The following is a 144,179-nucleotide window of genomic DNA, read 5'->3' as shown; positions in this document are numbered from 1 at the left end:
TTGTACATAGGCACGGAGATGTCTACGTGCCGGCGGTTACGCTAGCGTAGCAGTCTACGAGCTACGAAGATACGATACTTATGTTACGAATTGATTTTCCTGGTTTTGTATTCTCCGCAGGATTTCGAGATATTTCCGATAACGGGATTAGACGACACGACTTAGGAAGTTTCGCGTTCCGAGCCGAAATTGAAATGAAGTTTTTATTTCACGTGCAATCGTTAGGCTTTCTACCGGCGAAATATTGAGTTAAGAAATAATAGCTCAATTTGAACTTTTCCTGTTCGTGAGACCTTGTTGTTTTGTAAAGACGATACTGGAAATGCAAATTCGTTTACCGTCTGTCGCGTATTGTTTTGTCTACAGATTGTAATACAATACTTGTAAGCGACAAAGTAAATCTTTCGAATATAAATGACCGATTAAAATGAAACATGTTGTTTTATATACTTGCATGTAATGTTTGCGTGTAATGTTGATAGTTTATTGAACGTAATATAAGGAAAGGTCTACGTAAGACCAAATAAGGAAAATCATCTTAAAATGCAATTTCTTGATCGAAATGGTCTTTGTAAATATAACCTGTTATGATTATGTATTGTAAGTTTGCGTTTATTTTTAACTTTGAGAACAAAATATAATTCATGAATTTAACATATTTAATACATTTTACATTCAACGTTCAAGTGTATAGAGTCAACATCTAAATTTAGTGAAGCTGTAATCATTTCAAGAGTTTAAGAACTACAATCACTAATACGTATTTATTTCGAAAGTTTTAATATGAAAGTAGATTTTCATGTTGACTCTACATAGTCCAGAGCCGAGTAGTTGCGAAGAGTAGCTCGCCAGAGTCCCGGCCAAATGGAGCGTTCTAAAAATGTTCAAGATACGGAAACGAGTCAACAGCCTGCGATATTAATAGAGGCTTTTATGGTTAAGTTTCGTTTTCTGGGGAATATTATATTTGGTACAATATAAAGTACGTGTATACAAAATCCTTTCATGAATAATAACAAAATTGGGAACTCTGTACACGTTTTTGAAGTTGCGTTTCCTTGGCGCGACCATAAGTAACATACTAGTTATTTTTTTGGTTAATATTTTTATGTTATTAAATAATTACAAGCAATGGATTAAAGAGCGTTTACCTTTCATTAATATTAGAAAACAACTCTAAGTAGAACAAAAGTCTTACCCGAAGTAGATCACAGTTGCTTCGGTATCTAAAGCACTGCTACAAAAGAGAACTTAGTGAGGCGTGGTGCCGTTTCTTTCAGAATTACTACCTTTTCGAACTTACCTTTTCCTACCTACGTATCTCGTAGATTGGAGGTATTCACACAATAAATCTCTCTTCTTCAAATAACATACCCACACACACTTACACGGCTTTTCAAAATTTAAAATTCATAATGATTATAACATTTAAAGATTCACTGCTGACATAGGCCATAAGTTGTCACTACTATACTCGTAATTTGGCAAATAGAGCGTTTCAGATTCGATCCTCGGTTAGGTTAGGTAATCATATAAAAGATTATCTCGAACCTTGGTATCTGTATTACGATACGAAGAAAGTCGATAACGTCAATAAATCAATCATACATTGACGACAATAAAATGTACCAAATTCAGAAACATCTCTCATTGTGATCTAGCCTATGACGTATGACATTGCAGCCTGAAGGTGAGACGACCTGCCGGACGAGCTCCCCAACCGCACCCTTCGTAGGGATGTAAAACCGTGATTAATTAATCAAAGAATCGATTTTTTTGGATCACAAATATCGATTTTATCGGTATTAGTAATAAACCGATGAAGAGAATCGATGTCTGATAAAAAGAAATCGAAATTCGATTTGTTTTGAAATGTACATGCAACCAAAAAATCGATAATTTCACATTGTATATTTTTTTGGCTTAGTTTCTGTGTGTTAGCGTGAATTTCGCGCTGTTTTCATGTATCTATCCCACGGAAGACAAACTACCTTTTTATCACAGCAAATGAATAGATTGAAATGTATGATTTTTTTTAATCGATTTTCTAATATTCGATATTTATGTGTATAAATTTTTTGGACTTCTAAATATCGAAATTGATTATTTTTTGAAAATAATCATCCCTCACCCTTCACCAACATACTTACAGGCATCGCCGTCTAGACGCGCCCCCGCTGCACTCCGATGAGTAACGCTTAATAATTTGATTTTGATGTACCGCCGATGGGGACAGTTCATAACAGGCATAGGTTTGATTAATTTTTACCGTTTTATACAGGATATTAATTAAATACACAAATGATAAATATCTTAACCACGATATTGTATCATGAAATTTAATCCTACGTTGAAATCTAATTTAATCTTATATAATTCTTTTAAACATATAAAACTCTTAAAAAGTGACGCAAACGGTATTCCTATACCTCCTTCCTATACCTCAGATAATCGTCTGAAAATATTCAATTAAGTTTTAATCCTAATCCAGTTTTTGAAGGTAATGAATATCGATCTCTTAAATAATGCTTACAGTGTAGGAACAAGCAAAAATAGCAAAGGAACTTGCCTTTGAAAAATCAGGTACTTGCACGTCAGTATTCCCCAATTATTAACGGCCATTATTCGTATTTCTTTTTGTATTTCTACATTTCCTTAAGCCACGGATTATCTAGCACGTATTTACTGAAGCATTTAAAATGGAAGTTTGCATTGGCTTATAAATTCAAGAGCGAGCGGCAGGCGGCTGCGGTGAATTTTTAACGCAATGAGCTAATGAGCTTCTAATTGAGTTGTTCTTGGCAGCTCGCTTCCATCCGCATTAACTTTATGCTGTTTCCTCCTACCGTATAGATTTATATATCATTGAATACTCATAGTTGAAGCACTTGAAGTTCCTATGTGGGTGGCATGACAAATGTCACCAGTACCCTTAGTATAAGTTTTCTACGTTTTTACAAAAAATACTGTTTTGGTATTTGATTACATACTAAGGGTACAGATTGAGAAATGTCATCTAAATTTTGATATTTTATATCCACCAATCTGCATAAGCGCTATTAATATTTTGACAAGAAACGCCAATTCCATTTTTATCTGGATCTCCACCAATTTTCGTAATTAGTATTAATATTTTGACAACGAAACCCATCTCAAAAATTACATTAACGCACGGTTTTAAAATTCCCTCGAGATACGAGTATGTAGATTTCCGGGCTCATTAAGCCCTTGAATTGTTCCCCATGATACAAACTGCATGTCTGCCAGATTTAATGAAGATTTGTTAATGACTCCTATGATGGAGGGTGAACAAACTGAAATATTGAAAATATTGGGTAATAAAAATAAAGGTTCGTACATCACAATGCCTTTTTTTAAATCGTCATACAAACAAATCAAAAACCAAAATTAAATTTATCATTAAGGCTCAATTTGGCCGTGTTTCAAACCAAGTCGTTCTCGACGCGGTGTGTTGTGATAACAACATACTATCAGTTATATTGGTATGTAGTGATCTCGAAACATGCGTCCCGCTGTCCGGCGTGGTCGGTGCATCAGTACCACACCTACCGGTGCCTGACCTACCCCTAGCGGCGGCGCGGTGTCTCGCCCGCCCTAGGTACCAGACTACGCTCTACACTAAATTATACAGCACTAGGTTTATTGCGAGCTCCGCATACTGTGTGTGGGGACTTGGACCATCTTGTGACTGTTGAATTATTGTGTAATTAATGAGATTCTGACTTATTTATTTTATCATAGACTCAATAATACGTATACTAGTATAAATGACTGATGGTGGTCGGTGGTGACTGCTTTCTGATTACACATTTACATTCATTTAACACATTTGGTAGTGTATAGAGGTGAAAATAAAAATAATTTTTGTAACAAATATTGTACCATCTGACATTTTACGAATAAAATTGTCGAATTAATTTCCGAGGGTCTCGACGATTACGTTCAAGAATCAGAGTGATTTTCTTAAAGTTCCAAAAAGACTTAAATTGTAAGAGATTCAACAGTTTGATTTCGAGATGTAAATTTGTAGAACTTATGCTCGGATCGTGAAATGACACAAATTTTCTCTTCGCTTACTTTATTAAGAAGTTTTACGCGTTTTTTTTCAAATACAATGTACCTAATTTGACTGAAATTCCTTATTAGAATTCGTAACTTATATTTTTCATACAGGACTTCCTTGTTGTGGAGAATGTTTCTAGATAAGGTTTTATACACGTTGCAGTGAAAATTGTACAGGCTGTTGTTGTTTCTTTTATTTTCATCATACTAAAAAAAATATGTGACATTTGTGCTTATTTCGTTTAACAACTAAACATTCTAAACGGTAACCATATTTGATCTTGAAAAGGTGTGAAGATCGTTCAAACATAATGAAAACTTCGTTTTAGTATTAAGTTTTTATACATGGCATTATTGACCAAAATATCTCAAAAGGTGCAATAAACCCAGGTGGAGCAAGCGAATATTGTACTGAATATAGTATTACACATTGTACTTACATTGTTTTAATATTCTTTTGTTGTAGGAAATATTGTTAAACAATCAAACCCTTAATATTCAAAACAATAGTGAGCCATTACACAGCGGGAAATGTTCTCATGTGGCTAGTATACGGGGTTGGTGGTGTCTGTGACCTTGGTGGTGGCCTGCCTCCCCAGCGCCCCCGGCAGACGGTCTGCAGTCTAGACGAGGGTTCCGAGTGCATTTTTCTGTCTGGACCCCTCTGTTCGACGGCGAACCCTATCCCTTATGCGTGTGCGTTATTCAATTTTTAAAGTCTGCGACGAAATTATATGACATTAGTGAATAGACTCCTAACTCGAGATAATCAAGTTTTTCATCACGTAATGTAGGTGTTAGTAATACTGTTGTATTACGGGGTGAGCTTGTTCCATTGCAATTGATCCGAGAATATTGCATCTGAAAATCAGCAAGCAGTTCTGTAATTGAAGCAAGCAGCTCACCTTTTAACCTGTAACCGGCTGTATAGGACAGAAATAATACATAATTGTTGTGGAAAGTTAGTAAGAAAATGTTTGTCTTGAGAATGAAATTAGCAAAACGTTTTTAGTATTTGTTTCATCAAATCCTTTACAGAAATACAATAAGTACTAATATAGTGGCATCTACGAATACCTGTAAATTTAATAAATGTTTTAATTTTCTATTGTTATGAATTGTAAAGATCAGTGGCGTAAAAGGTGGTAAAGACATGGCTTGACGGGATATTACCAACGTCATAAGTATTTGTGGCGTAAATCAGTTAAAAAGAAGGATTAACCTTTTAAAGGAAGGATCACTTACCCCCAGGTGAACTATGTATTTGGTGGGCCAAATTTATATAAAAATGTTCGGAAAATACCCATTGATATCATATGTAGTATGAGTATGGTAGTTCTAACCGTCGTAGAGACAGCGTTATTTCACAAAATAATTAAGTATTAGAAGCCTATAAGTTTAGTTCGTCAGTGACGAACAACCCCTGCCCGCTTCCTATTGACATCAGATGAAACTCGTATTTCAATTATATATAGACGATAATTGGCTGCTGTGGGGTTCCGTCTGGGCAAAGCGGGCTCTACCTTTGATCCTTATAGGTAAATGATTACGGATTGCGTGCTCTCGGTGACGACCTTTTACCGATTTCACAGTTTAATTTGTACGATATGAGTTTTGTGAGTGGCTGTTATTAGTTTTCATATGCACGATCCCTTTGATTCATTTGCAAGTACACGATGTAACAATGCGATCAGAGCATTATGGTATTGGTTTATGTACAGCTAGATAAACATAGAATATGCAGGGAAACAATCGAGATTCCGTTTTGAAATTAATATTGTAGCAATATTGTAGGTATGTTATTTATCATGAATGTGTGTTGAGAGAATTTTCGTTAGAGACCTTGCGTTTTAATATCCGTGAGTAAAGGGTAAATGATTTTTTGTTGTGCTGTATGATGTGAATGTGACGGAAATTAAGGAAATGGACATGAGCGAACAACTAATGAGTTTAATAATGTAAGGAGAATATTTTTTTTTATCATAGCTACTACATATATATTAAAAACAGGAAAAATAATTCAAAAATTACCCTTTGATATTATACCTCACTTGACATATAATCAGAGGTGTTTGGGTTTCAGACATTGGGCCCCTAGATGTATTACTTTTTAGAATTCAGCAAGTATTGGTATTATTTCATTTAGTGGATTACAGGGCAGCAATAATCACTAATAATCTGCTAAACTGCATGTCCATTTGCTAGTCTGTCTCATAATATTTTTTCAATCATTGTTCTGTAAAAATACTTGTATTTACAGAAATATATTTATGGTTCTATGTTACATATTTGTATCACACACACTCTAAATCGAGGCTAATCATTTATTTTTATATTCAAATATACATATAAGCGTAGTCATATATAGCTGTATATACCTACAATTTAATAATGAAAGTGCACACACAAATGTGCATACTCGTATAACCACGACTGCATTGTATGCACCTCTTATGTCTTATTTGTTCTTATTTTAGTGACTTGTTCCATTCTTAGAGGGAAAAGTTATAGGAAGAGAAGAGTAAAATAGTGCAGCACACAAATTAAAAAATCTTTTATGTGAAATTACCGTAGCAGGTGTTTTCTAAGACTGTAGTCAAAGTGTTCCGAATGGCATTTCTCTACCGTAAGACCTACTTTGGTATTTTAGTCTACATAAGGCGAATGCAAGACAATAACAGGTCTGCTGTATTTTGATTTCAATTTGGGAAATTCAGCTAAAATTTTATCGCTTATCGCTCGTCGTAGGACAATTAATGAAAAATGAATTGCATTTCTGTGAAATACCTCGGGATTTGTTTCGCGTACAGCTTTTATTGCTTTGTGTGTAACAACTTACCCTCCTCCACCCTTTCGGTTGTTTCATTGCGTAAGTATTGCTGATTGACTTGAAATATTTGAGGGGGTGGTACTTTCTTTGCCATAAAAACTGCCTTTGGTTTGGGGTTCTATAAAATCGGTACTTTAATGTTGTAAATGCTCGGAAATTGAACTAAGTACATGAAAAAATGCATTTTAGGATATCTAAAAAACGGTAAACTTCAAAGTGTGTTTAGATCTAGGCCATAAATATTTATTTATATTAATTTGTTAAAATAAAAACATTTTCGTCTTCTGAATAAATAAATATAGAAATCATTGTATCAATATTCATTCATCATATTGTCGAAAAAATATGAAACGTATCGTGCAATATGTCTTCATATTTAATTCTCATTATATTCACGTTTTTAATACATTTCAAGTTTCTAGCAAATAGCTGTGGATAAATACACAAAAATCAACAGTTAAATAAATAAATCGTATTATTTCCCTTCAAGTGAAGCCAGGATAGGTCGCTAGCTTATACACAGAGGCTATGAATGCACTTAGGATTTTAACACATACATAAATGTATGTTGAGAGCGCCTCAAATCCTATTTGTCACGTCTTAGGGCTCGAACACAAAACTGCGATGCGACGCGATGCGAATTCGCAACGCAGAAAATTGCGATGCGAATTGCTGCGATGCGATATCGTGCGGCGTAGCGTCTCTCAGGGTGACCAACAACAACAACCACTGTGCGATGCGAATCAATTCGCAAGTTCTTGCGATGCGTCGAGGGAGCTCGCAGATTTTTGCGATGCGACGTCGCATCGCAGTTTTGTGTACGAACCCTTAAGGCGTCGACATGTTCCCGCTGAATCCGTTATCGCCCTTATAGTGGAGTGACGCAACTCTTATTTTTTTATAATATAGGAGTAACAGACGTGCATTCCACCTGATCGTAAGTGTCTACTGCCACCCATGGACATCTGTAATCAACTCCACATAAGATTAGTTTCCTACCTGAGTTCGGCCACAGGTACGCCGCTGCCCCTGAGGACTTAGCTGGAATGCCTCGGATAAGTATGTCTCCCTTACCACACCCCTTAAACCAGAACACAGCAGCGCTTAGCACTGCTGTTATTAGGCATAAAGAGGTGTGGCGGTGGTGCCGCCGGAGTCGAACTACAGAGGGTTCTACCACCTTCAAAAATTATACTTAATTATAATTAATATTATAGTAGTAGCAAACAAAAAGTATGCAGTCCACCTAGTGGTAAGTGACAACTGCCGCAAAGCATGGATGTTTTAAAAAACAAACCTAGATAGAAGAGTCCCTATTACCTTGTATCTATGGATGGGCATGGATGCGTGGCTACCCTGATTACTGTTAGAACGCTCCGTAACCATAGCAATTAGATAAGTTTGTGACTTTAAGGATACCTTATATCTTCTATGTTACCACAATTGGTATCTATATTAATTTTTATTAGGCGCAAATAATTCTACCAACTTTAAACAATTATAATTTTACTTCTATATTATTAGTTTAATGCTGTCGACTCCATGATTAAATTTATGATCATTATATAATACTTCACATGCTTAGGTTTGATACAAAAAGATTTGAATTTGGATAAATTAATCTGTCGTTGTAACTTCATTTATAAAAAAACAGAAAAGATCCACCAAACGTTTCTAGACTTGTAAACCGTGTCATGTACTAGGGTATTAGAAGTAGCAGGAGGTCGTTGATTGGCTCTAACAAGAGTCGATATAATATAGTTAAGTGTCTCGGAAGTGGCGGCAGGTCGATGCACAACCCGATGCAACAGGGGGTTTCGGGGGCGCAGCCCTACCGCCCGGCGGCCTCCGCCCGGGCAATCGCCCCACGGTTCATTATCAAAGTTCACTAGTACGGCGCACACATGAAAATTCCAACGGCGGTACGGAGCTCACGCGAACGGATGACCAATCACTAGGACCTACCTCCCCTCTTCACTTACTCGGAAACATATGAGGCTAGTTGGCAGGGGGGAACTGCCGCAGCTCCATTTAAATTGGACTCTAATGTCCGGGGTGTCGACCCGTGCCGATGTTCCACGGAAACTCACGAAGCCCGGGCGGGAGTTTTGACAGCTCGCCCGGAAAATCTGCAAAGCGGATATGCGCCGGTCGAGCGGTGCAAACTTTTAGTGCACTGAAATAACTAATTTTGAACTTAAAGTCAGCCGTTTTAGAGTTTCACGGAAGTACAGTGGAAGATTGCAGACGTGAAATATTTCGCCAAGCTACACCGCATGGCTATATGGTCGGGATAACAAAGAAGTGCTTGGTTGAGAGCAATTTTCTGAGCTTTATGAAATTGAATACCTAACTTTTGCAGTATTTTATAACTGACTTCACTGTTAGTATAGACTTGGTACGGACTTGTACGAAATCTCAAGAACGTATAACTACGTAATTATGAACGTATATATATAATTATAGAAAAAACATATTTATTTCGAGAACGTATCTTATTAGGGTACAGTAAAAACGAATAGCGATAGGTTCCTTTCAGAATGGTAAAAAACTTTCTGTATGCAAAATTTAACGTAAGTACGAGTAAAAAAAAGTAACATGTCTCACAAAGTTTATTTGTGACGAAATAAAAAAAAAATTGATATAAAAGTGTTAAATCAAATCATCGTGCGAATTATTGTGACAAACAGATTTACTCACATGGAGTCAATGTGGATAGACATGAAAATAGATTTCAGCGGTTGTCATATCGACCGCCATTACGCACATCAATGATACGACGAAGGCTCCAGGCTATTTAGGTAAAAGCTATATTTTATGTCATATGTATTGTTATTTTTTAATGTTGTAAATGCTCGGAAATTGAACTAAGTACATGAAAAAATGCATTTTAGGATATCTAAAAAACGGTAAACTTCAAAGTGTGTTTAGATCTAGGCCATAAATATTTATTTATATTAATTTGTTAAAATAAAAACATTTTCGTCTTCTGAATAAATAAATATAGAAATCATTGTATCAATATTCATTCATCATATTGTCGAAAAAATATGAAACGTATCGTGCAATATGTCTTCATATTTAATTCTCATTATATTCACGTTTTTAATACATTTCAAGTTTCTAGCAAATAGCTGTGGATAAATACACAAAAATCAACAGTTAAATAAATAAATCGTATTATTTCCCTTCAAGTGAAGCCAGGATAGGTCGCTAGCTTATACACAGAGGCTATGAATGCACTTAGGATTTTAACACATACATAAATGTATGTTGAGAGCGCCTCAAATCCTATTTGTCACGTCTTAGGGCTCGAACACAAAACTGCGATGCGACGCGATGCGAATTCGCAACGCAGAAAATTGCGATGCGAATTGCTGCGATGCGATATCGTGCGGCGTAGCGTCTCTCAGGGTGACCAACAACAACAACCACTGTGCGATGCGAATCAATTCGCAAGTTCTTGCGATGCGTCGAGGGAGCTCGCAGATTTTTGCGATGCGACGTCGCATCGCAGTTTTGTGTACGAACCCTTAAGGCGTCGACATGTTCCCGCTGAATCCGTTATCGCCCTTATAGTGGAGTGACGCAACTCTTATTTTTTTATAATATAGGAGTAACAGACGTGCATTCCACCTGATCGTAAGTGTCTACTGCCACCCATGGACATCTGTAATCAACTCCACATAAGATTAGTTTCCTACCTGAGTTCGGCCACAGGTACGCCGCTGCCCCTGAGGACTTAGCTGGAATGCCTCGGATAAGTATGTCTCCCTTACCACACCCCTTAAACCAGAACACAGCAGCGCTTAGCACTGCTGTTATTAGGCATAAAGAGGTGTGGCGGTGGTGCCGCCGGAGTCGAACTACAGAGGGTTCTACCACCTTCAAAAATTATACTTAATTATAATTAATATTATAGTAGTAGCAAACAAAAAGTATGCAGTCCACCTAGTGGTAAGTGACAACTGCCGCAAAGCATGGATGTTTTAAAAAACAAACCTAGATAGAAGAGTCCCTATTACCTTGTATCTATGGATGGGCATGGATGCGTGGCTACCCTGATTACTGTTAGAACGCTCCGTAACCATAGCAATTAGATAAGTTTGTGACTTTAAGGATACCTTATATCTTCTATGTTACCACAATTGGTATCTATATTAATTTTTATTAGGCGCAAATAATTCTACCAACTTTAAACAATTATAATTTTACTTCTATATTATTAGTTTAATGCTGTCGACTCCATGATTAAATTTATGATCATTATATAATACTTCACATGCTTAGGTTTGATACAAAAAGATTTGAATTTGGATAAATTAATCTGTCGTTGTAACTTCATTTATAAAAAAACAGAAAAGATCCACCAAACGTTTCTAGACTTGTAAACCGTGTCATGTACTAGGGTATTAGAAGTAGCAGGAGGTCGTTGATTGGCTCTAACAAGAGTCGATATAATATAGTTAAGTGTCTCGGAAGTGGCGGCAGGTCGATGCACAACCCGATGCAACAGGGGGTTTCGGGGGCGCAGCCCTACCGCCCGGCGGCCTCCGCCCGGGCAATCGCCCCACGGTTCATTATCAAAGTTCACTAGTACGGCGCACACATGAAAATTCCAACGGCGGTACGGAGCTCACGCGAACGGATGACCAATCACTAGGACCTACCTCCCCTCTTCACTTACTCGGAAACATATGAGGCTAGTTGGCAGGGGGGAACTGCCGCAGCTCCATTTAAATTGGACTCTAATGTCCGGGGTGTCGACCCGTGCCGATGTTCCACGGAAACTCACGAAGCCCGGGCGGGAGTTTTGACAGCTCGCCCGGAAAATCTGCAAAGCGGATATGCGCCGGTCGAGCGGTGCAAACTTTTAGTGCACTGAAATAACTAATTTTGAACTTAAAGTCAGCCGTTTTAGAGTTTCACGGAAGTACAGTGGAAGATTGCAGACGTGAAATATTTCGCCAAGCTACACCGCATGGCTATATGGTCGGGATAACAAAGAAGTGCTTGGTTGAGAGCAATTTTCTGAGCTTTATGAAATTGAATACCTAACTTTTGCAGTATTTTATAACTGACTTCACTGTTAGTATAGACTTGGTACGGACTTGTACGAAATCTCAAGAACGTATAACTACGTAATTATGAACGTATATATATAATTATAGAAAAAACATATTTATTTCGAGAACGTATCTTATTAGGGTACAGTAAAAACGAATAGCGATAGGTTCCTTTCAGAATGGTAAAAAACTTTCTGTATGCAAAATTTAACGTAAGTACGAGTAAAAAAAAGTAACATGTCTCACAAAGTTTATTTGTGACGAAATAAAAAAAAAATTGATATAAAAGTGTTAAATCAAATCATCGTGCGAATTATTGTGACAAACAGATTTACTCACATGGAGTCAATGTGGATAGACATGAAAATAGATTTCAGCGGTTGTCATATCGACCGCCATTACGCACATCAATGATACGACGAAGGCTCCAGGCTATTTAGGTAAAAGCTATATTTTATGTCATATGTATTGTTATTTTTTTTTTTTTTTTTTATAATATAAGAGTAGCAGACAAACATGCAGTCCACCTGATGGTAAGTGGCTACTGCCGCCCATGGACATCTGTAATAAACCCCAGATAGGATTAGATATTCCTACCTGAGGTCGGCCACAGATGCGCCGCTACCTCTGAGGACTAAGCTGGAATGCCCCGGAAAAGTCTTTCTCTCTTACCACACCCTTCAAACCGGAACACAGCAGCACCTAACACTGCAGTTATTAGGTAGAAATAGGTGTGGCGGTGGTGCCGCCGGAGTCGAACCACAAAGGGTTCTACCACCTTCATATATTACATAATTATACTTACTCCTTGAATCAAAATCTTAAATTGACACAATAGGTGTTTAAACATTCATAGGTACACTGAAAAGTATAGGAAAATAAACATTTTTAAAAATCTACAACTGGCTACTAAGGACAGTTAGTAAGAAAAAAATGTAATTGCTTCCTTACTATTTTTTATTATTAAGAGAGATCGTCAGACATCAAGTAATATGATCACGGGGCTTATCTTCTTACTAAAGATTATTTAGTCTCAGTTGGCCACATATGAATATAAAATATTTTTGCTAAAACTAAAGAAGTTATAGCATAAAACTCAAACTGCTTACACGCTTAGCTTTATTGTAACCAAAATCTTGTACATATTAGCGGCTAAATAGCCGACGAGGCGGCTACTTAACCGCTCATGAAAGTATATGAAGGATCAACTCGCATTTGGACAGAGTGGCCAATGACGTAAGCTTTTCTTATATTAAGAGGAGACACGTGCTCGTGCCCAGTAGTGGATCAGTAATGACTTTGCGACGATAACACCTGTAAAAATAGAATATAATTGGAGATAAGACGGAAGGAATATTTCTTTTCCTTTTTACGTAACATATTTTCCAGAATTTTCCAATAATCTCTGACTAAACGTGGAAAACTTTCACAGTAAACAGGAAAAAGTAATGTATAAAATAAAATAACCTTTAAGTTTTAATTATAAAGTATAAGAACTTTCTCTGTCACCAACGAACTTCCTGTCTTTATTTACAAGTACCTAATACTTTGTTAGATTTCCAGGAATTAATACTGATACAAGATGGAAGTAACATGGCAATTGTGTCGTAAACTAAATGGATTTTCTATGCATTTAATACACGCCTGCCTTATGAAATTTATTTAAGTAATTACTTGAAATGGGACCTAACCACCAACAGTATAAAGTTCGTACATATTGTTTTTCATACTAAAAGTTTATACTACTTATTTTTTTATTTTTTTTAACTATTTTTTTTTATAATGTTTATTAAAACCGTATTACAGCATGCTGCCCACCTGATGGTAAGTGGCTATTGTCGACCATGGACATCTGTAATCAACCCCAGATAGGATTAGATATTCCTACCTGAGGTCAGCTTATTTCTGAGAAGTAGCCATCGTGTAATGTTTGCAACAAGCAGACATACCTTTATTTTACAATACCTAATACATTGTTCAAAATACTGGAAGCCAGAAAACATATTACCTTCGTACATACTACGTCGATAAAATATTCATAGTTAGATTGTGTTATTTGGGTATCAAAGAATCAAATCAGCGCTACACCGGGAGATCAGTCAGACGGCTCAATCAAATGAGTGGAGTAGCGACGGGTATGTTTTATTGAACAATTTGCTAATTACGATTGGCAGGACAGGGGCTGCTGGCTTTCAGACGGCCAGCGGAACTCAACGTTGTACGTCTTGTTTTTTGTTTATATTAGGATTTAATGGACGAAAATAAAATCTATATTTAAACCTACCTCATGTCGTCAACCTATTACTATCCCAATGGACGAGTCTCCTCTCGGAGAGAGAAAATGAGTGGTTTTGGCCAGAACGTAGGCACTGGCTAAATGCGAATTAGTAAACTTTCGATTACATAAACGTAATCATACGTGATATGACACAATCTACACTAATATTATAAAGAGGAAAACTTTGTTTGTTTGGTTGTAATGAATAGGCTCAAAACTACAGGACCGATTTTAAAAATTCTTTCATCATTTGAAAGCTACATTATCTACGAGTAACATAGGCTATATTTTATATGAAATATATATGAGAAATAGATTTTAAAGCGGTTCAAAGTTTGCCGGGTTAGCTAGTATAATATAAAAAAAACTAAAAATCGAATCGAGCCGAGTATTTTAGGTATGTTAAGTGTACAAAGAAGATTTTTATTATAACGAAATGAACCACTAAGTAATTAAATTTCTAAAAAGCGTCGTACGTAGGCTGATTACAGGGGCGTAGTCAGATAACGAGGCGCTATAGTAGATTCCATAGAGGCTTAAATATTCAAAAAGTAATAGCTTAAATATAGTACTTAAGTATCTAAAATAATCTTAGAAATTAAGTAAATACTTACCATAGATTAGTAAAGATTACTCACTCCTGACAAGAAAATGTACCCAGTTTTGAGAATTGAAATAGTTGCGTAAAAAAGTTTTGCCACGTCTCCGCGCTAAACTGTCCCTAAAATATTTGAAATAAATTTGTAAATGTGCATGTAAATTCATGTAAATTACGCAGTATTAGTTATTTATTCGTAAATTTTCTCTAAAAATGTTTTTATTTGTCAAGAATTCAAAAAAAGAACTTACGATAATAAGCCATTTGTGGCTTCATTCAATTTCAAGGCGGCGAAGTATCTTTACTAATCTATGATACTTACTATAACTTACGGGATTCCAAATTCAAACTTGTACTGAACGCTAATAATTGTTGATATAACGTCAATCACTCTCTAATCTAAACTTTGAGAAACTATGTGCGGCTGCCGACAGACATGTAAACTTTTTTGATATACGAGTATAGGAATATCGGCAGTCTGGCCGCCCCCATGGACCCTTTATTAAAACCGTATGTACAGAGCCTCCGAAGAAGGGGTTCGAGATCATTCGGAGCTTTTGTTTGTGTTTCAGTTTTATGCGAATTTGATGTTTTAATTTTATGAAAGTTTCACTTTGTTTTTATCAAAAGTGATGAATAAATTTTGAGCATACGTAGAAGGCAAGTAGAAAATATTGCATAGGAAGGTACTCACTTATTCATTTATATTATTATGAAAAATATAAAGTAATGATTAGTGTTTTAGGCCTGGATTAAATATTTAAACATCAAAAGTGTAGACTAGTAAATGACTGTTTTGTCAGCGCGGTTTGTGTCTGTAGGGGTCTACTAGTATTGTATATTTTTGTCTGCTACGGCCTACAGTCCGTGTCTCGAACGTTCAATATCTGTAGGTGCAAATAAATTTAAAGATATAGACTATGTTTTACGCCGTCGACAAGGTCTGCAACGTCACGTGTCTGGCACGGACTATGTCTGTACACCTTGAACCTTTATATGTGGTTCTTTATATTGCGTATTCATAACAATTTGAACGGTCAAATAAACATTTTACTTCTTCTATCAAAAATATTTATACCTAAGTAAATAGAAATGTCTCTCTAATACTAGAACCAGATGAATTCGTCGTCTGTTAGTCCCAATTATAATGTAATAACCCCAGTTCCAATAACATATTGCTATGTCTATGTTGCGTGTAATTCCTGTACGGTGCACAAAGCCATATTAATACCTGAACAGCCTATAAGCCTCTACACATACGCGTCTCTGAAATTGGTTAGTGAAACGCTTAATCGATATATAATTAAATGCGTGCATGCGGATTTGCAAGACATGTGCTTGACGAACGCAATTATATTTATGTTACTTAAGAAAATTATATATGTACGTTTTAAAACCTGGGTTTCTAAAGTAGAGTTAAGGCTAAGGAGCAGATATTGTGTAGAGAAGATGATTTTGAAAATAAAAAGAAAATCTTCGTTAATCAATTTATTTCCCTCTGTTGGGCTTGGCTCTTCCATCAAAGTGAAGGAGGTAGCGCGCTGGCTAAGTGCGAATTGGTAGACTTCACACACCTTTTTAATTTATTTTTTTATTTTTTTAATATTTTTTTAGAAAGCCTAACGCCTAAAATATTTATTTTAATTTTTTTTTAGTCCGTTAGGTGTGTAGGTTTTAGTATGTAAATAGGTTCATGACTTTCAATGACAGGTCGAATACTCTATATGGAGCAATATATAACTATTTATTACCCTGGAAATATCTTAAGATCCTTAATAAGAATTGAAATCCTTGTGAGGGGAAGACCGCGCTTTTTAATACGTTTTTTATATACTCTGCTTATAATAAAATAGCTAATAAATGAAAAAAGTAATTTTGAGTAATAGAAATTTTTACCAGGACCTGTAGACACTTGACAGATATCATATTTTCTAATAAGCAAAAAAAAAGTTACAGGTTACAGTTACAGATTTTTATTACTTAAAATCACTTTTTTTATTCAGTACAAAAGTTATTCAAAGACAAAATAGTGTGATTAATTTTGCGCCACCCTGTACTACGATATTAAGAAAAGGATAACGCACAATACGAGTATATTCTGGCAATAAAAACAATAGTTCATCGTACCCAGTGTTCATGTTTCTGATTGGGATAATTAAATGGGAAGGGAACAAGCCAGGGAGGCTCGGTGCAGGCAGGTAGGGGGGCGGTAGTCATGGCGACCGCCGGATGCGCCGCCATGCCTCGCCCGCTTGCAACCCTGGATTTTAGAGTGGCCTTGCTTTAGTAAAATCCTTCGTGTCCTTAGATGCGGAAGATTACGTAATGTTCATAATGTCCATAGGTTTTGTCTAATTGGACTGCGATGCTATATTGACTCTTCTCTTCTAACTCCTTAAATTGATGTAAGCATCGTTTCGTTATTGTGAATTCAATTAGATATCTAGACGTTATCAAGGTTTGATCATGAATAGCGCTGAACAATAGTAGCCGCTGAATATTTTACCAACAACTTCTATGCATATAGTATATAAACATATATTGATGAAGCCTTTTTTACATACATGTACATGTCTCTTATTATAATTTACATCTCCATTTTCGGATCTGTGATCAGTTATGGTTTTTGAATGCACTAAACTTCTGATCTTACTCACATCAATTGTTAAAACTCACAAGAATGATCCTCCTAAATTCCTACAGTATAGTCATAATCCTACCCCCATGTCAAGCCATGGCCACCCCAGCAATCCGCAGTACGCCGCGTACGTACTATTGCGCGCGTAGCGTAGCGCGCATCTCCGCATTGCTCCACACTCATACCTTTCACTACGTATAGCTTTACGCAGTGCATTTCATACACGATTCTATGACGACAATTTATCCATTTAGTGTATCAAATTTTGCTTTACATCGTAATTTGCTTTGACGGCGTATAATGGTATAATCATTAGTATAAGTATTGATTGCTACTAATGATTAACTAGAAGAAAATTTCATTAGATGTTGAGAATGATAAATAATTTAGTCCATTGTCATATTTTAAGAATAAAGAGACAATTGCACTGATCTCCTGACTGATCAACTGAGTTTGCCTCCGCACCGCCACCCAAAAATCCACTTCTATTTAAAATTATTAACAAATGGGAAATTATAAAACGAGCGAATAAAAAAAAACTTAGCGACTGATAATGACATACTGTTTTAATATGATCAATGACATGAGCACACAATATTCTACTTATTATAGTATCTTTTAAAGTGGTTTTTGTATTCGAAACACTTCATTTAAAATAAAATGCTGCTCAGTATTAAAAAAAAACATTTGCTAAATATTGAATAAAACGCAGGACGTAACGTATACACTTATGACAAATATTAGGTCGCTCAAATATAATGAAGCTTCTCATTTCGTATTTTAAGTAACTCGCATTAATGTTTGTAAGTTGCTGTTCTTTTCATTTCTTGTCACTCGCAGCCAGTCGCTCACTTAGTAATACTATAACCAAAATTCATTATTTTTGTCATTCAAAACTTTTATTTGCAGTCACTCGTTTAAATACTACTCTTAACAAATATTTCTAAGAACCATCAAATGAGTTGGCGTTTACTTGTTATTTCTCTAACGAAAATATATAATCGCGTTACATAATCATAACATTCTGAAACGTGATACTTGAGACTATTCGTAAGATGATTTGTTGTGTAAGTGCTTATTGAATAGCGCCCACTGCTGTCTGGGTATTAGACCTTTGATTATTCTTAATTACTTAGTTATGTTTTGCAATATGTATATTTAAGAGTGGTAGAACTCTCTAGAATGGTTCGACTCCGTCGGCACCACCGCCACACATATTTCTGCCTAATAACAGCAGTGTTAAACGCTGGTGTTGTTGATTGAAGGGTGTGGTAAGGGTAGCATAATTTTTCGAGCAGCTTAGTCCTCAATGATAGCGGCACATCTTTGGTCGACCTCGGGTAGGAATCTTATCTGGGACTGATTACAGATGTCCATGGGCGGCTGTAGCCGCGTGTGGTGGTGGTGGTGGTGGGCATGCTCAACAGCTACTCTAATATTATTTAAAAAAAACTTGCAGTGAATAAACCGCCTTAGTGCTGAAGAAATTTATAGCAACCAGCATGGAGTACCAATTAAAATACCACAATTTTCCGAAGGGTCCTCCTACATAAAACCTACACAAAACTTAAAGATCTATTGAACATTTAATCATAAATAACAATTTCTAAAATAAATAAACGTAGAAGCTTGCTACCTACATACAATAGTAACTGGATATTCATTTAAAGATCTAAATCATGTATGTCTGGGTTGATTTAATCAACCCCCAATAGGATGTATTTACGAGTCCCCTGCTTGAAATTGATCTTAAAGGGTCAGTAGTCTTTGGTGTGTTGACGAAGGATTGCTAACTTGATAGTTAGTTTCGACCTATTCGCGGGTTCAAACCTCTGCATCTTATTTGATCTTAAAGGGCCAACTAATAAATCATGAAAAAATACGTACCGTACGATTTTTTTCTTTAACAGAATATTGGCACATCGGAGGTAATGTTAATATTATGTACATGAAAAAGGAATAATTTAACGCCATTATTATTCAAGGGTCCATATAATAAGTAATTTATCATAATTGGTTAAAAGGTAGAAACACCACGTGAATTAAATATTTAATATTTCACAAGAAAAAATCTCAAAGAAATCAACGAAGAACCGAATAATTGACAATTGCTTGAAACTTTAATTTTGCAATAACTTCCTGTTGTATTTTATTAAATATGATTATCATTATTATTTTATAAAGAAGAGACGAAAACCTAAATAATATCTCCTACAAAATAACATAAAAGACTTGAAATCAATCACGGAAGCTATTCAGAATTATATTTGCACTCGTTACAAAGAGTATGAAAACGTAAAACTTCATGTCGACCATTAGGTACTTTGAATATACCATCCCTTCATTGTAGCTTTGCATTGGGGTGTGGGGAACACAATTCGCCTTGGGGTAGGTCTGGCGGCGCGACGGAAGCCTCTACAACGAAAACTTAATACTCTGGAATACAAAATTGTTCGGCATCCATTGCTGGATTCGTAGCAGGTGTAGAATAGTCAGTGCGATATAAACCGGCAATGTATATGGTCTTTTATTTTCAGTAATTAGTAAAATAAGGGTAGGAGTAACACGTTAGTGGGCATGCAGCCAAATTATAGCTCCCCAAAGAAAACAAATCCACCGGCTAGTTACTCACGCGTCGCAGCGCTACACTTTACGTATACGTTTTAGTGCATTCTAGGGTTCCGTAACCCGTAACTAAATAGAAAGAACAAACATTTACTGTTTCAGAATTATTCCGATTTCATGATATTTCTTTATTAATGGTCATGCTGCCATAACATATAGACCCTTCATCAATGCTCACGCATGTGGAGCCGCGGCCAAACGTACATACATATATGTCTTTTTTTATAATATAAGAGTAGCAGACGAGCATGCAGTTCACCTGATGGTAAGTGGCTACTGCCGCCCATGGACATCTGTAATCAACCCCAGATAGGATTAGATATTCCTACCTGAGGTCGGTCACAGTGTGGCGGTGGTGCCGCTGGAGTCGAAGCACAAAGGGTTCTACTACCTTCAAAATTGTATGATATCACTATGGCTTTGTGCGGAATTTTGAAAGCGAGCCCGACTCTACCATTGCCGGGTTTTAGTTTTTTGTTCTAGTTGCGTGCATGCAACCGAATTGCGTTGGTTTTATTCTACGGATTTCAGCTTTGTATGCTTTATGGAGTTTCAATGAGTGTGTACTGATTTTAAGTATATTATTTTCACTCTTTGAGATCTACACTGCGAATTTTTTGTAACTTTTTCTGTTGTTGCAAAATTTAATTATAGAAAGGTACCATGTATTGACGGGCTCTGCAAACTTGCGTCCGGAAAATGATATCTTTTTAACACGCTTTTATTAGCTTGGGTTGTACGTTTGTATGTATGTATGTACGTAACAGTAACGGAATCTTTGAGCCCGATTTCTATCCACTTTGAACGTTCAGTTTAATTCAAATTTAAGAAGAATTATCAAAAACCGATGACAATACACGATTTTAATAATTTTGTACCATTGTCCTTATCAATATCCTCAGGATTAACAATTTTCGAGGCGAGAGAAAGCGCCTTATGGAGCGTTCAGGCAAAGTTACTAGATTGATTTTTAGCTTTGGAAAATAATAATGTTATTTCCCTATAATTCAAATGTACTGAAACATATCTATAATGCCATCTTGTAGAATGATTTTTAGGATTCCGTACTCAAAGGATAAAACGAAACCCTCCGCTGTCTGTTCGTGAGTCACAGGGCTTTATCTCTTAGACCGTAATAGATAGACACTTGATTTTTGTACAGACGATGCATAATGATGGTCGCTATAATAACAAATACTAAAAATTTATAAAATAAATATAGTTCAAAAAACTAAAAAACACGCTTTTCTACTTTTTAGTTGATTTTATCATAAAAGCGTGTTTTTTAGTTTTTTGAACTATATTTATTTATGTGTCGTTTGTAAGCTCGTGTTTGAACCAGTTTTAATATTTTTTTTATTATTAATTCGTTCGGAAAAATCGGAAACCTTAGGTAATATTGTTTTTTGTAATTGTAACTTAGGTACTAGCAAAAACTGGTTTCGGGTCGTTTGAAACAACATCGGAAGTACAAAGCATCATAGGTATATAAACGCTACGTTATGTATTTTCAAGTCAATCCATGCAAGTACTTCTTATCTAGTTTTTAATACCTACCAGGCTACTTACTATTTAGCTATAGTTCAAAGCAAAGATAGAATATAAAAGATTTATATTCCTCAGCGCTTAATTTTCGCTTTGAGTTGGGATAATTGTATTAGATTGTAGTCCTACATTTTTCTAACGAATACAATATAAATAAACACATATAAGTAAACACACAACTATAAACTTACATAAACAATAGTAGATTATATCAAGACCTGCAAAGTATTTTATATAATAAATCAAATTCGTAATTGCTTCTTACTTGTTACGAAATATTTCAAGTCTTCTTAAATTGTTATTGTATAAAAAGTAAGACCCTACTTATAAGCCAATTAGAGACTGTTTACGTCTAAAGTGATTCTTATTGATCATTAAAACGGGATTTAGAAGATCAGACAATTGTGGAAAAAACAAAAAACAAAAAATAAAAATATATTTTAGCGAGTAAAATTATAGGTGAATATGGTCGTGAAGGTGGTAGAAATTTACTTCTACCTCAAAACAGCAGTGTTAAGCGATGCTGTGTTCTGGTTTGAGGGGTGTGGTAAGGGAGACATACTTTTCCGAGGCGTTCCAGCTTAGTCTTCAGGGCAAAGCGCACGTGTGGCCGACCTCAGGTGGGAATATCTAATCCTATCTGGGATTGATTACAGTACAGGTGTCCATGGGTGGCAGTAGCCACCTTACATCAGTTGGACTGCATGCTTGTCTGCTACTCCTATATTATATAAACAAAGAATGTTGCGTAGTTCGACTTCAAGAGGCACCACGGCCATACCTGTGAGTTAAGCACTCCTGTTCTGGTTTGGAGGCTGTGGCAAGGGAGACGCGTGTAGGCGTTCCAACTTAGTCCACAGGTATAGCAACACATCTGTGATCGGTGTTAAGTAGGACTCGACCAAGGGTCTGGGGTTATTAAGAAGACCGTGATGGCCAATTGCCATTTACCATCACTGGACTGCTTCTCATTAGCTATTATAAAGGAAAATATAGTATTTACTATGTACTTTTCGAGGTTTTTTATTTATTTATTTACTCTTTATAGACCTTTTTAAAAACAGTGTGGTGCAAAATGCGGACTTAATGCTAAATAGCATTTTCTCCCAGTCATCCTTAGGGATGTGCAGAAAAATTGAAGGCTTAAATTACTAAAATTACTAAAAAAAAAATAATAATACGAAATAAAATAAATGAAAAAAAGGGAGAAAGGAGAACATGAAAAAAAGAAAGAATGTGAGAAAGAAAGAGAAAAAAAGAAATAAGATATAAATAGATGAGAAGTTAATACATTTTAAAATAATTTACTACTGAAAATGAAGAAAAATTGTGTAGACACCATATCTAATGATGAACTAAATTACTAGTTCATCATTAATTAAGTAATAGTGAGCAGTCATTCTTTTTAAAAGTATATTTGGAGGTTTAAATGTAAACAACGTAGGTAAACTAGAGGATTCACCCGAGCGTTGTTATAAATCATCGTGCATGATATTCATTTCGAAATTATCATTCGGATGACTACCCTTCGCTAATTTTTCACCCATCCACCCCGTACAAGTCTAAATTTCAACTATGAACGCTTTGCACAGAAGTTTAAAGCTCACTCTACTAAAATACGAATTGGTAGTCTGATTCAATGGAGTTGTTACCAGCGAAATATACAATTCAGGCTTTCTATAGACTGCTGAGTACTTACTAACCCTTTGTAAGCTCTCAATGTTTGTATGTGTGTGTGTGTTGCATGTGTGTTGCAAGTACCATCGAACACAGAAGTGAGTTTTGGAAAAACACAGTATTGTTTGGTATGTCCTATCAAAAAATAATTGTAAAACAATTCAAACTTTAAAGGAAAAATGTATTACGATTGAACAATTTTTTGTAGTGGCGAAAAGGTTACCATACCTTATGATACGAAAAGGTTTCGAATTGCATCCCCGGCAAGACAAATATCAAAAAAAAATTGCTTATTTGTTTTTGTGTCTGTTCGTGGTGACCACAACATAATAGTGTGTTGACCTGTGAGTGTCAAAAGCATGTATTGAAAGATCGATCACCGGCCCACACTGGCAAAACCTGTTAAAGTTTGGTCCTAAGTTACCCTCAGTCTTAGAAACAATGCAGCTCAGTAATGAGACATTACAGTAAGACCTTGCCTTACCTTAGTATAGTTCGCGCCAAACTGCTAGTCCGCTCTGAAGGCGAGCAGGTGTAGTCATACAATTTTTTGTGGCGACGCGATTCATTTCTATATTCAGATCGGACTAGCAGATTTACGCGACCTATAACTCAAACATGAAAAAATGCAATTAACTGCAAACATATAAGGAAGCTACAGTGATTAATGCATGAGTTAGATAGATTCAATACGTTAAAGCCAATGCTATTTACATTAGGTCGGTGTCAAGAGCGGCCAGTCTAGATGTGGGGAAGCTTCGATCCGTCTGCACTGCACGCCGGGCGACATTTCTATACTGTGCGGAAATAACTTCACTTGCAGTTATTACATAGTAATATATTATTTTAAAGGTTTATGTACCTATGTCCACCTTTAGCAGCAGTTATTGAAATTGAATTGAATTAACGCTTCAGAGAAACACATGTGAGCTTAATAAGGTAACATTCATATATAAGATCTGAACGTGATGAACACCAATAGACTGCAGTGGACACTAAAGCTTAAAAGGAGCCTATGTCAGTTTCTATAAGTAAGCAAGATTAAACATACGAGGTTTTTAATTAAATCTTAGATATCTATGGAAAAAGCATAAGTGATCGACTATAAATCTGACTCTACGGAGGACATAAGTTAACTTGACACGGCATGTAGGTAAGCAAATATGTAGCATAGGTCAGTAACAATTGGCACTTAAAAATACGAGCCTATCTACCTAGATGTAGTGAATCAAGTTACACATTTGCCGATAACTATTACGTTGCACGGGGTCGTCTGCCCAGAGTACTGTTCGATCCGTCTGCCTCGCTCGTACCTCGTAGCTATACACATGGCTTTAGCAAGAGAGGCTTGCCTCTACAGACACAGGCGTGGGGTAGGTCCATGTGCGGTCGATGAAACATTTAGGATTTATACCGTTATATAATTGTGTCTGATGTTATGTACTCTGGAGCTGTTAGGTGCTTCGATACGTGATGACGCGATCTGTAGGCGAATAAAAGTTACTGACAGCTCTCAGATCGGATTCATTGTTCTTGATTTGATTTCATTTGATCCTAAATTTAACAGGCATAGGATTGGTTTGACTACAGGTGAGTACAAAATCTATAGCAGAAGACATATAATGATTGATTGATGACAGTTTTATCCGATTTCAAATATTTTATCCGATATTAAGTTCATTTGAAATTTATTTTAGGCATTGATATTTTGGTATTTTAAGTATTTGAAGCCGTAAAAGGGCTCATGGCAGTTTGGTTGCTAGTGATAATTTTGCAAGTGTTTTTATATATTCGAAGTAGCAATTATTTACAAATTAGGTTTACTTCATTATTTCTCTTACAAATAGTATACCAATAAGCTTCGTATATCCTTCGTATCTTTTTAAATTCTGCACATGAAGTTTTTCAATGGTAATAAGGAATATAATGTTCGCCCTGTAGGTTGTCTGGACAAAGCTGTTCGACCCGTCTGGCAGTTGAAAGGAGCTTTCTGAAAGGGTTCTTTATAAAGCGTGAGGTAGGACCAACGCAAAATTGGGTTTAGGTTTTGTTACGACTTGCAACGGTGGGTATAGTATATGTAACTATCAACTAACAGTGGTTATGTAATATTATTGCTATGTTTATTTCGTCGTTTTGTTTGTAAAATTTGTCAAGGAAGTGTTAGTACTTGGTAATAACAATATTGTCTGAAACAAACGTTATTGATTATACAAATATGAATATGTTTTACTGATAGTAGTGTCGCGTTTATAGGTATTTGTATTTAAACGTACTTTAATATTTTGGAAGCTTATAGGATCAATATCGTTTAACCGGTAAGATTCCACCGGTACCCCTATTTCTACCTTGAAGCAATTCTGCGTTCCTATGGCAGGGTATGGATGCTGTATGATGGAGTATGGATGCCATGGATGGCGGCCATCTCCTCAGAAGTATCTATGATCAGCTTCAAGTAAAATCCCTGTTATCGAGTTACACATGTTCATAAGTGGATCATGTGGACTACACGCCCATTTGATACATTGATATTATAAAGATACCGTTTTTAAAATCCAAATTTAAAGCAAGTACCTATAACTAGTTTACCACGCTTTATTTAGCTTGACCTGTATGTATGTATGTATGTATGTAACGGAATCTTTGAACTTGATTTCTAACCCACTATGAACGGTCTGATTAATTTAAAACGTTGAAGAATTATCAAGAATCGATGACAATACGATTTTAATCATTTAGTCCCGTTCTCCTCGTCAGAATCGTCAGGATTAACAATTTTCTTTATGCAATTTTAGCGTGGTTTTTAGTTTTTAAACTATACTTATTAGTAGCAAGAAAGTGTATGCAATATTGTACGTATTCGCTTCTTCCATTAAAGAATATATTCCAAAATATAAGCTATTATAACAAGGTACTAAGTATGTACAAATGCATTAAATACCCGAGTGGTGTCTGGCTACGGAAGCCGTTTCGATCGCGTCTGCTTCCCGAAGCTCTTTGTACAGTGTAGAGTGCTGAATACATCTGAAAATTTAATCACGATTATCGCTTTATGGCGAAACTGTTTAAACGTACGAATAACGTTTTAAAGTTTTGTATCGGACTATTTTATGATAATGATAATACGTTTAAGTCTTAAGGGACATAAACATTATTTATACATAGTTTCTATTTTCTTAACTAAGTTATTTGGATTTTTAAATCGTACTCGAATGTGAAGCATGTATCTACAACGATACCACTTTGAAGGTGGTAGAAACATACGATGTCCGATTCAGTAGGCAACATTACCATGCCATGACTGCCTGCAAATACCACAGCTAAGTTACGCTGTTTTACGCTGAAGGAAGTGGTACAAGAAAAATCGCGTTTTATACGTATTATATTCTCAATCACACTATCGAAGTTTTTTTGAAATCTTACATACCTATAAACAAGCTTCGAGTTCAGACTGAGAACGCACGACCGCTCCTTTTGTTAAAAAAGTATAAAGGAATATATTTTAATAATAATTGAATGTTACGCAATAATTCGTTTCTTCTATACGGCGTACACTAGGTAGGATTCTGCGTCGATTGGCAGGTTTCACTCATTTTTGACAACTTTATCGATAGTAGAAGATCCGAAGCTAAATCGAACTGGACCGAGCTGATAATAGAATGAAACTCATTTTATAACGAAATTAGTACATTGGGTAATACATTAAAAATGGGTTTGCTAAAAAAATCCTGGACAGGATAATTTTAATTATTTTTTGAAAAATTAATTTTCATTTTGCAGACAACCCTATATCAACGTGTTCACAATAAAACAGCGCTTCTACTGATATAAAATTTTATCTATTATCATCACGAGTGAAAGTAGTTGCCAGCGAAATACCTGTTTATACCTGACAACCCAGTAGTTCGTCCACGGTAATAATAGGCAACCCAAAGCCTGCACATTCTGTATGTTTTTAACATTCACTCAGAATAGAATTTTCTTATTATCTTGATGTTGCAAAATTTAATTTTCAATTAAATTTTAATTTTTCAAAAAATAATTAAAATTATCCTGTCCAGGATTTTTTTAGCAAACCCATTTTTAATGTATTACCCAATGTACTAATTTCATTATAAAATGAGTTTCATTCTATTATCAGCTCGGTCCAGTTCGATTTAGCTTCGGATCTTAGACCACGAGAAGTGTTACGTAAACAGCTTTCCTCAAAATGGTTTCCTTCGGCGTTAAAGCGAGTAATATTTTATTTGTTACGAGCATTCGTTTTAGAAAATCATATGTGTGTGTATATGTGTGTGTGTGCGTGCCCGCAATTTAAGCTTTGGATTCTAAGAATGGATTCGTTAATTTGTATTTAGTACTAATCTGACAGATAATTCGAAGTAAAAAACGGTGTCACTTATAAAAAACTTATTTACAACTTATAGGACATTTTATAGGTAAGTTGTGAATAAGTTATCATTCTCATGATCTATAATATAAAACAAAATCGTGCTATAAGTAATGTTTAATTAGATCTATGAAAAGAACAAACTGTTGATTTCACGTAAACTACAATCGCTTAATTAATTTCTGCTCAATATAATATTAATAGGAAAACCCTAATTCATTAAAACCTTTAAGTCTAATTGTTAATGAGAAACTAATTTTAAACTGCGTTGATAGAGTAGTGTAGAATAATAATATATATGATGTAGAGGTAAGTTATGTATTCAAATCTTATAGAGAAAACCAAATTATCAAAGTAGAAGAATTCAATATTTTGTAAAAGATATATTATAATTGAATATAATAGATTTGATCGGAAAATCAATTATCTATTGAGTGCTACTAAGCCATCAGCCGAGCTAAAAATAGTACAGTGGACGGTGCACAACTTTGTTATAGCCTATTTACGATATAAAAATACCTGCACATTTCCGAGGTAGAATTTTCCACTCAGCACTTGAGTGTCCGCTTACTAATGAGCTAATTAAATGTGGCCGATGAAGCATAAGCACCACGTTTCCGGTCTGCGCTTTTCAGCGCTACTGACTACCTTATTATGCGCTGGTACAACCACTAACGGGACAGCTATGAACGATAGATAGCTTGATTGCCTACGAACGTTATAAGCGTTGGTATTTATTTATTTATGATGAGTATGATTGTTTAACTAATCTGTTTTTTATCAATCCACATCTTGAAATGGTTTGCGTAAAACACCGAAATTGTTGTGGCACCATAAAAATAAAACATAACTATGAACATATATACATAAATATGTAATCTGCAACTAAAGAGGATCGAGCAAAAGCTATTCTCGAAAAAAATATCCATTACTTAACTCCAAAGGTTTTTGCATCGAGCATAGATGTATGATATATCGCACTTTTAATTTAAATCGTTTATCGTAGATAGTTTCTGTTGAAGCAAGTGCCGTAAAAAATAGTAATTATTTAATCTCTCTGACTATGAAGGCTCAAAGCAAACTAATTAAGCTTTTCATAGAGATGGGTATTTAGGTATTTTGTCCCACTCTATGTTCGTCTTATTAAAGAGTTAGACCCTGAGATATCTATTTAAAATTGGTTGTAATAAAATTTTAAAATTATATTTAAGTGCATTTTTTATAATTTTTATGGAAGTTTGGTTCAGATTTCTGTATCAATTTTATAACGATAAAATAATGAAATTATCATTAATGAGTGAACTAAACCATTTTTATTAAGTCTGATAATTAATAAATAAACATGCAGACGGACCTGGATATTTGTAATAATTCCACCTAAAACTTTTTGAAACATTTTTCACAACAGTGAAAACGCATGTTTTCACTCTGAATACTAAGTTGGAACTTTTTACGTAACTTTTCATGCTTTGTGTCTATCATCAATAGCAGTTATAACCCATCTATAATTACAATTCAAAACAAGTTACATGTTCTAAAAAACGAGACACTATCACAAATAACGCGGAAAAAACTGGCTAATGCTTTTAAGGTGGTAGAACCCTTTGTGATTTCACTCTGGCGGCACCACCGCCACGCCTATTTCTACCTAATAACAGCAGTGTTAGGCGCTACTGTGTTCCGGTTAGAAGGGTGTGGTAAGGGAGACAGACTTTTCCGAGACGTTCCAGCTCAGTCCTCAGGGGTAGCGGCGCATCTATGGCCGACCTCAGGTAGGAATATCTAATCCTATCTGGGGTTGATTACAGATGTCCATGGGCGGCAGTAGCCACTTACCATCAGGTAGACTGCATGCTCGTCTGCTACTCCTATATTATAACAAAAAAACCAAGGTGAATATAACACCGCATAATTACTTTCAAATCATTGCCATTTAAGCTAAGGCCACGTTATAGACAGAAACGGAAACAGAGGTACCTGCATTAGAAAAACATAGCCCTCTGTCGCATGCGGGTAAAACCGAAACAATATACAAAGATCCTGTCGTAATAAAACTGCAGCGAGATGTGATCTCGGATGCACAAATGCAACGCGGGTCACTGCACTGCAGTGAAACGCAGTGCGTGGCTAGTGCGGCAATACGCTGACATAAAACGGGGACATTTTCAACGTATTGTTGAGTATTATTGAACGATTTACACCATATGTTTATGTTAATGTACATTACTGTACCCTTACCATGAGTTTTCTAAACATCTCAAAATTTTACGTTACGTTTACTCAATCTTCTGTTCCGTTTGCTTCAGTAGACTGAGTAAACGTAACAATAAGTAAGTGCTCAAGTCTTTCTGTCTGCCTCACATGTTCGCAAAAAAGAGAGACAAAACATAAAGCGCCATTTTGTCAGTTTAGACATTTAATGTTACGTTACTGATACTATAGTTCTGATACAATCCGCTAGGGGCGCTGATTGGAAATTGTATGGGCAAATACGTAAACAAATACCAAAACAGTCATATTTGTCGAAACGTAAAAACTCATGGTAAGGGTACTGTTTTAAAAGTGGTAGAGCTTTTTAACGACGCGAACATATCAAGCGCTACGTCTACTTCCTACGCCTATTCGCAGTGGGTATAATAACGCTACTGTGTTCTAATTTTAGGGCTTTGCTAAGACGAAATCATTTTGTGAGGTATTCCATCTTACATCTTAGTATCAATGCATCTATACTTTATTCCGCTATTCAAATTCGATTGATAATGAAATATTTAATTTGGCAATATGTAAACATTTATTCAAATGTATTTTAATAAGAACTAATATGTCATCGTCCAATAGATGTTAAGTGGTGACTACCCATGAGTATTTGTAACCAGTTCAAAAACAGCGTAAGAAAACACATTATGACCCGATTTTAATGATACATCTACGATTACATTTGTGTTTTTTTTTTGTTGCCTTTAACATTATAATGTAATTAACTTGATATCATTTATTTTTAATGTTAACAATATTTCTTATCATAATTTTTTTATTCAAAATGTATTGTTATTCGTTATAGTGTTGTGAATTGTAGTTTGTGCCCATAATTGAGGTGACATTCACCAAAATTGTATTGTATAGCTACGCCTAATAAAATGTATTAGTGTTTACTTCGTCGGCACAACAATTAAATAAATAAATAAATTAAACGCCATTAGTCATCACTTTATGAAGGTGGAAGGTGGAGGTTGAAGGTGGTAGAACCCTTTGTGGTTCGACTTCGGCGGCACCACCGCCACACCTATTTCTACCTAATAACAGCAGTGTTAGGCGCTGCTGTGTTCTGGTTTGAAGGGTGTGGTAAGGGAGACAGACTTTTGCGAGACGTTCCAGCTTAGTCCTCAGGGGTAGCGGCGCATCTGTGGCCGACCTCAGGTAGGAATATCTAAATCCTATCTGGGGTTGATTACAGATGTCCATGGGCGGCAGTAGCCACTTACCATCAGGTGGACTGCATGCTCGTCTGCTACTCTTATATTATAAAAAAAAACTTTATCTTTGACGAAAAAAATTCTTTAAAAATTAAATAGCCCATTGAAGTATTGCGGTATTTCACGCTAAGTAGTTTGCATTTAAAACGAAAGAATAAATATGAGATTAACATTTATTGCCACCATAAATAATTACACCCCATTGAATATTCACACCGCCCCCTTGTTTAGATTGAACGAGAAAATTTGTTTTAAATTGCCTATTATATCGTTAGCAACATCGAAATTTATCGTTTTCTAAGTAGATATTCCACCCTGTACTTACAACTGGTATGCTACTCGGTTTTCCCCGCGTTTAAATCCATATTAGATTTAAACTAATTTGTAAGGTGATGGCTCTGATGGCATAGTGGTTGTCTAGCCGTTGATCAATTAGATGGTTCCAAGTCTGATCCTCTTCGGGGTGGATGTTTAAATGATGGGGCACACAACTAATTAATTTTTAAATATCGGCTTCTGATCCTCATTTTGATTTGGGTGTTTAACTACTTGTCTTTTTATATATTCATGCTACACATAATATATTTGATCTTAATATATAAAATTTTTTAACCTGTATTTTTACTATCAATAATTTTGTTAATCATTTACCAACTCAACACCGACAGGTATCTTTGAACGAAGACGGTAGATCCTGATAATTTAAACATTGTTTTATGTTTTAAATTACTTACTTCTCTTCTGGATATAATTATATAGACAACAAAGCGTATAAATTGTCTCATTTATCCACAGGACGTTGATACAATAACTCATCCCACAGACACAGTATCGGCAATAATTCCATTAATTCTGGCTCTCCCCTTACTCGCAGACAGTCCGGCTCCTTTGTCGCTTCAAGCTAATAGGAACGCCGTACACATACGATTTATGTTACACTAAATATCGTATGAGATATCGCCGGTCGAGTTCAGTACTTATTGATTTGTTGCGTATTGTCAACGCTTGTTAATTAATATCATATCAAAGTGTTGATTTAAATGATACTTTTTGATCTTCGCAGTGTAATACTCGTATCATTGTAGCAAAAGTATACAGTATCTGTTTTCTAGTTTGGAAAGTTTTAAACCAACCTAGACTTAATTTATAAGGACTAAATCAATCAATTCAATGTTTCTACCAAACATCGAAACAAGGCAATTCCTGCCCACTCGACGTTACATATTATAATAATTTTCAACTTAACTTTATAATTAGCGACAGTGACTTTTACCGTCAGGTTTCAGTTGAAATAACTTGTTACTAAAACTTATATACTAAGAAACTTACGCTTTCATTAGACGTAATAACTACTTATATTGAAATATGACATATTTTTAATGGAATCGCTCAATCCTAAGTAAGACAATTTTATTTTTCCAGCCATGTAAAAAACTGTTACTAATTTCATAAATTGAAGTCGGTAGTCTGCTCCAGGACTAATGGTCGCCGTATTCATATTTCCAACAGCGCTCATCAAAGTTCCCCTTCCGGATTTGTCGGCCTTCCTCTGTCCCTTTTAATCTAACGAGAAGCTCTATACTAGGTACTCGCCTAGGTACTCGTAGATCTGATTTGGGGAGCTTTATAGGTACGTCGATTATAACTTATACTTATTTGTACCTATGTTATTTGGTGCAGAGGTCATGTATGATTTTAGAATAATATTATTATTTGCATATGTAACGGGCATTTAAGATACTTATTTCTTATTATCATTTATTTTTTGTCGATATTTTGTCCCAAAATAAAGGTTATGATAACTGATACGCAGAAGTTTCCGCGTTCGTTACCCGTTCGGGTAAATATTTAATTAATTTCTTCTATTCTAGTTTGATTGTTTGTGTATTCGTCTTTGTGTCTATGACATAACAATCTAATCTGGAGCTAAGTTCTTTGTACAGAACGTGGCGAAAATAACCCATTGGGCTAATGTTCAAGTAAAATGATCAATAAAATGCAAAAGTACATAAATCAAGTGCAATATTATAACAAAAGTACCAATCAGTCGACAGAATTTTAGATAATTGTGATAAATACTCGTACAAAGAAACCTCTATGTAGTCTATAGTACTTAATATACAATTTGGTTACAAAAACTTATCATCGAAACATACATTTATATATCTTATATCGTATGATATAAAAAATGTATGAACGTACCAAATGTGAAAAATGTCTGCAAGTACTCGACATATTGGAGACGTACACTATATTGTACGTATACATTACCTGTCTGCGATATTGTAGCTATGTCTGGGCGTGTCTGGATCGCTTACGAATTGGATTACGATCGTTACCACGCTGAGATGTGATCGATTGTCTGAGATACAGACTACTAGGTAACAAATAGATATATTTGTTGAAGGTTTTAGAAGATTGTTTTATTATAGGAGCAGCAAACGAGCATGTCCTATTGTAAGTGGTTATTGCTTTTTGTGGACTCTAGATAGGATAAAAAAGCAGTGATAGCCTAGTGGTTAAGGAACACGGCCTCTCGATCGAGGGGTCCGAGGTTCAAATCCCAGGCACGCACCTCTGATTTTCAAATTTATGTGCGTATTAGAAATTAATTATCACTTGCTTAAACGGTGAAGGAAAACATCGTGAAAAAACCTGCATACCTGAGAGATTTATAAAAAAAAAAAATCTTAAAGGTATGTGAAGTCTACCATTACGCACTTGGCCAGCGCGGTGGACTATGGCCTAATCCTTCTCATTCTGAGAGGAGACCCGTGCCCAGCAGTGGGACAGTAATGGGTTGGTGATGAGATGAGATGATGAGATAGGATTAGAGTCCTGCTTGAGGACGGTCACAGATGCGTTGTGATCACCGGGCACAAAGTTGGAACGCCTCGGATAAGTATGTCTCTCACACCCTGAAACAAAGCAGCGCTTAACACTGATATTATTAGGTGGGAATAGGTGCAGCGGTGGTGCCTCCGATGTTGAAACATAAAAGACCGGTTCCTCTGGCCTTAATAAATCTTACACTCTCTTCATATTTTTTTTCTGCAAACGTTTTTATATTTCATTTCTGGGCATTCGTATCATTTCAGCGTTGGTGACAGAAGTGGACAAACCGTATTGGATAATTTTAAACTGGCCATAAGACCTCTGGCCTCCTACAAGGTTTAATGACTGATATCCGTAATCAAAAGGTTGACGTAAGTTTAGCCACTAGCGGTAACCTATCAAAATCTTCACTTCACTTGTGTTGCTTAACTTTGCATAGGATTTATAATTAACAAAACTCGTGGGGATAAGGCGTAAGCCTTATGCACAAATATACTTAAATCCTGATATTGTAGTGTTAGAAAAGGTTATACATTTATAAATATATATATTATATGTTAGGTTATAAATTTGTTAGGCGAGATTAAAAAATATGGTGACACCTTGTTTTGACATTAATGAAATAAGCATCAGACTTCCACTACTTTCAGAAATAAATCAGCCCCCAGCAGTGAGACATTAAAGCAAATCAAAAATTTTCGTTTATTTAATTTGACAATTGAGTTTAAATTAATGAAAGTAGTCACAGCAGATAAAATTACTATTGTCTTTTACAAACTTTTTAAGACTAAATAAATTATCTGGTTTTTGTAATCAAGTTACAATTACTTCTTGTATTTAATTTTTCTGATTTTCATAGCATAAATCACTTTGAGCAGAAATAAATCAGGGTAGTGGCAACACCGTTAGCAAATTAACCGTGAGCTGCCCGCTGGGCGCCCGCTGTGCGGATTATTGCGATGAGGGCAACACTCGAAGATTGCGATTTACTGTATTTTCAGAAATTGGTAATATGACCGTACAAAGATGTTAAATGTGTTGTTCAAATACATGTAGTACCATATTTATGTTATATTTATTGTAATATGAGATAACAACGGCTCACTCATAGATGTAGCATATTAATGAACAGACCCAATTGCATTAGAATTAACGAAACAAAGACACTATCTTTTATTTTGGAAAGAAATGAACACTATCGCTACAAGGATTGTACACCGAAATAGTACAAAGCAAAAACAAATCGGTATAGTGGCAACACTGTTAGCAAATTAACCATAAGCCGCCTGCTGCGACCCCGCTGCGGGGATTACCACGACGAGAGCAACACTCCACAACGTGATTCAGTGCCACTCGTAAAACATTTTGCCTTTAAAATGGGATTTTAATTTTATCATTATAACATTTGCAAAGTTAATTTAATTAAGAATTCAAGATAATTATTATTGTTTTTTTTAATATAGCTTTGGGAAAAATATTTCATTTCATTTTTACGAGTTATTCGGACAAAATTTATGTTTCCGCAACCTAATTTTGACAAATATATTCATCGTATAAAATAGCGTAATTCAGAAAGGCTTACTTTTTTAAATAAAAGTTTCAATTTATTTGTTTCATAAACTAATAATAAAAAATCTGCTATTCATAACCTGTTTGATGTTACAATTAGTTAAATGAGTATAATTAAAAAATATTTTAAGTAAGAAGTATTAATTAAATTACATAACGTAATTCCGTTAATCTAAATGATTGCGTAATAGGAGAGAATAAATAATGAAAATCCGTTTTCTTTTCCAATATTTTTTATTTAAATGTATAGAAATATTTAATAATTGCACACCTTATTTAACAACGAAACGTAATAAAGAACACGGCGTAAGTAATTATAAAACAGAAACGGTACGGGACAAGAATTTTCTAATAAAAGCAAGCGCGTCCTAAAGTTACCGAAACGGGGTGCAGGGTGGCTGGCGGTCGTCCGGGCAACGTTGCAGGAAACTGCAGAATCGATGCCGCCAGACGCTCTGCTGTGGATCAATGTGTCTCTAGTACTACGCCCGGGCCCGGGAAACCTACCTTGTCCATGTGTGCGTACTGCGCTTGTAGCGCCGTCTCTCTCTACAACCGACTTGCATAACTTGAACTGCGACGTGTCAAACTAAAGCCCCGCGAACACGCGCGGTTTAAACGCGGCGCGCGGCGCGGGAGCTCCAGACTCATTGGCGCGTACTGAAGTGTGGGTACGTTTCCCCGGCGACTTTCTATGTACGAGTGGCTTGTACTGGTGTTGCGTCGGTCCGTGAAATGGAACGTTCACGTCGGGAAACTTGTGAATTGGGTGGCTGTGTGGGGTTGTTATTGTGCGCGTTTAGAACGCCGGCGACTATTGTTTGTTTTGTTGTTATTATCGTTTCAGAGCTCAACGCTGAACTGTGCGCTAGTAATGGGAACGGAATAATTAAAAACTTTCAGATAATATTACGTAACCCATTATTTTCAAACTAGATACCTAACTACCTATTTAATTGTCTTTACGTAATCAATACTTCGTATTTAAATGTTCATATAGCGTTTAAAATGAGGATTAAATAAATACAATTCCTACGTGACTCCAGTCTAGAGGACCCCTCGGAGGATTACGGTGTTCTGTAAACAGGGGGGAGAAATTTCTTATAAATAATACATATTAACAAGCCAAATGGAGCTCTGCTGCGTTAACATTAAGCCGATATTCGTTCAGTTAATTAGTCAGCAGGGAAAACCTCACTGACAATATTTTGATGACTGGCGAAATATTGAAATATTTGAGAAAATTTATTATGAAAAATCATTTTAGCGATGGTCCGCTTTACGACCACTTTACATTATTTCTAATGGCGGAGACAAAGGGTTTTATTACAATCGTCCATTTTTTACCAGAAGACAAAGTTTCTATGCGCTGGTATTTTTAAGTTGTCGTGGTATATTTTTCTAAGTTAACTTATCTGGCGGTGTTCTACTCTTCTTCCGTCATTAATTCTCATTATCCTCGATTACTGTCTATTTTAGAACCACGAGTATCTACTTTTGCACTACATGGTTTTTCTTATTAGACGGTGATTATTTGAAGGTGGTAGAACCCTTTGTGGTTTGACTCCAGCGGCACCACCGCCACACCTATTTCTGCCTAATAACAGCAGTGTTAGCTGCTGTGTTCCGTTTTGAAGGGAGTGGTAAGGGAGACATATTTTTCCGAGGCGTTCCAGCTTAGTCCTCAGGGGTAGCGGCGCATCTGTGGCTGACCTCAGGTAGGAATATCTAATCTTATCCAGGGTTGATTACTGATGTTTATGGGCGACAGTAGCCACTTACCATCAGGTGGACTGCATGCTCGTCTGCTACTCCTATATTATAAAAAAATTAAAATAACGATATGTTCTCCACAAATGCCCGCCGTCATCGAGTTCATCCGCCCATTTCGGTTCTTTCAAGCCTTACTTTTGACCAGGCCTCTGAACAGCACACATGTAAAACGAAATATGATCTTATTCCAATCATTGGTTTCATCAAAAAACTTAATCGTAAGTGATTAACAATATATGTGGGAGAATGCTTAATTTCATATATAAATATTCCGTTTTTAAAATCACATGATATTAATTTCGAACTACCTCTCCGTATTAACAATTGGCTACCTGTATCATGGTATAAAAAAAGGGGCGCGCAACTGTCAACAGATCAGAAGTTGTCCAATAGTGGGCACGGCACGGTGGTGCTCTGAACTGTTTGGTGTTTTGCTTGGGTGTTATTGTTACTATGATGGCATTAACGCTTATTCATTTAATTATTTTAACTATATTTTTATAAATATTGGTTAAATTAGTTGAATCGAAATACCATTGTAGATCTACCTACCGGCGCGCCCACATATATTCGTTTGAAGGAATGTAAAAGAGTATAGTAAAGAAATACTCGTATTATAGCTCCATTCGGTCCATCATTTCCATACAAGATTATAAAGAATCATTACTAACTAATCTTTCGTTGTAATTGATGAGATATTAAACGGCATCCGCTTCGAAACGGGACCATGTCTCCTAAACAAGGTTCTATCAAGACATGAAAAGATGAGCTCTAATTGTCGCGGGCTCTTCCGGTTTCCGGCTGAAGGAAAAACACGCCCTCATTCCCCCAATACTTATTAAGTTTTTGGGCCGGAATACCGCTTCTACGTTATTAAAAGCGTAAATTGATTAGATGTATAATCTTTTTATGAAATAAATTGCCTAGCAATTTGCATGCAGACCACCTGATGGATAGAAGGCCCTGTCGCCCATGGAAATCTGTAATCAACCTTAGGTAAAACTACAGTCATACCCGACGTCTTCGACATATGCGTTGCTAACACTGAAGACCAAGTTAAAATTACTACTTATGTCTTCCTTACCACACCATTAAAAGTGGAACACATTGACGCTTCATCCTTGTTTTAAGGCAGAATAACTGTGGTGTCTATGAAGATTAAATCCTAAGATTTAAAAGTTTTTTGCACACAGAAAGATGTTTTGTACAACTCAAAAACAAGGTGAACAAATATATTTTAAAAGTAGCTATATACATTATACGAGTAAGGAATTGTAATACGCATGAGTATATACAGAATAAATGTGTTTGCCCCGAAAAGGTATGCTTGTTTGAGCGTATAGGCTCTCTTATTGAAATATACTTGTTTTTCCTAAAATACTTGCTTGTTTTTAAAGATAATATAAAAATAAGCGTATGTCTACCACCCTTTAAATTTTAATGTATTGTATTACTTGTATTAATAGTAACTACAATACTTGCACAATAATTAAAAGGTATAAGAAAAATATTTTATCAAAAGTAAGCTATTAAAGAGAAAATCCTGAAAAATTTTAAGAAAAAATACATGTTCTAATGGTTTATGGTTTAAGAAAATTTATTTTTATTAATTTTTATTTAAACATTCATATTTTATCTTATTCATATTTTATTTTATTGTCTGATACACCCTTGAATAAGCCCAAATAAGAGTTAAGATATTCAATTCGGTTATTGTGTCTCAAATTGATGAAAATACTCCGTTTACTGAAATTATATTTGATTTGTCTGCCGGAGCCAAAACAGATGTTTGTTTCAAATAAACTTAATAACAGTAACATAAATACAAAGAGGTATAGATACTAGATATGTCTCCATACGAAGAACTATCTATCTATTCAACGTTTAATGTCCTTAAAATTCATTTTTTTTCTTTTTAAATAGCATACAGAAATATTACGATATCTTTAAAAAACAGCAAAGAAATTTGTAAATATAAAGTAAGTTGCAAATTAAATTAATTTATTTTTATAGTAATAAGTCGAATTTGATTATATCGGTAAATACGGCATAAAATATCGAATCTATAAGTATTTCATTTTGAAATCTATAATTACGATAAATATCTCCAAAATGAAAGAATTACACTTAAACGTGAGTAATTAAGGTTTTAATACTTAACGTCAAGTTGAAGCTCCTTTCTTTACTAGAAAAATAACAACTAATTTTAATTTGTATCGACAAAGAAAAATAACCATGTTCGTAATTGCAAAATAAAGATAAATTTTAAAAGAAAAAAACTTTGCGGTAACGTCAGCTGGCAAGCGAGTCGCGTAGATAAGAGCTATATAAGGATCGTTTCACACTAGACTTGATCTCTCTTCATATTAAAAGGTGGTAGAACCCTTTGTGGTTCGACTCCGGCGGCACCACCGCCACACCTATTTCTGCCTAATAACATCAGTTTTAAGCGCTGCTGTGTTCCGTTTTGAAGGGTGTGGTAACGGAGACATACTTTTCCGATGCATTCTAGCTTAGTCATCAGGGGTAGCAGCGCATCTGTGGCCGACCTCAGGTAGGTATATCTAATCCTATCTGGGGTTGATTACAGATGTCCATGGGCGGCAGTAGCCACTTACCATCAGGTGGACTGCATGCTCGTCTGCTACTCCTATATTATAAAAAAAAATATATATTCTTAATTGTGGTTCAATTTGGATTAACATCCGATGTATACTATAACTACAGTTCAAGTCCCGATTAGTAACTAATTTATTATATAACTAACAATAAGCTTTTAATTGATTTATTTAGCTCCAGGTAACGAGATCGTCTAATCGTTTTCGTTTAATTCTGACCAATTAATATTCCAAAGGAATGAAAAGATGACGCCATTCACCAAATACATGAAGCATTTAAAATGATATACACTAATTTTATTAAAAAAATACTAAAACATATTTTTATTTCAATCAAAATACGTTAAGGACAATTTAATTGTTTTTTTCTATAAATTTAAAATTCGTTTAAATTATGTTTCTTAATTAAATTACTCTCACAAGACAATACAATGTTATGTGTACATAAGTTTGTTAAAATAATTTTACGAATACATGCCACATTTATAGTTCCGGATTTGTATTACGAAAAAAATGTTTGATCGAAATCACGTTCACTTCGACTTTTTTGTTATTCGGTTTTTTATTAGGGCTGAAAGCACACTGTGAACAGACCTTAAGCATGGGCGGCGAGGGTCGGGTGACTTTGTTTTGGTTGATCAACGAGAGATCACATGCGATGTTCAGCTTATTAGTAAAGGTCTCTGCCCAAAGTGTCTTTTATTTTTAATTTAATTTTTACTCTTATTTTTTACAACAGAATGAACTGACTTTTTATTATTTTTCACGTGTAACGACTTTGTAAAGTTATGTTGATGAAAATAGTGGGAGAAATGAGTAGTAAGAGATTGGTAACGGCAGTAACTGCGTATAAATAAGCTTATTTTAGATAGTTATAGGTTGAGTAATTAATTCGTGGATTACATAGTGTAATCCAGTGGCCTACAATGACACCCATATAACCTATGTGCACTACGATGTTGATAAATTATACTGCTCCGTTTTCTATCTTTTCAGTTTTTATAAACAGGTCAGAAGCGATCCAGGCGCTCATACACATTTCCCTACAAATGGACGGTAAATTTATTAAAAATATTCATATTTAGTTACGGATTATTTTTCACTTTTTCTAAATATTTTAATAATAAGTAATATTTTTTAAATTTTACAAGCTTTTTCTTGTCTACTGTTCATTTGTCTGTTGTTTGTGGCATGTAACTGGGGTACCTACATACATAAGCATTTTGCATTTTTTAATAAACTAAAATGTTGTATTTCTTATTTTTTGACATTATAAACATATTGTCTCTTCCAAAAACAGCTACATTCGCGGCAATTACCGTATCGGTGGCATCGCACGCGATCCAAATATTACCGCGGCACAGTTGAGGCGCCGCTTCACCCAGTTTCGACGAACGCTTTTGACCTACGGACGCTACGGATGTCGTTTCGTTTCACCCCCTTCGTATTTATGGACGCCTAGTACTTCTTCTACTCTGATATCGATATTATGCCCTGTTTTTGTTGATTGGAGTTCAAAACAAAAACGAATTTTAAGTAACCCATTTTTACATTATTTGAAGGAGGTATTTCTTTGTTGATTAATAGATGGTTTTGCAGAATACATCAGCATAATAGTTACGAAGCATTATGGTGGTGGTTTGTAATTGGTCTTCTTAATCAAGGGTTCCGAGGTTTGAACCTTATGCATGCATTTCTGATTTTTCACGACGAAACCTACATGTCAGAGATCTTTAAAAACCTTTTCAAAGGTTTATGAAGTATACCTAATCGCCCTTGGTTTCCTACTATCAGAAAGGTCATCCATGCATTGCGGCTGTAGTTATAAATATTAATTCTAAATGGATTTTGAATATATTTACATGCGTCTTAGGTATGTAATGAATTTTAGGCGCCTAAAAACTATTGTATTGGTGAGGTTTCACCAAGTAGTGCCGTCATGTTTGCGAACGTAATATCTTTTTTTAAAACCTTTTTCAAAACTACTTAACCCAAACTCGTTACGTCAAGTAATTTTGACTATCGTATATCAGTTGATGGTAGCTTTACTAACAAAAAACTATCAGTTACTGTTTACTCTCCAACAACCTCACCTTGCACTATAAGAACATAGCGCTGTTGTATACCCCGCCTCACTTTACCCAGTTTCTTGACGCTGTTGACCTGTGATGCGAGAAACTCGAAGAATTCAAACTTTTGTATCAAATCTAAAATTTTTACCTTAGATCATGAGTAAACGTTTTGAATAAAGATAATAAAATCCTTTATTTATTAAAAACAGCACACTAGAATTATCTGTGTCGTAAGAGCAAATACACACTCAAAGTATTGTCGGGTTCGATTTCTGGACAGTTAGAAATCTAAATGCAGAATTTGAATTTTTGAATCTAAATTATGATTTTTGAAATTATGAATTTCTATTCTGAGTTCGTTTTGTTACGAATATTTATCAAGAAACAGAATATATAATCGAAGTTAATGTCGTCATAATTATGCAAGTTTGGAGTATGTCCCATTGCTGAGCATTTGTTGCTATAAGTTGAAAGATTATGAATTCATAATTAAGTGATTAAAACATCAAGAAAGTAACTAAGAATATTGAATAATTGCATTAAAAATTGCTAAAGTTGTCATTGGTTGTACTACAGAATGTTGTATGAATGTACGAGACAATAAAAATATTGTATTTAATTAGAAAACATTCAATACAAATGTCATAATTACATTAACTGGTAACCCCGATGAAAGGGTAAGATCGTCATTATAATCAACCCATTTCTGTCCTTCTGTGTGCAAATGTTGCAGTGAAAACTCTAAACTAGTTAAAAATACTTTTAAATAACAAATTCAGTTAAAAGTATTTATACACCTATGGAAAAGTAGTATTGATTAGTTATATTAGTTATATCGTTTAAAATGTGGTAATACAAATTAATAAAATTAATATCTTAAAACCTGACCTAATCAATGCCGTATCTTTTCATAGAGGTAGTCCATCCTATAGTATAAAAGTGGTTTTGATTGATGCAATAGCTAGTTTTGATTTAGAGCGGTGAAAATTACTTTTAACCGCAGCAGTTCAAAGCACTATTGACGAATGAATTTCAGACAAAACTACTTTTATCCAATTTATCTAGTCAAAATTATTTTTGCTCGTTTTTCAGCAAAAAGTACCTTTGTCTATTTAAGAGTTATGACTGCGACACACATATTATTGTATGTCAACACTGTGAACTGCGCTGAATGCTGAAAGATTTCACCCAATCGTGAGAAATTCGTAACTACACTCCTACTCTGTCAAAAGTAGTATTATTAACCGAATGAATTTCAGAAAAAAACTACTTTAGACCTAAAGTCAAAATTAATCTTACTTATTTTCTGTAAAAAGTTCCTTTGTCTGCTTAAGAGTAGTGACTGCGACACATATATAATTTTATGTCAGCACTGTGCACTGCGCTGAATGCTGAAAGCCCCAGTGCACAGTACAAACGGCGCTTCACCCAGTTCTGGCTGTTGACCTACACGCCGCAGTGTCGACGATCCCACACACTTCACTCTAACAATTTACTAGATAACATTCGTGTATACATTTCAACGAGCACATACAGTACTTCTGATCTATAGAACCGGTGGAAACTACTTTTGACTGGTTATATTAAACTAAAAGCGTCAAAACAAATATTGAATAATGAATTTCACACAAAACTACTTGTGTCCATTCCATTCATACAAATTAATTTTTGCTCGTTTTTCAGTTTAACGTACCTGTGACTTTTTAAAAGTTTTGACTAGTTATATTAAACTAAAAGCGTCAAAAGCTGTATTAATTTATGTATTTCAAACAAAACTCCTTTTTACTTATTGTCAAAATAAATTTCACTTATTTTTAGTAATAAATATTTTTGTCTGGTTAAGAGTAGTGACTGCGACACATATATAATTGTACGTCAGCACTGTGCACTGCGCTGAATGCTGAAAGCCCCAGTGCACAGTACAAACGGCGCTTCACCCAGTTCTGGCTGTTGACCTACACGCCGCAGTGTCGACGATCCCACACACTTCACTCTAACAATTTACTAGATAAAATTCGTGTCTACATTCGTACGAGTACTTCAGTACTGTATTATGTTCGTATTACAATAATATGTAGAAAGTGTATACGAATAACTCCGATTTCAATCAGGGGAAGGGATGTTTGGGTTTGTGGTATATCTATGATACGATATTATATGATATTTTTATGGTACACTTTTCACATAAAAGCGATATTGGAATAAAAATTACAGATTATCCCTCTTGAGTTCTTCTTGTAAATTGAATGAAAGTTTTGTAAAAATCGATTGCGCCTTTAGGATAGCACACATAAAAAAAGTGTGTGTGTGTCAGCTACGACGCACGATTGGAGTTTACTCCTTACGAACGATAATTATGATATATATCGAATAGAAAAAAAGGGTAAATGAACGCATCTGCTAAAATGATAAGAGAAACAAACATATATCTGTAATTATTCGGATTATTTATATTACTTCAAAAATAGAAATGGGTCGTAATAATTTAATATAAGTATTACAAAATATTATATAAATATAAATTATATTTAATCAATTGATTAAAAATAATAATAATAAAAACACTAAATAAAAGATCTAGCTGTTCGTATTTAAAATGTATTTATTCATAAATGTAAACGATAAGCTTACCAATTAATCCATGTGTTTTTTGGATTCTTCTTCATTATCATCTAAATCAATTTCTTGCATATTTTCAAATATTTTTTCAACTTTAATCACTTGATGATTTGTTTAATAGTACATAAAAATACACGTATCAATGCATAGAAGTACAAGAAAACTTTAAAATCAAAACATTAAAACTTGATGGTTAGGTTGCTGTTTATGTACGTTGTATATAGATGTATATATGGGCGCATCATAGATATATTATACTACCCTACGTCAGTAGGATAATATATCTATGGGGCGCATGGGTATAATAGCGCCATCTAGTGGCAAGTTTTATAAATTGTAAGTTTGCAAGTTTATCAATCTATGTATTTTGGTTCCAAATATTATAATGGTAACTTAATATAATTGTTTATATTAAAGTAAATTTTAATATAATGTAATTATTTATATTTAAAACAATGTTAAACGTTTTAGAACTTAAAACTTAATAATTATAATTTCTTTGCCATCTATAAAATATCCTTGTTGCAATTTACGGATGCAATTTATATGAGACTCAATAAACATGTTATTATATGTAATTTGGATTGTTTCTGAATGTTTTATAATTCTAGAATTCATTTAAAACGTATTGCTAATTTTATATAACTTATTTTGAACATAATTCATTAGCAATAATTCTGTAATAAATATTAAATAATACTGTTTTAATTTTGCCCGTTTATCGTTGATAGATGGTGCTGATCAATAATGCATCCATTTTTATAAGTTAAATTAATATATCAGTAACTTACAAAAGCCTCTTTATGTTAAAAACTTATTTTGCTAATATTATATCTTATTCAATTACTTACTGATTTTATATGTTACTCTTCTTTAAAAACGTTCATAAAAGATTGTTAATCATATTATGGCGCCAATGTTCATATTTTTCACAGTGTTTATAAATGATCAAACCTATAACTTAATTTATGCAAAAATGTAAACAAATTAGTTAATGACGTTTTAATGTTTTATATATTGCTAATTATTTTTATTGTAATAATTACTTTCATACGGGATTTGAACTTACTGTATTTTAAATTAATAAAAGCACTCTTGATTCATATTTTGGTTACCGTTACGCCTCAACTTTTCGTGTTACACTTGATTTTACTCCTCATAAAATTTCCGTACCGGGGCTTATAACTCAAATCGTTTCTTAAGGAGTAAACTCCAAAAGGCTCAAATATGCTTATATAATATAAATTACAAAATAATTAAAAACAGACTTCTAGACGAGACTAAAAACTACTTAATGTCTGTTAACGAAAATGTCAAGTTAGAGAAATTATAGTGCGTACGTACTGAAGTCGGTCGGTCGGTATTGATTTTGACATTACATACTAAAAAATAGGAAAAACCTATGTGTCAGGATTTACGGAGTTTCCAGCTATTAAAATACAACTAAATACCGAAGTTCCTTTCCGCGATATTCCGTTGTATACGTCGTTCATTGCGGCTTAACTTTGTTGAAGCGAAACGGTAACTATTATATAATGATCAATGGAACGAATACTTGTGTAGAAGATAATAAATATAGTTTTATAATAAGAGGTAGAATAGCTTAATTAATTTTGTACTAGACGTCTATTTGACCTCTTTCGTTTTACGGAGTTGTGCTTGCAAAATCACTTGTACGCCGTGTTACTCTTAATTCGGTTTAATTCTCATATAGGTCAAGTTATCAAGCCGATATCTAACGATCTACGGTGTTTTATTTTATTTTTAAATAGCTTTTATTTGTGGAGATAGTGTTTTGATGATTTAATTTCTTTATTTTCAATCACTGTTGATTTCTAATCACCGTTTCGGGTGCAACACCGTTCCTTGGCTCCGTAAACCTAGACCAATTTTCTAGGTGTTGGTTTGTAGACATGGTAATCTTAGTGTCACGCGCTTTCCTTCATCGTTTTAAGTAAATAATAATTATTTTTTACGATACGTATGAAACTCAAGTTCCCAGATCGAAAGAATAAGTAGAGGTGAAAGAATAGTCCCTGTTTCGACCCCTATTTCTGCTTAAAAACAGCAGTGTTGAGCGCTGCTGTTTCTGGTTTGAAGGGTATGTGAGACATACTTGTCCAAAGCCGACCTCACGTAGGAATCTAATCCTACCTGGGATTCACTCCATAGGCGGCAGTAGCTACTTACTATCAGGTGGACTTCATTCTCGTATGTTGAGTTTCAAATCAATGGGCTATCAGTATCATTGTATAGTGAATATGACCATGGATTGCAGTGACTTCAGATGAGTTAGATAAGTTTAAGTCGCTCAACTTCGTGTATACGACTTTTATCTCGAAACATAATAGATATTAAACATTCAAAGTTATATCAACAGTGAATCGACTTGGGAGCAAAATAATATACATATTTTAATATTGAAGGTTCCTTTACTGGCTGAATAAAGAAACAGTAGCCTATTATTGTTTACAATCCAAGGTTAGGCCCGGGGCTGTTGGAATGACCTTGATTGCCTGGTTTCACTTTACCCCAATGGGGAACTTACTTTGCTGATGTCAACCAAAAGCGATGAGCGATGGTTTCTTAAGAAATACTCGTATTATATATGTACGTATAACGTATATGTACGTATTATAAGAGATCAAAGTTTAATAAAGTAAATAACATCGCTCATATTTTAAATTAGAAATTGTTTTTTGTTTGTGTGTGTTGTTTTGTTGTTGTGTTTGAAGGTGGTTCGACTCCGGAGGCACTAGCGCCACATCTATTTCTATCTAATAACAACAGAGTTAAGCGATGCTGTGTTCCGCTTGCGTGGAAGGGCGTGGAAAGAGAAATACTTCTCCGAGGTGTTCCACTTAGTCCTGGCAACGCATGTTACAGGTAGGAATCTAACATTATCTAAGGTTAATAAAGATGTCTGTAGGCGGTAGTAGTAGTAAGAATTTCCAGGTAATCGGGTGTTTTATTATAATACAATACAAGTACAGTAAGAGAGTAATATATCAAGAAAATAACACAAGAACAGTAAGAGAGTATTATTTTATACTACGGAAATATCAATTGTTTGTGAATAACTCTTTGATGGTGACTCATTGATGGTGAAGCCCGTTCCTTACTGTTAGCACGTGCTGTGTCCCGATTGTAACGATAGGGAGTCTTTATGGTTCCCATGGGGAGTGTGGTAATGAAATAGACCAATGGAAGTATTGTATGAATCATTTGCAGGTACTATTATTTTTAAACAAAAAAATGTAACTACAAATTTAAACATTAAATATTGTATTGTTTCTACTATTATTCAAATTCATTATACTAGCAATCATGAAGTAAGTAAGTTAGTCCTCAATTGATAATTTTTGTTATTAGATAGATGTGGCCAATGGGTAGCTGCTCTCTAAAAAATAAGACGAGCTGACAAATTATAAAAGATGACAGATCCAGTATGGTTTGACGAGGTACAGTCATACGTATTTCTGACGTGCAAAACAGTTTTGTGTTTCGCGGAAAGCTGTAGATGCCGGCTGACTCACATTTATGCGACCATATTAGTTTTTAATAGTGACAACGATTCCGTGACTGCTTCAGATCGAATGTTATTCTATACAGAGGTAGTTACAGGTGTCCAGGGGTAGCAGTAACAACTTTTCCATAAGGCAGATAGCATCCTAGCATGGTACCTACTTTAATCTCATAAAAAAGTGTTATTTGCAAACACGTATGATTCTATTGCGTCTCCTGAATTAGAGATACCCATACTTAACACCGGTCACATCTACCAATACACCTTTAGCGATGGACTCTGACCTAAGTCCCTCTCGGTTTCATACGAGACCTGTGCCCAGCAGTGGGACCGTAATGAGTAAACAAACTTAGCATCAGCAAGATACTAAAGGGAGGATCGCGCACAGAGGGTTCAATCACCCCTACAATTTTATATTCTCCGAGTGATAATTTATAGCTGGTAAAAGTGATGAATGGGGTTTTCTGCCTGATTCATCAATTACCCATTATGGGCTGGGTCTGGCCTAAGGGCGGTCGCGTGGGTGTTTATTAATAGACGTGTTTATCGGAATACGGTGAGTAATGAGAAGATTATAGAATAAACTGCCTTGTTAGTAATTTTGCATATATGTGAATTTTTAAAGTAGTAAAATTCTTTGTAAAGCAGTGAGGCTAATGCTCGGAACTCGGCCTCTGAATCGAAGTATCGTAGGTTCCAATCCAGTACACGAAAATCTGATCTTTAAATAAAAATAATCAAATGTTAAGTTTGCCAATCGGCAGTTGGTCTGCGCAGTGGACCACCTAATCCAATGACATAATTCCTAATTAATGACAATTTTATACTCGTAATATAGGAGTAGCAGATGAGCACTTAACACTGGTGTATTGTATCGTCGGAATCAAACCACAGAGGGTTTTACCACCTTTAAATCTATGGTGTGTCTAAGGCTAAAATTAAATAAATACAAGATTCATATTAAAAGGATTATGTAACCTTAAAATTTCTTACGATAACGTTAATAACGAACTAAGTGGCGTCACTCAGAAACTGTGCTAAAACAAATAATGAACGCGGTGTAGGGATGCTGTGTAGGGATATCTGTTAAGTAATTCATCCTTTGAAGTTGCCTTGAAATTCGCAGCAAGGTCATCTTTATAATTAACACGAGAAGCCTTGTATGAGCTGGTATTAACAGATATAACGAGCAAACAATGTTTATATCTACAGATTTATCTTTTTGGTTATATTTTTCGTCAACCCGTTATTGTCCCACTACTGGCCATGGGCCCCAAAGTGACAGCCGCGCAAATACGAATTGATAGACTTCACATATTACTTGCTTGCAACAGATCCTGAAATTTTTCGGTCACGTGGCACGACGAGACCCAGACAACTTAGAAAAGTTGATAGTCGTTGGTCAAGTGGCTGGAAAACGTTGCAGAGGGAGATCACCAACCCGTTGGACAGATGTTGTCAAGAAAACCAGCAATACCACAGTCCATGGAAATAGCACAGAATCGCACTATATGGAAGAACCATAATAGACAAGGCTGTTCTTGATGGTCACGACCCTCAGTCATGAGGAATCAACTAAGACGACGACGACGAGACTTCACATATTTTAAAATTTCTTAAGTCTCACATAGAGTCTTGGTATGGAAGGGTGAATATAGAGATCATTTTTTATTTATTATAGCACTGATCTTTTAAAGGAAAGAAGTTAAATAAAGAAGAAATCAAACAGAGGAAAACACGACTAAACAGATATAAAAACAAACAAATATACTACTCGGGCATATATGTAATTTTACGGGATTTCTTCTAAATGTACTTAAAAATTAATCAAGGTTTAAACGACCGGAAATTTTATTAATTTATGAAACGATTTTGACGAAACACGGCTAATACAAAGTTAAGAATGTATGTCCATGTAAATCAGCCCAAAAAATTAAATTATACAAAGATGCAAATTGCAAAACTGTTCAATCTTATCCCAAATTCGACAAAATTGCTAAACATCTAGTTAAAGCAAAGTTTGTTTATCGAGGGATTATAACAAAATTAAATCTGTTATACGCAACAAGTCTTGTTAATCAAAATCAACCTGTAATTTCCTAAACCACTCCATCAATATTTGACGAGAAAAAATTGAATCGAACTAAAATTACGTTCGTACCAATCGATCAAAAAAATATTCATCCTGTCGGGTCATGGGAACGAAAAAAAGGAAAAAATAAGGCTTGAAACACGAGGAGCGGAAGTGACGGGCGGATGTGAGCACCGCAGGCTCGGTACAGCCTTTCTTGAACTGATGGATTTAGTAATAACGCACGGAATACACAATTGAAGGTCTGACTGACCCATTCATATGCAAAAATAGCCTATAGGTACGACAGTTCCGCGCCACTTTTGTTCTCAAACAAGATTTAAAGATTTATGAAGTTGTAGCTGCAGTAGCCTTCTCCCGCGGCGTCGCTTGAATTCACTAATTGTTTAAGTGAATTTGTTTAATTGTTGTTGTTTATTGAATTTAAAGTATTAAGTTATCTAATTCAGTATACCAAAATTCCTAATTAACTTTTAAGAGTTACGAAATAGGGCATTAAAAGCAATACATATGCGGTTCTGAATTTCACTACACTTTTTAAATTTCTATTTTTATTTTTTATTTTAATATCTTTTTAATTCTTTTTAAATTTCTCTAATATTATTAAATGTATGTATGTACTTACAAATATTTTCAGATAAGGCCTTCAGTAAAGTTCTACCCAATACGTCCCACACACATCCTACCTTATTTATTATTTTTATTTACGAAGTGATTTTATATCAAATTATTTATATCAAATGAAAGGTGGTCAGACAGAGAGAGATAGTTTGATTCTTGTAAATTCGATTGTGTAGGAAGGTGTCGGTACAAGGTAGATAACATGTAAACGTGTAACATCCTAAATGGGTGTCGTTGTCGAGCGACACACGTACCCTTGTAGAGGCCGGGCTTTGTGACACAGACACCCAATATACGTAACCATGGGTAGGCCTCTTCCTAATATAATCGTAAGGATAACCTATGCTTCACTGCAAGTTGGTTCTTTGTGGAATAGCAATCACTACTTATAATCTTGAGTTGTCAATAGCATTTAGTAATACATTTAAGTTGGCATGGCAGAGGCTACTATTTATATACCTAACAATTTCTACGTATACAACCTGTACTAAGCCAAAATTTTGCAGGTCTGTCCTGCAGGTGAAACTTTAAAGTTAAACAACAACTCAGTCAAATGTAAACGGGCCTCGTATATATCATGTTGTAGAACACTCCGTGTTTGTACATATTGCAAACCTTACTAATATTATAAATCCGAAAGTAACTCTGTCTGTCTGTTTGTCTCTTCTTCACGCCTAAAACACAGAACCGATTTTAATGAAATTTTGTACAAAGATAGTCTGAGACCCGAGAAAGGACATAGGATAGTTTTTATCCCGGAAATCCCACGGGAACTAGGAATGGCGATCTAAGATCGATTAATCAGAAAATCGATCTTTAGGACCGAAAAAATCGATATTAATAAGGATTGAATCGTAAACTATGCATTTTAAAAAGTGATGATCTTTAGCAAAGTTGTTGTCCATGAGACCACAAATTTTCACCAGATGGCGACACTGTATTCCAATGAAGGTACGAATTTTCAGTTTTATGTATGTTAGTATGTCATATTATTTTCTTTTAAACGCAAAGAGTAGGTTTATATAATTAAATTTAGTAACTAATTAGTACGTACCGTCAGCGCCATGTGCTTCTTCATCATCATCAACCCATTACTGTCCCACTGCTGGGCACGGGTCTCCTCACAGAATGAGAAGGATTAGGCCATAGTCCACCGCGCTGGCCAAGTGCGTGTTGGTAGACTTCACATACCTTTGAGATTTTTTTTTTAATCTCGCAGGTATGCAGGTTTCCTCACGATGTTTTCCTTCACCGTTTTTAAACAAGTGACAATTAATTTCTATACGCTAAATCTCTAAGTGTACTTAGAGTTGTTAAAATTTCATACTCAGGGTAATAGCGCATTTGTAAGACTTTAAATCGAAATCTTCTTCTATTAGACATTACAAATGTCCATGACCAGTAATTACTTTTCTGGTATTGACGTCTATCTCATTAAAACAAACAGTTCTGTCTAGAACATATTGAATTCAATGAAGCCTACAAGATAATTATCTTTCTAGACATAGGTAATTTATATTTTATTTTTGAGAGAAGACAAGACATTTTCAAGGTGGTAGAACCCTTTGTGGTTCGACTCTGGCGACACCACCGTTACACCTATTTCTGCTTAATAACTGATTTGATATCTATAGTAAGGGAGAGATACTTTTCCGAGGCGTATTAGCTTCCTTAGGGATAGCAACATATCTGTGGTTGACGTCAAATAGGAATATTTAATCCTATCTGGGATTGGTAACAGATTTCCATGGGCAACAGTCACTTACCATCACGTGGACTGCTTGCTCGTCTGCTATATTATACATAAAAAAATACCAAATCACGACATTGACCCTTCAGATGAACTTCAACCCTTAAAGTTAACTGACCGGTCATCTCTAAAAGATTACCATTGTAAATTTTAACTAAAGTTTTAAACTTCAAAGCTTAAGATAAACGCTCTAGGCGTTCGTTGTACAAACAGCCCATAGGTATAATTTAATTTCGCATTTGACTCTACGAAAAGGACTCCTATACTATCAAATCTTTTAGATAATTATTTATCTTTGTGTCTGTGAATCTACTGGCAACTTAGTTCATATTGTAATTTTGGCATTAGTCTAAAACTGGGGATCAAAATTCTGAATTATTTATTAATTAAGTATTATTGTAAGGAATTAATCGAGAAGTTTGACCTTTTCTTTCTTTCTTTCTTTCAATATTGGAGTTGCACACGAGCTTGTAATCCACCAATGGTGTTGACAGCCTATGGACATCTGCAACCAACTTCATATAGAACAAGATCTACCTAAATCCGATGACAGATGCGTTGCCACTTCTATGACTAAAATGGTAGCCACGTATATAACTCAGCCCATGTTAATATGGTGAATGTTAACTTTATAGACGACAAAATATATTGTATCGACACGTTACTTATGTGGCTCACGTCAAGTATATCTAATCCTATCTGGGATTGATTAGAGATGTACATGGGCGGCAGTAGCCACTTACCATCAGGCATGCATGCTAGTCCTCTACTAAAATTGAAAACTATTGCAAAAAAATCTTTATTTTACAACAAATGATATTAAATATGTAAAATTAATAAAAATAACAGTGCATCACCCGCACAGATAACTTAGCCCCTATTGTTGCACCTGCGTTAAAAATAGATCACATCCCGACGGAAACTTTAGAAAAACGTGTGATCGTGCTCGAGTGGCAACACGACTCGATAGGATGAGACAGATGCGACTACCTATAAAGTGGCTATTAACGTACACAAACTTATTGGACACTTCCGTAACTAGTAACTTCACGAAAACCACCCTTGTTTGGTACTAATAAAAGCTGTCGGTACCAGCATGAATACGGTTGTGTGTTTGTAAAAATATAGTGTCAAGTTACAGGCAACATCCTGCGAGACGAGGCCTCCTGCCTCTTTGAAACAATACTTGATCCGTACGACAGAAATTAAGCATAATAATAAGCTATAAGATTAATCATCACTTTTATGGAACGGGTATTCAGTTCATCTGTTAAATTGTTATTGAAATCAATGGTTAACCTACACTATATTGGTAATCGTGTGAGATAGTTTTTACCATAGAGATGTGTCAGATTGGAGAACTGAGGCTGGGACTGTTCTAGAATTGTACATAAATAATTAAAGTAAACGAACGTACCATTGTTGTAGCTATCACGGAGCGACATAGTTTTTTAAAGATTAGAAGATATCCAAATGATGGGTTTAGATACCTACTTGTTTCTTTGTTTATGTTGCTACCCGTAAGAAATAAGTAGGAATGTCTTGTCTGCCTTATTCTTTATTCATGTATCTTTTTTAGAAAGTAATTATCAACTCAATTATTCGTGATATAGGTACGAGTATACCACAAAACTAGAAACAATAAACAAACTATTGCACGCAATCTGGTTTGCGTAGTATTAAAACTACTCGCGAGATTTTCTAAAATAAAAAGAATCTTTAGTGTAAGTATATCAATCTATTCAATTTTTGTCTACTAAACATCGAAAATTATAAATGTTTAGTAGACAAATCTCGATCTTTAGGACAGCACTCATATATTTGATATGTTGCATTTTTAATCGTGTAGTATACAAGTTGTACACCGAATCTATTATTTTACGATTTTATTATAATCGATACATACATAGGGAGATAGCCGATAGATATTAGTTTCGTCAAATCTATATGTTTAGCAGTTGCTTGCATCACAAATTTACATATCCATGTAATGCCTGCAACAGCCCCATAAGCTCCATTGTACATCACTTTAATTACCGCGGCTTAGCTCTGCGGATACCGGCCTGATTAGTTTTATTACACTAATATGTTTATGTACTTCATGAAAACAAATAAATTCTACGTACATTGAATTGTTTGCTGAATACTTAAGTGGAATAGATAAGTGAAAAGGCATTAACAAGTTCGTTTCGTCTTTATAAGGGTTGGCTGTCAGTGTACCTACTACAAACTACAACTACAAACGACAAATGCTTTCTACATTCACAGCCCCACACAAGGATTCCCTGTGTTGTGGGTGCCATGGACACACACATGGACGAATACACAAACAACCAGACCCAGAAACAGAAATCTAAATTCATCATTTAGATATCTGTCTGGCCGGGGATCGAACCCGGGACCCTTTGCGCGTCAGACCGGTATGATGGCCGCTCTGCCACGCGGGTCGTCGTACCTACTGTCTACAATTAAGAGCAAAAGTATTACTGAATCCTTAGCGTGGTGGAGATGATGCTGTCATAGTCTACAATTCTGGTAGTTCTACATATTATAAATTTAGACGGCTATAGTAAATTGTAATACATAGTTCGCATATCTTTACTTTCGCATTTTCATGTAATTTTGCTCAGGATTTTTTAAATTGTACCGAAAAATCTTAATTTTCAATTCAAACCTGAATCTCTAGCATGAAATATTATATATTGTTACTAATATATAATATTCAGTAAGTGCTTACTATACAATGTAGTCAAAATATGAGCATAATTTACCCAAGAATATCCCGAAGTATTCACTTCAGGCTTTTAAGTTTCCACCTCGAACATAAGAGTCTTTAGCTAATTCGACACCGCTACTGAATTTTCACGAATAATTAGTTATACCTACAGAGCAAGGACCTTTCGCAGGGAAGGGCTACAGTCATTACCCTATTTCGACGATGACAAGTATTTATCATAGCTTAGAAGTTAGAGCCTGTCGGGCCGGCCACTTAAAATAATTAGTTCAATTTCAAACCTTTCTCTGATTTCACAATTTGAACATTTGCGTAACAGCGGCATTACTTGTAGTAATAATTGTGGGTCTAAGTGTACGCTAAGGTTTACATTGTTATTTGTTCAAGTTTTGTATAAGAGGTCTAAACAAATGGGTCCAAATATTGCTCTATAACACTTAGTAAAAAATAAATATCATTTCTTTAATACGTTTTATTACGGACATGTACGTATGCAATTGCATGTTTGCTTGTTCAAACATCACTTTTTATAATATAGGAGTAGCAGACGAGCATGTAGTCCACTTAATGGTAAGTGATTACTGCCGCCCATGGACATATGTAATCAACTCCAGATAGGATTAGATATTTCTACCTGAGGTCGGCCACAGATGCGCCTCTACCCCTAAGGTTAAGTTGGAACGCGTCGGAAAAGTATGTCTCACACTTAACACTTAGCGCTTAACACTGCTGTTATGAGACAGAAATAGGTGTGGCGGTGGTGCCGTCGGAGTCGAACCACAAAGGGTGCTACCACTTTTAAATCGTAGACCACTCGTGGACCATTTATTTTATAAAATCAAACACTACAACTGTAAAAGTCAAAAGCATTTCAATCGAATCAATGGGCCATTGGTGCAATATTTATTCAGCTGATTGAATGGCCTTAAAGTGAAACACCAATCCGTTATATGTTCCACTTCCACGATACCTGTACATCGAAAAATACGTAAAAAATACCTTAAAATGATTGTGAAAACTATATTGATGCAGTTACTTGCTGTACGGTTGCGTTACGACAAATGCTCCAATTTTTCCTATCAAAGATTGAAATTTGTCAATTTCTGCCTTCTAAAATTAAAACCCATTCTACACTCACAAACCTACACTAGGATTTCCTACATCGTGGGTGTTATAGATACACACAGAGACAAACACATAAATACCCAGACCCAGAAACCTAAATTCATCATTTAGATATCTGTGTGGCCGGGGATCGAACCCGGGCCTTCTGCAAATTAGACCGGTATGGTGACCGCTCCGCCACGCGGTTATAGAAATTGTCAAAAATTTATTGTTAAATTGGACAGATTGGTTTTTAATAACAGTACCCTTACCAGGAGTTTTTACGTTTCGACAAATATGACTGTTTTGGTATTTGTTTACGTATTTGCCCATACAAATTCCAATCAGCGCCCCTAGCGGATTGTGTCAGAACTAGGAAATCGTATGGGCCAATACGTAAACAAATACCAAAACAGCATATTTGTCGAAACTTAAAAACTCCTCTGGTAAGGGTACAGGCGTCAATAACATTCACATTGATAGTAAAAGATTGATAGTAAAAAGATTGATAGTAAAAAGATTGATAGTAAAAGAGAGGAGAGAAAGAAGAAACATTATTCTAATAAAGTGAGGGTTCCAACTCAGTAACTAAGGGTGCGGAGGACTTCGCTCCAGGTCCTTAGGCCTAGGGCCTTCAATTCTCTACAAGTCCTGTTTAATTAAACCTCAAACAAGGTCACAATTTATTTAGTAAGAGGCACTTTACAGCTTGAAGGCCGTCACATTTGTAATATAGAAAGGTAGATATGGTAGGTAAGGTAAAGATAGGTAAGGTATAAAATTTAGGTATTGTCAAAAATTGGAAAATTAGGAACAATCACGTTTTTAATAATAAATTATTGATCTACTCAATGTTTTAAAATGCTTCAATGTTTTTTCATCATCATCATCATCATCAACCCATTACTGTCCCACTGCTGGGCACGGGTCTCGTCTCAGAATGAGAAGGATTAGGCCATAGTTCACCGCGCTGGCCAAGTGCGTATTGGTAGACTTCACATAAGGTATGTGAATATGTGAAAACTATTTTTTATATTTCCAATGTTTTTTGAAATTGTCAAATCCCGATCTTTAGTAGACAAAATTGTATAGATGGTCTATAGGCGACAGTAGATGAAGATTATATGGATAGATCGTATTGAATCACGTGACTGGCTAGTGAACAGCTCAGCGCAGGCTTAACCGAGTTAGGTCTACGGCGGGTCTACGCTGGCCGTCTGGCTCCAGTCTGGCCCGCGCGGCTGCGTGGGCTGGACGTGCGTGGGCGTCTCGTACACTAGTTTACTACAAAATCTACACTAGAATTAATTATCCTTTTAACTGAATAAATGAAATGGGAATTTATAATTATGATTGAAGGTTTGTGAATGTTTTATAATAGTTTTATATATGTATACGTTGTAGAAAGTTTCAGTAAAGACTATATAAGTTTCATTTACGCAGAGTACACGGGTTCAAGTCCGACTGAATAGATACTGCACGAAAATGTTTATGACAGATTTTTATGGACAGAATAAACCATAAGAAGCTCAAGATATATTAACTTTAAAACTTTGCTTAGAAGTTTCAAACTATTAAAAAAACGTAAATAGCGTCACAATAAGTAATATCGATACCAGTTGGTCTACATTGGTAAAAATGAAGAGAAAACATCAATATCTAATAACCAGTTCAATACAATATAGGCAGCTATTATTACATCCATTTAATTGGACGTAATAATAACAGATAGAGCATTTGTCTACGCACCGGTTAAGTCGGTTAAGCCTACTCATAAAGTTTTAAGGTTTCCTTCCCGTCGCCACGACTTACTGATTCAACTATTCGTTCAATTTACTCATATACATGTAAGCTTATCACATATTATATGAAACATGTCTCTGTTGCACAGGAATATGTATTGTTAAAGTTTAATATGTAATGCAAAGGGGGTAGAGCTCCTAGTAATTGTACTATGGTGGCTACCGTAGGGTTGTTGTAGGGTGACAGTGCTCCTGGCAGGTCTTCTCGTAATGGGTAAGGGTAGATGACATGGATATCCGGATGCAGGTCCGGACCTCCCTTAACACAGGCGAAAGGTATTCAAGACGGTTTTTTTTTCTTCGCTGACACACAATCTTTTAAGATTTTATTAAATATATCGGGTGTAAGTTGTCATCGAGAGGAAAGGCAGAGTCAGGGCCCCGCACAAGCCAGGGCCCAGCTTGCAAATACCTTATCGACTATATTGGTAAGTAATACAATGTGTTCCTAGTTCCTAAAGCCGTAAGCATCTATGTTGGACCTCATGTAGTTCGAATTCGAAAGTTCAAATCTTCAAGAGCGGTAATGACCATTAAAATTCAGGTGTCCCACATGCTACTAATATAGCATAATTATAGTCTGGTTCGAAACTGCTATTTATTTAATTAAATATTGGTATTAAATACGTACAAAGTATTATCAACAAGTAACTTTTGATAGCAATGTGTGTGAGGTCACAAGGTGTGATTTGTGTATGAGGTCACAAGAATCCGAGGTCCATATTCAATATTCAAGGGTTGCAGTGAACCCTTAACTTTATGGATACTGTTTGTGGGGCCGTAAAGTCAACTACTTCCAGGTTTTAGGGCGGCTTCACCAGAATTTGCATTTATTGTAACAATTCAAATTCAAGCATTACATTAGTGAGTGAGGAGTAATGTGTAGAGAGAATTACGAGTACAGTGCGCAAACTGTAATGATATGTTTTGTACCTTTTCAGTGATGAGCACTAGCGGTCCTGAGGGCCCCCAATCCCAGTTGCTAATTCTTCAGACTAAAAAGCAGTGTATATGTAATGTGTCATGAGCTTAAAAATGGTCGCCGGGATATGTTAGTGTAAAAAAGGTCACCCAAATGAAACTATCACTGAAATACTGGGGCCTCCATTCAAATTTCCGGGCCCCTGACGACATTAGTCCACCACTGGTGATGGAACAGAAGATTTTACAGAATATGGTAAATTTTTAAAATTTCTAATTTTGAATTGTTTACATTACAAACGAATGGATCAGTTGTGAAGGCAGTCTTGTAATGTAATGTTTAAAGTCGTATTGAACTGTTATAAGCGAATGCTTCGGTGAGGAAGCGCCTTTAAGTTTCGAGGCAGCGTGTAGGTCCCGTAGACGTAGCGTAGATGCACAGGCGTAAGTTGCAATGTAATATGGTGAAAAATGTGTTTTTGTGCTTAACATTACGGTTTGAATAATGATATCATCAGTGTTAGTGTGAACACCTACTGGTATACTCGTATTTTGACAGTATCAGCAGTACTAAAATTTAAATGTCGTAGTCGTAGACTTATACCCTGTATCGTGTTGGGTGCAATGGTCCGTGGTAAGGCAGACATTTATATATATAACGAATAAGTGGCTGTGTAATTATGTAATTGATTTATTTTTAACTTTATGTGATATACAGTTTTAACTATGCCCAAACTTACTAGTATTCTATTTTGATGTATATTAAAAAGTAAATAATCTCATAAAACCACTTAATGATTAATGACTTTATTACTAGACAATCCTGGGTGAATGTCCAGAAATTTGTAGCAAGTGTAGAAATAGATACATTAAATCATGTCATATTATTATGTTAAACTTTAAATGAAAATGTTCCTCTAAATATTTTAATCTAATAAAACAATTACCTATTTCTCATTTACGTTGGAGCTAAAGAGATGAGAATTCGAATATCAACATTTGTAATTAACCTTTGTTTCTTAGATAATCTTAATTAAAATACATTTCTTAGATCTAAGGTTGTGTGTGTGGGAAAGGAAAAATAAAAGAAATTATTCGAAATTTATAGTTTATATTAGATTTATAATAAGATATGTAGTCTACAAATTTCACAAATTTCACAACGTTATTTGAACCTAAAGCGTCTACCATTTTATTATGAAAATAAAATTATCGAAATCACTGGATCTACGTACGACGGGGGCTGATTTTACGCAACCATTATTTTTTAAAATATAATCTAATAGGCAGTTTTTTATTCTCGCATATCTTTACATGAGTAAGTCAAAAACTAATAACGGTAAAAAAATAAAAAAATATCAATTCATAAAAGCAGCCCCCCGTGAAACCAAACAACGTCGTCCGATACATATACAATATTTATTATCGTTATATTTAACTAGAGTTATACAGAATAATGATTCCTATGAAATATAATTATGCATTTTTTAAATTTATTCAATAATATAATAATAATAATAATACTTAATAAGTATTAATAGTTAATGGTTAGTCAATATCGTTCTACAAACTACTATAGTTTATAATAATAATGAATGAAGTCGTATTATTTCTTTATCATTTATTATTTAAATTTATTATTATTCGATATCATAACCACTAAACGAGCATACGCAGCCTCGGCCCGCGACACGGGCACACGTAATCACAAAAAAACATCGTCAACACATAAAATAATAATTAATCAATAATAATAATCGTACAGATAAAAATCATTCATAAAAACATTACAATAAAAATCTAAACATTAAAACACACTTAAAACAAACATTATATTAATATTATCATAATCATAGTGTGTATTATCATTTAAGCAATAATCGTATAGTCAAAATAATGTGAGCATGGCTTGCGGGGAGCGGCCGGGCGGGCGGGCGGCGGCGCCTACTCCGCACTACCCCGGCATTACCTATCCTTCTGTCCTAGCCCCTATCCCCTATTCTGCTAACTCCTAACTCCTATCAACAACACATTAGCTAGCGGCCGCCGCTCCGCCCTCGCCGCGCGGCCCGCTCCCCGCGCCGCCCGTCCCGTGCCTATTATATTATTACGATATCTTAATACTTTACGCTACTACGTTAGGTAAGCTTTATAAATTTTCGATTTGTCATTTACGCTATTAATAATAATAATAATTATACAACTTTTTTTAAATTTTATGTTTTTTTTCGAAATTCTATCGTAACATACCTCGACTCTCTCTGAGGCGACGAGCGCGGCGGGCGCTCGACGACCTAATAAAAAACGTTCATAATAAGAAAATATATCGTGAGTAACTCTGCCGACTTACGATAGGTACGGCGCGGCGGACGGGCCGTGCCGGCGAGGCGCCGACTTTGGCACCAGGATTTCGATTACGCGACTTATATTTTTTTAATATTTTCGTAACGATTTAAGTAAAAAAGATCGGTCCCGGACGAGGCGGGAGCGGGTGCGGCGCTTCGCGGCGCGGTTTACGATAGGATGCGAATGGCCTGGTGCGCGGGCGCGGCGCACGCGGGGCACGGCGCCGCGCTGGACGCCAGGCGCTGCGCGCACTCCAGGCAGAACAGGTTGTGGCCGCACGGCACCAGCGCCGCCGCCACGCCGCGCTCGCCGCACACGGCGCACGCGCGCGCCGGCGACGCCGCGGGCGACGGACGCGGCGGACCCCACGCCCACACGCCGCCCGCGCCCGGCGACTCGAACGACGGGGACTCGCCCAGGCCCTCGTCGCGCTCCGTCGACGACCAGATGCCCAGCAAGTCGCCGAGACGCGCCGACGAGCCCCCGGACGAGCACGAGCCGGCGGACGAGAACGCGGCCTCCTGCTCGGGGCGCAGGAGCGAAGCTAGTCCGGCGCGGTACAGCTGCGCCAGCGGCTCTCCGTCGGCGGGTGCCGCAGCGGTGCCCGCGCCTGCGCCGCTGGTCGCGCCCGTGCGCAAGGCGATGTGCGCCTCTATCTCCTTGCGCGCCGCTTCCACGCTCTCGGGCAGGCCGGTCACCTCGAACACGGGCTCGCGTTCGCGCGACGGCGTCACGATGTAAGTGTGCGTCGTGTGCTGAATGCGCTTGATGGTGGCGCCCTTTGGGCCCACGACGAGGCCGACCACGCGGTAAGGCACGCGCACCTGCGCGGTGACGTGTCCCGGCGCGCCGGCGGGCGGCGGGGGCGCGGCGCCGCACTTGCGGGACGCTCGGATCTGGGAGAAGTGCTCGGCGGCGGAGAGGATCTCGCGCTTGGCGCGCGCGACGTCTTCTTTGCGACCCGTCACCACGAACACGGGTTCCTCACCGCGCACCGGTGTCTTGATGTAGGTGTTAGTTTTAGCTCGCAGAGCTTTGATCTTGCATCCTGAAACAAGAGATGGAGTAACTTAAAAATCATTCGTCATAAGACTGGTAAGTTTGGATTTGAATTTTACGTGCTGGAATTCATGAGAAAAATATCTTTTCGTAAAGAAGGATACGTGGAGCAAAAGATTGAAGTGATTTAGAGTATAAATTCAGCGAAGAGATCTGGTGCCCAACGCAGGCCTGTTTCAGATCAAAGATCGTGAGTAAGTACTGCGATGTAACCGCTCGTAGCATGATTCGATAGCGAAGTGAAGGCCAACGGACGTACGTTTCGTCTGCGGCGAGGCTGGCAGAGGTCTGTTCGCGCCAGCATGGTCCCAGACGGCCCGCCCCGCGCCCCGCCGGTCGTTGTCATGCGGTTAGTGGAGCGAATACGTCACTCGACGTCTGCTCGTCGCACGCGATATACATGTTTTACTCGTCACAAATGTACCACGTGGTCGATGATATTTTTAACGATTTATTTTTAAAAGTATGTTTATTACGACTTATTGCATGATGTTTATTTACAATATGGATAAAGAGTATAATATGTGGGGAGGTGAAAGTCGTACACGTGTTCCCGGCTCCGCAGATTCCTTCCCGCACTGGTGTATAAGTTAGAAATGCGGCCATCCCGCTCGGGCGACCCCAATGCGGCAAAACATAGCGTGTGGAGTCCTGGCCCGCGACCGAGCACGCCGCGACCCACAATCGATACCACCATTGTTTTATTAAGACGCTTGCAGGACCTAATTTTGATTTTTTTAACAACTTTAATTTTATTAGTATTTTCTATCTCAGATATTAAGTCTGTCATCACTAAACTAATCAAGAACTAGGCGAACTATAACAGCCATCTAAACGTAGATGTGGTGAAACGTAGTGGGTTGAAAAGAATAATATTCTGAAGTAGGGACATATTTCATTGGGACCCATTGTCGTTATAATCCAAAGGCGTATTCCACTGAAACCCCAACTATTCATACTTTCAGTTGCTCCTTCGGGGTAATAAATTCATTTTGCGTGAAAAACACGTATAGCCCGAGCCGTTACAAATGGGAAAAGCCTATATCAAATCGAGGGTAGTTTTGTGAATCACAGGTCAGTGACCCGGAGCGTTAACCTGCTATTAGTCACTTGAAACGATTTTACTTACTTTTCCCACAACATAGAGTTGAAAATTGGGTGCGTTTAACGCACTCGTAGAGGAAAAACAAATCTTTATTTAGTTTGAATCTTAAGTAAAAGTATTAAGGTGTGAAATTGGTCGATCGCATCGGTGATTTTGAAATAATGGATGGGAATTTATGGAGGTGGAAAATGATCGTTTTTCGACATGACTTAGATTAGGCAGAATGTACCCTGGCTGATTAATATGCTGGTTGTTTGCGACGGGGAATAAAGTTTTAAGTATTTTAAGGATCCATTGGCATTTAAATCAAAGAAAACATTTAGTAGAGTCATCATAAGTTCCGTTTTAGTACGGATGGAATGGGTAATACAAATCTAAAGAATCTTTGCGAGAATGGTCTCAACATTCAATTCAATACTTCGTTTCGAGCGTTCGGAAAAGCAAAGGAAATAAAATGAGTATTTTTCAAAATGGTAGTGGTCCATAAAGAAGCTTAAGCCCCCGTTCGGCGCGGCTCGGGCTGGCACCGCGCCAGCTGCACGACTATCTCGACAAATTAACAGCCGCCTTTCGGCACTATTCTGTACGTTTAAATACAGCTTGCAGTATTCCCTCGCAACCCCAATTTGCAAGAACCTGCTAATGCTAACAGATCTCTTGCATATTCCTGTGAGCCTGGTACATATTTGCTTTAGGCTGCATATAGAAGCTAATCTGGTTTAGGCGTATGAATAAAAGCTACAGCGCAATGTAAGCCAAATAAAGAATCGATTTATGAATTCGTGTTGTCCTATGCTACATCACCAACAATTAACTGTATCGCTGCTGGGCACGGGGTTCCTCTAAGAGCGAGGAGTTTAGGCTATAGTTCACCGCACTGGTTAGGCTACTGAAGAATTAGTAGACTTCACACACCCTTGTGAATATTGTTTTTAAACTGTCAGGAGGTTTCTTCACCGTTTACGCAAGTGATATTTTGTAATTTATTGTTTATTTTACTTTCATCCTAGATGAATCTGTAGTATTTTCTGTCAATTGTGTGTACGTTCAATGAATACTTCATTCCTATACCTTATATGTAGTGTTGTTTGCGTACTATTAGCAGATGAGTACAACTGCGAATACAACCATTAAAGCATCAATTCCATTGTAGTTAATTGAACTGTATTTACATAATTGCTTCGGCGTTCAGATCTGCGCCGCTTGACTTCAAAACCTAACTTTAACAAAAGGCAAATGTAGTTTTAGAGGCAACTGAAACCTTTGATCCTGTAATTTGATGCTCGTAATATTGAACTTGCAAAGATTGTCTTAGCTTACTTTATCATGATTACTCACTATATTTTGACTATACTCTAAGTAGATAAGCATTTGATAGTGATGACTTAGTGGTACGAATTTCTGCAACTTAATTTTAGGGTCGCAGGTTTAAATGCATCTCTGACCCTTCCAAGTTGGTACAACGGAAATTTAACTTATAGAAAACATCGTGAGGAATCCTACACTCTTATGGGTTTCCTAATACTATATGTCTATCAGTCCAATAGCATAGTAGATTATGGACTTAACCCTTTCTTATTCTAGACCCTGGATCCAACAATAGGATAACAATTGAACGGCCCTAGAACTTTAAACTAAGGAAACGGTAACAGACCCGCTTTAAATGTTCTACAAATAAGGCTCTGAACGTCTTAGACGAGTGATCCGCGTTCAGGCCTTCATAAACCTCGTGCGGAATGCCTGCAATAAAGACCGGGTAGCTCTATGTAATTCAATTTGTAAGATTTTTAGTTTTATTTCCCGGGAAAAATACGTTCTTGTGAAATATTACTTATTTTAAGAAGAAAGTGCGGGTTGAGATTTTTATACGAAAACTTTTCTTAACCAACGATATAATTTGATGTACTTTTAATTGAAAAATAAGATCATGTTTTATTCTCCGAGAGGGAATAATAATACCGTATTTGCTCCATAACATTTAAAACATCAGGGAGAGAATGTTAGGCCTTAAAACGAAGCTATCCTAAAAGTAAAAGAAAATTTACTGGAGAAGCCGCGAAAAAACCTAGTACTTTATTAACATAAGATTGCCGCTAATAAAATACATTCGCACTAAGAAACATTAGCCTTAATCCAAATAACATTTGACGATCTCTGGCCCTAATTAAATGAAGAGGGATTTACCATTACCGAAATTTAGCCTGTATGTATCCTGTTCCCAATACATGCCCTATCTCGTACACATAACGTACACGCTCAGTACGCTTGATTTATTATTCAAGAGCGCCAGGTCCGCAGATCTAGATAACGCACGCACTATGTGAGCTCCGAATATGCTATATTGCGGTGGTGACATCCACGATCATTAAATTGTACACTATCTATTTACCAGATTGCTCCTTTATATCTCTTTGTAACTATGTATTATATACACTACTTTAAATTACAATTCTAGAAAATTTTCTTACCAAACAAAAACAATTTACAAAACCTAAATATCTGATAGCTCTTTGTGGATTACTAACCGTAAAAGGGCTAGAATAAAAAGCCGCTCGAAGCGATATATTCATTTATCCGGCCCCAAATTAAATCAAAACAGGTTCGTGTTACTCGTAAACTCGCAAAACTCGGTTCCAGTTTAATAATTTTAAACGATATCGAAGCACGTTCGTGTACTTTGTCCTTATAACTTAAATAAGGTTACCTTATTTTTATTTGACATCGTCCCTTCCGATTTCGTAGTATTAAACACATGCTATGTTCTCATTATAATCATCAACCCATTACAGTTCTATTAATAACTTTGGATATCCTTTTAGAATAACCAGGGTTTAGCCCGTCATTCAGTTCGCTGGCCAAGTGCGGATTAGTAGACACTACATGTCTTGTAGTAGACTCTACATGATGTAGTAGACTCTACATGATGAGAACATTATAAGAAATCTAAAGTACGCATGTGTGAGACACAAATCTTTACTATTGGGTTATCAATATTTCAATGTAATATCTGTATTATAGGAAATCTCAAAAAAATATTAAAAGAATGGTATCCATATCCATATCATACTATGTTCAATGTCTACTATTGTCAACTAAATCACTATGATAATTATAATAAAATTGTCTGATATTTTATTACTAAAAATATCATAAAAATACAGTGAGAATAAGGTTAGCGAGATAGAGTTCCGCATTACGTATATAGCTGGTGCTACGCGTCTACGACGTAGCGGACAGTGCACTCTACGCCGTAGCGAACCGGGTCAGCGCTCCCCATCCCCCGCTACGCTCGTAGTACCCAGAGCATTTTTATGATTAACATTTTTTATGACTTTTGTTCAGCTCAAAATCAGTACGATTTTAATAGGATGCCGCAATTTTCAGTTATAGTTGAGAAGCTTTTAATTGCAATTAAAGTGATTGTTAAACAACTATTGCTATAACGATTAAAAATGTTTAAATTATATTTCGTTACAATGGTTTTCAATAGCTAGCATGTAACATTATGTTAGCTAAATTTCTTTAGAAAGTCTAGGCTCTGAATCGAGGTTATTCGAGAGAAATGATGGCTTGACATTGATTTATGGTTGCTTCGCGGTTTGCGCCCCGATGGTAAAGCCCGAAGCTTTAATATATTTAACCGTGTTTATGTAGCTACTATAAACGAAAGTCATTCTCGTAATTTTTATATTAAATTCTTTGTTATATTAGTTTGTACAAGTGTTTGGACTTTGGCTTTAGTTAAGGGTACAAAACTTGCAGTGCTCTGCACTTTATTGCATCGTAAAACTTTCTTATTTACGCAAAGCATTTTACTGTGGACGGCGGTGGGTATATATGTCAATCTCTGTTAGTAAGGTATTTATTACGTATACCTAATTTTTATTTTATATTTTTTATTCATTTTGTACATATTATGAATAGATTGCTATTATATAACTTTTTTAAATTTAAGTAAATGATATTGTGTTAAGACTACTTCGCTTATAGATAGTTTTATTTTTGAAAATTGTAAAAATGTTTTAAAAAACATTGGGTCGACTTTTCGTAAGCGTGATTTTTTAGAACAGTAACAAAACACAGTTTTTAGAACATGGCCAATTTGACAGACAGTGTAATCTGTGCAAACATAGTACGTAACACAGATTTAATGCTGGGACATTGACGAGGGTGGAGAGACTACTTGAGAGGGCACAAATTATCATAATTAACTTGTTTGGGCAACACCTACGTAATGTTGGTTATGACCGCCCCATGACTTAAGAAAATTTACAGCGGTATTGTCATAGCGGGTGTAATTCAGGATCATTGAAATTAATTTTATTAAGATAAACAAAAGATTGTTTTATGATATTAGTATTTTGTTGTAAGTACTTTTAAGTTAAATGAGGGTTCTTTTACATTTTACACAAAAAGCTTTTTTTACAGCTATAGATCGTGTCATACGCATGCCGTGGCAGTCAAAAAGTATTCTTACAATGTGTATTGAGTGATTTATACTTACCGTAATACAACCGCGTGTGCCTGCATAATATTATTAAAATATGTGACTTTGCCTGTCACGGACCGTGACTGACACGTATAATGTCTGTAGATACTAAGGAGGCCTAAACATGAGTCGCGACAAATTAATCTAATGCTGGTTTGATAAGGTGCAGTATATTACAGTCTGCCTATTTATGTAGGCCCATTTTGGGTTGTTCCAATTAACTAGAAGCAACTGATCAAGTATACTTGCTTTGCCAATAGGCCGCAGTATCTAAAACAGCAGGTATTACATAAGAAATGTAAATGTAAATCCCAAAATACAAAAACGGGAGAAGCGAATATTGCAATAAATAAACCACATGTACGTGAATATTTGCGGGAAGTTAAATACATAAGCTTCCTGAAACCGAAAGAAATTCGTAATCCGCTTGCCATTTTGAATATTCTGTGTGGTTATTTTCCAACGTGAACGTATAAATACGTGAACACGCGTACATTGCTGAAGCTATCAAAGTAAAAAAAATATTGAAATTGTTATTTTTGAAATTGGAAAACATTTTGTCCTGAAGTTTTGTTTGTCCTTAAAAGTTTGGCTATTTTATATCAATCCTTCTTGAGTCAATGCCAAAGAACCGTGACGGCGTAAATAATTTCAGTTACAGAAATTAAAGTACCAAGAGACTAACATAACGCCAGAGTGATCGATACCTGTCTGCGCCTACTTTACCCAGATCCCAAAGCGCTAATAACGACGAGCCGCCTCCAAATAAGACTTATTTTTTGTGTAAACATATTTAAATTAAATATGTAAATTTTGCGTATTCTCAATTAAGAGGCAGCAGGTAAAGTACCTCTTCCTTTGATTAGAACTTGCTATTTCAAATATCTTGTCAGTCACGCTGAAACATTCCATTTACGAGGGCTCTCTGATGTGTAGGCAAGTATTCAACCGTGTCATTTACGATCATACTATACCGCATGAATAATTTTTTTATGGTAATTTTGGACCTTCCGAGAGACCAAGTATCTTAAGCATAGAGGAAGATATTTTTATACGTCCATATACGCCCTGATAACTTTTGCTGATGACACTACATTTTCCCTAAGCCATACTTTTCTTTCCGGAACGAACAATTGATAGCGGTTCTCGTAGCGAAAGAAATTCTCAAAGATAAATTACGTTAACGTCTATGATGTAGGAAAAGCTAGGCACAAGTACCAGGAGAACACAAATCAGAGGACGTCACCATAACAACGGCGGCGGCCTGGCTGGGGTGGCCAACCTCGATCCCCCCGCGAAAGGCAAGCTGTTTTCCCGCGCACCCTACACTACAGCTGTTTCCCTATACAATGCTATAGGCGCTTCCTGCCCATAATGGAAGCCTGCGAACGCGTTTTCATCTATTCTGCCTTCTCAATGCTTTGTTGGATCGAATGTATTTTTTATTCCAACCGTGATATGCTTTCGCTGGGAATTAACAACATTGCGTATATTTTTGATAAATGTTCAGGTTTTTATGGGTAAACGGTATAATGATAATGTTGACCATTATTTTATCGGAACGTGAAAAATGGTTTCAGTGTAATGATTTTGGGAGTGTGCCAACAGTGACGCGGCCCGCGTTGTCAAATGACCGCACTCTAGAAACTTTAACCGAGATGAACTCGATATTGGAATCCGACTGAGAACTGTCACAATCTTCATAACAACAAATATTTTAAATAAAGTTTACAAGATCAAAAGTGCTATCAAAGTAAAATATTGTTAATTGACTATCCCACTGTTGGGTAAGGGTCACCTCTCTGAGTAGGGTGTCCACCACGCAATTTTTTTAAGGACTCTCAGGCAGGTTTCCTTACGATGGTATCCTTCAACGCTCAAATAATAGTACATAACGTTAAAAAATCAAAAGTGCTTGTCTGGGATTCGAACTGCGTCCCATACGATTGAGAAGTCTAGTTTCTAATCACTAGGCTATCACAAAAATATTTTTATACATAAATATAACATTTATTCAATAATTATTGTAATTAAATCGGTGCAACAGGAAATTCTAATCGTCCTATTTATAATTTTAAGAACAAAACATAACGAGCACTTTCTCACGCGAACTAGAAAAGTTAATTCGAGCGTCTTGAGCGGAGGGAAGTGTCGCATGCGGTAGAGTTTCCTCGACGCGTGTGTAGGCAGCGCGGGGCGGGCGCGGCGCCGCAGGGGCGCGTGGTGTCGCACCCCCGATCGATACCGGTCAACGACCCCGCCGGCGGCCGCGACCGGTGCATTGGCAACCCCTGGCGGCCACTCGCGATCGCGAATAACCCACATTCGCTTCCCGCTCGCTAATTACGCACGCGGTGCGATGAAATATGCATTGTTTGGATTCGGGTCACGTCTGCCGCGGATTTAAAAACGATAGCTAATGTTTATTGTTTTGGACGTCGAACCGTAGGTGCGTATCTGAATATGCCCCTGTTTAATTAAATTAACGAGTAAGGATAAGTTTGAACAAGTAAAATAATTCTCGGCCTCAAACTTTTCTCATCGCTTTTAAGTACAGAACTTCTGTTCAGTTGTAACCAACTAAATATTAAAGCGCTAATATGGTAGGTATAAAAATGTTTAAACCATAACTTTTGTTTTTAGAATAAAAATTGAAAGCTAAACTGCGTCCATAAAGTAAAAGATGTGAATTATCACCATCATTTAATTTTAATGAAAACGGTGAGCATTAAGGGCAGGTGCGGTAATTTGGCGGGAAAGAAAATGTCGTTTTTCCTGGTGTTTTCATTCGGCCATTGCACTCGGCTTACGTAACACCAGGGGTACAGAGGTAACGAGGAGTAGGTGCGGCACGTCCGCAAGGCCGTAAGCGCCAGGTGCGTGACACGCGGTTCCGACCTTATCACAATAAACATAAGCTTTTATTTCAAGGACTCGTGGGTAGCATTAATACGTTGAGGAATGATTAATGGTATCTTAGTCTGTGAGGGGATTTAAGGGTGCGGCGAGGGACGAGGCGGGGTTAATCGAACTGAAATTGGCTACGTTCAACGTCCCTCTGACATTTGTTTCAAACAACAATTTGTCAAACGTAACCTAGACGTACTCAGAAGGCAGTCTAGTATGTTGATTTATTCAAATTTCATCACTAATTTGAATGTAAGATTTATTGAAAACATCCAATTCACGAGCGAAGTATCTCCGTACCGAATGTGGAGCGGCAAATGTTCCCCAACTAAAACTTTGTAACTCCAAGCTAATAGCGATCTTGAACTCGATGCAACTCGGTCGGAATTTTAATGGCTTAGACGCAGCGGATACAACTTAGCACTCGAGTAGTGTGTATCAACAGTGTCGAGAACATTTGAAGTAATTAGAGACCTTGTTTCGAAAGCACTAAACGTTAATTTCGTTTATGGGCTAGCAACGACTTGATACTTTGCGCGGGCAGCAAATTGACACGTGGCGAGGGTGGCGTAGGTGCGAGAGAGAGGGTTGCAGGTCATCTCACTCTGATCGCCCGAGATAGACATGTTTCCTTTCCGACGAAAGAGAAATGGTAAGACGAGTCAGTTATTTCGGTATCAGTTGTCCTTTTTGAGGCGTTTCTTGCTATCTTGTGTCGCAAAGCATTGGCGCTGTTTATAGCCGATCAAGTTCATTAGGGCGAACACGGTCTACTTGAATTTATTAAATTTGCAAATTAACTTTACGTAAAAATATACGATAAGTTGTTTCTAGACGCCGATACTTTCTTTAAAGTGCTTTCTGTAATATATTAAGGAAATACGCGACAACACGAGTAAGTAAAACTGAATGTCCGCAGTAAGAAATCATGGATTAGATGCTTAGCCTGTGCAAAAGATAAACATCTGTTTTCGTCTAGACATTTATCTTAGTATCCATGGCTAAGAAGAAACTTATTAGAAAATATTATTTAATTCGTATCTTTTAGTTGAAACTCCTAGCATTAATTTTATTCGACGAGACATTATTCGACGAGACATTAAAAACATTAACTGATGATTCTTTAGGTACTTATTTGATCATTTGGATTGGGTGGATACTTCTAGCATATTCGTCACTTATTCGTCGTCGACTAAAATGAGAAAGAAAGTTTGCCACAGTATCAAATGTTGAATACCCCAAAACGCAATGGCGTTAGCACTGCGGTAATTTCGGAGCTAATGAACTATGAGTCAGGCGGGACGGTGAAAAACAACAATGTCACACCGTGCTCCACATAGCATGACTCAATGCCACACGAGTGTTAATTTTGCCATGTACGCCATAAGCAGTGTGGTTGTGAAAGAGCGGGCACGCGGGCGGCGACGCGCGCGACGAGATAAGTGGCTGGATTATACTTAGTCTTGGTGATAACTGGGTTGATTTTCGTGAGGTTTACCTGCAAGAGAAAAAATAAATTAGTAATGTTACAATTAAATTTAAAAATTTTAGTTATTTTGGACAAGCTTGAAAGTAAATTATTTCCGATAATAAAGAAAGACAAACATATAAGATACGCGCGAAAAACATAAACTTCCTTGGCAGTCGGATAAAAACGAATTATTTTTTTCATTTCTAGTTATTATAACAATGTGTTTATAATCAATACCTTGAATGATAATCAATATGGATGTAACTACTATGATAAAGTAAAATAAATGAAATATTTAAAATATCTCAAATCTAATCAGAAAAATCACCCTCTAGACGCTCTTCAGACTAAGACAAATCACTACAAATTCGGACACACGTCAACCCTAATTAGAGCTAAAACAAATCTGGTACATCTCATAAAATTGCACTCACTACTTAAAGAACAGAAACCACGAAACAGGCTATGAAATATATAATAATAATTAGCCACATTAATAAAATAAAACAAACAAGACTGATGTGATTAAGATACGTGAATAAAACCATTAAAGAGTTGAAAGATTGATTGGCAAAGATAACGAATGGCGGAGAGAACTACCTGAATATGGGCGGAGTTGTTAATTTATTACGAGTGAACTCGTATTAGTATTAAATCGATGGCCAGCCGCCGAAGGTCGACAGTACAAAAACTGCCGAACGGCGCCTGGGAATACGTGTGATCGGGGCCGTTTATAACCACTCCGATTCTGGTCAAACAGATTCGGTACGGTTCACAAGACACTATTATTATCAGTCAAACTACTACCAGATGTCTCTAGATCTAAATATTCGTAAAAACTACAAATAAGAGACATACAAATTAAAATAAATAAAGATATAAATAATTAACAACGACTCATTCCTGAACATAAATAATAATAACAAATACAGATTGAAATGAAAACAATTTCGTTTAACTAACAGACCAAAAGTTTTTAATATAACATGAAAAGATTTTTCAATATTCTACAACACATATTGATACTTGGAAAACCCACTGTAAAACTATCTAGTTTGCCATTTAGTTTCAAAACAACTTGTGTATGAACGCACCCGCCAGTTAGTACAAGATATCGCCCGTCATACCGCGTTAAGAGTGAACACCTCGTAAAAGATATGGGATTTCTTCCATGGAAATGTTCAAAGCTGAGCTTAAGTATGATAACATCTATTTCGGAATCGAGTGTGACGAAGATACCTGCAAGCTGATCTTTTAAAAAATCAGTATAGATATGAATTATTTTATCTAAATATATAAAAATGAATGTTTGTCAGTATGTTCTCTATAGAATCGTAAACTAAGCATTTGATCATGTGATGATCTTCAGCAAATTTGTTGTGCATGAGCCCACGAAGATTTCTGAGTTGGTACCACCAATTTTCGACAGATGGCGCCACTGTCATTCCAATGAAGGTACAAACTTTCAGTTCCATATATATTATGTTACTTTTTAAATTGCGGGCGAAGCCGGGGCACCATAAGTGTGTTTTAAAAATCATATCACTGTTTCAATGCGAGCCTGTCGCGTCGACTTATGATTTTGCAGAAGACGTAGGATCGGGTTCATGGAGATTCAAGACTAATAATGAGAAAAGGTCGAAGAAGTCGACATCATCAGATATGAACTGGAGTCTTTGATGGGAATGATGAGGCGATAAACACGTGGTATCTTTGTAAGCAATTTTGTATTGTGCTTACTTTAGCGAGTGGTTCTGCTTGTTTATACGGGAAAGCTACCAAACGGGATTAACTATTATGTTCGTAGTAAGTTACTACTATTATAGAATGAACATACTTGCGCCATCTTTATTTAAGTTCAATAAGTATAATAATAATATTGTGATCGTAGAACCTTTCAGTACCCCAATGGTGGAACTTGTAAAACGATAGATTCCTACGAAGACATCTTTTATATTTTATTAAAGTAAACTATTATACCAACGCCATCTATCGGCAACAAGTGAAAACACACTAACTAAAAGCAATCGTTGTGTCAAAATTGTCTTTTTATTACGATTTTTTTACATTCCAGATATCACTATATCTCCGGTTGCGTTCCTTTGGAGATCCCGGAGTCCTCTACGCAGCGCCGAGGACGGCCACCGAGGGGTTTTAATGCGGTAAGAGTCCCATAACCCTGTGTCGCTCCCACTGCATCGGGTACCTTCTGAAGGTTTACCCCTCGTGAACAAAAAAAGAAAAAAAAGATATCACTATATGACGGTGTAGTGGTGATGACGTCACGTTGATAGTTTCGGTGGGCGGTGGTCAGGGCTGCGCGCGCGGCTCTTGACCGTTACGTGGATTTTACGAGATGCTATGTGACATACTTAATACTATTATCTAATACTAGTTTCACGGTATCAAGGTTAGTTAAAACCGGATTTTCGCTACGTTTTTATCGATGATTAATATAAGCTTTTGTCACAATTTAAACATTGTCGTATTAATTTTTTCTAACACATTCACGATTCTTTAGTTTGTGTGTAACGTCTTTTTTATTAACAATATGAATGGTAACGGTCAGATTAATTGAAGCATCATTAATATTATTTATCAATATTGTGATCACAGTAAAGTTTTTTGTGTATTTTACTTTAAAATATCATACATATTTATCAATATATCAAAGTTTTGTCTTAAACGAATAGCTTACGTACAAATAGTCATTGATACGTTTCATAGTTCATATACATTTAAAAACATTAGATATGATTTCATCGCGTTGTGGTAGTTTCCGACACGCAAATAATTAAAAAAAAATCAGAGGTGCATAGCTGGGATTTGAATCCGGGATCACTACTGTAAGAGGCCGAAAAGGTGGACTAGTTTCATATATTCCTAACCTACAATAATATTTGATACGATGTTGACACAATTCTGTACTGAATTAATTAGGAATGATAGATTACCACTTTAAAAGATGACAGATGATAAGTGACGACAGTAAGTGGTATACAAATGGTATAAATTAAATATTTTTGTTATATATTATTATGCAAATGTATGCACTCAGGGTTAATTGGTACAAAAAAGTCACTCGTCCTTTGCAGAATCGTTTTAAAGTAATCTAAATAAAGAAAAATAAAATCATAATTTATGTTTGTTTGTATAGACGAATTTATACAATGTATGGAAGGTGGTAGAACCCTCTGTGATTCGACACCGGCACCACCACCGCCACACCTATTTCTGCCTAATAACAGCAGTGTTAAACACTGCTGTGTTCGGGTTTGAAGGCTGTGGTAAGGGCGACATACTTATCTGAGGCGTATTTGTAGGAGACCTCAGGTAGGAATCTAATCTTATCTGGGGTTGATTACAGATGTACATGGGCGGCAGTAGCCACTTTTCATCAGGTGAACCGCATGTTCGTCTATTACACTTATATAATAAAAAAATGAATTACAACTAAAGTAATTTTCAAGTACATTACAATTTTTAACACAGGAAAGTTATGAAGAAAGCTGTACCAAAGTCAACACTTTATCATGGTCTGTTGGGTTTTGTCCACGACCGGCATCGTTCCCTATGGTCCCCTCTACCACATTAACATTACCATCGGAGCATCACATCTTGACACTACTCTTTATAAACTTAATGGTCAATACCGTACTTTACTTCAATAGACTCGAGTATAGTAATCAAGTTTTTTTTGTTTATGTTGTCGGTCTTGATAATGTAGTCAATGATATTAATTTCATAATTTATGACTTTATTTTATGGATTTAAAGATATCAATTATCAGTCCAAAACAGACTCGGAGCCACCAGGTTGCCATAAATGCATTGCTATCACTTATGACGTTGCAACGACTGGGGCGTTGCAATGTCATAAGCTGCTATTATTAACTCAAAAATACCTATAGTGTACCATCTTCAAAATTGGGTATATTTAAGCATGTTTGTGAGTCTATTGTACCTACTAAGAAAAGGGATTCCCCATATTAGTCGACGTGGAATCAGCCAGTGAAGTACCGATTTTATGCGATCGTTGTTAAGTTTCTTATATCACACATGATCACATCGTACCGATGCCAATACAATGTATATATGTGGGGAGTTCCTTACACACATTTGGAAGTCTGTAGTGAATGTATATTAAGGGCGTAGGTTCGCGGAGTCCTTGTTATTCAAACCACGTACGAATGAAAAACTAGTATGCGAATATTGAGGCGAAAATAATTTCTTGTTTTATCTTTATCTTAAGTGCGAAAGTATTAGTAAGGGAATTTTTTCCTGTCACATGGGTCAACCCCGCGATATTATTCTGTCTCTGGACGTGTTTGCGTGTGTACCTACGCATGATATGAAATGATAGGATGCATACTGCCTATGCTTCTGGCCCGTGGATACAAACAGGCGTGACAAGAAACGAGTTGGGTAAGTCAGGGAATTTTAGATATTGATGATCCAGCAAGCAAGATCCAGCATTGGCATGTTAGTGATTAATTGCTAAGTTTTTAAAATCATCTATCCTCGTATTCCGATAAAGAAGCGCTTAGAGCTCAGTCAAAACAACAAAGTTAGAATACAAAGGGAATTCTGGCATAACGTTTAAAATTCTTACGCATCTTCATTTATAATTTAAAATTCTCGTTTGTATCTAAACGGCTCTCGGTAGTGTTAAAATAATTTATAGTGCGTTAATCAAGATTTAATTCGGAATTGTGAAGTATTTACTTTAATTGCTCATAAACTTGTACGTAAAATGTCTTGTGGTTCGCGAATTTTATTGAGTGTAAGTGTCAAGCGGGTTATTTATGCGGGGCGTTTAAATTTTTCCTTGCTTTAAGTTTTGGGTTCTTGGCAAGGGATAATCGGCTTAATCTATGTTGTTATCTCGTAAGTAGTTATTTAAAGAACTTTTGGCACTGAATTACAAATTAAGGTTTAAAATCGGAGTACCAAATACACGCGCTTATCATAATTTAATCTAATAGGTGTTTCTACATATAATTCTCTAACTATAAGTACTACATTTTCGTCCAACACATTATTCACCTAAATTCCTCCAGCAACGAGTTTAAAGTAACTAGACATATAGTATTTTACCATGCAACATTTTTCTAACAAAAAATAAAGTTCTTGTATCCTTGCGTCATACTATAAATGCCTTTGTCCATATAAACCCAAATATAAAAATCGTGACATATCGGGGGGCACACGAACGCGTATTCCGGATAAGCATCTAACTATTCGCGACAAAACTAGTTATTTGAAGTTTACCTACCGACACGTAGGTGACCTACTCGTAGGCAAGAGCAATGTAGGTATTAGACCAACTCAAAACTAACCGGATTCGAGATAAAATCTGACAAATTCATAATTTAATAAGTCAATGACCCGACAAGGATTCTTCGTGTGATGACTCGGTACCAAAAATATACATACTTATTACTTGTATGTAATAGCTTAATGTTATGCAATCTGTCTGAAGACCTAATAAATCGTGTAATCATTTTTTCAATTTTATTTTCTCCTCCAGCTATTCCTTTGGAGTAGCATTACCATAAGCTGTTTTAACCGATGCATCTAAAATATTTGTTAATCACAACACAGTGCTAGGGATGACACCTATTTCTAATGTAAATCAGTTTTTGTGTATCGGTAGAAGGGCGTGGATGCCGGATGATTTGCATGAGGCAACTATCTTAGTCCTCATTAGCAACAGATCTGTAATCGGCTTCAGGTAAAACCCCTATTTTATACGGAGTTGGTTACACATGACCAAGCAAGGTAGCAACTACGCTATCACGTGGACTGCAAGCTCGACAGCTACTTCTATCAAAAGAAGTGACGTAACATTTATAAATAACAAAATATCTTAATTTGCAAAACACAAAACGTCTAAATAAGTTAAGCACAAATGACATATGGCTACATGTCTAAGCTCATCCAATTTGTAATATATTGGACGATGTTGGCATGCAAAGCTTTGTTTCTGGGTCAATTGGGCGTGGAAGGACATAAGGGAATTATTAATATTGATTACTACACCCTGGTCGGACATTCGTCTCGAGTGTGACCCTACTTAATTTCTTAAGACGCTTACTGGGTAATGAGAAATTCAGGTCTGATTAACTAGGTGAAACTTATTGTTTTATAAGCACTACGAAAGATACTATAAATTTAAAATATAAGTAGATAAATACTTGTTCAGTAATAATCAATGTTAAGCAGTTTTTGCCATCTAAACTCAGAAATTTCATGAAAATAAATGATAAACTCCAGTAGGCAGAACTTGGTTAGGATTGATTATTTTTCATATTATTTAGTTACGAATATTTTTCTCTTTTATTTGTAAACTAATTTCCTTTTTTTGTTTTGTAATTATTGACGAGCTTTAGTGTTATCAATAAAGAAAATTATCACGAAAGTTTGAAAAATCTATGGTTAAGGTCTATGCCTCAGGTTAAGCCGATCGAATTTCGACCATTTGGCGAACTCATATTATTTGTACGACGACAGATCAACCGTTTGGTCGGATAAATAAACAATAACGATTATACGAAACAATAGACGGAGAAGAGTCAATTGATTTATTCTGATAAGTGTCAATTTGGATTGGTTTTCGGTGAAAAGCCGAAATGGTTCGGTAAATGTCGAATTAATTGCGTTCGAACAATAGTGATGGACCAATAATGGGCATTTCATTTAATGGAAATACAGTCCAATCATTAAGTAATCAGTTTTAAAGTCCCGAAATTAGTCGACCAGATACTGCCACCAAACTTTTATGGGTCATTTTGGACACTAATTTCATTTTACACTCAGTATCAGTAACGGCGCCTGCAATCAACGACTGCTTGTATTGAACTTTTGTTAAGACAATATATAATGAACTTATTACTGCGTCGCTTCGTTTACATAGTATTCTATGTTTTTGTGTTTCAGAGTGTCACAACTCGTAGATCCCAGGGGCTATTGGAATGTTATTGTTAATCAAACCACTTCGTACATTTTTACTTTTATTATATTCGTTTATAAAATAGTGCCTAGATTTATACGGAAAATAAGGAAAACCCCAGACACTTCTACTGAATATAGCTAATTCTAATAATAGATTCACCTTTTTAGCATACGCTTAGTCTGAACGCTAGCAGGAAAACTCAAGAAATAAGTTTCCCACACCTGTTTACCTACCAGGGCTCCATAAGTAGAAACATCTTCTTTCTAACGTATAAGAATTTTCAGACGGAAGCGGGCATGAGTGTTGTTTTCATTCGGAAGTAGACGTCCTCCGAACGAAAATAACATTTTAAAAAGTTAAACGATGATTTGTGCCAAACGTAATAGTTCAACGCTCTCTGTCGCATTACAGGCAGGTGTGAATTCACGCACGTTCCTACATACGAGGTACAGCTGAGCTGAGACTGTTCTAAGCTAACATTGTGGCTAAGCTTAGACTACAAAGGGAACTCTGGCATAACGTTTAAAATTCTTACGCATCTTCATTTATAATTTAAAATTCTCGTTTGGATCTAAACGGCTCTCGGGAGTGTTAAAATTATTTATAGTGCGTTAATCAAGATTTAATTCTGAATTGTGAAGTATTTACTTTAATTGCTCATAAACTTGTACGTAAAATGTCTTGTGGTTCGCGAATTTTATTGAGTGTAAGTGTCAAGCGGGTTATTTATGCGGGGCGTTTAAATTTTTCCTTGCTTTAAGTTTTGGGTTCTTGGCAAGGGATAATCGGCTTAATCTATGTTGTTATCTCGTAAGTAGTTATTTAAAGAACTTTTGGCACTGAATTACAAATTAAGGTTTAAAATCGGAGTACCAAATACACGCGCTTATCATAATTTAATCTAATAGGTGTTTCTACATATAATTCTCTAACTATAAGTACTACATTTTCGTCCAACACATTATTCACCTAAATTCCTCCAGCAACGAGTTTAAAGTAACTAGACATATAGTATTTTACCATGCAACATTTTTCTAACAAAAAATAAAGTTCTTGTATCCTTGCGTCATACTATAAATGCCTTTGTCCATATAAACCCAAATATAAAAATCGTGACATATCGGGGGGCACACGAACGCGTATTCCGGATAAGCATCTAACTATTCGCGACAAAACTAGTTATTTGAAGTTTACCTACCGACACGTAGGTGACCTACTCGTAGGCAAGAGCAATGTAGGTATTAGACCAACTCAAAACTAACCGGATTCGAGATAAAATCTGACAAATTCATAATTTAATAAGTCAATGACCCGACAAGGATTCTTCGTGTGATGACTCGGTACCAAAAATATACATACTTATTACTTGTATGTAATAGCTTAATGTTATGCAATCTGTCTGAAGACCTAATAAATCGTGTAATCATTTTTTCAATTTTATTTTCTCCTCCAGCTATTCCTTTGGAGTAGCATTACCATAAGCTGTTTTAACCGATGCATCTAAAATATTTGTTAATCACAACACAGTGCTAGGGATGACACCTATTTCTAATGTAAATCAGTTTTTGTGTATCGGTAGAAGGGCGTGGATGCCGGATGATTTGCATGAGGCAACTATCTTAGTCCTCATTAGCAACAGATCTGTAATCGGCTTCAGGTAAAACCCCTATTTTATACGGAGTTGGTTACACATGACCAAGCAAGGTAGCAACTACGCTATCACGTGGACTGCAAGCTCGACAGCTACTTCTATCAAAAGAAGTGACGTAACATTTATAAATAACAAAATATCTTAATTTGCAAAACACAAAACGTCTAAATAAGTTAAGCACAAATGACATATGGCTACATGTCTAAGCTCATCCAATTTGTAATATATTGGACGATGTTGGCATGCAAAGCTTTGTTTCTGGGTCAATTGGGCGTGGAAGGACATAAGGGAATTATTAATATTGATTACTACACCCTGGTCGGACATTCGTCTCGAGTGTGACCCTACTTAATTTCTTAAGACGCTTACTGGGTAATGAGAAATTCAGGTCTGATTAACTAGGTGAAACTTATTGTTTTATAAGCACTACGAAAGATACTATAAATTTAAAATATAAGTAGATAAATACTTGTTCAGTAATAATCAATGTTAAGCAGTTTTTGCCATCTAAACTCAGAAATTTCATGAAAATAAATGATAAACTCCAGTAGGCAGAACTTGGTTAGGATTGATTATTTTTCATATTATTTAGTTACGAATATTTTTCTCTTTTATTTGTAAACTAATTTCCTTTTTTTGTTTTGTAATTATTGACGAGCTTTAGTGTTATCAATAAAGAAAATTATCACGAAAGTTTGAAAAATCTATGGTTAAGGTCTATGCCTCAGGTTAAGCCGATCGAATTTCGACCATTTGGCGAACTCATATTATTTGTACGACGACAGATCAACCGTTTGGTCGGATAAATAAACAATAACGATTATACGAAACAATAGACGGAGAAGAGTCAATTGATTTATTCTGATAAGTGTCAATTTGGATTGGTTTTCGGTGAAAAGCCGAAATGGTTCGGTAAATGTCGAATTAATTGCGTTCGAACAATAGTGATGGACCAATAATGGGCATTTCATTTAATGGAAATACAGTCCAATCATTAAGTAATCAGTTTTAAAGTCCCGAAATTAGTCGACCAGATACTGCCACCAAACTTTTATGGGTCATTTTGGACACTAATTTCATTTTACACTCAGTATCAGTAACGGCGCCTGCAATCAACGACTGCTTGTATTGAACTTTTGTTAAGACAATATATAATGAACTTATTACTGCGTCGCTTCGTTTACATAGTATTCTATGTTTTTGTGTTTCAGAGTGTCACAACTCGTAGATCCCAGGGGCTATTGGAATGTTATTGTTAATCAAACCACTTCGTACATTTTTACTTTTATTATATTCGTTTATAAAATAGTGCCTAGATTTATACGGAAAATAAGGAAAACCCCAGACACTTCTACTGAATATAGCTAATTCTAATAATAGATTCACCTTTTTAGCATACGCTTAGTCTGAACGCTAGCAGGAAAACTCAAGAAATAAGTTTCCCACACCTGTTTACCTACCAGGGCTCCATAAGTAGAAACATCTTCTTTCTAACGTATAAGAATTTTCAGACGGAAGCGGGCATGAGTGTTGTTTTCATTCGGAAGTAGACGTCCTCCGAACGAAAATAACATTTTAAAAAGTTAAACGATGATTTGTGCCAAACGTAATAGTTCAACGCTCTCTGTCGCATTACAGGCAGGTGTGAATTCACGCACGTTCCTACATACGAGGTACAGCTGAGCTGAGACTGTTCTAAGCTAACATTGTGGCTAAGGAAAGAAATACTAAGAAAACACATAAAAATAGACTAGAATATAAAATCTTTCTGTTGCTATATAAGTTTATATTAGTATGTAGGTGCTATTCACTCGTACTTCAGTTCAAGAGAACTGCCCAAAAAATAGGTCTGTGACGTCATATCCCTTGACCTATATTACGCAATCGCATCCTCAAAAGTAGCCTGTTGACAAGCGGATATTTACGGACGGGTATTAATATGTATGTTATAAGAGACAAGTAGGTACCCAAATTTTATAGAACTGGTTACTATGTTAATACTTGTATGTTTTGTAATTAATCAAGATCATAACATAATAGTGGGCTATAAAAAATACTACATACATTAACCGAAGTTAAAAATTCTTTATATGTATTAATCAGCCTTGTAGATATTTCAGACATCAAATACAGTCACATGGCAAAAATTTATTACCTTGCTAGTTGTCGCTAGCGTTCTCGCCCGAAGCTAGATTTCATTCTTTTATCTCTCTTCTGATAGCCAATTTTCTTTTCTTCGCGATTTTAGTCAACGAACACACGAACAAAATTTTATGATTATATATACAGATGTGTATAAAAGTTCAAGGTCAAGGAGAAGCAGTGAGTGAGCAACATTTCTGTCGACGAAACGTTAAGCACAGGCGGGTCGAGCGCCCAATATTTTCGTCGGGACATTTCACTGACTCTCGAAACACGCGATAAGCCACGTCGTACTCGAATAAAGCGGGGATACCAGTCAAAATATTGTCGAGTATCGCCTCGCGTGGCTTATAAAAACAATCGTTGTTAATTATCTTTACGAGGTGTGCGCCCGTGGGTGAACGCACCGGCGTGGCCCGCTTGGCCCGTCGCCAACTCTCACGGTAAACGCTCCTAATCACCGAGCTCTCGGCCAGTTAGTATGCTCCTGATAGCTTATAAACGCCTGGTACTCGTTAAACAATCGAAGCTACGATATCCGCGGTTGCGTCTAACGCACTGGATTCCTACAAATTGAGGTCGTACATTTCATAAATAATACAACAGTTGTCGTTTTATAAATATCGCATCTCTGCTTAGTGTTCGATGCGAGTATTCGGTCTCCCTGTACTAGGTAATTTTGTGAATGGAATTGATTCATTCAGGAAGATGTCGTTCCCTTAAAATTTATGAGACAATGAACAAGGAAATAAAAATGTCAAGTGTCCCTACCAAATTGTACGTTCATACATATATAAATAAATTTAACCGATTTTTAATTTTAAGTTAGTTTTGCAATCGATAAACGTACTTCCGTACAAATATAACATCAAACATGCAAGTTTTTACTTTGAAGTCAAAAGTCGTTAGATTGTGCAATACTTGTCAGTTTTTGTAACCGCAGCGAGATTTACATTAGAGTGATAATATTCGTCTTATCGGTTATCAACCTGGCTATCTCGTGTTGCAGTGACATAGACCTTAGTTACCTCACCTCGCCTTCCGTGTAGGGATAGGGATGCTACATGAAAAAACATTTAAACAGAACATGCTGACATTTTACTTATTCTTGCCAGACTTGCGTCTCGTAAATGTGACTGATAATTTAGTACATATGATACAGTTACAGCCCTATTCGATTTCACAAAAAGACTGGGATTACGTATTTTTGTACCGCCGGCAAAATATCAAAGTTGTTTTAGGTATACGCCACGGTGGAATGTTATTGCTTACGGTCGGCGGCGCGGTTGACACACGAGCGAGCGTAATCGCACGCCACAATCGCCTTTTATGTGAGGAGTAGAGTGTTTATAATGGCGTACGCGACATTGATAAGACGAGGCACAGTGGGCGCGGGTACCAGGCCACCACGAACGTCAAGATGTTGATAAAGCCAGCGTCTACGAACCCATTGCCGAACATTTGACGTTTCCGCCTAGACGGCCGCGACGACGTGAGGTCACGATTAAGTTGCGTAATCGTATTTTTGCGATTCACTGCATACATTTGCAAAAGGAAATTGATGACAATGGCCAGGTACTTTATATTTCTAGCTTTGAACGGATGTTTCGCATTCCGTAAAGCTTCAACAAGTTACAGGTACGCGGCTATTTATGAGTCACAAGTTTCGCTCGATGAACTCGCGGCTGCACTCGCGAGTTATTTAGTGGATTTTAATAGCATTCTTTAACACTGCATCGCATGCATTAAGTCATCATAACCATTGCAACCAACCATATTACGCACATAAATAGTTACAACTATATACGGATAGTACTAATCCCCGTCAAACTATAACAAAATCATTTTAGAAATAAACACCCCCACTTAATACAATATTGATAGAACCGTCAGAGGAACAAACACATTTTGGATCCGCATAGTTGAATATTTTTTATTGAAACTTTGCCCAGCTTTCATTTATTGACCAATTCTACCAAGTTTATGTTATGACAATTTTGCTTAAAAATTTAGTATAAAATTCAATGGGATAAAACTGCCTCAGCTGAGAGGTACATTGATGTTCAGAAAATACCATGGATGATGATGATGATGATAGGATGATAAATTGGTTCGAGGAGCGAACTAGTCGTGACAATTTATCTAAATAGATGAATTGATAGTCTTTAGTAATTAGATTTAGCGAATAACTTCGCATGGATTTGGAATTTTAAGCAGAAATTATTTAGATATTAGATCCTTGGAAATTTAAATTGTTCTTTAAAACTTCATGAATTTTCAAGATACTACATTTTGCATTTCGCATGTTTTGCATTAAATTAATTCTAATATACTAAAGCTTGGCTTGTATCAAAACAAAAAAAGTTGCATGAATGGAGAAGTAATGATGAGTGAAGTAGACCAAATCACCCCGAGTGTGGACACATAATGACGTGCGTCTAATGGTCATTGCTTTGTCAACGAGCTGACTTCAAAGCTATTGCTCGTAATATTAATGACTGCCAAGAAATCCTGTAACGCCACATCTCTTTTTTGATTAACTACGAGCAAAAAATATTATTATCTTCGCATGGCCTGCGAGTCCCTGAAGGGTTTTCATTTTTTATGCATGAACTACTTTCCGGGTTCATAGAAACCTTTATCGTGTTGTAAAGTCTTTATAAAAGCATTTGTTTGAGATGACATAATCGTCTGCACGATTTAACTGTCGTATTATTATTATTTATCGCATTTTGTTAATTTGTTGTTGATGTTAATAAAAGTATCAGATATAACTGTAGTAAAATATTAACTATTGAAACTATGTTTCATACTAGAATAGCGTTTTCAACGAAAACAATTGATCTGTGAGAAAATGTTGGAAACTAAATGTTAGTTTTTGATGAAGGGTATATTTTTATTATCTTTTAATTAACATCTAGCCATGACGTAGGTGACAATCACTTGAACACAATCAATTAACACTACTCGTAATGAGCATAAGGTTATTAACCTTACTCCGAATAATAAGGGCTAAACTAGCAACTGTATAGTAAGTTACGTAGAATACCAATTTTTGAGCATTACATTTCTATTTCGGCAGGTGTAAGAAAAACAAAAGATAGAATTCTCCAGTGAAAGCTCAGCTGAAACATCGTCTGCCTGTGAATCAGTGTTTTGAACTCTGCACATTTACGTACACATCATTTCACGAAGACGAACTTTTTATCGTAATACATTTCTCGAAGGTATTTCAGTTCGAGTGCATTTGCCTCGGTCCCAGCCCTTGGTTTTTCTAGTCTGCTTCATTTTATCTTGTTATTTGTCCGCTATAAATCGACTATATAAATCCTATTATGAAGGTAAGCGTCCTAGGTAGGGATGGCGATCGATTAAAATAATCGCCAAAAAGTCGATTATTTTAATCGATCTCCAGTAATGCATCAATTCAGCCAATCGATCTATCATCCTAGAAAATCGAAAGTGTTCTTTTTGAAGTTGGTTGAATGGGTTATATACAGATACGTATTTTAGTACTAGTTTGGTCCTGATGACCTTTTTACGCTATCTTCGCCCGTTTTTTAGATGAAAATATCGAATATCGATTTTTGGAGAATCGATTTTTTAGGCCTCGATTTTTTATGAATCGATTTATTGCATTTCGATTCGAATCTTTTTCGGAATGAATCGCCATCCCTAGTCCTAGGGTGATGAGTCAGAGGCACACGCAGCGGCCATAATGCTTTAATGTATTGGAATACTTTTTACATTATTGGATTGGTAACGAGCATACACTCCACTTGACAAATTGGTCATAACTCTTGGACGTCCATAACAAATCATAAATAGAAGAACTCTCATCTGGTTGTGTCCACAATCCACATTGCATCGAATATATATAGAACCTATTTATTTGAAGTCGTATAAACAAAAAATACAACAATAATGTGTTATTTATTTATCAATTTTAATTAAAGCATTTTAAATAGATAATATATGTCTCTTTGTCATAAATTTTAATTTTAGGTTACCAGCGCCATCTATTATCACGATAAAGAATCAAAATAATATATTACCTTTATAGAGTAATAAAACAAATTATTTCATTTTTATTATAAATAATTAAAATAACTTTACATTCTCAATAAGTTTAAAAGTCCAACTACATAAAAAGTGCAGTCGGAAGCTAGCGTTGGGTAAACAAAGAAACGAAACTTATATTTAAAACTTAAACTTTGTTATGAAAATATTAATTAATAATTTATGTTTCAAGACAAGCCACAATAATTATTATATTTACTGGATAACAACCTACCTACGATATGAACCACCTGAGTTCTAAATTTTGTTAAAATATAGCTTAAATTAATATTCGACGCCCTTTTACCAGGGTTGCATCAAAAACCGAGTGTAACGTCAACGTACCGAAAATGATTCTATTTCGGAGATCACCGCACCCAGTAGGTACTTTGACGTCTGACGCCTTAGGTCGGATTTTATGGCCGTTGCATCTCAGGAGGTCTTGAAATTTAATCAAAATTCAACCGTAACGACCCAATAATAACAATCACGTGACGCGCCTTTGTGAAATGTAACACGTATGTAATTTATATGCATTTGATCATTTGATGGCTCCCGTAACACTAAACTAATATGAGGTAAAATTATTTAAAGATGCCTTGTGCGAGGTTTTTTAGTATAAGTGACATTTTTCGATCATTCGCCTTATACAGTAACGCTTTGCTCATCAATAAAAGCTATATTTGCATTTAATAAGCCATTCATTTAGTTTTCAAGAACACATACTTGACATTTCGTATCGTATAATATAAACCTTTTAAAGACCAGTCTCAATTTGAAAATTTGGTTATAATGAGTAAAATTAAGACATAAGTATGTATGCAGAATGTAGATATTATTTTACAGTTGAACACGTAATCACAAAAAATAGACATATTCTAATGAAACCCCTTATTAAACTATTCAATCTATGTATTTTTTACCGGGCATTGACTAATTTTGATCTTTGATAGACAAAACAATGGATAGATTGAGTATTAATAAGTCTTAAGAAGACTGTTAACATTATTTAAAACAGAAATAATTTGATTTTTAGTAGTCTTTTTATAATTGTTATCAAAGTGTGTGGAGAGTATGTTTTATCCTAAATAGACAAGTAGACCGGAATCTATGACAAGATTAGTTCTAGTTAAGAACTGATCGAACCTGAAACCCTTGGTAGTAGAATTAGCACGACGTCACTCGCTCATGTTGTCACTAAAAACATTCGTTTATTCACAGCTGAATTTCCGCAATCAACGCTGTTTTTTATTTAGCAAATATTTCATCATTGTACCACAAAATATTCAATTTAATTTCCGTTCGCAAGTCACAAAAGTTTATTCTTTTTGGTGGTTTGGGTCCTTACGCAGGCGGTACCGACATTCCGACGTTTGAGGTATACGTCGACTTGTAGGAAACCATTGTAATGATTTACAACATACTTGCGAACATTTGACATAAACCTATTTACAAAAATTATCCTCAAAAACATTGGAAAATACAACGAGTAGAAGAATGTTTTGATTAACCCCGAATAATTTAATTGATTTGTGGCGGATCAGTTACTGTGTCTGAGAAGAGGTGTTTGGGTTCGATGCCTGGCAAAGCAGATACCTAAACAATGAATTGCTCTAGGCCTGATTCTTCTTATGTATTTCCATAGCAACGAAGATTCGTATTGTAAAGTTTTTATGAGTGCGACAACGTTATATAATGTAGGAACTCGATAATAAACGAGGGCAGACATTAAAAGAGCTAAACAGAATTCCTGTTCACCCTCCATATTTTAGCCATTTATAATTCACCAGCTGACGCACAAAGATCTTTCGTCTAGCCTTTACATTCGACATTGACCTCCAAACTCAATAGCCTATTCGTTATAAGAATAACTATAGTAAGTCCTTTGCGCTTTGTACCAACCCTTCCTATTTGCACACAGTCTTTATCTATAAGAAAAAATAATAAAGTCATACATTTTTATAGGTACCGAATTAAACACGTTTACAAAAGAAATGGGCGTCGGTACTTAAAAATTCAACGGTTTTATGAATTTCAATACTTAAAACGCAAATCATACATTCGAATTGAAAACTTTCGCGTCAAGACTTTATTTTCAAATATTCCGTGTTTTGTAGATTCGCACAAGTCTGTAACCACCTCAACAAACCTTCATAGTTTGATAGGAAGACTTCATATTCTAATATTCGGCGTTTTGTAGATTCGCACAAGTCGGTAACCACCGTAACAAGCAATCTGAGTTTGATAGGCATCGGCCTTGGGATTTCGACAATGACCCTACACCGCACGCGCATTGCGTACGTTACAAGTTCAAGACCAAGCTGGTACTTCTAGACAACCTTGATACAAGCATTGTAATAAAATACGAATATTGAATATGAATGTTTGAGTCGAAGGGATTAATTTGAATTTGATGCCGCTGTGTATGATTTGTATTCGGCGATTGGCTTCGAATAACGATCTCAAATTTGGTGAAACTTAATGTATACTTTCTTGTTAGGTACTTATCAAAGGTGTGGAACAAAATAGAAATAGTAATAAGTTCCTATATTTAAAAATAAGTATGATAAAATTAGCGGATCGCAGTTAACACTGATATAACTAAGATAATAAGTAAGACAGAAATAGACTCTTCATATTATCCTGTTTACAACTATACTTAAAAAACGTTTCGTATTTAATGAACTTCGTTTTATAAAACTACAAGACAGATATAATAACAGTACATATTTTCAAAATGAAATGGGCAGACACGAGTCGCATTTACGACCTAATTTGCAGTGCAGCCTGCTACATTAATATCTGACCGGAACATATTATTATGAAGAAAAGAATTAATATTTGAGTGCACACTGCAGCCGCCGCCCAATTTGTTAGGTTCCGGCATATTGCAGCTCGTATGCTGGCAACTTTGAAATATGGTATTTTTAATAAGTGTGCTTAAGGCAGTGTTGCACTAAAAGATTAAAGATTTAAAAACAAAATAAAATAGGTATGAAGTTTAGGTTAGTAATTAGAAAAACAATATGAAATTGTTAGATCAATGAGTAATCATTAAAATAGTGTGATGATATCATTCTTGAATTTTTATTTCATAAATGCAGTCAAAATGGCGCTGTTAAGAAATTGAACCACAATTGTAGCATTTAACTTAGCGTAAAATTTCACGTATTGCTAAAAGGGTTTTTGTAATTTGTGATAAAAGTAAAAAATAGATCTAGTTTATTCTGGAACAGCGTGCACAGTATGTTACAACAATAACGATAACTTTAGATGTGTTACAATCAAGAGTGAAGTGGCTTTTATTAAAAATTGCCTCGAGCGATATTGGCAAAAAGAAATACTGGGATTACTATATTTTTTCGTCCTCTATGCAGGTCAAATATTGGTTGGTAAATTTATTAATTTTTTATGAATAATTCTCAATATTTTTTTAGGTTCACGTTTCCTGGCCTTAGTACACCCTTAGAATTAAATGTATCAAATGACATAAAGATATCCTGAATTAACCCAGATACAAATATGTTAACAATCATATCGCGAAGGTCACACGTATATTCAACTTACATCAAGCACGGTACAGCATTTGTTATAGCTCGTACTCGCTTACCAACCAGTATGTTCGGGCATTAAGAAGGTGACGCGATACTCATTGTGCAAACTTCGGAGACGTCGCCTCACAGTTCATTGTCGGACCCACCCCTTTATTTACAATAATTGCGACCGTTGTATGAACAACATTTGTTGACAAAGCGACGTGAGGACCAAAAGGGAGTTTTGTTCTGTTTCCGCGAAGCTACATACATACAACGTTATAAGTTATAACGTTCGTGCGGAAGAAAGAAATTTGTAGTAAGAAAAAAGATTACAATAACGTCAATATTACTTTGCTATTCTGTGCCCGACTGTGTATTCGATTCCTGATCAGGTTACATTTTAAACTGTGTATAATGTGTAATTGTACATATTTACGTATGTTTATGTATTATAGACGAACACAAGTAACTCTAATGGTCTCGAATGTTGCTTGCGTTGCGTCGTTGCTTAAACTCTTTATTTTAGTTTCAATACCTATTCTTTCTCTCTAATGCATTGTATCACTTTGATTAAACAAAGGGGTTAACATAATTTCAAGAAAATGCACAAGATTTTATTCCAATTACAAATTTAATTGAAAATAATAACTTGCTCTGCATTTATTTATGCACATAAAGGAAAATAAACAAATTATTGAAATTAATTTTGTAAATTAAAATTATGTACATGTTTTATTTTAATGAAAAACAAAAAGCGAAAGTTCAATGACGTACTTGAAAATATTCCACTCGATCGGTTAGTTGGTTACATCTAACTCATTAAAACAGAAAAAACAAAGATATTTCAGTACTAAACTTGTAAAAACAGTGCTGTTTTTTCATCGAGCTTCAAAGTTGTGAATTTAAAATAATGAATAGGCATTTATATTATATTTCGTTACAATATAAGTTTTTAAATGTAAATATTGTTTTTTCTACATGTATCGTACGTATTTCGAATTTAAAATTTTGTATGATTATAATTTTATTAAATCGTTGATTAAGTAATCGTTACCAGTTAGTATCATAAAATATTATTTTTATTTAATACAGACAAGCGGCCAGTACATTATGCTGATATGTAGATACTTTTTATCCTTTTGCCAATAAATATTTTTCTACTCAAAAGGTCCGAGAAACTTATTAAGTACTACATCTTGTAGTCGTAGGTACTTGGTACTTTTATTCGTTTATTTCTTAAATTTATAGTCTTGACACACCGCCGCCGGTTGTATTGGTAAAAAAATAATCTGGCAATTTGTATTTATTTACGATTATTAATTTTTTGTCTGAACTTTTTCTTTTGATAAGAACATAATTATAAGAATATTTTCTTTGTAGCGTGACACAAAGTTCAATATTCAGTAAATACGTTTGACATAGGTAGGTATGAGATTTCCCCTACGGACAAAATCCGTATGATATTAGCGCGGCTAGGTCAAGCCAGGCTTCTAAGGGACTTGAAATGGTAGCAGAAATGGAATTACTTATATTATTGACTGTGGCGTGTAGGACGCAGAAAATGTTACCTTTGCGTGGATATTATGAAAAAGACATATCGCATTGGGTATTATTTCGATAGACGTAATTTTTTTAGTGGTTTACCTGTGGAAATCCTAAGATAATATCGCGTAACTTTGTTATAAATCGTAGGTAGCTTATGCATTTATAAAAATGGGTTCCTTATATTTTGTCAAGTTAAATCTTCTCCTTTTGATAAGTATGCCGTATAAACCGGAAATCCAACATTCCTAGATTCGTATTAAAATTACTGAATTTCTAAACCTTGATAAGAAAACGTAGTTTGTTGTGTTAAGCTTGCGCACTGCGTTCTACCTTATTACCCGACTAAAACGGCAACAAAACCCAATTTATGGGTATGCGGTATCTTGCACCGCTAAAAACGAGCACTCATTTGCAAATATTAAATGGCATAAGCCGCCCCCGCGTTGTACATGTAACAGTGACTCCAGCCAACATAATATTACACATATCCTGTGATGTTGATACTACCACCGTCACATTTATGACATCCTGGTACTTTTATTTTTTATTCCTCCCAAAAGAATATAAACAAAATACTTTTGTTTGTAAAAACGAAAATTGTAATTTATTTAAAATACTATTGTTGGTTTATTCAACTTGTTAAATGTTATCTACGAAGTCTATGTAAAATTAAGCAAAGTTGAATAAACCAGATAAGTAGCTTTTCATGCATGAAATTAGTCTAGAAATTCAAATACACGGCCACTGCCTAAATTCTAAATTTCGTTGAAATAATCGTTAAGTAAGATCTTGGGTAAATTGACTTTAACCTTTTATAGCTCTTGGCTGTACCTATTATATAATTTATTAAAACAATTTATCATGGCGAACTGATTTACATCCTTTGGAAAATTAGTTTACTTTTTCAAGACATTGCCGCATATATCTGAACCCAATTCCATATAGTATAGGGTGTCTAATGCCGACCACAAGTGCGTTGCCACTCCTGTACCCTTACCAGGAGTTTTTAGGTTTCGACAAATATGACTGTTTTGGTATTTGTTTATGTATTTGCCCATATAAATTCGAATCAGTGCCCCTAGCGGATTGTGTCAGAACTAGGAAATCGTATGAGCCAATACGTAAACAAATACCAAAACAGTCATATTTGTCGAAACGTAAAAACTCCTGGTAAGGGTACTGAGGTCTGCGATGGTAAGACCGCTTCAGTACTTCACAGTAGAAATAGGTGTGGTGGTGACGTGGTGAAACTTCCCGAGACGAAAGATACGTTCTACATGCTTTCAAGCTTAAAACCTTTACTAAAGACGAACTTCATAAATATTACGTTTGAACAACGGGATTTCATTCATTAGTCACGTGACAAAACTTACGAGCAATTATGTGGAAATTAGGTAGGTATTGTACGCAACAGATCATAATTTTCATTGTTTCGTATGCAAGAAACATTTATCGCAACCTTATAAAACTACATTTGGAATTGGTTCAACACCGAGAGAAAATATTTTATATAATAATACAGCGTGATTGTAATCAAGTTTCGAATAATTAAGATACATCAACGTTATGTTATTTTTGTTCCGCTGTTGGGCACGAGTCTCCTCTCTGAGTGAGGTTGTTTAGGATAGGTTAGGTTATAGTCCAACGTGATGACTAAGTGCAGATTAATAGACTTAACACCCTTAATATTTTTTGCCAAATATTCAAATCACGATGTTTTTCTTTAATAATAAAGTGACAATTTCTAATCCGCACATAACTTTAAGGTACCTGGGAATCGAACCCTGGACATCTAGTATCGCTTTCAAACTACTAGGCCATACCATCCCTTTGAATAGGAACCACAAAAGATAATAATATGGTGACCTAAAAACATGCGTGTTTCAAATCTCCCAGACGTCCCGGCCTGAGTTATAGCTACATACATTAGTATATCGTTCCGAAATCCCACCTTAACGTGTTTATTACCAACGTATTCAGCTGTGTGTTTCACATATCACGTTAATATAAAAGTATATGAATTTAAGAATGATACGTTACATATTTATCTACACGAATAAAATTAAAGTTGTTTTTAATTCCGGCATGTCTACCAAATTTTTAAACAATAATTGTAATTGTGCAAACTAAACTATTTTTTTATGGACGGGACTTTTACACATAGATTGCAAGCACTTAACAGGAAAATATGAAATCTAGACTCATGGCATTAAAAAGTAGCGCTATGCACGGGTCTTCACGCGAACGAAGTTACTCTCGAAATCCTATCAAAACTAACACGTAGTAGTCTCCGAAAATAGCTCAACCCTACATTCCAAAAACACTAATCATACGCATTTGATTAGCACACTCCCTCAGGACCTGAATGGAGGATTGCGTTATGAAGTTCCACAAATAACGCTCCTGAATGCAGATGAGCCCTGTCTGATCTAAAGTTGGCGGCTCTGACGACGCTAGAAATAACAGCACTACTGGTAGAAATGTCGATGCCCAATGTTCGTGACGCGCTGGCCGGCCGGTCACGGTAACCGCCAAATATCGATCGATTCGGTAACGATTACGTGTTATACAAAGTTAAAAATGTGCGACACAGCTGTCTTGAGAATGCGACCTTTTTGACAGATATAGCAAATAAGTAAGTAATCTAAGCAAACAGCCTATTTTTATGTATGTAGAAGTATGTAGAAGAAGTGCTTTTTCATATTTGTTGCTAGGTTTCCTTGGTACACTAGTTGGAACTCTTTACTTAAGCATTCCAGCTTTAAGGCAGAAATTGATTCCGCGGTTGTACTGCCGCAGGTGAAAAGGCGTTATATTCTTGAATTGTAATAGGCAATGCTAGGCGCAATAAAATTCTGTTACGTAATAAAACCCAGCTGAGCTTACGTGGCGACCACGTAAAAAGTGTAAACTTTACGAAGTTGTTTACAAACATTCAGTGGCAGTTTCACGATCGTCTGGAGTTCACCGCTACTGCGACAAATTATGGGACCTTTGACTTCGCGCTCGGGATCCGTATTCTGTACAAACAAGGCGATCGAGCTCGTTACGGATCGCGAATTTATTTGCCGGGACCGATTCTCTGAGATCGAGATTAAATAATCGATTGTTATTTTTTTGTTTCGGAGGTGTCAAAGTTTTTGTTGCGCCGTCATTATGACGGGTCGAAATTGCAGTCGTATCGTTGCGGTCGGGTTTTCGTTTGAAACGAACACTCAATTAATTTCGGATTCGATTTGACAGCGCCAAATTGCATATAGATAATCGTCTCGGTCGAAACGTGAGTGGACTTATGAATAGGAATATAAGGTGTCGTATTTGAGGACGGGGAAGCTTAAGTAGCTCCGCGGTCGCGAGTTCCGCAGTGGGTGGAGTCCATTACTGGTCGCGAGTGATTGTTTAATGAGTGTTAACGAAGAGGCGCGCCGATGTAAAGGTCAGCCGAGCAGACGAGGAGTAATGACGAATGTGAGGGGTTGATGAACGCGGGCGGTCTATTTTGGAGCGACTAAAAGCGGCGGCGGGCTCACCGAGTGACATTTAGTCGGCTAGGTGCATCCGACACTACTATCAAATACAACATAGCTTTGCCACCTACTACTGTTAAGAAAATTCTTACAATTATCTTTTATAGTTACTAGAAATGACGCGTACTTTTTGCTTTGAAGATCTAAGATGTTGTAGTTTTAATTTCAATGGTAAATATTTGGAATAGTTTCATAATTGCCGCTAGTTTTAGACGACACAGATACTAAGGAAGCAGTTGCATCAGATGTTTCCAAATGTTTAAATTAGTCACTTGCTCGCTGAAAGATGTGTAACATCTTCAACCTAACTACTCGTACTGTTATTCTATTGAGAACACTATGGAGAACTCTTAGGCAAAATAAATTTCTTACAATCTTTTCTAATACCTACTCAAAGAACTTCGAAATATCAAAGATGCCGGTTCGAATGCTGAACCTCAAGAATAAAACCAATTTCGTACTAACCTACCTACTTATCAAATTATCGTTCGAGTCGCTACGTTTTCATACTTCGTGTTAAATTTTATTAAAGGAGGATGTTGGGCCAACAACTCCGGCATGCTAATCATTGCTCTACTACGAAGGGTCAAACGATGAACAAATGGAATGAACATATATTTAATTTTACTTTTATGTTGGCGTTGCTTTACTATTCATACTATCGGCTGTCTCTTTAATAGATTGTAAAAGCGATGAAAAGCTGCCCTTATTATATTGTGCCCTCCTTCGTAATCGACCTCAGGTATGACGTCCGTCCTATTTAAAGAGCTCTAGACATCTACAGGCAACAGTAACAATCAGGTGATTTGCACTCTCTCTTAATTCTTTTTTTATAGCAGACTTAAGTCACGGACTTTCCTTAGCGCTAAAAGTCTCAAAGAAGAGTAACTAAATTATTACAATGAACTTGAGAAGCTCTTTAAAATATACTATACTCAATCACAAAGTTAACCTTTTTAACATTGACATTTAACATACCAAAAAAGACTGCCTGACTGCAGAATTCAGATATGGCTAAGTCAAGAAGCCCGTCAATACAAATTGTATAGTAGAATACTATTTTGTCTACCACTGCCCGCGTCTCACATGCTTTGTGCTTTTAGATGTAAATGAAGCCCTAAACAACAAATAATATAGGCAGTATAATATGAAGTATGCTTTGGGAGATGACGTACATACTTCGTCTTTCGTTCTCCGATCTTGTTCCGACAAGTCCTTAATCTCAGTATGTAACATTATTGGTACGTTAGTTCAATTCGAGCCGCGCCGCGTTACAAATTAGATTAAACTGTGAAAAAATTAGTCTGATCATAACAATAAATAAACGCACGAACTCACGTTAAACCATAGCGATCACTACCCGTCGCTCAAACTCGTTTGAGTTCCTACGTGTTGCTACTCGCCTAGTATATTGATTAGTTTACGTTCAAAATGAGCTGTATAAGAATTATTCGAAATCGAACTAAAATCTAAAGAATCAAATATCAAAAACAAAAATAGAAATTGTACTGTTTAAAAATATATCCTATGTCTGCCACAATTTAGACGAACTCAACGATACCTCATATGTTAAAATGCGTCAAGCCGTTTTGGCTGCAGAGTGTGCCCAAGAATGAGGCATACATACACTTGAAAACCACTTGAAAAATACTACTTGAAAAATACACGCTTGAAAAATACTACCCTCCACAAATGGGTAAATATTAGGAAAGGTATCCCATGCAAATGGCACCAGAATACTTTCAGATCGTACACCGCATACAGACAAGCATTATAAAACAAATTATTGTTATTACTACAGATAATATTTAATACCAACGAAGAAAGTTATGTCAGACCGAAAAAGGCAAACATTTTCAAAAACACAATGCCATTGTAAAGACATCGGATAAGCAAATCAGTGACATAGCGCGCTCTGACCACGTAACCGCAGCATTAGGAATTTAAGGGTCTCCGAGGCAAATTTATCAGGAATCGGCCAAAGAACGCGCCATTAAACAAAAATGATACAGATCGAGTGACCGGAGAGATCGGATTGCAAACATTTTAATTAGGGTTTTGCGCTCATAATACGATACTGTTCGAGACAAAGCCGAGTTTCTTTTCTTGTTATTGGGATTGAAGTCGAGAACAAACTACGTACATAGGTACATACATATAGGTAGCATATAAAAGAGAAATGTAAATGTATTATTATTATTTTGAGCTGAATGTGAAGTGAGAATTAAGTGAGCTTAAATGTTCTTATTGAAGTTCTTAAGGTGCGCCGTGGAATGGAAAATATTGCTGTAACGATCTTTGTAAACAAATAAATATTAACATATCATACTGTATACTTGATTTTGCAAAGTTGATATAATGTGTGGCCCTCAGACGGTGGGCTGCTAGCTTCGCAGAATTAACTTGTTCGTTTTTCGTTAACAGTTGAATGCGTTCAACAATTAGCATCACTTTTCAGCCTACGCCAGTCTCTCGTTTACTGCGGACGCTTAGGTATTTTTTCCGAAGACCTAAATGACGACAAAAAGTAGCCATCTATTTAAGGCTTCTAAACGTAAACCCTAGTCCTCTACCCAAAGGTTGGCTCAGCTGCGATTGCGATAAGGCCTCCTAACCACCTTGCGTTTAATTATGTTCTTTGGATGTTTTTTTTTCTTCGCTTTAAGAAGCAAGTGATAATTAATTTGTGGTACGCTTGACTTCAAAGGAGAGAAGAGTACTCGTAGTCTTGAATTTGAAACAGTAGGTATAGTGTCAAAATCCAAAGATATTAAACATACCCTTTTGTGCTATTGACCATTATAGAAAGATGAGAAAATAAAGACGGTAAATCAGAACAGGAAATTTAATTATCGATAAGATATGCTTCGCCAGGGTTTGAACCTGTATATCTCTCGTAATAACCGCTGTGCAACAGAGACTGTACTGGAATATCTCCACTCATTCTTCGATACACACATGAATACTAACAATAATAAAATCTTAGGTAAATTTTTCGTAGCAAAAATACATATAATTGCTGGTTAAGCTTTTATCGAATATTTGCGATGAAGCCTTTTAATATAAGAACCGATACATAAGTTGCTCAGTTTTATTGAAAACAAAATTAAAGCAATTGAGAACGGAGTCGAAGAAAATCTTTAAACATTTATATTTATGCCCGTTTCCACCTTCGCTTAATTTATTTATAGAATATTCAGACGGGTGTAATAACTTATCGAGACGCATTGAAGCGTACTAATCTGATTTCTCAATCTACTTTTTATCATTACAATAAATGTCACCAGACATATACTCGTAGGTAAGGTTTTGAAAATAAGCTTATAGAGTACACGAAATACTATACGGACATACAGTATATTATGATAGATATGTACATTTTTATTGGCGGAGGTAACTCGAAACTTTAAACAATAATGAAGGGAGCAATTTTTTTTTATTAGACTAAAATAACGAACGATGGTAAGTAGTCACTGTTGCACATGATATTAGTAACCTGCTCCATATGGACCAGTGGTTCCACCTGAAGCTGACAATTGCTACTCTTGAGGACTTCCATATCCTTCCAACAAAACAAAATTATTTCTCGCTAGAAAACGTGTGGCGGTGGTACCTCCCCGGTCGAACCATACTGGTTCTACGACCTCATATCTACTTTATGTAGTCACGTTTATAATCAAAAAGAGAATTCAAACAATTATGATTTAAAGCAGCGATCATAGTCATATTTTTTGTCAGATTAGTTACAGATTAGCGAGTATGTAATCGTCGTCCTGCCAGCACCGCGAATAAATAGGTTAATCGATATTTTGATTGTGGTAACAAATCAGCGGTCGTCGACCACACCGATGACCTAACACCAGGATACTAGTCGGTTTGAGTCGATCTTTCGCACGCACACAAATCGGCCAAGTCATTACAATGACTAACTAATCTACACAAAAACATACGCAAAAATCGCGCCTTTATGCTCCAAATGGAACTCGGCAATTGTTGTTCTCAATCGTTTCGAAAGGTTAACAAAATGAAAGGAAACAATTGACAATCTATCAATATAAAATAGAAAAATTCAACGTAACAGCTCTTGGGATCGTACCGCAGAAAATGAGAGAGCAGAGGGGTTGGTTTCGTAGTCGGACGAGTAGGTATTAGTAATTTCATTGAAAATTAAATAGTTTCTGCTGCCACTCAACAGAAAACAGCGTTTAATCAAAATAAAATTTGAACCTTTCATTGCACGATTATGTGTATTGCATCGCTTCTAAAACACCTTACCTTTTACCTAATGCAATGGATTTTTCTATTCCAGAAAATACCAAAGTTATCGGTCCTCAAAAGTAAACGATATTCAAAATCAACAACTACATTTAATAACAATTTCCTCTAACACCGATAAGGAATCAAAATAGCAGAACGACTTGATATCGTGATCGCGAATATCGTGATATCTAAGCCATTTTAGCGATGCGAACCAAAACATCGGGCGGGCGGGTCTCCGCGCCGAAAATGACTAGTAAAAGTGTTGTAAAGCAAACAGTGCTTTCATTTTTATTCGTCCTCGCATTCTATTCAGGTTTGGCTGTCACTTTTTCTTTCGTTGTGAACTAGCGGGAGGATCTCAGCTCGCTGCCTTGACCTTCGGGCGCGATCGGTCGCGCGGGCGATCGTCGACCCCGCTCCGCCGCACCGCACTGCACCTTCCGTAATCATGTAGGTATTCGCGTGACGATTATCACGTGGTTCATCTGTGCCAATTTCCGCCTGGGGAGACTGTTCCCGGGTCCCGGTCTAGCCAAGCAACCGACTGTTTCTAACGACTGCCGAAGTCATATTCAATCTCTGACCAAATATTTACGCTGATGGGCAGACAAGTTATTTGAGAATTGAGAAGTTTTAACTTCATTATTATTATTTGCTTATTAGAGTCATATGGGGTTCATTCACTGAAAACACATTTATTACTCTTTAATTTTATTTACGTTTGTTAAGTGATTTAAAACATATGAAACTTAAAACTTAATAAAGAGGAAATGTTTAATACCCTTTCCAGACCTCGGAAAGGCGCATTGAGTAGCCTTCAACCGAACTTAACAATTCATTATGCAATAAAAGATCAATCTATATCACTTACAGGCGATTGTTTAACGTATTAATGTCGAGTGTTGGGTGGTTGCAAACAGAGGAAATGGCTTCAAATGAGATGGAACAGTGTTTGCTGGTGTCGCTGTCAGCAACGTATGGCAAGTCTTGCAAGGGCGCCTCGCCAGCCGTGACGCCGCTCGGCTTCCGCCGGGACACACGGCCGCAGAGGATGACAAACATACTAATGTTAGGGATAAAAATAAACTTTATCGGATTTATTACATTAAGTAGATACATTTATTTTTTATAATGTACTCAAAATACTGACACGACATGAATTATTTATTTTACTGTGAAAAACAAAGAATAATACCTATACAGAATGATAAAATCTTGTTGGATTAAAAATTTGCGTATTACAAAAATAAATATGTAATATATTCTGTTTAAATGTAAAGTTTAAGTATCTATTCTGGTTAACTTTTGATAATTTTTCAGTTTTAATTATAAACACATTATAATTTAGTGTTGAGTTTCTATGTAAGTATGACATTTCTAATGTATATTATATTTATAACTTCCGTTGTAATTTATAAATGTGTAAAAAAATTTGACGGATTCATCAAGACGGCCGGCGCGTCACCGGCGGGAGCGTTGCGTCAGCTTGTTAGTGAACATACGAGCACTTGAATTATCGTGCGTTAACGGCGCACACATGAATGGCACATACGTGAGCGTACGCGATTCATTCAATTTGTTTACTCCGACGCCGACGCCGCGGTCAAGGGCGCCGTCCATCGCCCGCTGCGACCCGCCGAAAACATTTCACGCGGAACGCACGACGCGATGATGCGGCACCACTTGTAATTCATGATAACCATAAAATGCTCCTCTTTTCATTAGTTTACACGTTAAAGTCCCGAAGAAACGTCGTGCACTCCATAATATTTAAGTATCGAAACCCGTATTCGAAGTTCCAAAAACAATCTTTACGGTACCTATTTACGTGAAGAATGAATGGCATACACTCATATCACTTATCGTAAAGCAAATAAACGAACCCTATCAAACGGCCAATCAATTGTATAACGTACGTTCGGTTACGCCGTATTTGAACACCCACACGTGGTAAATCATTGTGGAACAACGCTTTGTTGATAATTATTCGTAACAGATTGCTTAAAGGGCTTAGCAACGGCCGATAAGCCACATGCTGTCAACACGTGGTCTCCGAGACCTTCGGGACCACCAGCTCTTAGGTCGTTTACTCCAATTACGTAACACCCGTGTAACAACTCTGTATATAATCGGCGGAATTTTTATTGACTAATTATTCGCCATTTTTTATAAGCGGTGAAGTCAGCGGATATCGCTAAATATTCAAGCAGTGTATCATTCGAGACTAACAATAACGCACAAAAAATCCAACGAACCAAATTATCTCACGTCGATATCTAGTCTCGAGTAATGAACTGCGCCAGGAATCGTGCTAAATAAATAAGAGCCGGGGCTGGCCGTGATGCGAGATGCGTCGGTGTAGGCTTTTATATCGGCCCGAGATGCAGCCACATTCCACGACGATGACTCGCCGCCGGACCACCGATGGGAGTTTTTCTCTCCTCGCGTAAACAACGCGCGGAAGGACTTCGTTACTTAGATTTTAACTACATTCGTACGAGCGTTTCGTGGATGAGTGAGCCATTGAGCGGCGTCGAGAGCCGGCCGGAGTCAACGCCCAGACGGATTAAAGGGCCGATTAACGAGCACAGTTTAATTTATAACCGGAATAATAAAAGCTCACGGAAGGACCGCCGCCGCGCAGGCCTCCGCGCTAACCCATAAGTCATAACCGAAATGTCAACAAAACGTTCGCCTGCCGCGCTCCGTATTCTTTTCACGGACGACTTTTTCATTTTTACGCTTCAGCGCAGACCAGCTTTGTATTCTGTCACCGTCGATTAGAGACGCTATTCCGACGCCGGCGGCATTGTTGGCCCGCCGCCGACTCAACTTTCGGTTTCGCACAAGCGCTAACATTGATTTAGAGCGAGTCGATAAAAAGCACGAGCTGGAGCACCGAAACCAGTCGAGCCAGTCGAAAACTGTAATTATGTTAACGAGCCGCGGACCCACGTGGTGGCGGCACCAGTTCTACATATGGGAAACGATAGTGAAAGAGGCGTCATAACATCGGACGCTATTAGGCTAGTGAGCCTCGCGAGCTGTCGCGCGCTTGTCGCTCTGCATCTGCTCGATAAGGCTGATAATTTTATCGAGACCGGAAAACTTGGCGAGATTCGCCGGTGAGACGGGCGGCATCAGGGGAGCGTGACTGATAAGGAGGTTACACAACGGGCTTAAGGAGCCAAGGTCGCGGCAGATGTGGGAAGCACAGGCGGGTCCGTTCACGGCTTATCTCGAAGAATGTTTGCTGAGCGCAAATAAGCAGCGCCTCGTCGCAGCGGGTCCGAGGAGCACGATGTTTATAGGTGTGAACGCACTTGGCCGCGGCGTCGTGAGAACTCCACTACTTAAGCGCGATGATGTGAGATAAGCCGACACGTGGTAATCGGACCTCGCGAGCACAATGTGTCAGTGTAACATTGCTAACGTTGTGTATGCCCGTCGATAGCATATGTTAGAGTATGGCGTTCTGCGTCAGATGTAGTGGTCTTTTTATTTCGCTAAGTGAGAGATGTGGGTACGGGCGACCGACCGATAAAGAGTTCACGCGCTCTCGGCAGGAGGGCGAGAGGATGGGCCGCCTAACATACCGAAACCGACTGATTTATTTTAATTATGCCAAGGAGTACGAATCAATTACGTTCTTACTGTTTTAGCGAGACGCTTCCTGCTCGCGATATGGTTCTACAGATGTTGTATAATGCTCAATGATGTACGAAATATTGCGAATGATTCGCTGAGCGTACGCTGACGAAGCGAAAACCATTCGCGTCGGGAATCCGGTCACTGGCAGTGGGTCAGTGGACCCGGCAGGAGCGCGCCTCCGTCGGCATCCCTACCCCGAAGGCCGCCATTCATAATTAAAATGACATCAACCGCGTGGGAACACATAAATGCCAAACAGCGCGACCGGTCCGGTTCGAGAATTTAATTACCGCATGGTCGATTGATATTGGCGTAAACGACATTCGTCGAAACAGTCGTCGTTAATAAACAACGAAACCGAAAGCCGCGGGGGTAGCGTCTACAAAAAAGACAAGAGCGTGCAGACGATCGCAATGCGTCAGCGCAATGCACTTCTCCCGTCTCTGTCGGCGGACAGCGCACTTGTCGTCCTATAGCCGTCCCTGTCCCGCGTGGGGCCTCGCCGACCTTCCCGGCCGCCGTCCCGCTTCCGTCGCAACACTTTGTTTGAGGAAGTGCGTATCGTGCTTACGGGATCGCTCTATAACCGGCAGCCGCTTTGCATTGCATACCGAACGGATTAGGAGTCGAAGGTTTAGTCATTGAAGAGAATCAATCGGGCGGCGCGCGCGTGTGGCCGCGACATTTCCCCCATAACAATGAGTGATAGTGCAGCCGTCTCTTTCGCGGCGGACCTTGCCGTGCTGTTGCTCCGGCCAAGTTCAATATCCCAGACCTTGGACCGATCGAGAGTACCCGCAAGAGGCAGTTGAAACTAGTTACCTGCCACCTGCAATAATTTATAATTTAGTCACTATTTTTAGCGCCTTATTGATCGACCGAACGAAACAATTACGTGTGCGTGCGCGACGCTAGTTCTGATCGTGATCCGAGGGGAAAAGGATTTTTCCATAGTCTTTGTCGGCGTCCGCGGACCGCGGCCGGGTCACGTTTCGACATATATTATATGGTGGGACATAAAAATTGGTATAGTTTATGATTTCTGTACCAGGAAAACTAATGAAGCGTCGGTGGTCGGCGCCGCGTCGCAAGCCCGCCTCCAATATGCGAGCGGTCAATTAGATGTCGGGCGCATCGCGAAAATATAAATATTAGTAGAACCGACAAAGGTTTTTAATCACCGATCTCGATGCGTTTTGGTCCTTTTGCGGTCCAAAATTACAGGCTGCGAGTTCGCTCACCCTGGCGTGCCGCGCTTAGGGCAACTATGCTCTCGTGGATCGTGTGAAAAATTACCGTCGATTTTGCTCTTATTTCGCATTATAAGTGGCATTCGATATGTATAATTTTTTGCATCCGGCCGATTAAGTTTAGGGCTGCGGGCACGCACACGTCGGCGAGTGCGTTCCAATCGGTCGTCGCAGATTACCGAATTAAAGATCGATGACCCATCGGAGGCGAGTGCTGGGCGGTCAGATCGTAGCTAGAATTTCAAATTGTGTCGAAAAAGGATGAAAACGAAAGCGGCTGCAAACGTAGCGCTCGGCGCGAGCTCGATGCGCCAAGGTTACGTAGTAGGGGCGGCGACCGGCGAGACAGGCGTGACGTCACGGGCGCCGGAAACGATTGTCCGCTCATAGTTACGGTTACATTTTGAGTTTAGAAGAAAGTGCTCGCGTGGGCTAGGTCAGTTCCCTGCACTCCGTCATGTCCGCGCATCATCATTACATCACGCGTATCACTCTAATCACTTTACGATCTTCCGAACGTCGTTGGCTCAGATAAAACGTCTGGCCTGTTAACAGCAAGGTCGATGACACGACAATATATTCTTGAATATACTTAAGTACACGTATTTGCAAACTACGCAGTATTTTAAATTATGAAGTATTTATAGTCTAACAAATGTACGAGTATGACTAGTAATTGTGACAGAAATAGCCGGGACAAAGAAGCAAGAATCCTCAATTAAAAAAATACATTGTAGTATTTAGTACAGAATAATTTTAACAAAGTTATTGGATTATAAACCTATGTTTTAATACTATAAATAATCAAAATCTGATATGTATGTATAAGCGCTATTAAAAGACAATAAAGGAGGCTCGATTCGTCTCGAAGACCGACAATGCAAGAAAGCAGACGACCTCGGCGCGCCGATAGTCGCCGATAAACACATTAATTACACCACAACACCGCACTACACGGCTCAGTCACACATTTTTACGTAAAACACTCAATTTAATAGATTATACACCTTCACCTACATATCAAATATAGTTTTAACGCTTCACACTCAAACTACCAAGGAAATAGACGCTATGGAAAGCTATACAAAAAACACCCAGACCCACAGCAAAAGTATATTATTTTTCGCCTGTTTGAGAATCGATCCCGAGTCTTCAATCGCAGAAAAACATGTTGATCATTGCGTCATGCACCCTGTGTTGAACTAATGAGTGTCTTGTTAATATCTACACACCACGGTATTCTATGACTTACAGATATTCTTACCAATTCAATTTGAACGGAGTATCTTCTGTGACATAGCGAGATATTTACCTGAAAAAAGTAAAAATCAGAATAAGCATCATTTTATAATATCTTTTCAAATGTCTTCAATAAAATTTCATGGAAAACTCTTAGTTTTAGACATACGAGTATAGGTTTCTTAGCGTCGTTTTCTTTAAGCGTTCAAAACAAATATCTCTAACATTCATAGTATTACCTTTCAGTTAAAGATAGACATTTGTCGTGATAAAATAAAAAAATAAATAAACAAAACCATAATGAGTCTTTAATAATAAGTAATGACCATATTGCACCTCTAAAAACATAGTAAACTTGTAAAAAATATCTATATAAAATTAATATTAACCGTATGTGTGACTATCCATTTTTTTCGTCACGCCACTTATTGATTTGGTTTTCCTTGTCACGATAAACTACCTACAGGTTTTGGGTTACACTTATAAAAGGGTTTACTTTGTTGTTCCTAATTGGTACTTATCCTTATTTACATAAATCAAATCAAGCGTATACTAATCAATGTACAACGTACGAGTCAATCAATTTTGTAAAGAAGAAGTGTCTACGCAATTACATACTGAAATTTATAATAATACGCACTACAAATTGCATACAATTTTATGAATGATTTATTCATTCGATTCCCAAAAGTGGCACGGCCAAATTTTACCAAGTTAGTTGCACAAACAGTTTTTTAGTGGAAAATGATAAGTGTAAGAATGCGCAGGCGCAGATATGCATCGCAATGCAAACATCAACAGGCGTGTTTGCGTTCGTTACTTTGACGTACGGCAGGTTACACAATGCAATAGAATTTACACCGTTTACATGCTTCATTCGAATAACATCGAACAAATCGATCACACAGATAAAAGATCCGTCATTGTCGATTCGACTCGATAGAAATCAACATTTTTAGAGAATGATGATTGTTAATGATATGTTAATTTACTCGTGTGTCTCGATTATAATAGGAAAGTATGCGTGAAACTAGAAAATACAGAGTCCAATTGAACACCTGTAGTATTCTCATAGGAATCACGACCGTAATGAGAAATAAATAGATTTCCTTATTAGTTTAATTAAAAATGAAATCAAAAGATCAAGTATGATCACTGTATGATAAAAACAGATGACACCAAATTTGAAAGCCTGCAAATGAGAAAATCGATGTTCGTTTAAAAGGCATGTCGCGATTGTCGAGAATCAACATCGCCAACCGGTTGGGAGCCGGCAACCTTCTGCGATAGTTTGAATTTCGAGTTCCAATAGTAAGGATGAGCATGGAATAAAGGTTCATACAAGAATGGCGACGTATTTAAATAAGAGCCGGCCGTTAGCGCTTCCGATAGGCGCGTGACGCAGCGCGCCGAGACGCGCATACAAAGTGAGTAAGCTCGCCTTAGCTTACACGCTACGAGGCTGCTAAACTCGAACCTTCTATTCTTTACGACTTTAACAATATTAGTGTAATTTTTCAATGTCCTTAACTATTTACTCGAAGAGGCAAAGACTATTCTGTTGTCTCGTTAACAATATCGAATGAAGTATTCACTAAAAATACTAAATGTTACTAGCTGACTGTTAAAGTAATAATTATTTATAGACGTACGACTACAGGGTTCACTGGCGTTTTGTTTAACAATAAATGAGACGGATTATTGAGCTTTTAAAAGGCAGCTTAATTGAATTCATGTCAATTACCAGCCTTTAATGGCCAATAACTCGTCTCGACGTACCGCCGACGCTGATGCACTTCGCTCTAAGTAAAAAGTAGGAAGAGTATGCAGCCTCCAAAACGAGTCTAGAGCCAAGAATATAATCGAAGCAAATAGGCATGCAAGCCTCATTTGCGTTCGACCGTGCACTCTTATTGCTAGGGAACATGGCTCATTCTCCTAGAGTAATTTAAATTTTATTTAAATAATTGTAGAAAAATAATACAAAGAGCGGAGGATGGCGGTGCGGCGGCGCACGGCGGCGGCGCGGGCCGCGCTCGCCCGGACCCACTCCACGCGCATTATTTTCACACGAGCCGTTTAAAGTTTTAATGTGTGATAAAAAGTAATGAACAAATTCTCGGCCAGTTGTCATTATCGGTTCGACATAATTCAGCGTACGGCGGGCAGTAAAATTAAAAACGCGTAAAGGACGCGGTGGGCTCGGACTCCGCCGACTTCAATTAGATTTCGCGAAAGGCGAACAATAAGAAATAAAATCTGATCTTTTACGATCTCCCTGTCGAACGTCGGTCGGTCGAGATGATCGTAAAAGTGGGAATGCAACGGGGCCGCTGTTGCTAAAAAACCAAAAGTCAACCGATCGACCGGAGTCGGCCGAAAGGGCCGACGCGAAATTTGATGGGGTGGTTTATTGCGCCGAAAGTGGGTCACTCGCGTACGACGCCCGCGAGCGGCCACAATGGCGCTCGCGAACAAAGATATCTGCGGCGGAGACGAACGGACGCCTGAACCGCTGAAACGCTGCATTCATTTACGCAGGATCAGCGGCCGCGCGCTAGTCCTCCAAATACAAGATTTGCGTGGGAAAGCACGCGCGACGCCGATTATTTATGCGAGCGGCTCTTCCGAAGGATCGATTCAGTGCAAATTTTGATTTCGAAACATCGAATTCGCAGGCATCCGTCGCACAAGAATACTCGCGGAATGCAAAACGGAATCTGGCTCGGTCTTTGTTGCGGATTCCCAGACGTCGGCGACGGCGAGAGGTAAAAAGTGGTCGCATGAACCGCCTTATAAATTATGAACCCCGCCGGGGTTATTAGTTGTCGAAATGACAACGGTGGCGGGCCGCAGCGCCGAATGTGACGCCGCAGTACCGTTACAAAACCTAGCGCTCTAAAACGTAAAACGTAAAAACAGGCGAAGGGCGATAGGGACGAATATCCTGTTCCGCGGGCCCCTTTCTTGCGAGCCACCATTTAAATTCGAGGCCATCGTTAGGAACTTAATGCGAGCAACTAAAAAGAAGCCAGTGAAACAATAAGACGTAACCTGCAACCGACGCCGCTGTATACTCACCTACTATATTATTCGGTATATCTTGCAATATAACCATTCGTCTGAACATTTCTAATACTGAATAGCCTTGAACTTTAACTTTTTTACTCAGTATAATAAATGAGTTCTAGAAGACACTAACTATCGATATACCGCCTAATAACAATACCCCAAAGCGATACGATTATATAATATCAAATAGGTACTCCAATGGTGAATACAATTATAAATGTAATTCACTGATTACACAATTACTTATATCGAAGACTTTCTTGTAGACATTAAAGTGAGTACATTCTTGAGTAAGTTCAATGTTATTGCACCTACAAACAGAGGGCCTATTGACAACAATAAATACGCAACGATATTAAACGTCCAGGCGTAAGATAAGTTATTTATAAGAACATAAATAATATGGAAGGTCGCGTCCCACGCATCGTCGGGGTAGGTCCGGATAAAACAAATAAGGTAAATTAAAATATAGCTAATCAGGGTGTGCCTAATACGTATATTGTTATTAAAGCATCAATGGAGGATGATTGATGCGTTGCGAGCGGTGCGACCGGCGGCAGCGTGCAGCGACCTCGCCAATATCGACATTGTTTTCGTACTTCTAAGCCTAGGGCTTCTGTCCACTAATTCACCACCGCGGGCCGCATACAGCTCAGCTTCGAGCACAGCCTCAATTTTGACCTCCCGATCGGTCAGGATATAAATAACGAACCTTGATAATGTGTCCTGCATATTTCATTGTACGCATAGGTGCAATGAATTATTGCACGAGCTTATCTTATTGGAAATTGTTACGATGAGTAATTAATAATCTTGTTGGTAAATAAATGAGACACAATTATTCTTGCGCGATGTACATCTTTTTATCGAAAACCAATACTCTCGAGCTTAAAATTGATTTATTAAGTATATTCACGGATTTCGAGATAACCATCGCGCTTTTTCTGCACTGGCCTCGTGGTGAATTCCTATTGGTATATTTTTGTAAGCGATATGTATCTTATTGGAAACAAATGGTGACAATCCAAGGAGCATATAAATCATTCTGATATAAAGTCAAAATATTATATCGAGACAAACACAGAATACAGAACGTGGTTATATTGGTTTTAAAGATGAAGCTAGTTAGATACATATAGGTATTGAGGAAAAATATATTACAAACTAAATTTTGTTAAATAGGTACACAAAATCATTAATTTTCATTTTTCATTCATACATTAAGAAAAAAAGATCATTCATTTTCGATTTTTTTTGTTAATTATTTTTCTTCTTTGAAACACAAGACACACACCTATTTGTTCCTCTACATTTATTACCTATTTATTATAATTAACTTGACCCTAGAATGAAATTTCCTTTTCTTTCCTGCGGCAACGAGGTACCCGAGCAGCATTGGAGTGCAGAGGTTGTGAAATTACGTGTGACCGCATCCGGCGGACAATGGCGCATGCGCCGGCGGACGAAAGCTCGCCGGATGCACGTAATGTGCAGATATCGGCCGCGGGTTTATATGTTTATTAGTCCCTAGTGCTGTGGCTTCATCTGGCCCATTACCTACATTTAAGTTGGGCGGTCACTCGACCGAACAATATTAACACGAACGGATATTACGAAAAGGGTCACAGGATATAAAAAAGTATTTAATAAGAAAATAAGCAACAATACAACACTAAAATGTAGGTAAATTAAAAAGGAATGTAAGCTTGTATCAAGGAGGTACGTCAGATTTGTTCAATTCATTCAAATCAATCAATTGCTAAATCGACCGCGAACTATTAAACCATTACTTTTTTATCGTACACGGAAGTTTATCTTGAAAGTATCAGTTTACAGTGTAAGGCTGAGACCGCACTGCGATTAAACGCAGACTGAATAAAAAAAGCTGAAAACGCCAAAACGCATACGAACACGCACTGCGGTTTTCTTTTGGCTTAATTTTATTTCAGTCTCATCATAGATTTCAGGCGAACAGCACGTGTTGTGGGGTTAGAGACTGAATAAAAAACCAATGATATTTAAAACTATAGATATGTTACCTGCCCACAAAACAACACAAATAAGTGTTACACTAAACACACAAATACACGTTTTTCTTTTTGCTTACCCGAAAGTAACTCATTCATTCATACGTAAATATGTACGTAAATTTTGCTTCTCTATTACTACTTGTGGAAGGAATACGTTATCTCTATTTTGTCAGTTACGTAATTATAGCGGACCAAGCACGAAAAACAATCAAGATATAATGATTTCTCCTCATTTACTTGTGAAATGTGATTCCATGAATCTTGGGTATTTTTTTGCATAATTTGTACATTTAAGCATTGCCCAAGAAGGCATTTTGAGGCTTAGAAGACTAAAATAATGACGTTAAACGTATACAGTGACATACATACGTGTCAGTTACTACGCCGCCGCGAGAGCGGCTGGAGTCGATTCACTCCAATTGGTGTATTTTGTATATTTCATGTTTTACCCACTAGTAACATATCTTTAGTTTATATCAATGCCCCACCATACAATTACTATGGGAGACAAAAAACCGCGCTTTAAACAAGCCGCGGTCAAAATGTAACAATAAATCAGTCGACTGAAAAAGTCACTAGTGCGTGCACTTGTATAGAAAGCAATATGTTTTATATTTTAGCGGTTTCAGTCTTGCGGTTAAACGCGTGCGTTTAATCGCAGTGCGGTCTCAGCCTAAAGACCTAATACAATGTCAGAAAAAAATACCAACACCGTAGTTGTAAACGTATTAAATTATACATAATATGACATTTGACTAGGAGTACATGAACGCAAGTGTATCGACCAGTGGGGGTATCGAATGAAGCGGTCTATCAGCTCGTTACCGCAGTCTGGTCAGAAGCCGTCCATGTGTGGGAGCCACATAGTGCAGAACTGGTTTGTCTATGCGCTGCCCACTGAGACGGACCAATAGATCTCGTTTTGCTTTTGTTGCCCTAGTACTTCGACATGGCAAGTGAGGTAATATAAAACTTGCGCGGTTATTTATTTACTAACAAGTAGAATGAAAGTTTTGTTGAAAAGAATTATGCCTTGAAAATAAACATATTTCGCAAATGATCGTATTAATAACCGATCAATCATTTTCAAACGATTATATATTGTTTAAACTTTTTATAAACTTGTACTAAATCAATATTCCGAACAAAGGTCTTTGTGAACTTCTATTACTTATTAGTTTTTTGACAATAATATGAATTGAAATTGTCAATAATATTGTTTAACAAAAGATAGTCCGGGTTTTTTATATATCCTGTCATGGAAAATCCTCATGAGCTTTTGTTGAAGTGTAACTCCTTGGTCTTGCAATTAATTTCACTATATCAAAAAAATCTCATTATCTTGCTATGAAAAAGTACGCTTGGCATCAATTTGCAAAAATGGACGGCGATCGATTTTTATTCGAATATAAACGGTCAAACGTAATAACGTATTCAAAACTCGATCACGCAACGAAGTAGCATACAGCCTTGCGATAGCTTACATAAAACTAGAATTCGTTCTACAAGAAATTTATTATCTACGACCTTCAATACTAAATAACGCCTGATAGGTTAATTGCTATGAACAGATTAACTTTTGGCAGTTTTTTCCGCGGTCCAAAAACCGCTGCTCTTTGTTTATGATTCATAATTACAATTCTCCGGAGAGGCAATCACACGGCCTGTCATTATGTTGAGTAAATAACCACTTACTTATACATTCATAAATGAAGCGAGTTAATACGATACCTATTGCCCAAACCGAGACTCTGCTTAGGCATTTGTTTATTAATTGGCAAATTGACGGAACAAATAAACCGCAGTTTAATTTATCGCTATATTTCATCACCCAGTTTCTCATGGTTTAGTTTTACAAAAAGTTACGGATAATGTTATTTACGGTAAGGTTAAATTGAGATTGATATTGATATTTTTTGTTTGATCCTCGCACTGATGATAATGATTTGAGATCATTAAGAACCTCAATCAAACGGTTCGCGTGTGACCCCAGACTGCACTGATGCACCGCTGACGCAATGCGCCGCAAAAAACTCGAATAACATCACTTTAAACGGTCACATTCGAACATATAGAGTTCAATCTGATTTTATTTTTGATCAACATTTGAATTATTTTGTAAAAGTTTATCTACAAAACTCTTTGAAGGTATTATTCCTAAGAGCTTAGTTAGAAGACTTTGTGTGACATTGGGTCTTCGACACAAATAGGAGTGACGGTGGTAGCTCTGAAGTTCTAACAACCATTTCAACATCAATCAAAGTCAATCATCTTTACAACTTAACATTGGTAGGTATAAATGTTTTATGTTCTATATACAATACGTTGCTATGTTAAACTTGTCCTGCTTCGCGTGTGGTTTACCCTCTAAGGCATAGCTGTTCCGTTTCACCTCTAGGCTTAACCTACAAGCTACTTCGATGTCAAAATCGACGAACAAAAAGCTCGAGCAGTGCCGCGGGTTCTAATGCTAGCGAGTATTATAATAATAAGATAATGATACGTCTGGGCTAAGCGGTACGGCGAAACGGTCGGTTTTTTCCTCGGCCCGGTGTTGCCATGTCTGTCTCGCTGATTTATTCCCGCCCAGTTTAACTAGTTCAAGGTTATTCAAGATGTCGTGTTCGTGAATGGGCGGCTTTATTTTGTTTGCGCTAGGTCGTCTTTAGGTCACCGGAGTCACCGAAGCCGGAACGGAATGGACGCCTTCATAAAATATCAAAAAGACCGGGTGTTGACGATTCTATAAAGGAACATCTGTGCATCAGACTGTAGGTAGGTATCGCGTAGATCCTTCTTATGACAACGACATGACAGCGGTTGTTTATCGGTCCGTCGTAAACATTAAGCAACCAATTAGTCTTAAAAACAAAACTAGACCATTATGGTTAGTTTAGACATATATTAAAATAAAAACACTTCAATAAAGAGCCGATTTGAAATTAATTAACTGCTTATGTTAATAAGTTTGGGGTCGGACCGAAATGCAGATTTAATTGTGGCAAAACGCCACAAAAAGTGGTCTCGAATGACGAAGGCATTAAGTTATTTTGTAACCGAGTGCATTGCACTGGGAATTGACCGCTTTAGGATGGCAACACGAGGGCGCGACCAATATGCTCCAATCGAAGCGTAAACAATTATGAGAATTTCGAACGCGCCACGTGACCACCGTCACGGCCGGTGACTTACTTGGCAGGGGGTGGGGCGTGTGTGCTTAAGGATGTAAGCTAATCAGATTTTAAGTAACCAGGTTTTCTGTAAAATTGCAGGAACTAACGCATGTAGTCCACCTGAAGTTAAGTGGTCACTGTCACTCATGGACATTTGTAACCAACTCCATGTAGAACGATGTCTTTGAAGGTAGCTACAGAAGCGTTGCCATGCCTGAGGACTAAGTCGCCTCATTAATTCACCCGGGATCCACACCTTCCCACCGAAACGCAAGAATTGCTTCACACTGTCAAGTTTGTCAAGGTGGTAGAACCCTTTGTGTTTCGACTCCGGTGGCACCACCGCCGCACCTATTTCTGCCTAATAACAGCAGTGTTAGGCGCTGCTGTGTTCCATTTTGAAGGGTGTGGTAAGGGAGACATACTTTTCCGAGGCGTTCCAGCTTAGTCCTCAGGGGTAGCGGCGCATTTGTGGCCGACCTCAGGTAGGAATATCTAATCCTATCTGGGGTTGATTACAGATGTCCATGGGCGGCAGTAGCCATTTACCATCAGGCGGACTGCATGCTCGTCTGCTACTCCTATATTATAAAAAAAAACACTGACCATAGATACAGGCGATAGTACCTCAACGGTTGAACCATATTCGTTTAACCAACGTTCAATTAAATTGTTCTTGAATATCTTAAGTATTTATTGTTACAATTAAAAAACAAACCGAATCACTATAACAACAAGTTCCAAGAAACTTTAAATTAATCGCTTGTTTTATTGCAATCAGATTATTATCACCTAATCGAGGCAACAATAAAAAGCGTTTCCTTTCGAATGATCAGCGCCAGAGCATATAGGTAATTGACATTTGCGTGCCATTCGCCAGGTGGGAAGACCACCTTGCAACTTCGTCCGAGACAAAGTGACTTACAAGTAACATTGTAAAAAGTTGGCCAAGAGCGAGTCGAACGAGAGGTAGAGGGTTCCGTAGTATCAAATTTTATTTTTTTATTTTTAGCATTTGTTATTATAGCAGCCATAGAAGAAAATGCATTGTTAACATTTTAACTGTCTACCTTTTACGTTTCAATAAATAAAGCGGTTAATGTCGAAAAATAGCCATTTCTTTTATGGAGATCCCTATTTATTTTGAAGTTTTTTTTATTTTTATTTTTAGTATTTGTTGTTATATCGGCCAATATTCGACATTCTGTGAAAATTTCAAGTGTCTTTCTTATACGGTTACTGAGATAGATCTCTGTGACAGACAGGCAGCGACGGCTTAGTAGGTTTCGTTTTGCTCTTAGGGTGCGGAACCCTAAAAAACAGGCCACCGGCGAACAGTAAGTCATCCATGTGCATATATTAAGATAATCTGTGCGAGAGGTATCAAAATATCTGTCAACCGGCGGCCGCGCTTTGATCTATGGCGGGGTGCTGTGACGACTGAGATTGCCAAAAAATAAACAAAAAATTAAGGATTGATCGAGCACTTAATTTAATTACTCGCTTGTTTACACGGTTTTTACATAGCGTCTCGTTGTTATTTTAACATTATTAGAGTTAGATATTTAATAGGTACATAACATAGGCGAAAGTAGGGAGTGATTATGGGGTCTGAACGACTCCTATTGTCGACTCGACTGCGGTAGGTACTGCTATTAGATCCTCCCTAACAAAGCTATTATTTCAAACTTGACCAATGCGGTGGACTATGGCCAGCAGTAGGACAGTAATAGGTTGACGAAGAACAAGGCAATTGGTATGCTAAATTGCCCATACTACATGACTGCTAACTACAAATTCAGGAATTTTTAACATTGAAGTTAAAATTAATTAAACGAATCATCATCATCATCATCATCAACCCATTACTGTCCCACTGCTGGGCACGGGTCTCCTCTCAGAATGAGAAGGATTAGGCCATAGTCCACCGCGCTGGCCAAGTGCGTATTGGTAGACTTCACATACCTTTAAGATTTTTTATAAATCTCTCAGGTATGCAGGTTTCCTCACGATGTTTTCCTTCACCGTTTAAGCAAGTGATAATTAATTTCTTAATACGCACATAAATTTGAAAATCAGAGGTGCGTGCCTGGGATTTGAACCTCGGACCCCTCGATCAAGAGGCCGCGTTTCTTAACCACTAGGCTATCACTGCTTTAAACGAATATATAGTTGTAACTAGTGTGAAGAGCTCATCTATCAATCACCTTGTTAGGGACGGATGTAGGTAATATACTAATTATATTAATTAAACTGTAATTGGACCCTAGGAGCATTAAAATGACATTTATTACTTTAAATAAAAACTCAAAGCCACAAACAATAAGTACGCTTTTAACGATTTCATGGTCAAAAGAGTTCGTTATATTTTTTAGAATGTTACAACGCGATACGTGGACAGGCATGACGTTATTAGTTTTTCGTCTAAAAACGATAAACATCTAAATTTAGTTAAAGTCCAATGTTTATGTGAAATAAATCGCTGGAAGATACGCCGGCCACATCAAACGGCGGCTGCTATGTTGTACGACCAGTATAACTTGGACTGTAGGACTGTGATATATTGCCGCATATTACTAGACTTCAGGTAACTTGCAAAGATCGCGGTTAGCTGGTCGTGTTTCCGATTTGTCGGGCACACGATAGAGCAATATAATTTATTACAGAGGCGTCGTCCTTTACTGAGAGTAACGACGTTATGACAAGTGCTCATGTCTCTTTATTGTTTAAAATGTTTATTTTTGGATTTCATATGAATCAGCACGATGATTTTTGAAGTTAAAATATTGGCTTCCATTTTTATAAAAATAATACAGATGAGGTCGATATTTTTATAAAAATGGGATTCGCAAGGAACACAAACAAACATAATTAAATTCTCTCATAATATGATCATCGCGCGCCAATGCGCCAATGGTGTCTCTATTCGTTTATTACTCTATGGACATCGTGCCACACTGTGGAATATAGAATTAGACAATGATATTCTACTTAAAAGACTCCGTTGAATAAAGAATTAGATGATTCTGCGACACGAGTTCACTTTTGTCAGAAATGTCGTCGGCATTTTAATGGCCTGCGGCATACTGGATATATCGATATATTTTATTTATTGCCTTTGTATCTGGCGAGATTTGTCGCGAACTGGCCCGTCCTAAATATAATTAAAACGGTGATTTATAAACATCTTTGGTCACCTTAATTAATTGAAGGTTTGTTGTGTAAATTCTCGGGTCTTGTCGTAATCTTCTACACCGACATATTTACAATAACTCTCAATTTTTCGTGTCTGCACATTGAAACTAGGTACTTAAAAATACTGCAAGAAAAGCCCTGTGCGGGATTAAATTTTGAACTAAAATTCATTGATAAATTCTAAAAACTATTGTCTCTTGGTTCAATATATACTTTTACGTAGTTTTCTAAACACATTTGATCTTACTTTCAATATGAAATGTACATGTAGGTAGTTTTCTAAGCACATTTAAGTAGATATATTGCGAGGGAAGCTAGCAATATGTTATACGTTAGTTATTTCAGAATGCATACATTTTCTGTGTGAATAATCGTTCACGGTCGGTTGGGCAGTGGGCTCGTCAGATGGCGGTTCCCCTGGGCTCCCGGCGCTCAGTAATTACGGGGAGTGTGTTTCTGTGTCAGCACTAAAATAATCAAACTAATTACGATTGTGGCTTAACTCATTTGGGGGTTGAAAGACTTGAAACCCGCTAATAGTTCTCGAAGTTATTGAACATTGAAATGGCGAAACGATATGAACTATAAGATACTGTGACAAAGTTTGTAGATAATAGGTGTAAATAAATTTGTATTAACAACGTATATTGCAACCGCATATAAACAATAGGTAGATAATATCTGAACTTTCACTAACTCTCGTAATCCTTATACCCAGTTCAGTAGGTACATCTCATGTACAAGTCAATTAAACGAGAGTATTTACTTGTAATTTTAAAATAACTTCTATTTTCTAAGCTTCTTTTAGACAACATTAAAATAAAAATACGTCAATTAATTTCACAAGGAATTCATAAAAATAGATAATTTTGAAAGAACTTTTATGAAAATAGTAAGGCTTTTATATTTTACAGCTTTTGTTATGATATACGTATACATAGGGTCTAGTTTCAACATTTAAAAACCATACAGAGGTGAAGCCTCGATTAGAAGCTCATAAATTATAAAGAAAGAATAAAGGTTTGGAACAAAAACAAGATCGGTCCAACGTATGGAAAGACAAAAAACACAATTTCTGAGAATCTGTGACCGCCTCGCCAATTATAATAAAATCTAAGTTCAATACCGAGGAAGCCATTCAACATATTATGATTAGGTACATTTAACCCGATAGTGTATCTACCAAAAATCTTTAATGTTTTAAAGTTTCCAGCAATAAAAAATATTGACAACAGAAAATCTGTCTTGCAGGCTTGTATTTCATTGTACCTACAAATGGTTCGATCAGGCATATTAGAATTTTGCTTTTTCTCTTGCATGTCCTATGATATACAAGATCACAATCGAAATTGCATAGACTCGAATTACATAGATAGTGAACGAATCTCCCACTCCCACAAAAAGACATATAAAATAAGAATAAAATTTGTAACAAAATTAGCGTAATCTGTATCTCTTTTTAATCTCCACTAGACTAGTAAGAAAGAATATAGGCACCAACTTTAGTTTACTTATTGCATTTGTGTTTTTTCCTTTACAGGGTTATAGTTAACTCGTATGTCGCCTAAACGAAGTTGAGTATAAATGTACGAGTATGTAGTATCGCGAAAGGATCGATGTTCAACGTGTTGGTCGATTCTTAAGGACTATTACCGCGGAATGCTGCGCCGCGGCTCTCGTTTTCCGAACCCTCTCGTGCCCGCCCGTCCGCTCCTACATATAACGTATGTAATATATCGATTCAGCGCATTAGTTCGTTTCTGAGAATTTACTATTAAAGCAGCATAACAATTTTTGAACTAAATATAAAAATCGTAATACAAGTATTCTTTTTCTATTCTTTTTTTAAAATTGCGTTCGATTTTGGAAAGTAATGGGCGCCATTTAGTAATCGCCAACTATTGTTACATTCTGGGAAGAAATGCACTAAATAGGGCAATCAACAAAGAATACTTCAATTACTTACTGAAAGGCGAAATTATAGGCTCTCAAACTTCGTACTCCATTCATTTCTTTAAATAATATCAGTAGTAAGCCCGAGGTAGACGCTTAAGTGAGTGTACGAATCTTTATGAAGCGTTTAAGTTATGTTATTCGGAAAACATGACAGGGGATTTTTAAACGAGCGCCATATTTAAGTTGAGTTACTTACTAAAGTTTAGACCGTGTATTTTATGTTATTGAGAAACAAGACCGGGTGTTGTTTGGATTCTGATGTATGGCCAACGCTGGAGATTTTGTACTGAGGCTTCATAAATAACCCTTGTGTAGATCATTGATTTTAAGTGCAATTTTTTGAAATGTAGATAAATAGGTGACTATGTAATCACAGACCTGTTTAGTTACAAATGCATGTGCGTATGTACTCTCATACATAATATATCTATTTATTTATGAATATTTGTATTCCTAGTACAAATTAGATACTTTATATAATCACCATTACTTTGACGCAACGTAGGATTTTTCTGTTTAAAAATGATCTATTGGCTAGTAATAAATTAACTTTATTTATTAATTAATTAACTATTTATATTGCTTCATTAACTGTTAGTTACTAGTGACAGATTATTTATTTATACTATTAATGAATATTTATTGTTTTTAGTCATGGGAAATGTTGGGAATAACTTCAAAAGGTACTAGGGCCACATGAGTTATCTGGCGGTCGATCGCTGTAAAAACTGGAGTTCGCGGCAGGTGCGTTCGGCAGATGTGGACGACCGGCGATATTTCGTAAGCAGACGATACACGAAATGCGTATGTTTCATCTCGCCCTAATGCTCTGGGCATGCATATGGATTCACAGAAGATGAATTTATGGGCAGGTTTTTATAATTGTATCGGAATAAAATATCTTACATTGTTAGTTTTGAATGATACATTCGAATTATAAGAAATATAATGATGATTTTTGTTACGCTGTTGATTACAGTAACGGTTACAACGGAATAATAAATTAAGGAAGGGTAGAATTTAAAAGTAACAGCAGTTAAAGCAAACTATTTGTTACACAGTGAAGTGTGACGGGTCGGGCACGTGTCCGCCGCAAATGTCGGACTAATGTCACTTTGTGCTCATTTGCATGAAACGGACGAACTCGACGTAAACCGCTCAAAATTTCCGAAACAAAACAAAATTGCGTTTCCGGGGCGCCGCGGGGCAGATGGCGCCCTTCCGCCAGCTGCCGCTCCAGCTTAAGGCCGCCTCCGATGTTAACAACCGAAACCACAATCCCGCAACTAGTCGCGAACATTTGTGTCGTTAATCGGCTCTATAAATACAGTCGTCTTTAACGTGAAGGTGAACCTGTACGACACTGGGGACTATCGACCGAGCGAGCCTCCGCGCTCTTTAATTACGACCTCCGATACCGGCAGGTGGCTTATGTGAGCTTTTCAGCGCAAAAACCCGTACACAATAATTAATGACGCGAAATAATGTACCAGCATGCGAGACGAAAATCTAAAGGCTCGACGACGCGCACCGCTGCCGCAACTCGACACCGGCCATTCAACATTTTCACGAGGGAAGTATCGGCTTACGCGCCGAGAGTTCGCCACCCACTACGCCTTCGAGCTGGCTGCCGACGTACCCCCGGTGGGGCATACTTCGCACATGGATCGAGGAAAAATAAAAATATCCGCCAGCGTCAATTAAAGTAACCCGAGACGGTGCACTAGCCGCGAGACAGTAAACAACGAGATTCAGTTACGCTGCACCCTCTCACGGCAAGGTCGCCGACCTCCGATACGCAAATGCAAAAATAATGAACTCGTATATCGCCATAAATCCCTCCAACGAGCACTTAATTTATCGCCAATAGAATAAGCGATACGGCGCAGGTAGTCTGCAGGTAGACCGTTTTTCATGGGAATTCAGACCCGAGAGTTAATAACAGATCGGAGCTTTTGACGGGAGAGCCGACGTTTTTTCGGTGGTCATTTTAGTGTACCTACAGTTATGTTTTTACGAGCCGCACCTTTTGTGTTCGTTAAGGAATTTTACAATATGGATAGAAATTCTTTTGTTAGGCTCTCGAGACCGGACAAATAATTGCGAGCGACAATTGTATGGAGCATTGAAATAAAATTGCAGTTCATTCAATCTTTCGTATTGTGCTTACATAAATATGTACGTTCAAGTGCAAAAATACAGCTTACAAACTTTTTTATTACTTACATAGAGTAGCGAACATTTTAGATACCTACCTAATGTTTCTACACCAGTTAGAATAAGATCAGACGATCCTACATACTTTGTTATCCTTTTCGAATTATGAAATGTCTGTCCACAGACTCATTTGGTCTCACGTTAGGTATACTCAAGTTCCTCTTATTGTGATTGACCAGCGATAACCCAGCGTCCGCGGCGATACTACGCAATAAGTCAATAAGTAATGAATCATAGGAAGTCGCACTACTTTAATGTAAGCGACACACATAATACCCAGAATTTAATTCTTTTCGTTTACTAAGAATTGAGATAACACGGGTGCGTGACCTCAGGAATTCGATTTTGCGATTTTTAATTAATAAAATATAAATTATTGGGTATTTTTGGGAGCTACCATTATTAATTGTAGTTATCTATAAGATATATCTATTGTTAAAAGTTTTTTTTACGGTATAAAAACTGATTTTTCTTTTGCACATTTGGGAGAAGAAAGCTATTTTCAAAATATTACCTACCTACTAATTTCCAAAATAACTAAGTAAATAATATAAGTAGGTAATAATTTTAGCTATACAAAAGAAATTCTGCAAGAAGAAAAACCAAAATCATTTTAGTAAAAAAAGGGCAGTAACGGTAATCTTTGTTGACAGAAAATCTGTGGTGATTGGTAGTAGCTACTGTATTATTAATATTACATTATGTTCAACTGATGTTAGTACCAAAAAACGTAAAGTATTGAACTTATTAGTCCGGTTCTGCGACAAGTTCATAACAATGGCATACATATTTAACCCCTCGGTCGCTACTAGACCACCGGTAACCGTTGCGGCTCTCACGCGACTCAACGGAACACGCAGCTGTCGGGGTAAACTAGACCACGTATTGTTAATTCGAAGCAAGTTTTACATGGACACGTTTGAAAACTATAAGTTTTTAACCGTTTAAAAATCAAGTACCTTAGGTACTTATATTGGTCGCCTTTGCTAGTTGTAGACAATTCTTTAGGAGATAATTTTTTTCCTACATACCTAAAGTTATTCATTATTTTAACAATTATGTACCTATGTCACTATTTTAAGTTTCGTAAAAAAATAACGAATAAAGCCGGGGTTATTCATTATATTAAATAATAATAAGATTATATACATTAAAACACCCGGAAACAATAAAAATACAAATAAACTAGAAATTAAATTAAATTAGGCAATATATTTAACGCCGCCAAAAAAAGTTCATACCTAATTTTAAATCAGAATCTGATCTAATTTTAAAGCAGAATATGGAAGTAAAACTTTGTGCTCCTAAAATACTTTTTTACTAAATAATAAATGAGCGATGTCAGCTTACTGTTACCGTTTCGTCATGCTATATAAGTCATAAGACTCATTACAGTATTCCTCGATATTAACATAACAAAGCCTTTTCAGAGTAACGCCTCGGGCTACTTTTTACCGCACTCCTGGTACTTTCTTAACCTTTGATTTTGACGTTACACCTTTGCTTAATAATGGTACCTTTGCATTTCGTTTTCTCTCACGAGCGGTAACAGAAAATGCAGCTGTCGCATGTCGGTCGCACTAGGTGCATTGTCGTTGCCCTTTTAATCAAATTTCATTGGATAACGACTGCGCGCTACGCACTGCTGCAAGCCTAGTACAAGCAATAATTTTGTATTTTTTCAATTCATTCAAATGTTACTAATATCGGTCTGAATCTGGTCGGAATACAATCGGTCAAAATTTAATTATTTTAATTAATGATTATTATAACAAGTAATCAATGTTATCTTAATTATTTCCTATATGCGAAAGTTTGTTAGGATAGATGTATTGATGTTTGTTACTCTTTCACACAGAAATTACTGACAAATTTTCAACTTAGTGCATTGTAAAGGAACCCCATACCGGAACCGTGGTCTAAAGCTGTATACTTATGAACTTTACTTATATGGTACCCGAAAAAAAGTATAGGTAGCTCAAAAATCATTATACAAGGAAACCAGTTTATATATGTGTTGTCTAACTATGTAATAGTTGGTGTGTAGGTCATACAAACAATTGCCGGACACCCATTAAATATTTTTACAACTTTTTTACTTGTCAAATTGGTATCTCCTGTTTCCCGTCCACGACGGATATAATGTTAATTTCTTTTTCTGTCGACAAATTATTGTATTCAGTTTCGGTAGCTTACTTAATCCTTTCATTGCGTGTGGGATAAAAAGTAAATACATACGTAAAATCGTATACGCCATTTATGTTTCTCCAAAACTTTTTATTTTTTCTATCTTAATTTATTTTGAATTCTAATTATAATCTTTATTCGAATGTGCTTGTCGAACCGAATGTTTTGTCTCTGGTTTTGTCCATGTTGTTTTTGCCGCTGGCGGGAGCTTATAAGGGATTTTATTTGCACATTGTCAAAACATAAAATGTCCGTTTTAAAATGTCAGTCTCCACAGGCTAATCTTGAGCAGCGGTTGTTCTAAGCCGTTTACAAGACAACGGGTACTTTTTACCCCAACAATATCTAGAGACTTCAAAATTGCCGCCTGAGGAGCTTGTTATAGACTTGAAACATGTATGGATGTCAAAACATATTATATATTTTCAACGTTAAAAATAAATTTATTTACCGAAAGATAATTCGGTTCGATTTGTTTCTTGAAAATAAATTTCTGACGCTACTTTGTCAAAAAATAATATAATTCAATAGGTACCGAACTTACTTCCTTTTTATTCGATTTTCGCAAATGTGTCTCATATTCAATTAAAGCAATAAGAGATAAGGTCGCCAAATAAGACAATCAAAATCTCCAATGGTATAATTTAAAACGCGGTATAGGAAGTAATTTACTGTTTAATTCACAATGGGTATAAAGGTCTGTAATAATCGGACCAGGTGTTTATTTTTTTGTGATATAAAATTATATGGCATGGTGTGAAATCGCGGACTAAGGGCATATTTATTCAATGTGAATAAATGTTGTATATTGAAGATTCGTGAAAATAATAAGTCAATTACTTGTTCTTAAAGGCTTCTAAATCATTTTTATAAGCTTGAAGTTGCTAACGAGAATGCAATCCACTCACTCTTGAGAGTCCTCAATTTTAGTCAAAATGGTCGCCTCATATATAAGAAAGTAGACAATCATAGCCTTTTATCGAAATGCAAGAAATAGTATAATTTATCTGAAAGAGTATAAATCCTATGAGCTGTGATGAGCGAGTGATATAAATATTATGTTCACGACCCATCCCTTTTTTAGACTTCTCCATTATTTTTCTTAATTGGCTATTTACTGAAGCTTCCTTTTTATTTATTTAGATATAGGAAATAAGAATATCTAATTAGTGCTTCATTAGCAAACGGCATATTAATCGCCTAGCTTGTAGAATGGCGTTGCATAAAAAGCGATCAGAAATAATTAGTATGAGTTCAATATAATAATAGCTGTAAAGTGGTTTGGGTATAAATAGTTGACATTAAATGTGCCCCTTCGTACACGTCGGTCGGCTCCGCACCTGCTTTACCCGTTTTTATTTCGTCCACTCGTAGAACTGATGCGGCATTCCGTGGAGTGAAATATTATTTCATAGCCATACAATAAATTGTGCAGATCAATTTTGCCAAGCGCGGTGATTCACGCCAACAAATGAAATTGCAAGTGCATTCTTTCGTGGTTGTTCTTCGAAACCATCAATCCAGCGGCTACAATTTAGCTTTTTGTTACTTTTATTACATTTAGTAGATGATGAGAAAATTGAGTTTTAAAGTTGGATCAGTTGGCATGACGTTATGCGTTATGGAAATTGTAGGGGTGTTATGGATGAAAAAATTAAAATGAAACATGACTTTTTTAACGTAGTGCCACGATTGGATATACTCATTATTAACTATTCTTAAATCAAACGAAACTAATCATTTTCAGATATATATCAAACATTTAACTTGTACTTAAAAAGATAAGTAAGGAAAACTATTAATAATGTCAGTAGGTAATTAATCTAATCTAAATAAAGGTATAATTTGGTGATTTCATCAATAAATATACAGGAAAATGATCCACGGATTCCACTATAGTGTACATCACTCTGTCGGGCTATCTCTAGAACGATTCGAGTCGAGTTTGAGTCATAGAGCCCGTCATCAGACTCCTTCCTCATTCAGACACAATTAGATGAAACTAATTTGTGACAACGTTTAACACTACGTAATACATTTATCAAACACTGTTAATTGATGTGTCTCTTCCGCTGTAGAAAAATACTTAAGAAAATTGGAACATTGTAATCATTTATTAATTTGATTTTAGACTTAACGTATTTTGCGACCTTTTTACCATACTTAAAGTTCTTTGAATGTCCTTAATAGTGGAACATGTTAATAGTTGGTATTGGAACGATGTCTTCAAGAATTATTGTTGTGTGAGAACGAAGAACAAAAGTGTAGAACAACATCCGGCGTACACACACGTGCACGCACTGCGCTTACGACGGAACATACCGTGTTTTATTCACGCTCCGATTATGTCCTCGTTTGGGCTTTTAATTTGGGAACGACAAAACTAAAGTATTGTTAACTTGGGCTGATGACGATGGTTCTACCAAGATATTCTTTTCAATAAATTATGTTGTAGATTTTGTGGCTTAAGATTTTTAAATCAGATACGATACTAAAATGTTTTTATTTGTAAATTTTCTGATAGTTGACTCCGATTAAAAATCGAAATATTAAAGATTAAAAGATGTATAATACTCGCTATGGTAAGGTATGGTATGGTAAAGTAAAATATTTTATCCGAAACATGTTTAAGTACCTATCTCTCTGCATGAAGACACTGAAACCAAGTGAAATAAATACTAAAGTCATTTACTTAAATGTTACTACGCATCTAAGGAAGTCTTGCAATATATTGATGTGTCTAAACTTCTTTTTGTTATATTAAACAGACGTGATTATTAAAGGTGAGAATCTATATTAGCAAAAACAAACCAAGAGTTGGAACGCGAAGCGGACCTTTGAAGTCGGATAATGACATGCGCTTTCGATAAAAAACGCAGCCGAAAAATTAATAAATTACTCTCACAATCGTTACGGTGTCAAGTAATTGATGTATTTACAAGGGCGATTATTGCTATCATCGAATTCTTCGGAAGGCAGACTCGAAGACGGTTGGAAAAAGCAGGTGTCGCGCAACGGACGGTCGTGGCAGCTGTGGCCAACGACGATAAGACGTATGCGGCCCCCAATTAACCTTAAGTGGTTATGTTTGACGATTCATGAAATACGTTACGAATATAATCAACTCGTAAAGGTTGACGGCCGCGGATTAGCAGGTTTCGGTTTCGCGTCAAGTTCACGGCTGCAATTAATCGCGGTTAATGTTTGTCTACGTAGGGAAGTCTATTAACTACTGGCTGTTTTATAAGAAAAAAATGTCCCAAATGTTTTCGGTAATCACAATGCATTACGAGCGATACACTATTGCTAAACAACGGTGTTAGTAGCGAGACCTCTATCCATAAATAAGGGTACACTATCAGTAGCACGAAACCGGTTCCGTGGACGGAATTGTTCAATATCTCCAATTGTTCATGCCTGCGAGCACATTAACGCGGATTACAGACACATGTGTCGACTCGAGCTAGAGCGAGCACATTCTTCGCGACATTCGCACATCTGCACCCACGGACTTTGACTCCGAGACATTAACATCGTATCCTGTCATTAAACCTTTGCGAGAAAAACGAACGAGATTTTTTACGCACAATAATGTAGTCCGCAACAAATAAATTAATCTCGAACAGAAATTGCTATCGCATAGTTCTGGAGACGGCGCTCGTGGAGCCACAATAATGAAAGTCGCCCGCGGGATCGCCGCTTATTACCGGCCCTGGACGAAGAGTAAATCGAAATGGGAGTGAGTCTAATTCGCGGCGCCGCCTGACAGCCCGAGATGGATTGTTGTCAACATTAGTGCGGGAAGCATATCGACTTGTCGCTCGACAACGCGACCGCCCGCCGCCTCGTCGCCAACGCGGACTATCTTCCACCCCTCGCAAGCTGAAATCGCTCTAAGCTCTGTATTAATACGACTCGATCCCGCTTCGCATTATCCCGTCGTTTAAGACTCAATAACTAAATAATAAATAATCACTCGCGTCCACAAGTACACGACGCGAGAAGTCTGGCATTCGATTTCCAGCTCACAACCGAAAGGGCTCAAGGTCCATAATTAAACAGGGAGGTCCGTTTCTCGCCGGATTACGGGTTTATTCGTGCTGCCGCGGCAATTAGGAAGTCATTCATTAGGGTCCCTAAGTTTCGCAGACGTGGGGGTGCCGGCGCACCGTGACGTCACGCCCGTTTCTTTCGCTGCGAGCTACGATTCGAAATGAATCCTAGTTCACTGCACTCGGCCGCCAGTGCACTGTTTGTGTTTGAAAACAAAAAGTAGCCATGTTTAAGAATGCTGCTACACCCGCCGTTTAATACAAACGGGAGCGAGTTAGTGTGGCCCCGTTCTTGAGGCGGTGGCGCCACGGTGAGTGACAGGGACGGGGTGATGTACCTTAAAATAACCCTCGAATTCGTCGTAGTACACGTAGACGAGGATCGCGTTTCCGAATGCGCGATAGGGATGCAAGATGCGGTTAGTGGCGTCCCAGAATGCATCTGTCAAGTTACACAAAAAACGCAGCCCTGGAATTTCGGGACGTCTCAGCGTTAGGACAGATGCTCCTTTTATTTTTTACCATCGAAAAGTTTCATTCAAAAATTGTCAACGAAAGGAGATTTGTGTAATCTTGTTAAAGTAATAGCTGTTAGTTAGTTAACAACCAATTTAGCAAAGCTTTAGAAAATGTCATTTATGTCTTTTTAAGAATCTTAGAATGTATTCAGACAGGATGTACGCGAGTACTAAAAATGTCAGGAGTCTATAATTTGTTAGTTTGTTGTTACATCGAAAAGCAATTTCATTATTAGAGACGTTGAACGTACTCAATTAAAGACAATGCCTACGAGGCAACGGCCGTGGGAAAATGCTTAACTATCTATCAGATTCGCTTTTAGCGCTCCATTTCCGTTCGATACAGAGAGAGCAAGACGGGTGGCGCTCCCCGCATGTACCAGGCGTGCAGAAGTGTGCAGGAGCCGAAGCCTTGACCCTGAGTGCGGTGGCGTCGACCGGAACGCACGCCGGGCTCATTGCAAATCTCGCCGATTGCCGGTTACCGCCTAGCCGTGTTGTGATCTTAGTACCGGCATGCCGCTCGCACGTGTGCTCTACTAGATTGTTTTCTCTTTCGTTGTAATGCACCCATTATAATGAATACTTTTTACCATGTAATGAATATAATATAAAAATGGTCAATTTCTAATTTCTTAACAACGACAGGAATACTTGAAATATTTAGGTTGTTGGTACAGAACAATAATATGAAAACCATTAGTAGCGAGTTAAGTTCTGAAGGTTTCTTGTGCGACAAAACGGTTGGATAACGTCAAAAACGAGAGTTATTGTGGACAAAAAACGGGCCTATCAAGATGAGAAGTAAACAGAGGCCGAGAGAGGGGTTGGCAGTCATTGATGTGGAACCGGTCCTAGCGACTCATCACTAGAACCGGCTCGTGACGGACGGGGATGAATTACTCATACACGCCGCGGTTTGGAACATTGTTATGGTCTACTTCATACTTCGAATGCCGAGCGGGGAACTTACAATTATAATAAAGTCGTTTGAATGAAGTCAGTAGCATTTCTTGAATGCCTTAAACAAGATTTCCAGCAGTCGCTTACCGTACGACCCAAAAGCGTTAAAAAAGGAATAGTACATACGTACGTATAAAATGACATTATTTACGGCACCAAATGCCAAATTCACAAGATGCAAAACATCGCGCGTCGTGCCACTACAAATCAAAACAACAAACGCGCCGACAGGAGGTTCGATCGACATCGGGACAATCGTACATCGGCAATCGACATTATCGATAGTCGCGACTCGACGCGGGTTGTCGACAACCGGACGTGACGTCACGGCGTGTCCGTGCGTAAACGCGAGAATTTTAAACAACCTCCTTTTGGTATATTGCGTTGTCTCAAACATATGTCATTGGTACAAACAAAGACATCTTCTTTGCGTTGCGAGCGCTCATTTTATTTTCAGCAGGATAAGGTCGAAATTGTTATCGATAACAGTCCTTATTGTACATTCATGTCATATTATAGTGCGTAGTTATAAGGTCTTAATCGCGTTTTGAGAGGAATTTTAAACAAGTTTGATAGTTGAAGGTTCTGTCTTTGTCGAGTACAAGTTCGGTACAATGCTAATGTTCGTCATGTGTTGGAGGCGCGTCGCAGCTGTCGGCGTTCGGCAATACGTACCTATTCATTAGTGATCGTTTTATTTATTTTTCAATACAAACGAAACTACTAGACTATAATTACATCTCCTGGCTGTTAAGGCAAATCAAGAAAAACTGTATCCGTTACTTTAAAAATAGAACGAGTCAACATATTAACCGCATGCAGTTAAGAAGCGTACTATATCGGGCAGAGTATATCAAAGACATTAATTTGCATAAATACTGCGCCTTAAAATGTTTTAATTATCGAAAAAATATCTAGGAATGCGGTCCCTGCTCCGTAGTCTGTAGTGTACCTATAAAGAACAGAGTACTTAAAGCGATTTTCGCATGCATCAGTGCGAATCTAAATACCGTATGAGTACCTACAATCTTCTTCAGGCCAGTCACTTGGAGGGTGGCCTTTGAGTACAATTATTAAAACTTCACGTAATTTTTGTAAGTGGGAATAATAGAGAACACATTCTATAGAGGGATTTGACTTTTGAAGGTATCTACAGAAGAATGTTCAGTAACGTTATGGTTTTTACTTTCATTTTACTGAAATGTTACCTACCTTACGGCGTTGCTAAGAGTAAAAAAATATTCTTTTTTAATCTACGTTATTTATGATGCAACTTGCAAATTTAAGATATAGTTTAAAAGATGAAGGTAAAGATTTAATCCGGAATACATAATTTAAATTTTGAATTAGGTAGCTATCCTTCTTACCAATATCATCACGGCTCAAAAGACAAGGAGACAAAACTAAATTTTAAATAAGTACTACAAAAATGAGTACCAACGCACTCCTTTAAGATAAACAAAAAGTGTTAGCCGTCCGGTTGCCAAGTACGTATTGATTTTCTACCATTCTGACTATTGTTGGTAGTCGCGGGAAATAAAATAAAGATGCGTTCTTCGAATCTCCTGGAAGTTTTTGTGACATCCGCCGTAAAGATATTAACCTGGCGCCCTTCTAAAATTCAAGATATTCAAACTACAACATTGTTATTCTTAATATAACACGATGCAATGCTCTAAATATATTCTAAATAAATATTTAGAAAATTACTTAATAAAAACAAGCATCAAAGGAAGTGTAAACAGTAGAAAACTACATTTCATGCAAATAAATGTCCAAAATTATTTATCAATAGGTATCTACGATAGGTTCAAAGAAAACGAACATTTAAACAAACCCAAGCTTCGACCGAACTCCGAACCGCCCTAAATATAGCAATATAACCTACATTACAATACGAAATGGTTCGCAGATGGGACCTTGTCGCTATAAAGGGCAGTGCGTTGCCGTTAAGATGTTTGCCCGTAGGGAGCGGACGGTAGTTAGACAAGGTTGCAAGTGTCGCGGCGGAGTTTTTTTGCTCCGGTTTTATGAGTCGCTGGCTGGAAATGCAAGACCCTACATAACTATAGCTACTACAGTCATGTGTTATTGTTCCTTGGCTATGGGAAAGTTCTGGAGGAATCCAGCTTTCTGTGTTAGTCAGCTCGACTGTTAGTTTTATACGAGTACTTATAAAGTTTTGCGATTACAGAAGTATTCTCGTGTTTATGGTAACCTGGTACCATATTGTTATTGTAATAAAATAACAATAGTTTGTTTTAGGTACCTTATTTGATTTTTTATATATAGTACTAAGTATCTCATGTAATCAATGTAACAAAAAATGGTCCGTTTATGGAGACAACGTAAATAGCCTTTAAAGTTGAATGACACGAGGTATTGCTAAATGTTGCAAAATAGTTTTGAATCATTACAAAAAGATACTTTACTCGCACACCTACGTTTTAATTTAAAATTAGAATAATGATTATTATTGTAATGTTGGTAACGATTAATTATTGAAACATTTCTTTTAATAGTCAAAGGAAACTTTTACCATACAGCCTAATTCTTATAATTGTTATTAAAAAGACAAAAAACCTTTACGCAGTATAAATAGACATGTTTAATAGTAACAAAATTAAAATGTTATGGTTTGTTTACGGTATAACAATATAATGGCGGAGTAGGGTCGCGTCACACGCCACGAAGAGGCAATTGCCCGCTAAACCATTTTGCCAGGACGCTTCCCGCGTTCTCGACAATACAACATAAGCAAAGTTGTTATGCTCCAATACCGTTGATAAAATACTCAAGTATTTATATATTACGCATTAAATATATTATTAATACTGTTTATTTGCATAGATATTAATGTTCGTCGATTTGAAAACGTAAATTAAAAGTACTCGTATATTGTGGCAGTATGAGCAAGATATCTTTGCCTATAAAGTCACGCGCGATTTTCTTAAAAATAAAATTCATAATTTTCGTAGAAAATTTCAACTGGTTTCCATATTTTAAATCCAAAATAAAACTAAATTGTAGAAGTAATGTTTGCAGTAACTCATTGAATTTAAAGATAATCATTTGCATTAACGTTGGGATTCAGTCAACTGCTTAAATTATTTATTAAATAATTATAGATAAATTGTCACCTTTGGTCTAAAATACATATTTTATACATAGTATATCAAGTTCCATATAATTTTTATTTTGTATTTAGTTATCAATTCAGAGTATTATAATTCTATAACCCGTTAGTAGGTACACATTACCACGACTCGTAAGACAACTAATTCTGAAACTTAAAGGCGTACACATAAAGACTACGTAACGCGCCTTCAAAATAACATACTTATCTACCTTTCAACCGGCTATGCAAAGACATCCCGAGACGAAATAAATTAAATTACGCTTTTGTGCTAATTACCTATTTCGTGGAGCACTGAATTATTCAGGCTTCGCTGTCACAATTAACACGTTCTGTTTTTTACTGTCCAACAGTCCAGGTTCTTTAAACTGTTTCCGGCAAAAGTTTGCAGTAGTATATTTATGTTATTTTTACCTAGTATCACGTAGTTTACGGGGCCTACCTAATTTTCAGTTGATTTTAAGAGTTCTCTGCATTAAATTAATTTTCAAACTAAATGTGAAGTTTTTCGAGTGTATAGTACCAGTTTTTAGCACACAATGACAATGAATATTGTGCGAAGACGTGATTGTAGCTATCCAACTAGAAAAAAATATTATTTAATGACGCAAACGAGAATTTAACCCACTTAATGAAAAGATGTCCTTACCCATGGATTTGTTATCAACTACGAATGGGATTGAAGTCCTACCCGAAGTCCGTTATCCCTGAGGACTAAGTTGGGATGACTTATAGATTCAAAGGAAACGCAGCAGATCATGTTACAAAGCCAAAATAAGTGTTTTAAATTTGAGTTAATTATCGTTGTGTGATAAAATTGGACGTGCGAAAAATAAAACTATCCATATGTTTATGAGTACATTTTAAGATGTGTCTGAAATTTACTACTGGCACTAATGGCGCCAAAATGTGACAACTTATTTTATTTTATTCATACATTTTTGTGTATTATATATCCCCGAAACAGACTAAATTATATAAAATTTCATACTGGTGCATGGTAACTATTTAGAATCGAATAACATACTGGGACCTAAAAAATATTTACTTTTATAAATATGATAAAATTAATAATATATGTACTTAGTGCAATCTTTTCTTGAAATGCTAATATTCACGTATAACGATTATTTTATTGCTTTTTTTTGTCAAGATAAGCAAGAAAATTATCGAAACTAAATACATAACATTTTTGGCGCCTGCATGTGTTTTAGTGTCTAAAACTTAATTAGACAGATGAATTACACGAATATTGGATGTACATGCGTAATTAAATTATAAAGTGCGACAAAAGCGAAAATAATGCAATAAATAGTGCAATCACTAGGTCTTGTATAAGTATGAATAGTGTAGATATGCCCTAAGAAGTCATATATTGTAATTACCACACGTATACGCGGTGTCATTGACCTTGTGATTACACTTAGATTAACTACATAACGTATGTAAAACAATAATAAATAGCAAATTTCGATCTACTCACTAACATAGTAACAACCCTAATTTTAAGATTCGCTGTGGTAGAAAAAAATCTTAAGTGGATACTACCCCAGACACAGAACTAAATTAGTTTTTTTTCGCAAATCCGGTGCACATTTACAAAAATTAGTCTCAGATAAGGCTGCGTCGAATTTACTTTGTCGGTGTTTTTTCTACACAACCCTCGCTAGAAAAACTGCCGACATCCCTGAGGGTATCGTTTTTTGCCTTAGAGATGCCTTTTAATTAGAAGATCGTAGTTTTTTCACCAGAGCTTTGATTTGAGAACTTTTACAGGGATTTACAGCGAGAAATTACCTCGAAGTCCCACCGGAGAGGATGCCGGCTACGCGATCATTTATTTACACTTACACGGTTCTAGCACAGAAATTGTAACTACACTGGTCTACGTTAAAGCTACGGACACATCTAAGCGCCTACGAAACGAAAGTACTGCCCGAGTGCAGCGACCACCGACACGAAACGCACTCACTTACGAGGGTAAACAAACAAATTCTCGCACACGGACTACGTGCGATGTATCAAATTGGAGGTATTTCGTGAGGGTGTCCGTTGTAATCGAATATAACCTAAAAGCTAGCCGGTGCGACACGTGCGCCCTTATATAAGGGTTGCGCAGATTGCGAGCGAAACGCCGGCACGACATAACCTCAACTCGCGTAAAGTACCGTACCTTGTCTCCCGACGATCTCGGCGACGTGCTCCGAGGAGGGCACCGGCACGCACTCCGTCATGTTCTGCGACTTCTTGGCGCGGTCGTCCGGAGGTGGCGCGAAGCCGAGGGGGCTCGCCAGCGGGTTCGACGAGGGCAGCCCGTCGCCGAAACTCAGCATGCTCAGCTCGAGGGCCAGCTGGAAGGCGCGCTGGTCCTCCACTAGGCCGCCTCCGCCCAGGTCTCCGAACAGGCTCGTCGGCATTTCCACTTGAGAAGCAATCTTGGCGGCGGAGTGAGAGGTTTCCCTCTCGAGTCACTCGTATGAAATTGGCGTAGCGCGTTCGATCGTTTAGGCGCCGCGTTCGATAACGCAACACACGTGTGTCTATGTCGCGGCACGGCGTTGAACTGAGTCGCCGGCCGGCGGGCGCACGCGCCTTGCGGCCGGGGGGCGCGGGGCCGCGTGGGGCGCGTGGGGCGTGGGGCGGCGGCGAGGGTGACTGCATCGGGCGGGATGCGACGCAGCTTCCGCCCGCCCTGCCGCCGACCGGCCTGCCGCGACGCCGCGAGACCTATCGCGCTTAACACCTTGCTACAGGTAATCATTATATCGCACACTTACACTACTTTTATCGACGTGCGTTTACGACTGCGTTTTACGACTCCAATTATAATCATGACGACATGTAAATAAATAAATCGCCTAATTTTATATCACCGTACTACCAGTCATATTTTATTATCTTATAGAAACTTGTTTAGACATCAATAGGCATCAACTAATCATAAAAATCTTCATAAAAAATATTACTTTGATTAATGTTGTCTATTAATATTTATTATGGTTATATGAATAATATTAGACATCCATGTTGTTGAAGACTTCCCTGATAAATCATTTGAATTTATATAATAAAAATGTATGAATGAATAAGTACTTCAAAATGCTGCTTAATAATAACAACGAAACAACAAACGAAAACAATCGTCCCCCACTGATGCTAGACAGTGTGACTACTCAAATCAAGTACCTACCTATTAGGCATTTGTCCAATGTTTTTGTTTCCGCGAAACAAATCGATTTGAAGTCCCTTCCTTCAAGTAACAACTGGACAATAATAATAATAAATATAGATAAGCTCTCTTACTACCCTTTGTCATACGCCATAAAAATATCCGGGATCAGTACAAAGTAGGTACTTGGAGCAGATGCATTGTCTTGAAAATAATAAGCTGTTATACATTATTATTGTTCGTGTACAGGAAAGGTATGAAAAATCTTGGCGTTGTTCAAATGATCAGCCAGTTGGTGGCCATGGATAGTTCAACGATGTAAGTTAGTAATGACGTAAACAAATAAATAAAATTTGAGTACGTATATATTTGTGCTTTAAAAATCATCATTTAAGTTCTATATGATGTAATAGCAATAAAAAATATATAAATATAGGTACACTTTTAAGGTTTTGTGTGTGTTAGGGTTAAAGTTAGAAAATATCAGTCTGATAAGGGCGGAACTTTTCACGACTACAGTAGACATACCTACCTATACCAAAGGAGTGATTATATTTATCCCGAAAATATCTAGGGTTCACAGGTCATTGGCATGAACACAGTGGCTTGGGAAGCCTGCTTTTAATGTAAACTATCAATTTATCTCCATGTCCATTGCTACACATGGGCTTCTCTAACAGCAATCTTAAGCGCTGCTGGGTTTCGGTTAGAAGCATATGATGTGGAACTGTGGGACTTATATTAGGCGGTCCAATTCCACAGCAACTGTCCTATTTGAAATTGATTTGAAATGTCCACAGGCAGCAGTGACCACATAACAGATGGACTGCATATTTACTGCTTGTATATTATAAAGCTGTGATAGCTTAGTGGTTAGTAGTTTTGAAGGTGGTAGAACCCTTTGTGGTTCGACTCCGGCGGCACCACCGCCACACCTATTTCTACCTAATAACAGCAGTGTTAGGCGCTGCTATGTTGCGGTTTGAAGGGTGTGGTAAGGCAGACAGTCTTTTCCGAGGCGTTCCAGCTTAGTCCTCAGGGGTAGCGGCGCATCTGTGGTCGACCTCAGGTAGGAATATCTAATCCTATCTGGGGTTGATTACAGATGTCCATGGGCGGCAGTAGCCACTTACCATCAGGTGGACTGCATGCTCGTCTGCTACTCTTATATTATAAAAAGAAAAAAAAATAAACTCTTGATCGAGGGGTTCGAGGTTCAAATCTCAGACTCGCACCTCTGATTTTTCAAAGTTATCTGCGTATTAGAAATTAATTATCACTTGCTTAAACGGTGAAGGAAAACGTCGTAAGGAAATCTGCGCACACCTGAGAGATTTATAAAAAAAAATGTCAAAAGGTATGTGAAGTCTACCAAAACGCACTCGGTCAGCGCGGTGGACTATGGCCTAATCCTTCTTATTCTGAGAGGAGACCCGTGCCCAGCAGTGGGACTGTAATGGGCTAATGATGATGATATATAAAAATATTTGTATCTACTTATATTTTGATGTTTTTGTGAGTGGAGCCGTTCTGAAGCCCACATAACCTAATTGAGGCTGTCGCAACACTAGTGCTCTAGCGCTTTGTTCCCGAGCTCCTCTTGACCGGATAACCTGACGCGGGGTTATCCGTGTGTGAACACATACAAATGAAACTTATATTTTTATTTTATTTTATTTTATTTATGTGTTCACACAAAAGATAGGTATACTTTTTGTGTATGTATTGAAAGTATGTATGAATGCCAGTCATATGCGTCGACTTCATCTTAATATTTAAGGCTGTGTCTGTGAACTTTGAGTAGGTACGTATCTTTTTTCTGCTGTTTTGGACTACAGTGGCCAGTAAGTAAAAAAGCAAGTACGCACTCAATCTGAAGATAAGCAATCACCGTCACCCTATCTTTAATCAACCCTATATAGGATTAGGCTTTTACGAGGTGAATTGTTGCACTTGAGGACTAACTTTCATAATGTTTATGCTTGCATTACACGTTCTTCAAACCAGAACAGAGCAGAACATTTAATATCGCAAAAAGCAGATGAGAAGCATGAAAGGTTCTACTAAGGTAAGTTTTACAAACCGCTCGAAGGTCCTCGAAATGCTTAATGACTGTTATCTTTGTTATAAGAATCGAGAGCAACTGGACGAAAATGTTTATGAGAATTTTCCATTTGCGGTCACCCGGGCCAGGACGACCGCTCCATTGACCTTAAAATGTTTTTGATACAGTGCCGACTCCGTGTACCTTATTTTTCAAATGTCGTGGAACATGTTTCTTAAAAACTTAGTGAGTTTTAAATATTTACTTGTATACTTACTTATTAATTCTTATCTTTTTTATTTTTTTTTAATAAAAACACGTGAGTTATACCTAGGTAATTTTTTCTAATTAAATTATGAGCGACATTAGTTTATATCATTTGTTTTGCAAACTTAGCATTAACATTGAAACAACAAACTAAAGTTTCCATACACTTAACTTTGCTTGTAAAATGTTATAAACTGTGGAATTGGAACAGAAATCGAAAATCGAACTGAAACTTTTGTTTTTACTGATACGGAAACATCGTAAATAATTTAGCGTTGAAAGCAAGGAAAGTACACTGATCGGTCGAGGGGTCACCTCACTCACCTCTATTTGTGTCCTTGAGAACACAAGACCAGTTTTAATACTACGCTATCCAAAGAAAATTATTATATAGTAAGCGGTCTTCTAATATTTTCTTTCTTAAAGCTGTAATTTTAGGAAATAGTAAGTACATAAGTAATTTAAGTAGATATGTCTGTAAGACTACGAAAAAAAACCAAGTAATAAAATAATACTCAATACTTTACTAATCGTTACTTATTTGTCAAAAGCTTGAAATGTTATTTATCTTTTTACTTTGAAGATGATTTCGTATTAGGAACATCGTCAAGCCGTGTACCTACTGAGTTTCCGAGAAGTTGCATAAAATGATGCATCTAGCGCCATCTAGTAAGAGGTGCAGGAATAAAAACTGTTTAATATAGTTTTGGAGTTAAAATTAAGTGTGTAAGTATAAGTATGTGTTTAAGTTTCGTAGTAATTAAAATATATAAGTGATTAAGTAATAGTCAAAGTATATTATTTTCTACTTTAACATTTTGTTTTCAATTCGGTACCTCCTATATTTCATGTTAAGCTTCGTAGTTAAATATTTAGTTAAAGTCAACAGAAGGTTAAATTAAAGTTTATTGAAGGTTGGTGATTACAATCTACGTCAGGTCGTGTAAATATTACTTGTGGCTAGATAAGATCAGTAAATGATACCGTTTTAGAGGTCACATGCTAATTTTTAATTCAGTTGTACCGTCATTTTTGAAGGATAAGATAATGACTCTCAAGAGGGTATAATTGGTATTTTACTAGCATAGATTAGTAAAGATACTTCGCCGCCTTGAAATTGAATGAAGCCACAAACGGCTTATTTGTAAGTTCTTTTTTTGAATTCTTGACAAATAAAACCAGTTTTAGAGAAAATTTACGAATAAATAACGAATACTGCGTAATTTATATAAAAAATAAATAATTATTTCAAATATTTTAGGGACACTTTAGCACGGAGACTTGGCAAAACTTTTTTACGCAACAATTTCAAATGTCAAAACTGGTTACGTTTTCTTGTTAGGAGTGAGTAATCTTTACTAATCTATGTTTACTAGTTAAGTTTTCGGTATTGTTGAACTTGAATATTTACAATTTAAGATAACTGAATATATTAAGGGCAGTTTAATGCTACAATTTAGCTTTATTAGAAAAAATACCCTTCCTTCTAACCTTTTATAATTAAACTATTATTAATGTGAAATTGTGAAATATTATTGAAAATTTCATAAACGAAATTATTACTCTCATTTAAATGTTTTAGTAATAGACCACTCTTCTCAGTATATTTATTACTAAAATCCTATTATTTACAATTTCGACTTTTGTATTACACAGTTTTGACAGTATCCACAACTCGCTATGACCACGAAGTTATAGTCTTCATACTGCTATATATGATATTATGACACTGAAATATTATCCAAAATACATAACATGTAATACTTGAACGAGTAACACAATTGTGTACTAGTCATTGTGTACGAAGCAAGAAAAGAAGTGGATGAAAACTTTAGATTTCGTTGTATTATTCAGTTTGACGGTACTTAGGGGTGACCATGCTGATCAATTTCGATGTGAGCCGCCCTTACGATTTTAGATCAGAAATAGTTTTATGATATTAATTTAAATTGAACGTTAGAAAATAGTAGTTAGATTCGCGTTGGTACCTATCTAATTATAATTAATAAACTAAATATAAATAAAGACAGTATTTTTAGAACATAATATATGTTTGCCATTTCTTTTCTTGCGTGAAATAAAATTAGCTCCAGTTTTTTGCCTTAGATTTTAATGACTAAAGAAAATGCTTGTTTAGCTTCGTACACTACACTCTTACATGTAATTTAATAACTATAGAATTATATCGTTGTTCAGTCAATCTATTAGAGCAATGAATATCGCTTACTAATCACGCGTAATCTGGACAAAAGAATATTATATCGTGTGTCGAATCCATTCCGTTTGACCGAGGTGCTCGTTCATGCAAGCAATTGCTTATGTCTACTTATTTTTTGTTACGCTTGCCTAAATATAAACCTTTGTTACACTTTCTAGTTTAATACAATTTTGCATGTTTTATTCCAATTCTATAATTGAACCAAGGTCAGGAGTTCATTTATATGGTATTTGTATTTGATCCATAAGTTAATTGAATAAAGGGAATTTTTAAAAATGTGGATAACTATTGAAATGCAAATATAAAGTCATTTTTATGCATTATTTTTAATATTCAGTAAATGTAATTTGGCGATATTGATTATTCTGTCATTAAAAGTAAGCAATAAATTAAAAAAAAATGAGGAATAGATAAATAACATATCTGCATAACTAAAAATCCTTCAAAGTAGAACATAGTAGTCTGCCTCGACAATAAAACCACAAAGAGTTTTACTACACAGCTACCTATATGAGGACTACTATATTACTGATACGGGACATAATTACGAATTGCTTCACCAACATAGCTAACGTATACAATACCTATAGGCTATAAGTAAATTGTATATATGTAACTCGTTATAATTACAAAACCCTAAACTACTTACGACCGTGGGAATATCTCAGCGAGGGGCACAGCACAGGCACCCTGGTGCAGTGTCTCAAGTTCACGAATAAGTACGTACCGAGGGACAACAATGAGAGTACGCAGGTACAGATTTTTTTCGCAGCCTCGAAGCCATCTGCTTGAAGCCGGATAGCAGATGCAAGGCGGCCTATTGTGGGGCCGGGAGCATTTTTTGCCATACGTTCTTGTGAACTCGTGTTCTTAAACGAGTGTAAGCGGATGTGAGCCCAGACAGCGATTATAATGTATGGAGAATCGATTTTTAGCATCAAACAGTCTCAGTTGTTGCGAGGTTTTCTTTAGGAAGGTTCCGGAGGAAGGAGGATGTACGGTGATTGATGTCCGCAGAAAAAAGCCTAGTTTATCAAATAGTTCTTTGTAGATACTTCCGATATTTTCTTTGATAAATCTTTACAATTGTTCACAGTTATTTTGACATATTTTTTATGTCCTATCTTGAATTTAGCAACAAAATGTTGCAGCCTAAAGCTTTAAAAACACCGAATTTATCGAAATAAATTGTTTCTTTGCTGTCTTAACATGAATGATTTATTATTACCATTTCATAATTGACAGATTTATATTGGTATTATCTTCTCTGTCTTTAAAGTTTTAGTAAATAACGTTATTATATGAGGTTATTATGCCATCCCCTAATTTTCAGTGACACTTATGACGAAAACAGAAGAAGAAAGAAAAGTGGATGCCTGTACCTTGAGTTGTTACGTTTTTACAAAAATATCGGTTTTTGGAATTGTGTACATTTCCAATCAGCGCCCCTAGCAGACTATATAAGAACTAATCAGTTTGTCTACGTATTCAGTGTTTGTTTACGTATTTATTTCCATACATTTCCAATCGGAAATTTATGGAAAATACGTAAACAAACACAAAAACAGTCATTTTTATAAAAACGTAAAACCTCATACTAAGGGTACTGTTTCTGCCTACCTTCGAAACACTGCCACGAGGGTTATGCATGAAACCCCATTTCTTGATGTTTAATCGTTGCTTTTCAAAGCAAATGTAGGGAACGTTGAGTCCAATCTCAGATTATTGAAGTTTAAAACAAAATCGTTTAAACCAAAAAGCGACAGTGAAGGGATCGTAAGAAATTAAAGGTTTTGAATTTCCTTTGACGACGAAAAATTTACGGAAGGGCTACTTGCATACCTACCGCTAAATGTAAATTGGGGTTTCAAGCTTTGGGGAAAATTCGTAAATCATTGTTAAGAGCTTTAGGTAGTCTCTGAAATCGAAAAAGTCATATATTATATTGCATCATTTTACTGAGATAAATTAACATCATTAGGTATTTCCAGTATTTTTATTGTATAGGTAGGTAATACTCGTAGTTAAATGGACTTAAACTCCCTCCATTGGCATTCTTTGTCAATGCTGGTGCTAAAGAGAGGATGTGACAGGTGCGAAAAGTGTGCGGAAACAAAGATAGGTACTGAGTACTACCTACATGTAAATGGAAATGTATTAATGATTATATGATAGACGTACACCTTGGAATACTTTTTTAAAAAACTTATGAGCGTGTAAGTTTCCTCATAAAGTTTTCCTTCGTCGTTAAAGTAAGTAATGTAATTACATATTTCTAATAATCAAATAACTTCGGAAAAATCAAAAGTGTGCGCCTGGGATTCAAACTTTGGACCTCCGGATTAAGAGGGCGACTTCAAAAAACTACGCGATTACTACAATTGATTCTACATAATGTAGGTACTGATAAGATATTACTGAACCCATTATTTTAAGTCTACATTGAAATCCTTGATGTATTTGCTCTATCAATAATTTCGTATTTCGATTGCAATGTCTAAACCTTTCAAATTTTGAACATTCGTTTACTCAGTATGAAGTGACCCCAAAGGGTTTCGTTGATAAGGGTCAAAACCCTTCGAGTGAGAGGGGTGGGTTCGTTGAACTTCGGCTAATTCCTCCAAGCTGACGATTGATAGATACTTTGTTTGAGAACGGCCTAAACCGGAACTAGGGAGGAAAGGGTTTTTTGCGTTAATAATATTATAATATGACAATAATGTGGGAATGTACGTTTTTGTCGGATGTGTTTCCTTAACACTTTATTGTGTCCTGTATTTGGTGATTATGTCACTGCATCATTATAAAATACATTTATTTTTGTTTCATTTGTACCTGATATAATAAATTTTCGAACATATGACCTCATTTTTATAAAACACATTTTCAAACATATGAGCTCATTATGAACCATCCCCGTTACCTTATAAATTCAATATTTAACTGTCAATTTTGTTTAACGCAAGCACATATTAAAGATGATTAATCAAACAATCAAACGAATCGGAACTAATAATTTAGTTGGTTAATTGCCTGCATAATTTATAACCCACACCGCGAAACAAAAACGAAGGTGTGAATTACTTCTAAGAATAAGATTAATTCATCTTCATCACTCAAATGTGAGTAACGTTTTATTTGTCCTTCATCTTGCTTATGATAGCGTAAACCTTCTGTTTTGATTTGGTTTGGAACTAGTATGAGTTGGTCCAAATACACGAACAGCAATAATATAAGTTGGTAAAACTCGTGAGGTTTGGCCGGCCACCTAACACTGCCATACATATTTTAGCCATAGATTAGTAAAGATACTTCGCCGCCTTGAAATTGAATGAAGCCACAAACAGCTTATTAGTAAGTTCTCTTTTTGAATTCTTGACAAATAAAAACATTTTTAGAGAAAATTTACGAATAAATAACTAATACTGCGTAATTTACATAATAAATGAATAATTATTTCAAATATTTTAGGGACATTTTAGCACGGAGACGTGGCAAACTTTTTTACGCAACTATTTCAATTCTCAAAACTGGGTATATTTTCTTGTTAGG

The 144,179-nt window shown here is 36.7% G+C and overlaps 1 protein-coding gene across 1 annotated transcript; it reads right to left on the bottom strand.

Annotated features, from left to right (window-relative positions):
• Window positions 1–60,330: 60,330 nt before the first annotated feature.
• On the bottom strand, window positions 60,331–135,508 carry LOC140749293 (RNA-binding protein MEX3A). The gene is made up of 2 exons (XM_073082350.1): window positions 135,103–135,508; window positions 60,331–62,633 (listed from the first exon to the last, which is right to left on the bottom strand). The coding sequence occupies exons 1-2, from the start codon at window positions 135,344–135,346 to the stop codon at window positions 61,753–61,755; spliced, it is 1,125 nt and encodes a 374-aa protein (XP_072938451.1). The 5' UTR covers window positions 135,347–135,508; the 3' UTR covers window positions 60,331–61,752.
• Between the last annotated feature and the right edge of the window lie 8,671 nt (window positions 135,509–144,179).

Source organism: Epargyreus clarus, unplaced genomic scaffold (genome assembly GCF_041222505.1).
Source record: "Epargyreus clarus isolate Ecla_fem2 unplaced genomic scaffold, WU_Ecla_fem_2.2 ptg000017l, whole genome shotgun sequence".
NCBI lineage: Eukaryota > Metazoa > Arthropoda > Insecta > Lepidoptera > Hesperiidae > Epargyreus > Epargyreus clarus.
Note: the sequence above shows the minus strand (reverse complement) of the source record. Positions and strands in the feature narration are given on the sequence as shown.

Coding starts and splice junctions, on each gene's coding strand:
- LOC140749293 (XM_073082350.1), bottom strand. CDS start 135,346: ATGCCGACGAGCCTGTTCGGAGACCTGGGCGGAGGCGGCCTAGTGGAG. Junction 62,634..135,102: donor CGAGATCGTCGGGAGACAAG/GTACGGTACTTT, acceptor CTCTTGTTTCAG/GATGCAAGATCAAAGCTCTG.